Here is a 144,179-nt window from a genome sequence, read left to right on the forward strand (position 1 = left end):
ATTTGAAGAGCTTATTGTTGAAAACTTCCCTAATATTGGAAGGGAAATAGTTAAGCAAGTCCAGGAAGCACATAGAGTCCCATAAAGGATAAATCCTAGGAGAAATATGCCAAGACACATATTAATCAAACTCTCAAAAATTAAATACAAAGGAAACATATTAAAAGCAGCAAGGGAAAAACAACAAATATCACACATGGGAATCCCCATAAGGTTAACCACTGATCTTTCAGCAGAAACTCTGCAAGCCAGAAGGGACTGGCAGGACATATTTAAAGTGATGAAGGAGAAAAATCTGCAACGAAGATTACTCTACCCTGCAAGGATCACATTCAGATTTGATGGAGAAATTAAAACCTTTACAGACAAGCAAAAGCTGAGAGAGTTCAGCACCACCAAACCAGCTTTACAATAAGTGCTAAAGGAACTTCTCTAGGCAAAAAACACAAGAGAAGTAAAAGACCTACAATAACGAACCCCAAACAATTAAGAAAATGGGAATAAGAACATACATATTGATAATTATGTAAAATGAAAATGGACTAAATGCTCCCACCAAAAGACACAGACTGGCTGAATTGATAAAAAAACAAGACCCTTATATATGCTGTCTACAAGAGACTCACTTCAGACCTAGAGACACATACAGACTGAAAGTAAGGGGATGGAAAAAGATATTCCATGCAAATGGAAACCAAAAGAAAGCTGGAGTAACAATTCTCATATCAAACAAAATAGACTTTAAAATAAAGACTATTACAAGAGACAAAGAAGGACACTACATAATGATCAAGGGATTGATCCAAGAAGAGGATATGACAATTGTAAATATTGATGCACCCAACATAGGAGCACCTCAATACATAAGGCAAATACTAACAGCCATAAAAGGGGAGGTCAACAGTAACACATTGATAGTAGGGGACTTTAACACCCCACTTTCACCAATGGACAGATCATCCAAAATGAAAATAAATAAGGAGACACAAGCTTTAAATGATACATTAAACATGAAGGACTTAATTGATATTTATAGGACATTCCATCCAAAAACAACAGAATACACATTCTTCTCAAATGCTCATGGAACATTCTCCAGGATAGATCATATCTTGGGTCACAAATCAAGCCTTGGTAAATTTAAGAAAATTGAAATTTTATCAAGTACCTTTTCTGACCAAAATGCTATGAGACTAGATATCAATTACAGGAAAAGATATGTAAAAAATACAAACACATGGAGGCTAAACAATACACTACTCAATAACGAAGTGATCACTGAATAAATCAAAGAGGAAATAAAAAAAATACCTAGAAACAAATGACAATGGAGACATGATGACCCAAAACCTATGGGATGCAGCAAAAGCAGTTCTAAGAGGGAAGTTTATAGCAATAAAATCCTACCTCAAGGAACAGGAAACATCTCGAATAAACAACCTAAACTTGCACTTAAAGCAATTAGAGAAGGAGAACAAAAAATCCCCAAAGTTAGTACAAGGAAAGAAATCATAAAAATCAGATCAGAAATAAATGAAAAAGAAATGAAGGAAATAATAGCAAAGATCAATAAAACTAAAAGCTGGTTCTTTGAGGAGATAAACAAAATTGATAAACCTTTAGCCAGAGTCATCAAGAAAAAAAGAGAGAAGACTCAAATCAATAGAATTAGAAATAAAAAAGAAGTAACAACTGACACTGCAGAAATACAAAAGATCATGAGAGATTACTACAAGCAACTCTTTGACAATAAAATGGACAACCTTGAAGAAACGGACAAATTCTTAGAAATGCACAACTTGCCAAGACTGAATCAGAAGGAAATGGAAAATATGAACACACCAACCACAAGCACTGAAATTGAAACTGTGATTAAAAATCTTCCAACAAACAAAAGCCCAGGACCAGATGGCTTCACAGGCAAATTCTATCAAACATTTAGAAAAGAGCTAACACCTATCCTTCTCAAACTCCTCCAAAATATAGCAGAGGGAGGAACGCTCCCAAACTCATTCTACGAGGCCACCATCACCTTGACACGGAAACCAGACAAGGATGTCACAAAGAAAGAATACTACAGGCCAATATCACTGATGAACATAGATGCAAAAATCCTCAACAAAATACTAGCAAACAGAATCCATCAGCACATTGAAAGGATCATACACCATGATCAAGTGGGGTTTATTCCAGGCATGCAAGGATTCTTCATTATACGCAAATCAATCAACGTGATACACCATATTAACAAGTTGAAGGAGAAATACCATATGATCACCCCAATAGATGCAGAGAAAGCTTTTGACAAAATTCAACACCATTTATGATAAAAACCCTGAAGAAAGTAGGCATACAGGGAACTTTCCTCAACATTATAAAGGCCATATATGACAAACCCACAGCCAAAATCGTCCTCAATGCTGAAAAACTGAAAGCATTTCCACTAAGATCAGGAATAAGACAAGGTTGCCCACTCTCACCACTCTTATTCAACATAGTTTTGGAAGTTTTAGCCACAGCAATCAGAGAAGAAAAGGAAATAAAAGGAATCCAAATCGGAAAAGTAGAAGTAAAGTTGTCCATGTTCTCACATGACATGATACTATACATAGAGAATCCTAAAGATGCTACCAGAAAACGACTAGAGCTAATCAATGAATTTGGTAAAGTAGCAGGATACAAAATTAATGCACAGAAATCTCTGGCATTCCTATACACTAATGATGAAAAATCTGAAAGTGAAATCAAGAAAACACTCCCATTTACCAGTGCAACAAAAGGAATAAAATATCTAAGAATAAACCTACCTAAGGAGAAAAAAGACCTGTATGCAGAAAATTATAAGATACTGATGAAAGCAATTAAAGGTGATACAAATAGATGCAGAGATATAGCATGGTCTTGGATTGGAAGGATCAACATTGTGAAAATGACTTTACTACCCAAAGCAATCTACAGATTCAATGCAATCCCTATCAAACTACCATTGGCAATTTTCACAGTACTAAAACAAAAAATTTCGCAATTTGTATGGAAACACCAAAGACCCCGAATAGCCAAAACCATCTTGAGAACGAAAAACGGAGCTGGAGGAATCAGGCTCTCGGATTTCAGACTATACTACAAGGCTACAGTAATCAAGACAGTATGGTATTGGTACAAACACAGAAATATAGATCAATGGAACAGGATAGAAAGCCCAGAGATAAACCCACACACATATGGTCATGTTATCTTTGATAAAGGAGGCAGGAATGTACAGTGGAGAAAGGACAGCCTCTTCAATAAGTGGTGCTGGGAAAACTGGACAGGTACATTTAAAAGTATGAGATTAGGTCACTCCCTAACACCATAGACAAAAATATGCTCAAAATGGATTAAAGACCTAAATGTAAGGCCAAAAACTATCAAACTCTTAGAGGAAAACATAGGCAGAACACTCTATGACATAAATCACAGCAAGATCCTTTTTAACCCACCTCCTAGGGAAATGGAAATAAAAACAAAAAGAAACAAATGGGACCTAATGAAACTTCAAAGCTTTTGCACAGCAAAGGAAACCATAAACAAGACCAAAAGACAACCCTCAGAATGGGAGAAAATATTTGCAAATGAAGCAACTGACAAAGGATTAATCTACAAAATTTATAAGCAGCTCATGCAGCTCAATAACAAAAAAACAAACAACCCAATCCAAAAATGGGCAGAAGACCTAAACAGACATTTCTCCAAAGAAGATACACAGACTACCAACAAACACATGAAAGAATGCTCAACATCATCAATCATTAGAGAAATGCAAACCAAAAGTACAATGAGATATCATCTCACACTGGTCAGAATGGCCATCATCAAGATATCTACAAACAATAAATGATGGAGAGGGTGTGGAGAAAAGGGGACCCGCTTGCACTGTTGGTGGGAATGTGAACTGGTACAGCCACTATGGAGAACAGTATGGAGGGTCCTTAAAAAACTACAAATAGAACTACCATATGACCCAGCAATCCCACTACTGGTCATATACCCTGAGCAAACCATAATTCAAAAAGAGTCATGTACCAAAATGTTCATTGCAGCCCTATTTACAATAGCCTGGAGATGGAAACAACCTAAGTGTCCATCATCTGATGAATGGATAAAGAAGATGTGGCACATATATAAATGGAATATTACTCAGCCATAAAAAGAAACGAAATTGAGCTATTTGTAATGAGGTGGATGGACCTAGAGTCTGTCATACAGAGTGAAGTAAGTCAGAAAGATAAAGACAAATACCATATGCTAACACATATATATGGAATTTAAGAAAAAAAATGTCATGAAGAACCTAGGGGTAAGACAGGAATAAAGACACAGACCTACTAGAGAATGGCTTGAGGATATGGGGAGGGGGAAGGGTTAGCTGTGACAAAGCGAGAAAGTGGCATGGACATATATACAGTACCAACCGTAAAATAGATAGCTAGTGGGAAGCAGCTGCATAGCACAGGTAGATCAGCTCCGTGCTTTGTGACCACCTAGAGGGGTGAGATAGGGAGGGTGGGAGGGATGGAGTCGGAATATAGAAGAGATATGGGAACATATGTATATGTATAACTGATTCACTTTGTTACAAAGCAGAAAGTAACACACCATTGTAAAGAAATTATACTCCAATAAACATGAAAAAAATTGATTGCTATTAATATATAATTGTAATATATTAAAAACTGCAAAACCCAAATGATACTAAAATAATTCTATTCAATCATGGAAACGGCATGTAACTTTTGTGATGTTCTATTAGTTCCAGCTCCACCAGTCATTCAAACCAACTCTGCTTAACTGTATTCTTTTTTTTTTAAGTCTTTATTGAATTTATTACAATATTGCTTCTGTTTTATGCTTTGGTTTTTTTGCCACGAGGCATGTGGAATCTTATCCCCGACCAGGGATTGAACAAGCATCCCCTGCGTTGGAAGGTGAAGTCATAAACACTGTACTGCCTGGGAAGACCCTGCTTAATTTTATTCTTATGTGACCTGTTACAAGTTGTAAACAACTATTTCTCCAAGTTACACTAATTCTGCACTAAGTTTTCCAGTACAATAGTCACCAAGTAGAATAAGATGTATCCAAAAGAATGCAAACCTTGATACTTTTAAAGGTATATCACATATTAAAATGTTTAATAAATATTTGTAAATGATTCTCTAAGTGTTTCCCCTCATGGTTATACTGTAGCTATAGGGTTGGGAGATTTTCATGGGAAATTCATTATAATAAAGCAGAGCAAACAGCTACAGTTGTCCTTTATCTCTTTCCAGACATAAAATAATAAATTACGTCTATGCTGACATTATGACAAATATTATATAGATGTTTATTTTAACCAGTGATGTCAGAAGAGTATATTTCAATTTTCCATGTAGTCATTTTATGTAGGCCAATCATATAAACTAGCATTTTGTTATTTTAAGCATATTCATCAAAGAAAATACATTTGAAGAATACAGACCTATGTTACAAACTCTTTTTTTTAGCATCTTTATTGGAGAATAATTGCTTTACAATGGTGTGTTAGTTTCTGCTGTATAACAAAGTGAATAAGCTATACATAAACATATATCCCCATATATTCTCTCTCGTGTCTCCCTCCCACCCTCCGTATCCCACACCTCTAGGTGGAAACAAAGCACCGAGCTGAGCTCCCTGTGCTATGTGGCTGATTCCCACTAGCTATCTGTTTTACATTTGGTAGTGTATATATGTCCATGCCACTTTCTCACTTCGTCCCAGCTTACACTTCTCCCTCTCCATGTCCTCAAGTGCATTCTCTATGTCTGCGCCTTTATTCCTGTCCTGCCCCTAGGTTCTTCAGAACCTTTTTTTTTTTTTTTAGATTCCATATGTATGTGTTAGCATATGGTATTTGTTTTTCTCTTTCCGACTTACTTCACTCTGTATGACAGTCTCTAGGTCCATCCACCTCACTAAAAATAACTCAATTTTGTTTCTTTATATGGCTAAGTAATATTCCATTGTATATGTGTGCCACATTTTCTATATCCATTCATCTATTGATGGACACTTAGGTCATTTCCATGTATGGCTATTGTAAAGAGGACTGCAATGAACATTGTGGTACATGACCCTTTTGAATTATGGTTTTCTCAGGGTATATGCCCAGTAGTGGTATTTCTGGGTTGTATGGTAGTGCTATTTTTAGTTTTTAAGGAACCTCCATACTGTTCTCCATAGTGGCTGTATCAATTTACATTCCCACCAACAGTGCAAGAGGGTTCCCATTTCTCCACACCCTCTCCAGAATTTACTGTTTGTAGAGTTTTTGATGATGGCCATTCTGACTGGTGTGAGGTAATACTTCATTGTAGTTTTGATTTGCATTTCTCTGAAGATTAGTGATGTTGAGCATTCTTTCATATGTTTTTTGGCAATCTGTATATCTTCATTGGAGAAATATCTATTTAGGTCTACTGCCCATTTTTGGATTGGGTTGTTTTTTAGATATTGAGCTGCATGAGCTACCTGTATATTTTGGAGAGTAATCCGTTGTCAGTCGCTTCATTTCCAAATATTTTCTCCCATTCTGAGGGATGTCTTTTCGTCTTGTTTATGGTTTGCTTTGCTGTGCAAAAGCTTTGAAGTTTCATTAGGTCCCATTTGTTTCTTTTTGTTTTTATTTCAATTTCTCTAGGAGGTGGGTCAAAAAGGATCTTGCTGTGAGGTCTGTCATAGAGTGTTCTGCCTATGTTTTCCTCTAAGAGTTTTATAGTGTCTGGCCTTACATTTACGTCTTTAATCCATTTTGAGTTTATTTTCTTGTATGGTGTTAGGGAGTGTTCTAACTTCATTCTTTTACATTTAGCTGTCCAATTTTCCCATCACCACTTATTGAAGGGGTTGTGTTTTCTCCATTGTATATTCTTGCCTCCTTTATGAAAATTAGGTGGCCATATGTGTGTGGGTTTATCTCTGGGCTTTCTATCCTGTTCCATTGATCTGTATTTATGTTTTTGTGCCAGTACCATACTGTCTTGTTTACTGTAGCTTTGTACTATAGTCTGAAGTCAGGGAGCCTGATTCTTCCAGCTCCATTTTTCTTTCTTAAGATTGCTTTGGTTATTCAGGGTCTTTTGTGTTTCCATAAAAATTGTGAAATTTTGTATACTAATTTTGTGAAAAATGTTGTTGGTAGTTTGATAGGGATGGCTGGATTTGTAGATTGGTTTGGTTAGTATAGTCATTTTCACAATGTTGATTCTTCCAATCCAAGAACATGGTATATCTATCCATCTGTTTGTATCAACTTTAATTTCTTTCATCAGTGTCTTATAGTTTTCTGCATACAGGTCTTTTGTCTCCTTAGGTAGGTTTATTCTTTTTGTTGCAATGGTAAATGGGAGTGTTTCCTTAATTTCTCTTTCAGAATTTTTGTTGTTGGTGTATAGGAATGCAAGAGATTTCTGTGAATTAATTTTACATCCTGCTACTTTACCAAATTCATCGATTAGCTCTAGTAGTTTCCTAGTAGCATCTTTGGGATTCTCTATGTATAGTATCATGTCATCTGCAAACAGTGACCGTGTTACTTTTTCTCCAATTTGGATTCCTTTTATGTCTTTTTCTTCTCTAATTGCTGTGGCTAAAACTTCCAAAACTATTTTGAATAACAGTGGTGAGAGTGGGCAACCTTTTCTTGTTCCTGATATTAGTGGAAATGGTTTCAGTTTTTACCATTGAGAATGATTTTGGCTGTGGGTTTGTCATAGATGGCCTTTATTATGTAAAGGTAAGTTCCCTCTATGCCTACTTTCTGGAGAGTTTTTATCATAAATTGGTGTTGAATTTTGTCGAAAGCTTTCTCTTCATCTATTGAGATGATCATATGGTTTTTCTCCTTTAATTTGTTAATATGGTGTATCACATCGATTGAGTATATTGAAGAATCCTTGCATTCCTGGGATAAACCCCACTTGATCATGGTGTATGATCCTTTTAATGTGCTGTTGGATTCTGTTTGCTAGTATTTTGCTGAGGATTTTTGAATCCATATTCATCAGTGATATTGGCCTGTAGTTTTCTTTCTTTGAGACATCTTTGTCTGGTTTTGGTATCAGGGTGATGGTGGCCTCGTAGAATGAGTTTGGGAATGCTCCTCCCTCTGCTACATTTTGGAAGAGTTTGAGAAGGATAGGTGTTAGCTCTTCTCTAAATGTTTGATAGAATTTGCCTGTGATGCCATCTTGTCCTGGGCTTTTGTTTGTTGGAAGATTTTTAATCACAGTTTCAATTTCAGTGCTTGTGATTGGTCTGTTTATATTTTCTATTTCTTCCTGGTTCAGTCTCAGAAGGGTGTGCTTTTCTAAGAATTTGTCCATTTCTTCCAGGTTGTCCATTTTATTGGCATAGAGTTGCTTGTAGTAATCTCTCATGATCTTTTGTATTTCTGCAGTGTCAGTTGTTACTTCTCCTTTTTCATTTCTAATTCTATTGATTTGAGTCTTCTCCCCGTTTTTCTTGATGAGTCTGGCTAAAGGTTTATCAATTTTTTTTATCTACTCAGAGAACCATCTTTTAGTTTCATTGCTCTTAGGTATTTTTTTCTTCATTTCTTTTTCATTTATTTCTGATCTGATCTTTATGATTTCTTTCCTTCTGCTAACTTTGGGGTTTTTTTGTTTTTCTTTTTCTAATCGATTTAGGTGTAAGGTTAGGTTGTTTATTTGAGATGTTTCTTGTTTCCTGAGGTACGATTGTATTGCTATAAACTTCCGTCTTAGAACTGCTTTTGCTTCATCCCATAGGTTTTGGGTTGTCGTATTTTCATTGTCATTTATTTCTAGGTATTTTTTGATTTCCTCTTTGATTTCTTCACTGATCTCTTTGTTATTTAGTAGTGTATTGTTTAACCTTCATGTGACAAACTCTTTTTAAAGTAAGATGATAACCGTAACATTTACAATCGCTGTTACCTCTGTAGAGGAGGCAAAGAGATATACTAACAAGAAGCAGTCAGAAAACTTCAAAGTGATGCTGCTATCCTGCTTCTCAATTAGTGTGACTAAGTCAAGGCTTCGTTATTATGCAGTATTATAGCAGTATTCACATGTGATTTTGATTATATAATTACATTGAGAAGTGTGACTGGGAGAGTCTTGGAACCTAATAATTCTTTATGCATATTCAAAGGAAAACAACAGGAAAATTACCATGTCTTGAGCAAAAACTTCTTTTGAATCATTGTTTTAAGAAGCCTAATTCCAACTATTCTGTGAAAAAATTTCCAAAAATATAATTATGATCTGTCCTTCATATTTAATGTATATACAATGTTTAGAAAATATATTTGTATTTACTTTCCTAGATATTTCATAATCAATTTTGATGCTTTATGATTGGAATTGAATTTGTACTGATGAAACTACAAAGTACCATTGCACAGTAAGGAAATACTTTGATTTACGACACTGGGGGATATTTTTATCTTTATTCTTATTCTTACAGATATTATTATTATTATTGTTGTTGTTGTTATTCCTATGTGGCATAGTGTATTATTGTCTATTGCTGTGTTACAAATTGCTCAAGAATTAATGACCTAAAACAGCATACATTTATCAGTTCATAGTTTCTGTGATTCAGGAAGTTGGCCATGGCTTAGCTAGGTCCTCAGCTTCCCCCTCTCTCCCAAGGATGGTATCTAAGTGTCAGCCCAGGATCTGCAGACTCATCCAAAGGCTCTAATGGGGAAAGATCCCCTTCTAAGTGCACCTAGTGGTTGTTGGCAGCATTCACCTTCTTGTGATTGTTGGCCAGAGGTCACCCTGGGTTTCTCGTATCATGGTCTCTCTGATGTGACAATTTGCTTCATCAGAGCTGTAAGCTGAGAAGTTAATAGAGTCTGCTTGCAAGACAGATGTCACAAACTTTGTAACCTAATCATGAAGTGACATATAACTTCTACGTTTTTCTATCAGTTCCACCCTCAATTTAAGGGGATACAATGACATAGTTTGTCAGTTCTAGGAGGTGGCAGTCACTGTTGGCCATCATAGAAGTGTACCTAGCACACATAGTGTACAGAGAAGATCAAATAAGTAACTTGGGTGCTTGAGATAAAGTGGTAGTAAATATATCTAGTTGGAAAGGTGTGGTGTGCTTGAATGTCAGGATAATACATGCCAACTAACTACAAACCAACCGAGATTGAAGGCATAAATCTCATTTATAGTAACATTTGTACAATATTTAATTCAACTCATTAATTTCTTAGGCAGAGATTCAGACATAGGAGGCACATGGTCTAAATTATAGTCATTTAAATATTATAGGTAGTTTTGATTTGTATTCCTCTAATAATTAGTGATGTTGAGCATCTTTTCACATGTCTGTTGGCCATCTGTATGTCTTTTTTGATGAAATGTATTTTAGGTCTTCTGCCTATTTTTAAATTGGGTTGTTTGTTTTTTTGATATTGAGCTACACGAGCTATTTGTATATTTTGGAGATCAATCCTTTGTCCGTTGCTTCATTTCCAAATATTTTCTCCCATTCTGAGAGTTGTCTTTTTGTCTCGTTTATAGTTTCCTTTGCTATGCAAAAGCTTTTAAGTTTAATTAGGTCCCATTTGTTTATTTTTGGTTTTATTTTCATTATTTAGGAGGTGGGTCAGAATGGCCATCATCAAAAAATCTACAAAGAATAAACGCTGGAGAGGGTGTGGAGAAAAGGGAACACTTTTGCACTGTTGGTGGGAATGTAACTTTATACAGCCACTACGGAGAACAGTATGTATGGAGGTTCCTTAGAAAACTGAAAATAGAAATACAATATGACCAAGCATTACTACTACTGGGCATATACTCTGAGAAAACCATAATTCTAAAGGACATATGTACCTCAATGTTCATTGCAGCACTATTTACAATAGCCAGGACATAGAAACAACTTAAATGTCCAACGATGGATGAATGGATAAAGAAGATGTGGTACACATATACAATGGAATATTACTCAGCCATAAAAAGGAACAAAATTGGGTCATTTTTAGAGATGTAGATGGACCTAGAGTCTGTCATACAGAGTGAAGTAAGCCAGAAACAGAAAAACAAATATCGTATATTAACACATATATGTGGAATCTAGAAAAATGGTACAGATGAACCTATTTGCAGGGCAGGAATAGACACATAGACGTAGAGAATAGACATGTGGACACAGGGGGGAAGGGGAGGGTGGGACGAATTAGGAGATTAGGCTTGACATAAATACACTACCATGTGTAAAATAGCTAGTGGGAACATGCGGTATAGCTAAGCGAGCTCAGCTTGGTGCTCTGTGATGACCTAGATGGGGAGGGGAAGGGGGAGAGGGAGGTCCAATAGGGAGCGGATATAGGTATACATATAGCTGATTCACTTCATTGTACAGCAGAAACTAACACAACATTGTAAAGCAATTTTACTCCAATAAAAACCATTGGCAAAGACAAAAAATTAAAAATAAATAAATATTATAGGTAATTACACCTAGTAGGGTGCTAAACATTCACATGCTTTGATCAAATTCTATGATTTTTAATATGAATGTAGTAAATAATCAAACCACTCATAAATGTGTTCAAATATCTTAGCCTTAAATATTAGCAATAGAAATTACTATTTATATTTACTTTATGAAAACATTGAAATAGGGTAAATTTATGATTTATATCATTACCAATATATGCAATATAAATCTATCCTAAAAGTAAGAGGTTTGGATTTAAAATCAAAATAACAACTCAGGAGAAAAATGTATAGTAAGGAAATGACAGGTATATGAATTCTGTAGCAATTACCAATACATTTTAAATTATCCTCATGATTAAAATTTTGCCAAACTATTTAAATGTATGGACCAGATATCAAGGAAACTTTGAACACAGTTGACTATTTAAACCTCATGACTACTTGATGAGATAGATACTAATATTAATCCTGTGATAAGGATGATCACGTATAGGCACACACAAATTCATTAACTTGCTCGAAGTTCACAAATGTTGACAAACTGCAGAGTCAGGCATTCAACCCAAGTCGTCTAATTTCAGAATGAGTGCTTTTAACCCAAAGCTGGCTTTTAATTTAGAAAACACAGTTTTACAATACATAATTCCCTTGTCAAAACTATTTACCAAACCAATTAGCATTAACAAGGACAACTAAATATTTGAGGAATTCTATAATTAAAATCTAATTTGCATACAAAATGTATACAATTACAAAATTTCTATCTCCAGCAGTTCCTAATTATCATTCCTGGTCCATTGATTATTTGAAACTGTTTTAGTATAACACCACCCCGAATCATTAGTAAGTGATGTTAAATGTATGCAGACTAAGCCTTTTGTCTCTAATATGGTAACTACATTTTAACTCACTCAGCTAAACATCCCTGGTGATTTCAAACGAAATACTCAAACAGTTATCCAAAGACAAGGCCATTGTCTAAATTCCCTGTCTCTTTACTATTTTTGCTTATAGGGTCAGTAGTTTCTGTATTATCCTAGAATATAAAGCCTTTTCTCTGCTTAATCCATCTCTGTGTCCCTTTGCCTTCCATCTTCCCCTAATTTTTTCTCTTCAACACTCTGACTAAACATCTCATAAATTTGTGCCACTTGTTTTTTTTAAATTACTCTAATCAATCAATTCTGTAAAGCAGTCATTATTTTCACATATTTTATTAATCATAATATAACATTTTAATTTATAGGTCTTATCAAAGTGAATTAAAGAGATATGAAATACATGACCCTCTAGGGAAGTATTCTTACCTCTTTTTATCCCTACATAAAAATATTAACCATGCATTGTCATTGGAATTTAGGACTTACAAGGTATTTAGTAACAAATATACAAAATAAATCATCATAATCCATAACTGGGGATCAGTGATAATTTTAAGAATTAGAATTTTGGAAAGTATTATATTTTTCATGAAATTGCTTTAACATTGTTTGAGCCCTCCCTGTTCAACTGAACTTTGGGTAGAGTTAGCATATTGATTGAGATTGCATTGAAATTACAGGTTCATTTAGAAAGAATTGTTACCTTTACCAATACTGAGAATATAACAGTGCCATTCGGTAAATGAATCTGGGTATTCATTCATTCCAGTGCCTTCAGTATAAATTGTACTTTTCTTCCTTTAATTGTGCTTACTTACATGCATTAAAGATTTCTGTTACACTGACAAGTATATATTTTCTGTTTATGTCAGGAGCTCAGTTGATTTGGGAGAAATAAAGCTCAGTTGTCAGGTGTTGGAGTAATTGATTAAAGCAACATGTCAAAAATGAATGAGTTAATTTCAAACTATAATGGTATAAGCAAGAGTCTAAAATGAGACCAGCTCAGCCTGGAACAGCTCACTGGTCTAGGGTCAGGTGGATCAGTGCAGACGTGGGGGGCATCTCAGTGTTGAGGAAACCAAACAAAAGGCTCTGGAAATTTTATGAAACCTGAAGTGGTGTGAGGGCTACAGGGGGAAAGGACTGGGGTGGGAAAGGACTGAGTCAGGTGGGGAAAATCTTCTCCAAGGGTTCCTCCTACGCTCCAGTAAGGAGGTTGAAACTGTATACAAGTCCCTGTGTCCCTGTTCTTTGCAGTACAAGGCTTTTGCTTTAGTCTCCCTGGCCTCCATTGGGTCTCTAAAAGCTGGTTCAAGAGTTAATAATTAGGAAATATGAAGATGTAGAAACAAAGAATAGCTGTTGGGCTGGGAAACATAATAATTTAGACTCTAAATCTTCCACACAGCAGAATCACTGAACTCACAGTTCCCTGAAAGATATAGACAAGGGCCTGACACACATTGCTAAGTTGTTTTTACAGGAAGTAGACCTGCCACCAGATGAAAACTGCTGAGTGCTATAACATAGACCCTAGACTGGTTGAAACCAGAGGGTTGATGAAGGTTGAAACTTCACCTTGATGCCAACCAATACGGGAATTGTGCACGAGCTGATCACGTACCCTGCAGCCCTCCCCCTCATACTGCCTTTAAAACCCCTTCTCTGAAAACCATCAGAGAGTTCTGGTCTCATGAGAAAAAGCTCCCTGTTCTCCTTGCCTGGTACCTACAATAAACGCTGTCCTTTCCTTCACCACGACCCAATATCAGTAGATTGGCTTTACTGCGTGTGGGCAAGTAGACCCAAGTACGGTGCAGTAATAAGTTCTCAGCAGAGGCATCTGAGGAGGACCTTTTGCAAAGACCACAGATAAAGAGATCTAGAAACAAAGGCACCAGGGCTAGGAAAAACAAGTATGTGGAGAGTGTGACCAGCCAGGTGGGCCTGGATCCTTTACTGTAACTCTGTTCAGAGACTGCATTGCATCAGCTGTGCACCAAGTCTGTTATGGAAAGGCTTGAAACCTGCCGGGTAAAGCCTTTGTAACTGCCTGTGATCAGGCTTGAAATATTGCACATAAGATTTTAACCAGGACCTAAACGCCTCAGTTTAGAGCTGGCACAGAGATAAAGTATAGATTTTTGTATGGCAATACAAAATCTGTCCACCTTAGAGAACTATTCTCTTAAATTCTAATTAATTGGTGTTGCATCTCCTAGAATTTTTTATAGCTAATTTGTCTCATGCAAAACAATGATACAGTAACTTGGATTAGTAGCATGGTCCAAGGATTTCATATCTGACTGACATTTATATGAATAAAGGGAAAGAACTGGAAGAGCCCCAAGTGGATGCTTTAATGCATTAGCTTGGAGGACAGGAACAATGCAGGCTGGTTTAAAGCACTGGATATGGGGCTAGATTCCCAAGGTATAAACCTTGGCTCAGCAACCTAAATGCTTTATGATTTAAGGAATGCTTATTTTTGTTTCTGTTTCATCTTTACAATGGTGATAACACAAACATCTATAAGAGTTCAAACACACTAATGTATTTACTGTGCCTAGACCTTGAATACTCAGGCCCCCTCTTAATTCTACAAGCTTTCTTTGGATTCCTCAAGCCCCATTCTGAATAAAATAAAGTTCAGTCCCTCTAAGATCCTATGTGTTGTCACCATCTCTCTTTGGATTTCATAGGTTGCACATGCTAAAACTTCCTGCTCTGCTTTCTATTGGAAAATTCTGCTCATTCCAAATCTTTATTTTTATCACTTCAAAAAACCATCTCTGATCCTTTCAGACCAGTACTGGCACATATCTCCTGAATAAACATAATGCAATAGGCTTACTTATTTTATAGACATTTCCACATTGTTGGTAGTTATTTATTTTTATGATATCTCCTCCCTAGCCTGTGAGTTCTTTGATGGTAAAGACATGTCTTTTAACCCAGTAACCCTGGTGACAGCTGTAGTGCCTCATATATGATAGATGGTCAGTAAATACTGGACAAAAGAAAAAGGAGACAATGATTTTTCTCTATGCCTGATACTATGTTTCCTCATTACAAAGTTATGAGGCAGGATTTTTGTCTCCACCTTGCAAATGAGAAAAGTAAAGTTTGAAAGAGTTAAGTCCCTTTCAAAAGATCACACAACCAGTAATTATAAAGCAGGGAAGGGCTCCTAGACCTATCTACTTCTAAAGTTCATGTTCTTTTCACCACACCCTGCCAGTGTGAGCTATGTGACTAAGGCCTCATGTAAAGGATGCCTGGTGTCAGTGCGCATTATTCAGAGACTAGTGAGGGATGTGGTTTGTTTTACAGGAAGAAAAGGCTCTCTAAGGATGGGGAGGCTGTTAGGGAAAGAATGGCAAGGAGGAAAATTAGTGACAAGACCAACTGGGCTAGAGCCTGGAAATTATGATACTGAAGAAAGCAGGGGAACAAGTAAAGAGCAAGTTTCTCCAGATCACAAGGTCACTTTAGGAGTTATTACATTGTTTACTTAAGGCTTTGAGGCTTTGTAGTTATTCTCTTTGTCTGACAGAGGCCGGTGAGAATGCACACATTGACTGACACCAGCAAAGTAAAGGAAGAAAGAATCACAGACAAATGCATTTATTGAACTTTCAGGGTAAGATGAACTAAAAGGACAAATCCATATTGTTCTACTATTCAATTATAAACGTTATAATAGTGAGGCAGGAAAGACAGGGCGGGGCCCAAGGACAGCTTCCTCATATATAGGCATTAGGCAGAAGGCCAAGCCACCTCCTTGTTTTGCACTAAAGGAGGCCATGACACATGGAGGAATGGCATCTAAAACATAAACTTTGTGGCATCTGAGCAAGAAACTCTGACCAAGAAAACAGTGGAACGTGCGCAATAAAAATGCATAGGTTGCTGATGACCCTGTACTATTAGGGAACCATTGACCAAAACCGCCCACCTTGACCAGGCATGATGATGACCACTTGTCTGAGTTGTCTCACAATAGGAGGTCCAGATAAGGAGCATGGTGTTTCTGCTGAAAACTAACTGGGAGAATTCAGGAGGGGCCCAAAGAAGGAGGAGATGCCAGTCCCTAATATGTCTTATAAAACTAACTGGGGTAATTTGGAAGGGGCCAAAAGGAGGGAGGAGACGCCAGCCCATAATATTGTCCTACAAGCTCCCGGAATCCCTCGCGCTGGAATCCATCTTGTCTGAGAGATGTGCACCACCAGGAGGGACCCTGAGTCAGATCAAATATGGGCCAAGCAAGATGATTGGCCAGGGCTTCCCTGGTGGTGCAGTGGTTGAGAATATGCCTGCTAATGCAGGGGACACAGGTTCGAGCCCCGGTCTGGGAGGATCCCACATGCTGCGGGGCAACTAGGCTTGTGAGCCACAACTACTGAGCCTGCACGTCTGGAGCCTGTACTCCGCAACAAGAGAGGCCGCGATAGTGAGAGGTGCGCGCACTGCGATGAAGAGTGGCCCCCGCTTGTCACAACTAGAGAAAGCCCTCGCACAGAAACGAAGACCCAACACAGCAAAAATAAATAAATTAATTAATTAACTCCTATCCCCAACATCTAAAAAAAAAAAAGATGATTGGCTAGAGACAACCTGGAAACTCACCCCATTTACCATAAAACCTGAGACTGCAAGCCATGTGGCACAGCATCTCTCCTGTGTTCCCTTATTCTACTGCTCTCTGCCTGGGTTCCCCTTTCCAACAAAGTCTTCTGCTTTGTCAGTACGTGTGTCTCCTGGGACAATTCATTTCCAAGTATTAGACAAGAGCCAGCTCTTGGTCCTGGAAGGGTTCCCCTTTCCTGCAACAGTACAACCTTCCATGAGTGGTGGTCGACTAGTAAGGAGAAATTTAAGGGAAAACAACTCTTAGAGTGCGTGTACAGTGACTTCAGGAGAAAAATGTGTAGGACTGGGAGCTGATGCAACCTGGTGCAATCTAGACCACACCTCAACCCCTCCCCTCAGTGAATATTCCACCCCTAATCAAAAAGACCCCCACCCATTCAAAGGGCTAAAAGTAAAAGGGGATCAAAGAACGCTGCGACGCACCCCTCACTCGCAAGGATGCCCACACACTTCTCTCCTCTGACTGTGTAACTTTCCCTTCTGACCAAAATACACTGCTTCTTTGTTCTCTTTGCTCCTCAGCTTCAGTGTGTTTATTTTTCCTTTGTGTTTTGTGTTCCAAATTCTTTTGAAAGAGTTGAACAAAAGAGCCTGGGCTTTTGATAAAGCTTTTCTGGTATCAATAGTATACTTTGTGTGATAGTTAATTTTACATGTCAATTGGCCATGGGTGCCCAGACATTTGGTCAAACATTACCCTGGGTGTGTCCATGAGAGTGATTCTGGATGAGATGGACATTTGAATCAGGAGATCTAGTAAAGCAGACTGACCTCCTCTGGCAAATACCAATCAGGAGATCTAGTAAAGCAGACTGACCTCCTCTGGCAAATACCAATCTGTTCTCTCTATCTATGAGTTTTGTTTTGATCTGTTTCTTTGTTTTGTTTTTAGATTCTACATAAAAGTGAAATCATACAGTATTTGTTTTCCTCTATCTGACTTATTTCACTTAGCATAATACCCTCAAGTCCCATCAATGTTACTGAAAATGGCAATATTTCATCCTTCTTTTTTATGACTGAGTAGTGTATACATTTACACTATGTATATGTGTATATCTATATCTATATCTCACAATTTATCAATTCCTCCATCAATGGACACTTAATGCTGTTTCCATATCTTGGCTATTGTAAATAATGCTGCAATGAACATAGGGGTTCATCAATCCTTTTGAATTAGTGTTTTCATTTTCTCCAGATAAATATCCAGAAGTGGAATTGCTGGGTCATATGATAGTTCTATTCTTAATTTTTGTGAGAAAACTCCATACTGCTTGCCATAGTGGCTGCAGCAATTTACATTCCCACCAACAGTGTAGGAGGGTTCCCTTTTCTACACAGCTTGGCCAACACATCATTTTTTATCTTTTTGATAATAGCCATTTTGGGAGGTGTCAGGTGATACTCATTGAGGTTTTGACTTGCATTGCTCTGCTGATTAGTGATGTCAAGCATCTTTTCATGTGCCTGTTGGCAATCTGTGTACCTTCTTTGGAAAAATGCCTTTTCAGGTCCTCTGCTCATTTTTCAATCAGGTTGTTTGTTTTTTGATATTGAGTTGTATGAGTTCTTTATATATTTTTTATGTTAACCACTTATTGGATGTATGATTTGTAAGTACCTTATCCCTTTCAGGAGGTTGCCTTTTTATTTTCTTGAAGGTTTTTTGGTTTTGCAGAAGTTTTTAGTTTGATGTGATCTTATTTATTTTTGCTTTTGTTGCTATTGCTTTGGAATGCAATCCAAAAATATATCGCTAAGAGTGATGTCAAGGAGCTTATCCACTATGTTTTCTCCTAGAAGTTTTATGGGTTTTGATCTCACATTCAAGTCTTTAAAGCATTTTGAGTTGGTTTTTGTGAATGGTGTAAGATAGTGGTGCTGTTCCATTCTTTTGCATGTGGGTGTCCAGTTTTCCAAGCATCATTTCCAAGCATCATATACTTTCCCCAGTGTATATTTTTGCTTCCTTCGTCATAAATTATGTACCGTATACGCTATGCATGGGTTTATTTCTGGGCTGCCATTCTGTTCCATTGAACTCTGCATCTGTTTTTATGCCAATAGAATACTATTATTTTGTTATTGTTGCTGTTTTGTTTTTGTTTTTTACCATAGCATTAAAATATAGTTTAAAATCGGGGAATGTCATGCCTCCAGCTCTGTTCTTCATTCTCAAGATTGCTTTGGCTATTTGGGATCTTTTGTGGCTCCAACATATTTTAGGAGTGTTTATTCTATTTCTACGAAAAATGCTGCAGGAGGGGTTAATACTGCTATACTTTTTGCAAGCTATGTAAACTACCAGTTAACAGATAAATCATGAAATCCATATGTATCCAAAGTTTAAGCATATTTGAATTAAAAAAATACAAAATAAACTTTAAAAATATTCTTAAGTACCTTGTTACCTAAGTACATTTGTATCTTGTATAGTGTTATCTTGTTAAGTACGTGTGTGACAAATAGAATCTATTATTGATTTACAATATAAATAATGATAACTTACATCAATGGATTAGCAGCAAAATCACAACTTCGGGTACACATATATTCTGAATACCTCAAGGGTAAATGTGTAACATTATATTTATTTCCATTTCTTATTACTTGTATTATATTCTGAAAATCTTACTTCTGAATACAATTTTAGACTACTTTATAATCATCAATTTTGATTCATTTAATCAGGCTTTAATATTTAGCAATAAAAATGTTGTATTTTAAATCAAATAACCTTTTAAATGTAAATAATATCATTCAGTCAATTAGATATCAGCAGATACCAGCATTTCAATCTACATTTTTTTGTAAAAACTAGAATGCAGATTATCCTATTCAAGAAAGTCTCTGGCCATAATGAAATGTCTAAAATTAATTAAAGTCGTGGAGAATATCTTGTGATACATTTAAAAATCTATGTGCCTTGCCATGAATGTAATTATTATTGCACTTACATTTAATGAATTTATAAAATAGATAAACTTACTGAATTTAAGAGCATAAAATCAGAATTTAATAGCAATAACAAGAATTAAGCTTGTTACTAAATGAAAATAAATATCTGTATAAAGAAAGTGTGCCATTTACAGTATATTGATAACACATATCAATGAATTATGAATAAAACTAAAACTTCAGATATCAAAATATCTTAGTCTGCCTGTCCTGCTATAACAAAATACCACAAACTGGGTAAAGAACAGCAGAAATGTATTGCTCCATGTTCTGGATGCTGAATGTCTGGGATCAGACTGTGAGCAAGACCAGGTGGGGGCCCTCTTCTGGATTGTAGACTTCTCGTATCCTCACCTGACGGAAGGTCTAGGGCGCTCTGTGGAATCTCATTTATAACACTCATGAGGGCTCCATCCTCATGACCTAAGCACCTCCTAAAAGCCCCTCTTTCTAACACCATCACATTGTACATAAGGATCCTAACATATGAATTTTTCAGGGACACAGACATTCAGATCATAATACAAAATATGGGGTGTTCCAATCAAGATGGTGAAATAGTAGGTCTTGGAGCTCACTTCCTCCCGTAAATACATCAAAAATACATCTACATTTGGAACAGTTTTCACAGAATACCTACTGAATGCTGGGAGAAGATCTCAGCCAGCCAGAATTGCAAGAAAGATCTCCATGTAACTGTGTAGGACAAAAGAAAAAAAAATGGGGTGAGACCTGTACCCCTGGGAGGGAGCTGTGAAAGAGGAAAGGTTCCCTCACCCTGGGAAGCCCCTTTTCCAGTGAGATCATTCAGGACAGAAAGCGAGAGGCTTCAGAGGCTTGGAGGAGAACACAGCTGATGGTCTGCAGTAGGCAGAACAGAGAGAGACCTGAACAGATGGTTGGTGTCACCTCTCTGCACTCCCCAGCCAGAGGGTCATATCCACTGGTGCATGTGGAGGCTGGGGGCTGAAACTTGGGCTTCAGAGGACAGACCTGGGGAGAGGACTGGGGTTGGCTGCATTGGAGACAGCCTGAAGGGGCTGGAGTGTGGTATGAGCCGCAACCGGGGGTGTAGGCTAAAGAAGCCTGAACCCACCATAAAAGTAAAGCAACATGTGAAGGGAGGGGTGGACCCTGCCATAGCAACCTCTTTCTCAAAGTGCTCCCAGTGGGTGTGGTACAGCTTCTAGGAGTTCTGGGAGTGCGCAAGTGCCAGTGATTTGCCCACATGTGGGGGTGGGGTTGAAACCCAAGCTGATCCCCAGGAACTGTGTGACTTAGGAGTCAGGGCTGAAACATGAGCCCTCTTCCTATGTCTGTGTGATTGGCAGATTCACGCCACCACTGCCAGCATTGTAAACTCAATGCCTTCAGGACATCAGAGTGGACAGCAGGTGCTCCTGTGGCTGGGGCAGCTGTTAGCAGCTGTGGGCTTACCAAGTGCAGGCACATGGAAGCGGGGCCAGGGTCTGGGCTGCTTCCATAGCTTCCATGGTGGGGCCAGGTGTGCTACTACTGCAGTCCTGGTTAACTAATTTCAGTGGATCTAAGCCTATGCATCTGTGCTGGTGGCTTTGTGAATGCAGCCCCTGAAGTTCACAAGGCCCTATTGCCTTCATTCCCAGTTGAGGCAGGGCAAAGGACAGTGCCAACAACAGTGTACTTTGTGAGCCTGCACAATGGGTTTCAGGTAACACCACAGAGTGCACTCCCCAGTGGACAGCTCCTGCAGAGGAATACTTAATGGCTCCTCTTCCAGGGGGAGTGCTCCAGTTCCGCCTACTTCACACTGCACTTCAGAAATGGATCTGGGGTCTTCTACTCCAACAACTGGGGAGCAAACGCTGCCTGGAACAGGGTGGTGATAACCACAAAGCAAAGAGGAGACCCTGCTTGATAGCCGGTGCAGGTTCTGGTCACCACATCACCAGTCACAGCCCCTATCAAGGGAATAACAGCCAGCACACATTGAGGAAAGATGCAACAGGTACACATACTAAAAAGAGCCCTTGCACCAAAAATATTAAACTCACGCAGGCAACACAGGGATGCTTCCACGTAAAAATAGCCCTCCAAGGCCACAGTAGATAACGGCTTCTTCTAAACACACAGAGCAAGAGAAATATAAGTAAAATGAAAAAGCAGAAGAACCACTCCCAGTTAAAAGATCAAGAGAAGTCCCCTGAAAAAACAATGAAACAGACCTCTTCAGTCTAATAGACACCAAGTTCAAAAAGAATGTAATGAAAATACTGAAGGAATTAAGAAAGACTATCAATAGAAATGCAGATTACTGTAAAAAGGAACTAGAAACTATAAAGAGGAATCAAGGAAAATTAGAAAACTCATTTGCTGAGATGAAAACTGAGCTAAAGGCGATAAATAGCAAATTGAATAATGTGTATTATTGGGATCTGGAAGATAGAATAATGGAAATCAGCCAATCAGAACAGCAGTCAGAAAGCCAAATAAATAAAACATTAAAAAATAAAGCAATATAAGAGACCTATGGGATAATATCAAGCATGCCAATCTATGTGTAATAGGGATCCCAGAAGAAGAAAGAGAAAAGAGGATAGAAAAAGTATTTGAAGAATATATAGCTGAAAACTTCCTAAACTTAAAGAAGGAAACAGATGTCCAGGTACAGGAAGCACAGCAAGTCCCAAACAAGATGAACTGAAACAGACCTACACCAAGACATTATAATTAAAATGGCAAAAGTTAAAGACAGAGGATTCTAAAGGCAGCAAGGGAAAAACAGAGTTCATGACAAGGGAACCCCCATAAGGCTATCAGCTGATTTCTCTACAGAAACGTTGCAGGCCAGAAGGGAGTGGCAAGATTTACTGAAAGTCCTAAGAGGGAAAAACTTGCAACCTAGGATACTCTACCCAGCAAGATTATCCATTTAGAATAGAAGGAGAGATAAAGGATTTGTCAGACAAGCAAAAACTAAAAGAATATAGCAATACTAAAACTACCTTAAAATAAACATTGAAAGTTTTTCTCTAAATAGAAAAGAAGCAAGAGTCTGTAAGAAAGAGAAAATTGCAATTGGAAAGTAAACCACTTAAATAAGCCAGTACATAGATTTAAAAAATCAAAAATTTCTGAAAGCATTGATAACAACAATGAACAGCAAAATGATAAACATGAAGATGTAAAAGAGGACATCAAAATCATAAAATGTGGGTGAGGAGAGTAAGAAAATACAGATTGTTTAAAAAAATGTGTTTGAGCCTATAGACTATCAGTCTAAAGCAAGTAGATATAGGAAGGGCTTAACATACGTGAAAAACAGGGTAACCACAAATCAAAACATACAATAGATTCACAAAAACCAAAAAGAGAACACAAGCATAATACAAAAGAACACCATTGAACCACAAAAGGAAAAGAAAAAAGAAAAAGAACGGAACAAAGAAGAAATATAAAATCAACCAGAAAACAAGGTTTAAAATGGCAATAAATAGATATCTATCAATAATTACCTTAAATGTCAAGAAACTAAATGATTCAATCAAAAGACACAGAGTGGTAGATTGGATTAAAAAAAAAAGAGAGCCTACAATATGCTGCCTTAGAAGAGACCCACTTTAGGGCAAAGGACACACATAGATTGAAAGTGAAGGGATGGAAAAAGATATTTCACACAAACAGAAATGACAAGAAAGTGGGGGTAGCTATACTCTTATCAGGCAAAACAGACTTTAAAACAAAAGACAAAAATGACACTATATAATGATAAGAGGATCAACAGGAGAAGAGAATATTAAATTCATTCATGTATATGAACTCAATATAGGAGCACCCAAATACATAAAACACATAAGATATAAAGGAAGAAATAGATGGGAATACAATACTATTAGGAGACTTTAACACCCCACTGATATCAATGGACAGATCTTCCTGAAAGAAAATCATTAATGCAATGGAGATTCTAAATGACACAATAAAACAGTTAGACTTAATTGATATTTTCAGCACATTACATCCAAAACAAAGAGAATAAACGTTCTTTTCAAGTGCACATGGAACATTCCCTAAGGTTAAACACATAATAGGACACAAAACAAACCTAAACAAATTTAAGAGGATAGAAATTATTTCAAGCATCTTTTCTGATTATAAAGGCATTAAACTAGATATCAATCATATAAAAAGAAATGAGAAAAAAACCTATTACATGGGGCTTCCCTGGTGGCACAGTGGTTGAAAGTCCGTCTGCCGATGCAGGGGACACAGGTTCGTGCCCTGGTCCGGGAAGATCCCACATGCCGTGGAGTGGCTGGGCCCGTGAGCCATAGCTGCTGAGCCTGCGCGTCCGGAGCCTGTGCTCCGCAACGGGAGAGGCCATAACAGTGAGAGGCCCATGTACCGCAAAAACAAAAACAAAAACAAAACAACAAAAAAAACTATTACATGGAAAAAAAACAACACATTACTAAAATACCAATAAATAAAAAGTATCCAAATTGGAAGGAAAGAGGTAAAATTTTCATTATGTGCAGATGACATGATACTATATATAGAGAACTCAGGGAATCCACACAAAAACTACAAGGACTGATAAATGAATTCAGCAAGGTAGTAGGATACAAGATTAACACACAGAAATCAGTTGTATTTCTTTACACGAACAATGAAATATCAGAAAGGGAATGTAAAAAAAATGAATACCTTTGAAAATAGCACCAAAAAAAATACTTAGGAATAAACCTGACCAAGGAATGAAAGACCTGTATGCTAAGAAATATAAAACATTAATAAAGGAAATTGAAGATGATTGAAAGAAATGGAAAGCTATCTCATGCTCTTGGATTGGAAGAATTAATATTGTTAAAATGGCCATACTACCCAAAGCAATCTACAGATTTAATGTGATATCTATCAAATTACCCATGACATTTTCCACAGAACTAGAACAAACAATCCTAACATTTATATGGAACCGTAAAAGATCCAGAATTGCCAAAGCAATCCTGAGGAAAAAGAATAAAACTGGAGGCATAAACCTCACAGACTTCAGACAATACTACAAAGCTATAGTAATCAAAACAGTGTGGTATTGGCACAAAAACAGACATATGGATCACTAGAACAGAATAGAGAGCCCAGAAATAAACCCACACACCTATGTCAATTAATCTTTGACAAATGAGGCAAGGATATACAATGGGGAAATGACAGTCTTTTCAGCAAGTGGTGTTGGAGAAGCTGGACAGCTACATATAAATCAATGAAGTTAGAACACACCCTCACCATACACAAAAATAAACTCAAAATGTCTTACAAACTTAAATATAAGACATGACACCAGAAAACTCATAGAAGAGAACATAGACAAACCATTCTGTGACATAAATAATACCAAAGTTTTCTTAGGGCAGTCTCCCAAGACAATAGAAGTAAAAGCAAAATAAACAAATGTGACCTTATCAAACCTATAAGCTCTTGCATAGCAAAGGAAACCATAAATAAAATAAGAAGACAAACTATGAAATGGGAGAAAATATCTTCCAATGAGGTGACAAACAAGTGCTTAATTTCCAAAATATACAAACAGCTCATACAACTCAATAACAAAAAAACAAACAACCCAATCAAAAAATGGGCAAAGACCTAAATAGAAATTTCTCCAAAGAAGACATAGAGATGGCCAATAGGCACATGAAAAGATGCTCAGCATCATTAATTATTTGAGAAATGCAAATTAAAACTACAATATAGTATCACCTCAAACCAGTCAGGATGGTCATCATTAGAAAGTCTACAAATAATGAATGCTGGAGAGGGTGTGGAGAAACAGGAACCCTCCTACTCTGTTGGTGGAAATGTAAATTGGTGCAGCCACTATAGGAAACAGTACAGAGGTTCCTCAAAAAACTAAAAATAGAGTTGATCCAGCAATCTCACTCTTGGGTATATATCCAGACAAAACTATGAATCGTAAAGATACATGCACCCCAATGTTCATAGCTGCAGTATTTACAATAGTCAAGACATGGAAACAACCTAAATGCCCATCAACAGATGAATGAATAAAGAATATGTGGTATGTATATACAATGGAATAATACTCAGCCATAAAAAAGAATGAAATAATGCCATTTGCAGCAACATGGATGGACCTAGATATCATTGTACTAAGTGAAGTAAGTCAGACAGAGAAGGACAAATGCTGTACGATATCACTTACATGTGGAATCTAAAATATGACACAAATGAACTTGTCTACAAAACAGAAACAGACTCACAGATATAGAGAACACACTGGTGGATGCCAAAGGGGAGGGGGATGAGGGAGGGACTGGGAGTTTAGGATTAGGAAACGTAAACTATTACATATGTAAACTGAATCACTTTGCTACATGCCAGAAACTAACACCAAATTGTAAATCAACTTTACTTCAATAAAATAAATTAAAAAAAATATACCAGGTATTAGAAAACATGTGCAAAATATGGAATAGAACAGTGGCAATTGACAAGTGTTCTCCAAAATTGTTTCATGTGAAAACTGAAAGGTGCTAAAGGAAAGGAGCACAATTATGGGGTGACAGGGTGCTCTTTTATCATAATAAGTGTGAGGAATGCTGGATACTCTGTATTCTTCTTGGAGTTCACAATGCTTATAAACATATAAAAGATGTGGAAAAGTTTTCCATTAAATAATAATAATCCTATTATTTTAAATCTGATGTTTCATAAATATATAGCCTTACATAACATTTGATTATTATATTTCTGCAAATCTATTAATGTTTTCTGAAAATGTTGCACTCAACACAATTTGAGCCATGTAATAATATTTGCATTTACAGTCTGCTGTGCTGCTGCTATATGCTGAAAACAGTAAACTTTTAAAAACTCTTTTTCCACCAAACACAATTATGCCTAACAGTATTTTTTAAGTATAATAAAAAAGTGTGTGTTGAATATATAATTGTGAACAACAATGACGAGATTATTACTATTTGAGAAAGAGCCAAACCAAAGAATCAGCATTTAAATTTCCATTTTGTTTCCACAAACAATAAAAGCAAACTAGAAATATCTATTTATTACATTGTCCTATGATGAGGGTTAGCAAATGTTAAGAAATAAACATTCCACTATACATTGTATCCAATATCTGCTCAATTCCACGTAGAACATTTTAAGTAACAGCTCCATAATTGTACACCAGAACTGTCCAGAGAGCTTGTTAAAAATCTTATGCTTACCACCTATCTTGTAATAAAGTAAGACCAGGAGCTCACATTTATGACACATGACCTAGATGATTCAGACACAGGTGGTCATTACACCACAGTGTTTGAAACACTGGTTTAAAATAAGAGAATTAGACTGCTTGCTTCTAGTATGAATTTGGTGCATTATAAAAGTCATTTTTTGAGTTTGAATATACTCAATATTTTTTCATTTCAATTTGCCAAATTGACAAATGGTGAGAAAAAATATAAAGTCTCCAAAGTAGAAGAAACATTGTACAAGGAGAAAGATAAAAAGTAATGAATTAACATGTATTGAATGCCCAATATATCCCAAGATACTTTACTGAGCTTTCAAAAAACAAGTTAGTGCAGATATTGATATAATACAGAAACTAGGGGAAAGGGATCTCAGTACAAACAATTTAACTCTGAAATCTAGGGTCAGTGTTGGAATTTGGTTGCATATTGTATTTGATGAGCTATAGAATACAAAGAAAAAAAATAAAACCTTCTTTAAACAAACAGACCAACTTTATAATAGTTGCTAAGAGACATGATCAGGAAGACTTGATATGTAGTCAGGTATCCTGATGGATTGGAATTCAAAATACAAGAAGGTCTTAAAACAAAATATTATGTAACAACCTAAATGGGAGAAGAATTTGAAAAAGAATAGATACATGAATAACTGAATCACTTTGCTGTACACCTGAAACTAGCACAACATTGTTAATCAACTATACTCCCAAGTAATATACAAAGTTAAAAAAAAAAAAGACAAAATAGAGCTTCTAGATTTCTAATGAAAACAATTATCCACTTCACTAACTCCTTCCCCCATTTCAGGTCTTTGACCAAATATCATTTCAAGAACACCCACCATGACCATCATAATAAAAACTGAAAACTGACCTCACATTTTTTGTGACCCATCTTCCCTGATACATTTTTGTAGTTGATTTTTCTTATAATTTACCACTGTATAACAACCTCAATCACTCACAGTTCCATTGCTCAAGTCTCTTTACTGTTTGGACCTAGTCTCAGAAGACACATAGTGTCACATCTTTCTGATTACGATGGAGTTACAATTTTTCTCAGATTCATGTTCCTCAAAAAATTAAAAATAGAACTACCTATGACCCAGCAATTTTACTCCTGGGTATTTATCCAATAAAACCCTGAAAACAGTAACTTGAAAAGATACATACACCCCAATGTTCATAGCAGCTTTGTTTACAATAGCCAAGATACAGCAGCAACAAAAGTGTCCACAAGTGTCTATCAAGAGACGAATGGATAAAGAAGATGTGGAATATATATATACACACACATGCACACTCTATATTATCACTTATATGTGGAATCTAAAAGATAACATGAATGAATGCATACAGCAAAACAGAAACAGACACAGATATAGAGAACAAATTACTGGTTAACAGTGGGGAGAGGGAAGGGAGGAAGGGCAAGATGAGGGTATGAGATTAAGAGATAAAAACTACTACATAAAAAATAACTAATTAACAGGGATATATCATACAGCACAAGGAAATGCAGCCATTATTTTATAATAACTTTAAATGGAGTATAATCTACAAAAATATTGAATCACTTTGCTGTACACCTGAAACTAATATAATACTGTAAATCAACTATAATTTTTTTAAAAAGGAGAGAAACTCCAAGGCCAAAAGATGAGGAAAAAAACAAGCCCACTAATGCAATTTGAAGTTTCTGGTGCCTGTAATTCCAAAAAGCATGAAACACAGCCCAACTTCTTGAAAGATGAATATAAAACTTCACTCTAAAGGTCTCTTTTTTCAGTAAATATTACTCTATAGAACATGTTAGGTTTTTGACAAAACTTATAAGCCATGTCAGAAGGCAAAAAGAAACATGTCTGAAGAGACAATTCAATTACCAGAACTAGATTTAGATATGACACAGATCTTGAGCTATCAAATAGAGAATTTAGAATAACTATTATTAATGCATTAATATTTCTGATGGGAAAGGTTGGCAACATGCAAGTCTAAATAGGTCATGTCAACAGAGATATAAAACAATAAGTAAAAGGGGAGGGGAGGAAATCCTAGATATCAAAAACAAATGTAAAAGAAATGAAAATACCTTTTACTGATTCATCAGTAGACTCAACAAGATAGGGAGGAAAATCAATGAACTTGAAGAAAATTCCTGAAATGAAATAAAAATGGAATAGATTAGTGGTTGCCAGATAGAAGGGGAAGGGTTGAAAGGGTAAAATACAGGGTACGCTAATGGGAAATACAAACTATTAAGTATTTGTCAAAATTCATAGAACTTTATAGAAAAACAGAAATACCCTAGTAATGTATGCAAACTATTAAAAAATGATTCAAGAGGCTTGGGAATAGGAAGCTGGGGTGCAGAATCTGACAAAAGAATCTAACTGTGTTACAAATGTATGAAACAACATCAATGAAGGGAATTCACCTTTCAGGGGAAAGGTGCTGACCTGAGAAACTTTGGAAGTGAGTGGAGTCTGTAAGACAGGAATTAAAAAAAAACTAAAAAACAAAAAACTGTCCATAAGCACTGTACTTTAGTTGGTACGGTTGTTTTCCACACGGCTATCAGTGAACAATTTTGAAAATATGGTACTTGTCTGATGAAACTGAATAAGTGAATGGATACTGAATGGTCAGGTCCAGGTTTCTCACTGTTGGAGTGAAGGTCACAGACAATCAAGGGGAGGAGATTAGAATGGTCCATGTTGAAATGGATTAGAATTGGAGACAGTCAGTGTGAATTCACGTTTCACTTAATATGGAAACAGATGATTACATACAGAAATATTTGTATATGTGTATAGACACCAGTTCATATACACACTTGTATTTCCTTGTTCTGTCAGCTGAGGGGGCCTAAAAGTAAGGGCACCCCAGTAGCAAAGAGCACAGCTATCATCCAGGTCTATTCCATTTTCCAATAAAAGGAACTCGCTTGTTTAAAAAAAATGGTTGATTCTAGACTATGGAATGGAATAGGCAAGATGAGCCTGGAGCATCTTGTAGTACCAGAGAGTAAAGAACATTAAAAACAAGCAAACAAATAAAAATCCTCAAAAGTAGGAATATACTACTCAGGAATATGCTATAAAGGGACTCAGAGTCCAACTGAGAGTTCTCAATGGCCAAAGCTGGAACAATCTGAATAACAAAGTTAATTACTGTTGGATTATAATTAAACATGTAAAATGGATAGCCATCAGAACTGAACAAATACAAATACATAATTGAATAAATAGATGGTAAAGAATAGACAAATTTCCCATGCAAATGAATTTCAGAGTAGATTCTTCCCTCTGAAGAAGGATATCACCCTTCTCTGTAAGTGTGGCTTGTGTATACTGACTTCCTCTCAGAGTGCAGTTTGGAAAGTTATTAAAGAATAACTTCACAGTGGAGAAACCTGACAAATACTAGTTCAGTCAAATGATCAAGGTTCACATCATCAACAATACGTTTAAATGACAGCATGTACTCTTGATAAGCTGTGTTGAAAACGGTACTTCACCCCTGTGGTCTTCCTTTCCAATCTCAAAAATCCAGTCTAACCATGAGAACAACATCAGACAAATCCCAATGGAAGAACATTCTACAAAATACCTAACCAGTAATTCTCAAAACTGTCAGGATCATGAAAAACAAGAAAAATTTGAGCAACTGTTATAGCTTAGAGGAACCAAAAGAGACATGATAAATAAATGTAATGGGATATTCTAGCTGAAATCCTGAAACAGCAAGAGAACATTCAGGAAAAACTAATGAAACCTGAATAAAGTATGGAGTTTAGTTAATAATAATGTATCTTTTCAAATTAGTGTTTTTGGTTTTATTCAGATATATACCCAGGAATGGAATTGCTGGATCATATGGTAGTTCTATTCTTAGATTTTTAAGAAACCTCCATACATTTTCCACAGTGGCTGCACCAATTTACAGTCTCACCAACAGTGAACAATGGTTCCCTTTTCTCCACATCCTTGCCAACATTTGTTATTTGCATTCTTTTTGATGACAGCCATTCTGACAGTTGTGAGGTGGTATCTCATCGTGGTCTTGATTTGCATTTCCCTGATGATTTGTGATATTGAGCATCCTTCCATGTGCCTGTTAGCCATCTGCACTTCTTCTTTGGAAAAAATACTTACAATTGTAAAGTTATGGAAGTATCCTAAGTGTCCACCAAGAGGTAAATAGATTAAGATGAAGTGGTATATATATAAAATGGAATACTACTCAGCCATGATAAAGAAAGAAATTTTGCCATTCACAGCAACATGGATGGATTTGGAGGGAATTATTCTAAGTGAAATAAGTTAGAGAAAGACAAATATGGTACGATATCACTTATATATGGAATCTAAAAAATACAACAAACAAGTGGATTAAAAAATGAAGTAGACTCACAGGATATAGAGAAAAAACTAGTGGTTACTATTGGGGAGAGGGAAGGAGGGAGGGACAATATAGGGGTAGGGGAAGAAAAAAGTGTTACTATGGGATTATATGAAATCATGTGTGTGAAACTTTTGAAAAATGTAAAGCACCATGGAATTTAAACAATCTCTCATTCAATAAAAAATGCATATGCATATACATATATTCTGTACAATGACAATGTATAAAATAAAAATTTTTATATAAAGTATTAAAATTTTTGAAAAAATGTATCAAGTTGATTCAATAGTTGTGACAAATATATCATAGTAATGTAGGAGGTTAACAATAGGAGAAACTAGAGAGGGTGTACAGGAATTGTCTGTATCATTTTTGTTACATTTCTATAAATCTAAAACCACCTAAAAACAAAAATTTTTTAAAACACATAAGTAGTTTTAAAAACAGATTATGCTAACATAATGTGTCCTACAAGTGTATATGCATATATATATGCATATTTATGTATGTATAAATGTAAATATACACATACATATATAAATATATGGAAAGAGTAGAATGAATGACCATGAATGATTTCCAGAACTTTGAGGAATCAAGATGATGTTCAAATTTAATCTAAGAGGCCTACAGTGACTATACAAGATTCTCTACTTGTTCTCAACCAAGGCTACATATTCTAATCATCTGTGGAAATTTTTAAAAATAGGGCTATATTGATATACAGCTCCCTCCCTAAGAGATTCTGATTTAATTGTTTTGTGATGGAACCTCATTATTTCTTTTTTTGTTATTGTTGGAGTAGTAAAACTATTTTATTTCAGGACTTACTATAAGGCTAGAGCATTCAAGACAATGTAGTGTGAGCAAAAATTAGATCAATGAAACAACTTGGAAAGTTTAGAAATCCACCTGGGACTTCCCTGGCAGTCCAGTGGTAAAGAATCCGCCTTCCAATGAAAGGGATGTGTGTTTGATCCCTGGTCGGGGAACTAAGATCCCATATGCCATGGGGCAACTAAGCCTGTGTGCCACAACTACTGACCTTGCACATCTCAATGAGAGAGACTTCATGCTGCAAACTACAGAGCCCACATGCCCTGGAGTCCACGCATCACAACTAGAGAGAGAAAACCCACATGCCACAACTACTGAGCTCACATCCCTCAATGAGAGAGTATGCATGCTGCAAACTACAGAGCCCACATACCCTGGAGCCCACACACCACAACTAGAGAGAGAAAACCTGCACGCCACAACTACTGAGCTTGCATGTCTCAACGAGAGAGCCCACGTGCTGCAAACTACAGAGCCCACGTGCTTTGGAGCCCATGCACCACAACTACAGAGACCATGTGCTCTGGAGCCCACGCCCCAAAACTAGAGAGAGAAAACCCACATGCCACAACTAGAGAGAAGCCTGCACACCGCAACGAAAGATTCCGCATGCCTCAACAAAGATCCTGCATACTGCAACTAAGAACTGACACAGCCAAAAAAATATATAAAGAAAATAAATAAAAATAAATAATTAAAAAATTAAAAAAAGAAATCCATCACTTACACTTTTTTTTTTATTGAAGTATAGTTGACTTACAATGTTATATTTGTTCTGGTGTACCACATAGTGGGCCCACATTACTTCTTAAGAGTAATCATGTGCTTTTGTTATTGTTATAATTGAAAAATCACTTTCTAGTTCATTTATTCTAAACTTTTATACTTATTTGATAATATATAAAAATTATTTCATTAATGGAAAAAATTTCATTAAAGTCTAAAATATAAATCACTGTTTGATATAACCGAGTTACACCGTAACTTGCATTTTAAAAGCAATTAATAATTCGATCAACTAAGTTTTGTATGAGACGAAAACACATGACACTATTTACATTCAATACTCTCCTAATAGGCAGAACCCTGGGTTTGTCCATTCATTGTCCACAAGTGCTGTCCGGCTCTATCTAAATTGAGTAAATGTTCTATAATCTGCACTGTCCAATATGGTAGCTAGGAAGTATATGTGGTTATTGAGCATTTAAAATATGAGTATTGTGAATAAATAACCAAATTTTTAATTTTAAAATTTTAAATAATTTAAATAGCCATATGAAGCTAAAATGGCTACCATGTTGGACATCATGACTCTAGACATTTGTTCTACAGAATCTGAAATAAGTGAGAGGTTCTAAGACCGAATGTTATTGGTTTTTATACAAATGTGTAGATTCCTACTGGTGAAGATGATGAAATTGATATAAAATATGAAAATAGTGAAGTAAGAAAAGGCAAAATATCCAAAGTGATGAAGGAGTAAAGAACGAGGAAAGAAAATTTTTGGATAGAGCTTGAGTGGGTATGCAATGGTTTGATAAAATTCCTTACTGCATTTTGAATAAGTATACAAGCAGATAATGTAACCAATATAAATATCAATATCTCTTTTCAATGAAATTTCTTTAATGAAATACATATTGTAATGTCTGCTAAACCAGAGGTGTCTATGTTATTACTCACATGATTATTATTTAAAAGAAGTTGCCATTATATGGGCAATTATTCTCCCACAAAGGAGGCAAGAATATACAATGGAGAAAAGACAGCCTCTTCAATAAATGGTATTAGCAAAACTGGAGAGCTACATACAAAAGAATCGAACTGGACTACACTCTCACAACATGCACAAAAGTAAATTTTAAATGGATTAAAGACTTAAATGTAAGACCTGAAGCCATAAAACTTCTAAAGGAAAACATAGGTAGTACACTTTTTGACATGGATCTCAATAATAATTTTTTGGATATGTCTCCTCAGGTAAGGGAAACAAAAGCAAAAATAAACAAATGGGACTAAATCAAACTAAAAAGCTTTTTCACAGTGTAGGAAACTATCAACAAAATGAAAAGGCCACCTACTAAATGGAAGAAAACATTTGCAATTGATATAACTGATAAAGAGTTGATATTCAAAATATACAAATACCTCATAAAACTCAACATCAAAAAGCAACTCAATTAAAAAATGGGCTGAGGATCTGAATAGGCAATTTTCAAAAGAAGACATACAGATAAGGAACAGCACGTGAAAAGATGCTCAACATCACTAAACATCAGGGAAATGCAAATCAAAACCACCCTGAAATATCACCTCACACTTGTCAGAATGGCCATCATCAAAAAGACAACAAATAAAAAATGTTGGCAAGGATGTGGAGAAAAAGGAACCCTTGTGCCATTGTTTGTAGAAATGTAAATTGGTGCAGCCTCTATGGAAAACAGTATGAAGATTCCTCAAAAAATTGAAAATATAACTACAATATGATCCAGGAGTTTGACTTCCAGACACTTTTCTGAAGAAAACAAAAACACTAATTAGAAAAGATATATGCACCCCTATATTCAGTGCAGCATTATTTACAATAGCCAAGATATAGAAGCAACTCAAGTGCCCATCAATAGATGAATGGTTAAACAAGATATATATACACACATGGAATGTTACTCAGTCATGGAAAACAATGAAATCTTGCTATTTGTGACAACATGGATGATGTAGAGGGTGTAATGTGAAGTGAAATAGGACAGAGAAAAACAAATACTGTCTGAAACAAATGAACAAACATAACAAAATAAACAGAGTCATAGATACAGAGAATAAACAGGTGGTTGCCAGGGTGCAGGGAGCAGGTGAAGGAGAAATAGGGGAGGGAGATTAAGAGGTGCAAACTTCCAGTTACAAAATAAATGAGTCACAGTGATGACATGTACAGTGTGAAGAACATAGTCAATAAATATGGTGTATCTTTGTGTGGTGACATATAGTAACTAGACTTATCCTGGTGATCATTCTGAAAAGTATAGAAATACCAAATCACTATGCAGTGTAAAAGGAACTAACATAGTGTCACAGGTCAATTATACTTCAAAAACAAACAAACTCACCAAAAATATTGATCAGATTTGTGGTTATCAGAGGCAGGTGGTTAGGGGCAGGGCGAATTGGATGAAGGCAGTCAAAAGTTACAACTTTCTGGTTATAAGATAAATAAGTACGGGATGTAATGTACAACATGATAAATATAATTAACACTGCTATATGTTACAGATCAAAGTTGTTAAGAAAGTAAATTCTAAGAATTCTCATCACAAGAAAAATTTTCCTCCATTTCTTTAATTTGATATCTATAGAAGATAATGGATGTCCACTAAACCTACTATGATAATCATTTCATGATGTATTTAAGTCAAATCATTATGATGCACACTTTAAACTTATACAGTATTATATGTCAATCATATCTCAATAAAACAGGATGAAAATTTAAAAAATTAAATAAATAAGATGCCAAATATGTATCATTTCAAATGGAGATAAGAGAGATATGTACCTCCCATTTCCCTATCATCTGGACTATACATTTTTCCTACATGCTATGACAAAATTCTGCACTTTCTCAAGTATTAAACTACTCATCTTTTTGGAAATTGCATTTTGGCGTGTTCTCAAAACACCAGATTATACAAATAGAAGAGTACACACCTAAATGTTGTATATTTAATTAATATAATGTATATTATATATTAAAAACTCATAAAGCCTCTTTCACCAAAAAAATTAAAAAATAGAGATCTATATCTACATCTGTATCCATACATCATGTTATTATCTATTTCAAAACCTACATATAGGACGAGGGGAAGATGGTGGAAGAGTAAGACACGGAGATCACCTTCCTCCCCACAGATACACCAGAAATACATCTACATGTGGAACAACTCCTACAGAACACCTACTGAACGCTGGCAGAAGACCTGACCTCCAAAAAGGCAAGAAAATCCCCACATACATGGGTAGGGCAAAAGAAAAAAGAATAAACAGAGACAAAAGGATAGGGATGGGACCTGCACCAGTGGGAGGGAGCCGTGAAGGAGGAAAGCTTTCCACATACTAGGAAGCCCCTTCGAGGGCGGAGACTGCGGGTGGCGGAGGGGGAAGCTTCGGAGCCGCGGGGGAGAGCACAGCAACAGGGGTGCAGAGGGCAAAGCGGAGAGATCAGCACAGAGGATCAGTGCCGACTGGCACTCACCAGCCCGAGAGGCTTGTCTGTTAACCCGCCGGGGCGGGCGGGGCTGGGAGCTGAGGCTCGGGCTTCAAAGGTCCATCCCAGGGCGAGGACTGGCTTTGGCGGCATGAACACAGCCTGCAGGGGGTTAGTGCCCCACGGCTAGGCAGGAGGGAGTCCGGGGAAAAGTCTGGACCTGCCGAAGAGGCAAGAGAATTTTTCTTCCCTCTTTATTTCCTGGTGCGTGAGGAGAGGTGATTAAGAGCACTGCTTGAAGGAGCTCCAGAGATGGGCGCGAGCCGCGGCTACCAGCGGAGACGGCAGAGATGGGCATCAGACGCTAAGGCTGCTGCTGCCGCCACCAAGAAGCCTGTGTGCGAGCACAGGTCACTATCCACACCCCCTTCCGGGAAGCCTGTGCAGCCCGCCACTGCCAGGGTCCCAGGACCCAGGGACAACTTCCCCAGGAGAATGCTCGGCACGCCTCAGACTGGTGCAACGTCACGCCAGCCTCTGCTGCCGCAGGCTCACCCCACACTCCGTGCACCTCCCTCCCCCAGCCTTAGTGAGTCAGAGCCCCCGAAGCAGCAGCTCCTTTAACCCCGTCCCGTCTGAGGGAAAAACAGACGCCCTCCGGTGACCCACACGCAGAGGCGGGGCCAAATCCAAAGCTGAGCCCCTGGGAGCTGTGAGAACAAAGAATAGAAAGGGAAAACTCTCCCAGCAGCCTCAGAAGCAGCGGATTAAAGCTCCACAATCAACTTGATGTACCTGCATCTGTGGAATACATGAATAGACAACGAATCATCCCAAATTGAGGAGGTGGACTTTGAGAGCAAGATTTATGATTTTTTTCCCCTTTTCCTCTTTTTGTGAGTATGTGTATGCTTCTGTGTGAGATTTTGTCTGTATAGCTTTGCTTCCACCATTAGAGCTAGGGTTCTATCTGTCCGTTTTTTTGTTTTTTTCTTAAAAATTTTTTTTCTTAATAATTATTTTTTATTTTAATAACTATTTTATTTTACCTTACTTTATTTTATCTTCTTTCTTTCCTTCCTCCCTCCCTCCCTCTATCCCTCCTTTTCCCTTTCTTTCTATCTTTCTTTCTTTCTTTCTACTTTTTCTCCCTTTTATTCTGAGCCGTGTGGATGAAAGGCTCTTGATGCTGCAGCTAGGAGTCAGTGCTATGCCTCTGAGGTGGGAGAGCCAACTTCAGGACACTGGTCCACAAGAGATCTCCCAGCTGCACATAATATCAAATGGCGAAAATCTCCCAGAGATCTCCATCTAAACACCAGCACCTAGCTTCACTCAACGACCAGCAAGCTACAGTGCTGGACACCCTATGCCAAACAACTAGCAAGACAGGAACACAACCCCACTCATTAGCAGAGAGGCTACCTAAAATCATAATAAGTCCATAGACACCCCAAAACACACCACCAGACGTGGACCTGCGCACCAGAAAGACAAGATCCAGCCCCATCCACCAGAACACAGGCACTAGTCTCCTCCACCAGGAAGCCTACACGACCCACTGAACCAACTTTAGCCACCAGGGAAAGACGCCAAAAATAACGGGAACTATAACCTGCAGCCTGCAAAAAGGCGACCCAAACACAGTAAGATAATCAAAATAAGAAGACAGAGAAACACAAAGCAGATGAAGGAGCAAGATAAAAACCCACCACACCTAACAAACAAAGAGGAAATAGACAGTCTACCTGAAAAAGAATTCAGAATAATGATAGTAAAGATGATCCAAAATCTTGGAAACAGAACAGACAAAATGCAAGAAACATTTAAAAAGGACCTAGAAGAACTAAAGATGAATCAAGCAACGATGAACAACACAATAAATGAAATTAAAAATACTCTAGATGGGATCAATAGCAGAATAACTGAGGCAGATGAACGGAGAAGTGACCTGGAAGATAAGATAGTGGAAATAACTACTGCAGAGCAGAATAAAGAAAAAAGAATGTAAAGAACTGTGGACAGTCTCAGAGACCTCTGGGACAATATTAAATGCACCAACATTCGAATTATAGGGGTTCCAGAAGAAGAAGAGAAAAAGAAAGGGACTGAGAAAATATTTGACGAGATTATAGTTGAAGACTTCCCTAATATGGGAAAGGAAATAGTTAAGCAAGTCCGGGAAGCACAGAGCGTCCCATAGAGGATAAATCCAAGGAGAAATATGCCAAGACACATATTAATCAAACTCTCAAAAATTAAATACAAAGGAAACATATTAAAAGCAGCAAGGGAAAAACAACAAATATCACACAAGGGAATCCCCATAAAGTTAACAGCTGATATTTCAGCAGAAACTCTGGAGGCCAGAAGGGATTGATGGGACATATTCAAAGTGATGAAGGAGAAAAACCTGCAACCAAGATTACTCTACCCAGCAAGGATCACATTCAGATTTGATGGAGAAATTAAAACTTTTACAGACAAGCAAAAGCTGAGAGAGTTCAGCACCACCAAACCAGCTTTACAACAAATGCTAAAGGAACTTCTCTAGGCAAGAAACACAAAAGAAGTAAAAGACCTACAACAACAAAACAAAAACAATTAAGAAAATGGGAATAGGAACATACATATCGATAACAACCTTAAATGTAAATGGACTAAATGCTCCCACCAAAAGACACAGATAGGCTGAATGGATACAAAAACAAGACCCATATATATGCTATCTACAAGAGAAACACTTCAGACCTAGAGACACATACAGACTGAAAGTGAGATGGAAAAAGATATTCCATGCAAATGGAAACCAAAAGAAAGCTGGAGTAGCAATTCTCACATCAAACAAAATGGATTTTAAAATAAAGACTATTAGAAGAGACAAAGAAGGACACTACATAATGACCAAGGGATCAATCCAAGAAGATATAAAATTGTAAATATTTATCCACCCAAAATAGGAGCACCTCAATACATAAGGCAAATACTAACAGCCATAAAAGGGGTAATTGACAGTAACACATTCATAGTAGGGGACTTTAACACCCCACTTTCACCAATGGACAGATCATCCAAAATGAAAATAAATAAGGAAACACAAGCTTTAAATGATACATTAAACAAGATGGACTTAATTGATATTTATAGGACATTCCATCCAGAAACAACATAATACACACTTTTCTCAAGTGCTCATAGAACATTCTCCAGGATAGATCATATCTTGGGTCACAAGAAAACCCATGGTAAATTGAAGAAAATTGAAATTGTATCTAGTATCTTTTCTGACAACAACACTATGAGACTAGATATCAATTACAGGAAGAGATCTGTAAAAAATACAAACACATGGAGGCTAAACAATACACTACTTAAAAACGAAGAGATCACTGAAGAAATCAAAGGGGAAATAAAAAAATACCTAGAAACAAATGAAAATGGAGACATGATGACCCAAAACCTATGGGATGCAGCAGAAGCAGTTCTAAGAGGGAAGTCTATAGCAATACAATCCTACCTGAAGAAACAGGAAACATGTCGAATAAACAACCTAACCTTGCACCTAAAGCAATTAGAGAAAGAAGAACAAAGAACCCCAAAGTTAGCAGAAGGAAAGAAATCATAAAAATCAGATCAGAAATAAATGAAAAGGAAATGAAGGAAACGATAGCAAAGATCAATAAAACTGAAAGCTGGTTCTTTGAGAAGATAAACAAAATTGATAAACCATTAGCCAGACTCATCAATAAAAACAGGGAGAAGACTCAAATCAATAGAAGTAAAAATAGAAAGAAGTAACAACTGACACTGCAGAAATACAAAAGATCATGAGATATTACTACAAGCAATTTTATGCCAATAAAATGGACAACCTGGAAGAAATGGACAAATTCTTAGAAATGCACAACTGCCAAGACTGAATCAGGAAGAAATAGAAAATATGAATAGACCAATCACAAGCACTGAAATTGAAACTGTGATTAAAAATCTTCCAACAAACAAAAGCCCAGGACCAGATGGCTTCACAGGCGAATTCTATCAAACATTTAGAGAACAGTTAACACCTATCCTTCTCAAACTCTTCCAAAATATAACAGAGTGAGGAACACTCCCAAACTGATTCTACGAGGGCACCACTATCCTGATACCAAAACCAGACAAGGATGTCACAAAGAAAGAAAACTACAGGCCAATATCACTGATGAACATAGATGCAAAAATCCTCAACAAAATACTAGCCAACAGAATCCAACAGCACATTAAAAGGATCATACACCACGATAAAGTGGGGTGTATTCAAGGAATGCAAGGATTCTTCAATATATGCAAATCAATCAACGTGATACACCATAATAACAAATTGAAGAAGAACCATATGATCATCTCAATAGATGCAGAGAAAGCTTTTGACAAAATTCAACACCCATTTATGATAAAAACACTGCAGAAAGTAGGCATAGAGGGAACTTTCCTCAACATAAAAAAGGCCATATATGGCAAACCCACAGCCAACATCGTCCTCAATGCTGAAAAACTGAAACCATTTCAACTAAGATAAGGAAGAAGACAAGGTTGCCCACTCTCACCACTGTTATTCAACATAGTTTTGGAAGTTTTAGCCACAGCAATCAGAGAAGAAAAGGAAATAAAAGGAATCCAAATCGGAAAAGAAGAAGTAAAGCTGTCAGTGTTTGCAGATTACATGATACTATACCTAGAGAATCCTAAAGATGCTACCAGAAAATGACTAGAGCTAATCAACGAATTTTGTAAAGTAGCAGGATACAAAATTAATGTACAGAAATCTCTGGCATTCCTATACACTAATGATGAAAAATCTGAAAGTGAAATCAAGAAAACACTCGCATTTACCAGTGCAACAAAAAGAATAAAATATCTAGGAATAAACCTACCTAAGGAGACAAAAGAACTGTATGCAGAAAATTATAAGACACTGATGAAAGAAATTAAAGATGATACAACTAGATGCAGTGATATTCCATGTTCTTGGATTGGAAGAATCAACATTGTGAAAATGACTCTACTACCCAAAGCAATCTAAAGATTCAGTGCAATCCCTATCAAACTACCAGTGGCATTTTTCACATAACTAGAACAAAAATTTCACAATTTGTATGGAAACACAAAAGACCATGAATAGCCAAAGCCATCCTGAGAATGAAAAACGGAGCTGGAAGAATCAGGCTCCCTGACTTCAGACTATACTACAAAGCTACAGTAATCAAGACAGTATGGTACTGGCACAAAAACAGAATGATAGATCAATGGAACAGGATAGAAAGCCCAGAGATAAACCCATGTACATATGGTCACTTTATCTTTGATAAAGGAGGAAGGAATGCACCGTTGAGAAAGGACAGCCTCTTCAATAAGTGGTGCTGGGAAAACTGGACAGGTACAAGTAAAAGGATGAGATTAGATCACTCCCTAACACCATACACAAAAATATACTCAAAATTGATTAAAGACCTAAATGTAAGGCCAGAAACTATCAACCTCTTAAGAGGAAAACATAGGCAGAACACTCTATGACATAAATCACAGCAAGATCCTTTTTGACCCACCTTCTAGAGAAATGGAAATAAAAACAAAAAGAAACAAATGGGACCTAATGAAATTTCAAAGCTTTTGCACAGCAAAGGAAACCATAAACAAGATGAAAAGACAACCCTCAGAATGGGAGAAAATATTTGCAAATGAAGCAACTGACAAAGGATTAATCTACAAAATTTATAAGCAGCTCATGCAGCTCAATAACAAAAAAACAAACAACCCAATCCAAAAATGGACAGAAGACCTAAGTAGACATTTCTCCAAGGAAGATATACAGACTGCCAACAAACACATGAAAGAATGCTCAACATCATTAATCATTAGAGAAATGCGAATCAAAAGTACAATGAGATATCATCTCACACCAGTTAGAATGGCCATCATGAAAAAATCTAGATACAATAAGTGATGGAGAGGGTGTGCAGAAAAGGGAACACTCTTGCACTGCTGGTGGGAATGTGAACTGGTACAGACACTATGGAGAACAGTATGGAGGTTCCTTAAAAAACTACAAATAGAACTACCATATGAACCTGAAATCCTACTACTGGGCATATACCCTGAGCAAACCATAATTCAAAAAGAGTCATGTACCAAAATGTTCATTGCAGCTCTATTTACAATAGCCTGGAGATGGAAACAACCTAAGTGTTCATCATTGGATGAATGGATAAAGAAGATGTGGCACATATATCCAATGGAATATTACTCAGCCATATAAAGAAACAAATCTGAGATATTTGTAATGAGATGGATGCACCTAGATTCTGTCATACAGAGTGAAGTAAGTCAGAAAGAGAAAGACAAATACCGTATGCTAACACATATATATGGAATTTAAGAAAAAAAAATGTCATGAAGAACCTAGGGGTAAGACACGAATAAAGACACAGATCTACTAGAGAATGGACTTGATGATATGGAGAGGGGGAAGGGTAAGCTGTGACAAAGCAAGAGAGTGGCATAGAGATATATACACTACCAAACGTAAAATAGATAGCTAGTGGGAAGCAGCCGCATAGCACAGGGAGATCAGCTCGGTGCTTTGTGACCACCTAGAGGGGTGAGATAGGGAGTGTGGGAGGGAGGGAGAAGCAAGAGGGAAGAGATATGGGAACATATGTATATGTATAACTGATTCACTTTTTTATAAAGCAGAAACTAACACACCACTGTAAAGCAATTATACTCCAATAAATATGTATAAAAAAACCCTACATATAGATTACATCTATTCTTTGTATATATCAAAAATTTTGCAATTAAGAAAAGTCCTTATTGAAAAATAGAAGGAAACTAATTCTAACCCAGTCAAAGGTACAGATAAAAGAAATTCAGTGTTTGTATACTAAACCAGAAAAGATGTAGTCTAACATGAAACATACTACCAAAGATTATAAAAATACTGAGATATATATATATATATATATATATACATATGTCTTTTAAAGAAGATTACTACAACAGTTAGATGTTCTATAGTTAATCCAATTTCATGTGAGCCTGCAATACTAGCTGTATGTCAGAATCTACAGTACAAGTTCAGAGCCTTTAAAATATTGAAGATTGTACACATGTTTAACAAGGAGAAGACTCAGGACCACATAAAATATCTGTGAAAATCTTCCTTAACAGATAGATTTAGATTCACTCTACAAATTTTAGAGGCATAAAAGTACAGTTTTAAATACAGATATTACATAAAGGTAAGTATTGTTTGAATATAAAGGAACATATTTCAGGATGACAGTCTTATGAATAAGTGCATTCATTGGAAATGTTTCAGTAAGAAAATGACCATTTATTCAGAATGGAAGAGAAAGTCTGTTTAATTTCTTTTATGGTTATATTATATGAATTCAAAATTTTGTAATTACTATACTATGAAAATATTTGAAATCGCACCACCACTTGAAACATGTTTCCTCCACTGCTTTTCAATCATCACAGATTTACTGTTCGTGTTCCCAAGAACTTTCTTCCTCTTAAATATGTATTTCATGTTATTAGAACAAACGAGACTTTGATTTTACTTCTATCCCTTTCCACCGTGGTGTTCCAACCTTAAACATTAGAGAATAAGGAATAAAAAGTGTGTTTAATCTGATAGAACGCAAAACAATGACAAGAGATTTTTCTAAGCATCATAGGAGCCTTCCTACTCAAACTTGCCTAAATAGGAAATGCAGGATGGGTACACACCATGGATTCATCCCATCTTCCCACGCTTTCAAAGCTCAGCTGAATTGTTGAGAGACAGCAGAGAGACAAAGAGTGTTCAGCCATCAGGCGCCAGGTAGTCCATGAATGCAACAAGTCAAAACTGAAAGAATTAAGCTTTGATCTCTTATGGTGATGGTAAATCAAGTTCTAAGCTGGAGAAAGCGCCAACTCCCCCTGTTCCACTTTCCTCCGTGGAAGGAACACTGTTCAGAGTCAGGTGGATCAGCACAGACAGACCTGGGGGTCTCTCAGTATTGAGGAAGCCCCAACAAAGGCTCCAGCACTGAGGCCAGAGGAGGGAGTAGAGTGAAGACTAGGAGAGGAGAAGTGCTGGGTACTGAGTCAGAGTGGGGAAAGATGTCCTCAAGGCTTCCCCTTCCCACAGCCTCCCCAGGCTGCATAAAGAGGCTTGGGGGAGGAGCCAGAATAAGACTTCTAAGTTGGCCACAGACAAAGAACCTAAGACCACAAATATGCCAAGGGCATGACCACTAGGGGGGCCTAAGTCCTCAACTGCAACTCCCTTTAGAGACTGCCATGCACTGGCTGCACACCAATTTGCTGTGGGAAGGGCAAATTTCCCCCATGCAGCTGGCAGGTAAAGACTTTTTAATGACCTATGATCTAGCCTGAAAAATCACACAGAGGTTTTTAACCAGGAGCAGAACTGCTCCCAGTCAGTTTATATAGTCAGGCTGGTGGTTAGGTTGGGACCAGAAGTAGGACCACACTCAAAAAAATTTAATCTTATTTTATAAAGAGCATGGATTAAATCCATCCCTGATTTAAATCTTACTTGATAATGACATTCAGCTGTCAGACTGCCATATGCTGAGAAATATCTATATGTAGTTAAAATATAAATGAAACTTGTCTGTGGATGCTAAAAAAAATAGAGCAGAATGTTATATTGGCACAAATAAATTGAAGATTTCCTAATTAGAATTGTTCAAGGAGATATGCATAATTATATAATTTTAGATTTGGAAATAATCTGATGTATCAAAGCCAATCTATTGATTTTACATAGGCCTATGAAAAAGTAGGCATATATTAAAAAGTTTACCTAAGCTCACAGGATGAATAATGGTATAGCTGAGGCTAATAACTAGAGCATTGATTCATAATTCCATGAACTTTCTTCTACATCACATTATTTTGAAGTCAAGAGCCATATCATATACCATCACAGAAATAGCATGAAATAATACTCAACAACCCTAGCACAGTTTGGAGTCCTTTACCTAGAAATTTCATATTCAAACTGCAGAAAATCAAAAGTGAACAAAAAAATAATGAAAGAACCCAGAGGGGGGAAGGATACTCTACCAACAGAGGAATAAGTATAAAAATTGCATCAGACTTCTCTTCAAAAATCACGCAAGCAAAAATAGTGGAGTGAAGTATTGAAAGTACTGAAAGAAAAAATAACTAGAATTGCGTATTGCGTATCTGGCAAAACTATCCTTCAAAATAAAGAAGAAATAAAGACTTCATTGGACAAATAAATAATGCATGAATTTGTCACCACTAGACCTGTCTTGCAAGAAATGATAAAATCAGAGAGAAAGAAGTGATAAAATCTAGAGCCTTGGATTTACATAAACAAAATGAGAGTGTTAGAAAACAAATACAATATTTTCTTTTCCTATTCTTATTTGATAAACAGAGAATAGTTTGTTCAAATTAAGAATAACAACAATATATTGTATTTTCATAGTTTATGGATCAGTGAAATGAATGACAATTTTATAAGGGATGGGAGCGAGGAAGTGGAAAAACTCTGTTTTATGGTATCTGCACTACCCATAAAGCAGTATAGTGTTAATTAAAAGTGGACTTAAATTAGTTGTAAATCTATACTACAGACACTGGAGCAACTGCTAACTTTAAAAAAAAGTATAATTGATATACTAAGAAGAGAAAGAGAAAGTAGAAACATGAAAACACACAAAACCAAAAGAGGTAGAAAAAAGTAGAATTAAAAAAATTCTTTTTTGTTGTCCTTGTATTCTCAATATACAAAAATTTTTTTAAACTCAGCAATGAGAAAAGAATCAATCCAATTAAAAAATGGACCAAAGAACCTCATCAAAGAAGATGTAAAGATAGCAAATAAGCATTTGAAAAGATGCTCCCCATAATATATCATTAGGAAATTACAAATCAAAACAATGAGTATCACTATACACCTATTAAAATGACTAAAATTCAAAACTGGCAATACCAAATTCTGATGACAATTAAACCACAGGACTGTCATTCATTACTGGAAGGAATGCAAATGGTGCAGCTGCTTTGGAAGACAGTTTGGTAGTTTCTGACAAGGCTAAACATAGTCTTATCATATGGTTCAGCAAATCTGAATGAATTGAAATTTATATTCACATAGAAACCTGCATTAAAATGTTAGTAATAGCTTGATTCATAATTGCTGAAAACTGAAAGATAAGAAAACTGTGATAAATCTATACATGAGAATATTATTCAGTTATAAAAAAAAACAGAATAAGGTGTCAAACCACAAAAAGACATGGAGTAAAACTGACCAGGACCTTCTGGGCCTCTTGGACACAAGTCCCTCTGTGTCCCCTACCTCTTGTTTGTAGAAAAATACCTGAGTCTCTTAGGTCTTCCTTCCCTGTGTTCTAAAGCACAAACTGAAGCATTTAATGATTAGAGAAGAGAAAAAAACAGAAACAAAGAAAAAGCAGTCAAGCAAGAAAAGGAATAATAACTAAAACAATATCAACCATAAAACAGATTCACAGGACCCTTTGTTTCTCCTTGATGGATATAGATAACAATCCCTCTCACATTCTTGAGTTGTTTTTACAGGAACCAGGGCCCCACCAATTGGAAACTTCTGACCACAAGCACATAGACTCTAAACTGGTTGGTGCCAGAAGATTGATGACTTAGATCTCTGCAATATCACTCTATTACCTCACCACCAACCAATCAGAAAATTGTCCACAGGCTGATAATGCATCCTACCACACTTACCCCAGCACTGTCTTTAAAAACCCTTGCCTGAAAGCCATTGGGGAGTTTGGCTCTTCTGAGCATGAGCTGCCCATAACCTTGCTTTGTGCCCTGCAATAAATGCTATACTTTCCTTCACTAAAACCTGGCATCTGTAAATTGGCTTTGCTGTGGATCAAATGACTGGACCTGAATTTGATTCAGTCACAGGAGGAATCTTAAATGATTATTGCTAAGCAAAAGAAGCCAGTCTGAAAATGCTACATTCTATATGATTCCAACTATATGATACTTTTGGAAAAGAAAAATTATAGAGATAATGTAAAATCAGGGCAGGGAAGGAGGAATAGGTAAAGCACAGGGCATTTTTATGGCAGTGAGTGAATCTATTCTGTGTGATATCATAATGGTGAATTCACAGCATTATCCATTTGTCAAAATCCATTGAAATTTAAAACACTAAGAGTGAACCATGATGTAAACTATGGACTTCGTTAATGATAATGCATCAGTATTGGTTCATCGAACCTAACAAATGTATCATTAATGAAAAGTGCTAAAAAAGGGAAAACTGTGACAAGGGAAACACTGTATGACAACTCTTTGGAAATATAAAACTCTAAAAAGTATCATCTATTAATTTTAAAAAGTTACACATTTAATTTGCCAAGCGTAGCATAGCTGTTGAAAGCCTACAAGCTTATATTGTCAGTTTAGAAACTAGTTTTTCTTTCAATATGTCATATATTAAAATTATTATAATCAGAGTGTTGATTAGACTGGATGATATAAAAAATGGAACAGTTATATGCACCTACCTCCATTATAGGAGAGCACCTGACTGTGAAACTGGGCTAGTTGATTCTTAGATTGTGTTACACTGGCCTCTAAGTAGCCCCAGGATGAGTACTGACAAAGTTTGCACAGTGAAAATCCTTTTTTGTTTTCCCTGTGTTGTCAAGTTTCATAATCCTTGATTGGATTCTTGCACTTCATTTTTATCTGTGTTAATGAGTTTAATCCAAAGGCAGTCATGTAGGGTGACTTTGCAACTTCTATATTCTTATTACTAATGTGTTGATTTTATAATTTTAACTGTAAGAAAGCAGTATAATTTCTACCATTTTACCATTATTTAGGTCATTTTCATGTCGTTCCCAGTAATGACAAAACATACGTCCTTGGAGGCCAAATCACCTCATTTAATTATGAGCTCCTATTAGGTAAAATTATTGTCATTTAGCTTTACACTACCAAGTGTACATAGTATCTGCAAAGTAAATCATGGTCCATAAATGTTTTCAAACAGAAGTTAAAATAAGAAAAAATAACATTAAAGTGAGTGAAAAATATAACTCTTCAGAATTAATTCTTCACTAAAGTGTACAGAGGAACTCTTTATGTCCCACAAAGGAAAAGTTAATTTTTTCTTTTGAATTAGTTGTGTAAGACTTGGTACTTAACAATATATATTTAATACAATTTGACACATTTCTGTATTGGATTTTTCTTATCTGTTCTAGAGGGTCTTTGGCTAGACTCCTTAATGGGAAAGGATACTAGACAGTCATTTTAGGTAGCAACCTACTACACAGTTCACCAAAGAACTACTTTGGGGAAATTTTAGACAAAAAAAGACAGTATATAACTGCGCCCAAACTATTCCCATTGAGAGGAAATCAAAGTAACTGGATAAGCATTGTACAGAAGCTCCTGCCACCGGAATTAAAATTTCCAACTGATTATTTTGCTTTGCTCTGATATAATCTGACACAGAGAGTTCTTCTTGTAATCATTTGAAAATGAACTTTGTTACTATCCCAGCAGTTCATGCATGATTCGCTAAAAGGAAAAGAACAAAATCATTCATTTGAATCTTCACACCAGCACTTTTCAACAGGGAAAGCTGGATGGAAGACACATGGGAAATCTGTACTATTTTGCAACTTCTTGCAAATGTAACATTATTTCAAAATAAAAGTTTTTAAAAAAAGATGCAGAGGGAGAACTAAGGTGCTGAAATGTTCTCAAGTGATCAAATTTTAACTTCATTAATATGAAAGGAAGATATCTGTTTAATAAATAAATTAATCAACTAATTGTTTAAAGTGATAGCTACTTCTGAGGAGAAATATTTTTCTTCTATAAGGTTGTCAATATATGTTTTCAATACAATAACTTTAATCCACATCAACCTTCTTTCTTGTGTGTTGTCACAATGTAGGGGTGTGTGTGTGTGTGTGTGTGTGTGTGTGTTATTATGATGCCTAGGTTTGGATTACAGTCACTCAAGTATAATCTTGTATTTTAGTTTTCACAAACTAAAAGTCAAGTTCTCATTTTCTCTTTAATTTCCTTTAAAAAAAATTAGTTCTAGGTGAATAATAATTCCCCATCACATGTACATTTTAACACAGAAAGTTATGTGTTAGCAAATTGAGATTCATCCACAAATCTCACCAAAGATATTGGGAACGCATTTGTGACTGAAATAAATATGCTTAAAGAAAAAGTTGAGTTGAGTTATATTTGGGGCCTTACTGAGCACTATACCTGGAAGACCATCAGGTAGCTCTCAGGATATGCTCCGCAGAGGTAAAGGAGGAGCTAAGACGTACATGACATTTTTTTTTTTTTTTTTTTGCTGGAAAAACCATGTAGTCAAACCTCAAAAGTTTACTTCTAATCTCAAAGAACAGACATCTCAAGTTAAACATTTCAGTGTTTTTCTGTCTATGGGAAGATGCAAGAATCTGGGGTCGTTTGAATATTTTTCACTAGATATGCATATTCAACTATCCAGGGGCCAGTATATACAATGTACAGAATGCTTCCTTTTTTTTTCTCCATTATGAATTCCCCTCAGGGTGTACTCTCCCTGGGCAACTGCAGTGGTTAATGGATTGATACTTGTAGAACTGGAATGGAAGGCAACATTTTTTTTCTCTACACATTTCTAGAGCAATATTATGAATGAAAAATAATAAGAAACATCAAGTTCTCCCAATTAATGTTTTATAAACATCCCAAAATATTGTTCATGTACAGACCAAATACTGGGAAGCATACCTCCCTTAATCAAATATTCTATTTCAAAAACACTGCTAATTTGAGTCAAGTCATGGTTTATTACTGATTTGATGGATCATAGCATTTTAGTGTGGTCCCCACTTCTTATTTTATTTCTCATAGTCACAAGTGAAATACCATGCCACTGACTAGTGAATATCAGTAACATTCAGTGACTGAGACATTTCATGTGTGAAAGGGGCATATGCAATTCCCTCAATAATTCTATCAACAGTGATACAATGATTGCCTTTATGATGAAAGTGAAGATTTTAGTAAGCACTGATATCTTTCAAGCATTACATTTAGTTTCTCTAAGACTGTCAACAGGTCATTTATCTTGAGAAGGCTATTTTGTTGTGTTGTTTTATTCTGACCTTCAGTCATCTGGGCTTACTTGAATCTGATAAAACATAAGAAAGACTCTCCAGTCTTAAATGGCTTCTTTTGTGATGCAATATAGATAATGCTATTTGGAAGTTCCTAAATTCCTAATATATTTTTCTTTACAATTGCACATCACCTTAAATTTACTTAACCCTAACTTGGATTCTAATAATGTATTTTAGGAGGCTCAACATTTTAAATTTGAGATGTCTTAATTTACATCATTAGGTCACAACACTGTCACTCAAAAGTATCTAATAATACAATCTAAAAAAATCCAAGCCAGTAATTGACCTGCTTTATGCTGCAGGGACATAAACTTCTAGGATTTTATCCCCTTAAAGGAAAAATAAACTGCTGGTAGACATCAAAATGTAAAGAAGCTAGTTTTAGAGAAGTAATTTTTCAAGAATTTATTTCTCATGGGGAAGCTGATTACATATGTGCTTCTAATCATTCAATTTTTAAAATTATATGGATTTCATACACCATGATCAAGTGGGATTTATCCCAGGGATGCAAGAATTCTTCAATATATGCAAATGAATCAATGTGATACACCATATCAACAAATTGAAGAATAAAAACCATATGATCATCTCAATAGATGCAGAAAAAGCTTTTGACAAAATCCAAAACCCATTTATGATAAAAATTCTCCAGAAAGTGGGCATAGAGGAACCTACCTCAACATAATAAAGGCCATATATGACAAACCCACAGCAAACATCATTCTCAATGGTGAAAAACTGAAAGCATTTCTTCTAAGACCAGGAACAAGACAAGGATGCCCACTCTCACCACTATTATTCAACATAGTTTTGGAAATCCTAGCCACAGCAATCAGAGAAGAAAAAGAAATAAAAGGAATACAAATTGGAAAAGAGGAAGTAAAACTGTCACTGTTTGCAGATGACATAATACTATACATAGAGAATCCTAAAGATGCCACCAGCAAACTACTAGAGCTAATCAATGAATTTGGTAAAGTTGCAGGATACAAAATTAATGCATAGAAATCTCTTGCATTCCTATACACTAATGATGAAAAATCTGAAAGAGAAATTAAGGAAACACTCTAATTTACCATTGCAACAAAAAGAATAAAATACCTAGGAATAAACCTACTTAGGGAGACAAAAGACCTGTATGCAGAAAACTATCAGACACTGATGAAAGAAACTAAAGATGATACCAACAGATGGAGAGATATACCAGGTTCTTGGATTGGAAGAATCAATATTGTGAAAATGACACTATACTACCCAAAGCAATCTACAGATTCAATGCAATCTCTATCAAATTACCAATGGCATTTTATACGGAACTAGAACCAAAAATCTTAAAATTTGTATGAAGACACAAAAGATCCCGAATAGCCAAAGCAGTCTTGAGGGAAAAACACGAAGCTGGAGGAATCAGACTCCCTGACTTCAGACTATACTACAAAGCTACAATAATCAAGACAATATGGTACTGGCACAGAAACAGAAACATAGATAAATGGAACAAGATAGAAAGCCCAGAGATAAACTCACACACCTATGGTCAACTAATCTATGACAAAGGAGGCAAGGATATACAATGAAGAAAAGATAGCCTCTTCAATAAAGGTGTGGGGAAAACTGGACAGCTACAAGTAAAAGAATGAAATTAGAACACTCCCTAACACCATACACAAAAATAAACTCAAAATGGATTAGAGACCTAAATGTAAGACCGGACACTATAAAACTCTTAGAGGAAAACATAGGCAGAACACTCTTTGACATAAATCACAGCAAGATCTTTTTTGATCCACCTCCTAGAGTAATGGAAGTAAAATAAAACCAAAAAAACAAATGTGACCTAATGAAATTTAAAAGCTTTTGCACAGCAAAGGAAACCATAAAAAAAACGAAAAGACAACCTTTAGAATGGGAGAAAATATTTGCAAATGAATCAGTGGACAAACGATTAATCTCCAAAATATGTAAACAGCTCAATATTAAAAAAACAAACAACCCAATCCAAAAATGGGCAGAAGACCTAAACTGTCATTTCCCCAAAGAAGACATACAGATGGCCAAGAAGCACATGAAAAGCTGCTCAAAATCACTAATTATTAGAGAAATGCAAATCAAAACTACAATGAGGTATCACCTCTTAACAGTTAAAATGGGCATCATCAGAAAATCTACAAACAACAAATGCTGGAGAGGGTGTGGAGAAAAGGGAATCCTCTTGCACTGTTGGTGGGAATGTAAATTGATACAGCCACTATGGAGAACAGTATGGAGGTTCCTAAAAAACTAAAAATAGAATTAATATATGATCCAGCAATCCCACTACTGGGTATATACCCAGAGAAAACCATAATTCAAAAAGACACTTGCACCCCAATGTTCATTGCACCACTATTTACAATAGCCAGGTCGTGGAAGCAACCTAAATGCCCATAGACAGAAGAATGGATAAAGAAGTTGTGGTACATATATAGAATGGAATATTACTCAGCCATAAAAAGGAAAGAAATTGGGTCATTTGTTGATACGTGGATGGATCTCGAGACTGTCATACAGAGTGAAGTCAGAAAGAGAAAAACAAATATCGTATACTAACGCATGTATGTGGAACCTAGAAAAACTGTACAGATGAACTGGTTTGCAGGACAGAAGTTGAGACAGATGTAGAGAACTAACGTATGGACACTAATGGGGGAAAGTCGCAGGGGGGTGGGGGTGGTGGTGTGATGAATTGGGCAATTGGGATTGACACGTATACACTCATGTGTATAAAACTGATGACAAATATGAACCTGCTGTATAAAAAAATAAATTAAATTAAATTCAAAAATTAAAAATAAATAAATAAAATTAGATGGATTAAAATGGACATTTTTTGAGAATCTGGGTGAATTTTATATAAAATAGTTGGGTTTGAGTGTTAGCTGCATGAGGCATTTTGTGTTTTAACCTGTTTCATAAAGATAAGACATATATTTCATTATTCCATAGAGGAATGATATTTTTAATATTCATTAAAAATTATTTAAAATAAGATACTTTGGTATTTTCATCAGAAAAACATATTGAGTCCAAAATTGCTCAAAAGGTACAAGGGAAATCAAGTTTATATTAAATGCTCATTTCTAGGAAATGTGTTGATTGATGGGTATTTTTAATGGCTTACTGAACTCTTAAAAGGAAAAGTGGTAAATATATCATAAATAATAACAGCACAAACTACTGACATCATGAGTAGTTCATTTGACTCCAGAAGATTTGCTTTTTATATTTGATGGCTCAAATTCAGTGAACCTTTTTCTTGGGCTGTGAATAAACCACCACTCAGAACAGAGATAAAGGATAATTTCAAAAGAGAGAGAGAGATTTCCAGTTATGTAAAAACAAAATTCTCAATTTATTCTTATTCATTTGGTAGTGGTTAAAATAAAACAAGAAGTTATGTCATAAATTAATTGGAAGAAAGCTGGTGCTGCTCTCCAAACACTAGCCAAAAATGCCGAGACAGCTGAATATCTTCCTTAGTTCATTTTTATTTATCTATATTTTAAACATCTTTATTGGAGTGTAATTGCTTTACAATGTTGTCATAGATTCTGCTGTAGCGCAAAGAGAATCAGCTTTATGTATACATATATCCCTATATCCCTTCTCTCCTGTGTCTCCTTCCCCACCCTCCCTATCCCACCACTCTAGGTGGTCACAAGAACCGAGGTGATCTCCCTGTGTGATGCAGCTATTTCCCACTAGCTATCTTACTTTTGGTAATGTATATATGTCAATGCTACTCCCTCACTTCGTCCCAGCTTACCCTTCCCCCTCCCTGTGTAATCAAGTCCATTTTCAACATCTGCATCTTTATTCCTATCCTGCCCCAAGGTTCGTCAGAATGTTTTTTCTTTTTTTTAGATTCCATATATATATGTTAGCATATGGTATTTGTTTTTCTCTTTCTAACTTACTTCACTCTGTATAACAGACCTTATGTCCATCCACCTCACTACAAATAACTCCATTTCGTTTCTTTTTATGGCCAAGTAATATTCCATTGTATATATGTGCCACATCATCTTCTTTATCCATTCATCTGTCGATGGACACATAGGTTGCTTCCATGTCCAGGCTACTGTAAATTGAGCTGCAATGAACATTGTTGTTCATGACACTTTTTGAATTATGGTTTGTTCAGGGTATATGCCCAGTAGTGGGATTGCTGGGTCATGTGGTAGTTCTACATTCAGTCTTTAAGGAACCTCCATAGTGGCTGTATCACTTTACATTCCCACCAACAGTGCAAGAGGGTTCCCTTTTCTCCACACCCTTTCCAGCATTTATTGTTTGGAGATTTTTTGATGATGGCCATTCTGACCATTATGAGATGATATCTCACTGTAGTTTTGATTTGCATTTCTCTAATGATTGATGATGTTGAGCATTCTTTCAGGTATTTCTTGGCAATCTGTATATCTTCATTGGACAAATGTCTCTTTAGGTATTCTGCCCATTTTTGGATTGGGTTTTTTGTTTTTTGATATTGAGCTGCATGAGCTGCCTGTCAATTCTGGAGATTAATCCTTTGTCAGTTGCTTCATTTGCAAATATTTTCTCCCTTTCGGAGGGTTGTCTTTTCGTCTTGTTTCTGTTTTCCTTTCCTGTGAAAAAGGTTTTAAGTTTCATTAGGTCCCATTTTTTGGTTTGTTTTTATTTCCATTTCTCCAGTAGTTGGGTCATAAAGGATGTTGCTGTGATTTATGTCATAGAATGTTCTGCATAAGTTTTCCTCTAGGAGTTTGACAGTGTCTGGCCTTACATTAAGGTCTTTCATCCATTTTAAGTTTATTTTTGTGTATGGTGTTAGGGAGAGTTCTAATTTTATTCTTTTACATGTAGCTGTCCAGTATTCCCAGCACCACTTATTGAAGACAGTGTATATTATTGCCTCCTTTATGAAAGATAAGGTGACCATATGTGCGTGCATTTATCTCTGGGCTTTCTATCCTGTTCCATTGATCTATCTTTCTGTTTTTGCACCAGTACCATACTGTCTTGTTTACTGTAGCTTTGTAGTATAGTCTGAAACAGGGTGCCTGATTCCTCCAGCTCAGTTTTACTTTCTCAAGATTGCTTTGGCTATTCGGGGTCTTTTGTGTTTCCATACAAATTGTGAAATGTTTTGTTCCAGTTCTGTGAAAAATGCCAGTGGTAGTTTGATAGGGATTGCATTCTATCTGTAGATTGCTTTGGGTAGTAGAGTCATTTTCACAATGCTGATTCTTGCAATTCAAGAACATGGTATATCTCTCCATCTATTTGTATCATCTTCAATTTCTTTCATCAGTGTCTTATAATTTCCTGCATACAGGTCTTTTGTTTCCTTAGGTAGGTTTATTCCTAGGTATTTTATTATTTGTGTTGCAATGGTAAATGGGAGTGTTTTCTTAATTTCACTTTGAGATTTTTCACCATTAGTTTATATGAATGCAAGAGATTTCTGCGCATTAATTTTGTATCCTGCTACTTTATCGAATTAATTGATTAGCTCTAATAGTTTGCTAGTAGCATCTTTAGGATTCTTTATGTATAGTATCATGTCATCTGCAAACACTGACAGCTTTACTTCTTCTTTTCCTATTTGGATTCCTTTTATTTTTTTTTTTCTTCTCTGACTACTGTAGCTAAAACTTCCAAAACTATGTTGAATAACAGTGGTGAGAGTGGGCAACCTTGTCTTCTTCCTGATCTTAGTGGAAGTGCTTTCAATTTTTCACCATTGAGGACAATGTTGGCTATGGGTTTGTCATATATGACCTTTATTACCTTGGGATAAGTTCCCTCTATGCCTACTTTCTGCAGGGTTTTTATCACAAATGGGTGTTGAATTTTGTCAAAAGCTTTTTCTGCATCTATTGAGGGGATCATATGGTTTTTCTCCTTCAACTTGTTAATATGGTGTATCACGTTGATTGATTTGCTATATTGAAGAATCCTTGCATGCCTGGTATAAACCCCACTTGATCACGGTGTATGATCCTTTTAATGTGCTGTTGGATTCTGTTGGCTAGTATTTTGTTGAGGATTTTTGCAACTATGTTCATCAGTGATACTGGCCTGTAGTTTTCTTTCTTTGTGAAATCTTTGTCTGGTTTTGGTAGCAGAGTGATGATGGTCTTGTAGAATGAGTTTGGGAGTGTCCTCCCTGTGCTATATTTTGGAAGAGTTTGAGAAGGATAGGTGTTAGCTCTTCTCTAATTGTTTGATATAATTCACCTCTGGAGCCATCTGGTCCTGGCCTTTTGTTTGGTGGAAGATTTTTTATCACAGTTTCAATTTCATTACTTGTGATTGGTCTGTTTATATTTTCTATTTCTTCCTGGTTCAGTCTCAGAAGGTTGTGCATTTCTAAGCATTTGTCCATTTCTTCAAGGTTTTCCATTGTATTGGCATATAGTTGCTTGTAGTAATCTCTCATGATACTTTGTATTACTGTGATGTCAGTTGTTCCTTCTCCTTTTTCATTTCTAATTATATCGATATGAGTCTTCTACCTTTTTTCCTTGATGAATCTATCTAATGTTTTATCAATTTTGTTTATCTTCTCAGAGTACCAGCTTTTAGATTTATTGATCTTTGCTATCATTTCCTTCATTTCTTTTTCATTTATTTCTGATCTGATCATTATGATTACTTTCCTTCTGCTAATTTTGTTTTTTTGTTGTTGTTGTTCTTCTTCCTCTAATTGCCTTAGGTGTAAGGTTAGGTTGCTTATTTGAGATGTTTCTTGTTTCTTGAGGTAGGATTGTATAGCTATAAACTTCCCTCTTAGAACTGCTTTTGCTGCATCCCATAGGTTTTGGGTCATCGTGTCTCCATTGTCATTTGTTTCTAGGTATTTTTTGATTTCCTCTTTGATTTCTTCGGTGATCTCTTGGTAATTAAGTAGTATATTGTTTAGCCTCCATGTGTTTGTATTTTTTACAGATTTTTTCCTGTAATTGATATCTGGTCTCGTAGCATTGTGGTCAGAAAAGATACTTGATATGATTTCAATTTTCTTAAATTTAGCAAGGCTTGATTTGTGACCCATGATATGATCTATCCTGGAGAATGTTCCATGAGCACTTGTGAAGAATGCGTATTCTGTTGTTTTTGGATGGAATGTCCTAGAAGCATCAATTAAGTGTATCTTGTTTAATGTATCATTTAAAGCTTGTGTTTCCTTATTTATTTTCATTTTGGATGATCTGTCCATTGGTGAAAGTGGGATGTTAAAGTCCCCTACTATGATTGTATTACTGTCGATTTCCCCTTTTATATCTGTTAGTATTTGCCTTATGTCTTGAAGTGCTCCTTTTCTGGTTGTATAAATATTTACAATTGTTATATCTTATTCTTGGATTGATCCCTTGATCATTATGTAGTGTCCTTCTTTGTCTCGTGTAATAGTCTTTTCTTTAAAGTCTATTTTGTCTGATATGAGAATTGCTACTTCAGCTTTCTTTTCATTTCCATTTTTATGGAGTATGTTTTTCCATTCCCTCACTTTTAATCTGTATGTGTTCCTATGTCTGAAGTGGGTCTCTTGTAGACAGCATATATACAGGTCTAGTTTTTGTATCCATTCAGCCAGTGTATGTCTTTCAGTTGGAGCATTTAATTCATTTACATTTAAGGTAATTATCAATATGTATGTTCCTATCACCATTTTCTGAATTGTTTTGGGTTTGTTCTTGTCGGTGTTTTCCTTCTCTTGTGTTTCCTGCCTAGAGACGATTTTTAGCATTTGTTGTAAAGCCGGTTTGGTGGTGCTCAATTGTCTTAACTTCTGCTTGTCTGTAAAGGGTTTAATTTCTCTGTCAAATCTGAATGAAATCCTTGCTGGGCAGCGTAATCTTTGTTGTAGGTTTTTCCCTTTCATCACTTTAAATATGTCCTGCCGCTCTCTTCTGGCTTGCAGAGTTTCTGCTGAAAGATCAGCTGTTAACCTTATGAGGATTCCCTTGTATGTTATTTGTTGTTTGTCCCTTGCTGCTTTTGATATTTTTTTCTTTGTATTTAATTTTTGATAGTTTGATTACTATGTGTCTTGGCATGTTTCTCCTTGGATTTATCCTATTTGGGGCTCTCTGTGCTTCCTAGACTTGATTAACTATTTTCTTTCCCATATTAGGAAAATTTTCAACTATAATCTCTTCAAATATTTTCTCAGTCCCTTTCTTTTTCTCTTCTTCTGGGATCCCTACAATTCAAATGTTGGTGCATGTAATGTTTTCCCCAAGGTCTCTGAGACTGTCCTCAGTTGTTTTCATTCTTTTTTCTTTATTCTGCTCTGCAGTAATTATTTCCTCTATTTTATCTTCCAGGCCAATTATCTGTTCTTCTGCCTCAATTATTCTGCTACTGATCCTTTCTAGAGAATTTTAAATTTCATATTGTGTTGTTCATCATTGTTTGCTCTTTAGTTCTTCTAGGCCCTTATTAAAGGTTTCTTGTATTTTCTCCATTCTATTTCCAAGATTTTGGAACATCTTTACTATCATTATTCTGAATTATTTTTCAGGTAGACTGCCACTTTCCTCTGCAGTTATGTCTGGTGGATTTTTACCTTGCTCCTTCATCTGCTGTGTGTTTCTTTGTCTTCTCATTGTGCTTAACTTACTGTGTTTGGGGTCTCCTTTTCGCAGGCTGCACGTTCGCAGTTTCCATTGTTTTTGGTGTCTGTCTCCAGTGGCTAAGGTTGGTTCAACAGGTTGTGTAGGGTTCCTGGTGGAGGCGACTAGTGCATGTCTTTGGTGGATGCGTCTGGATTTTGTCTTTCTCGTGGGCATGTCCGCATTTGGTGGTGTGTTTTGGGGTGTCTGTGACCTTATTATGATTTTAGCCTCTCTCCTAATGGGTGGGGTGTGTTCCTGTCTTGCTAGTTGTTTGGCATAGGGTGTCCAGCACTGTTGTGTGCTGCTCATTGTGTGGAGATGGGTCTTGGCATTGAAATGGAGATCTATGTGATATTTTCACCGTGTGATATTACATAGAGCTGGGAGGTCTCTGGTGGACCAATGTTCTGAACTTGGCTCTCCCACCTCAGAGGCACAGCCCTGATGCCTGGGTGGAGCACCAAGAGGCTTTTATCCACACGGCTCAGAAGAAAAGGGAGAAATAAAAGGGGAAGAATGAAAAAGATAAAATAAAATGAAATAAAAGTTATTAAAATAAAAAATAATTATTAAAAACTATTTTTTTAAGTAATAAAAAAAGAAAAAAGAGAAATCAAATGAAAAAACAAATCCATCAATGATAACCAGCACTAAAAACTATACTAAAAAGAAAGAGAAAAAAACCCGAAAAATTGATAGACAGAGCCTTAGGACAAATGGTAAAAGCAAAGCTATATAGAGAAAATCACCCAAAGAAGCATATACATAAACACTCAGAAAAAGTGAAAAAGGGGCAAAAAAATATATATCATTGCTCCCAAAGTCCACCTACTCAATTTGGAATGATTCGTTGTCTATTCATGTATTCCACAGCTTCAGGGTACATCAAGCTGATTGTGGAGATTTAATCCTCTGCTCCTGAGGCTGCTGGGAGAGATTACCCTTGCTCTGTTTGCACAGCTCCTGGGGTTCAGCTTTGGATTTGGCCCTGCCTCTGCGTGTAGGTCTCCTGAGGGCGTCTGTTCTTCGCTCAGAAGAACAGACGTTAAATGGGTTAAATGAGAAGCTGATTCTGGGTCTCTGGCTCACTCAGGCCAGGGGGAGGGAGGGGTACGGAGTTTGGGGCGAGCCTGTGGCAGCAGAGGCCAGTATGATGTTGCACCAGCATGTGGCATGCCATGTGTTTTCCCGGGGAAGTTGCCCCTGGATCATGGGACCCTGTAAGTGATGGGCTGCACAGGCTCCCGGGAGGGGTGGTATGGACAGTGACCTGTGCTTGCATGCAGGCTTCTTGATGGCTGCAGCAGCAGCCTTAGCGAATCATGCCTATCTCTGGGGTCCGTGCTGATAGCTGCGGCTTGTGCCCGTCTCTGGAGCTCCTTTATCGGAGCTCTTAATCCCCTCTCCTCGTGCACCAGGAAGCAAAGAGGCAAGAAAAAATCTCTTGCCTTTTTGGCAGCTCCAGACTTTTTCCCGGACTCCATCCCGGCTAGCCGTGGCGCACTAGCCCCCTTGAGGCTGTGTTCACGCAGCCAACCCCAGTCCTCTCCCTGGGATCCGACGTCCGAAGCCCGAGTCTCAGCTCCCAGCTCCCACCCATCCGGCGGGTGAGCAGAGAAGCCGCTCAGGCTGGTGAATGCTGGTTGGCACTGATCCTCTGTGCGGGAATCTCTCCACTTTGCCCTCTGCACCCCTGTTGCTGTGCTCTCCTCTGTGGCTCCGAAGCTTCCCCCTCCGCCACCCACAGTGTCCGCCCGTGAAGGGTCTTCCTAGTGTGTGGAAACTTTTCTTCCTTCACAGCTCCCTCGCACTGAGGCAGGTCCTGTCCCTATTCTTTTGTCTCTGTTTTTTCTTTTTTCTTTTGCCCTACCCAGGTACGTGGGGAGTTTCTTGCCTTTGGGGAGGTCTGAGGTCTTCTGCCAGCATTCAGTAGGTGTTTTGTAGGAGTGGTTCCACATGTAGATTTATTTCTGATGTATTAGTGGGGAGGAAGGTGATCTCCGCATCTTACTCTTCCGCCATCTTGAACCTCCTCCCCCATTTATAAGTTTATATAATAGGCTTCCTTTAGCGGATTGCCTCCAGTAAAGTCACATGTTCATATGTTGACCCTTTTTAACCTTTCATCTAATTCTTTCATGACTTTAAAATGGTTCATCTTTGTTTCTCAGGAAAGGAGAGCTCCAAATAGAATGCTCTCATTTGGGTGTGTGTGAGGGGTTCTGTACAAATGGCAACTGGCAGAAATCAATACATGTCACAAATCTGTGTGTCCTCATACTGGAAAAAGAATAAGATTCCGATAATACAAACTGATGCTGAGAATGTGGAGAAAAGGAAACATCTGCATGCTGGTGGGAGTGCAAATCTATCAAAACAATCTTAATTTCATTTTGACAATAACTCACAAAATTAAGTTGCTCAAAACTAAAGACAGTCTATTCCACAGCAATTGTACGCTTGTTGTTTACCCTGCAGAGACTCTTATGCTGTGCCCAAAGAGGCACAAGACAACAATGTTTAGTGCAGCCGTACTTTCTAATATCAAAACTTAAAATGACCTAGCCTCCAGAAAAATTAATGAAGTAGAGCCAAGCACATCAGCAAAGATGAACCTCACTAATATGGTCTGAGAATTCAACATGTTACGAATAGAAACCATATGAAACTACTCAAAGGACATTTTAAAATGTGTAACATATTGACATAGTTTTTAAAAAGTACCTATGATATAAAGATAAAATTTATATGTAAACCGTTAAGTATATAATTTAATTTCAATGAAATTAAAATATTTTAATAATTATACTTGACTTTCCTCCCTCTCTCCCACCGTCTCTTCTCTCTTCCTTTTCCAATTATGAAAAACATATGCTAAGAAGCATAGTCTTTAGAGAAATACAAATTTGCATTCAGTGAGAACTCAGAACTTCATAAATATGTAGTTTGGGGCCAATAGCCTGACCTTTGTGAACTAGAACTCCTTCATCTGTTTCTTCAAATGTATTTTGAAGTTGAACGGAGAAAATGAACATAGAGCTGCTAATATAGTGTCAACCTAAGAGCCAACACTTCTATTTCAGATATCACTATTTTTATTCCATAAAAACAATGTCGGAATCATTGTGTAAAAATATAATTATGCAAACTCTAGAGAATTTACATCCTAATATTTAAACACATTAATATAAAAATTGGCAATATGAATTTGCCTGCTTTATAATAGTTACTCATTAGAAGAACTTGGATATATAATTGTTTCTCATTCAATTCTTCTGGGTTTCTTTTTTTTAAGATTTATTATTTATTTATTTATTTTTAATTTTTGGCTGAGTCTGGTTTTAGTTGTGGCACACGCGATCTTCGTTGAGGCATGAGGGATTTTTCATTGTGGCGTGCGGGCTTCTCTTTAGTTGTGGCAAGTTTTCTCTCTCTATTTGTGGCACACGGGTTTTAGAGCATGTGGGCTCTGTAGTTTGCAGCATGTGGGCTCTCTCATTGAGGTACACGGGCTCAGTACTGGTGCATGAGCTTAGCTGCTCTGTCACATGTGGGATCTTAGTTCCCTGACCACGGATCTAAACTGTGTTCCCTGCATTGTAAGGAGGGTTATTTACCAATGAGCCACCAGGGAAGTCCCCAGTTCTTCTCTTAATGTAATGTTTATTTCACTTCATTATTTCTCTGATACTCTTGCAAGCAGAGTTTTGTTTTGTGTATTTCAATTACAATTAAAGAAAATTGCTTCTCTATGCTTTCTTTATTCAGTGAATATTGGTTAAAAATAAAAGGGCAGGGGGCTTCCCTGGAGGCGCAGTGGTTGAGAGTCCGCCTGCTGATGCAGGGGACACGGGTTCGTGCCCTGGTCTGGGAAGATCCCACATGCCGCAGAGCAGCTAGGCCCGTGAGCCATGGCCGCTGAGCCTGAACGTCCGGAGCCTGTGCTCCACAACGGGAGAGGCCACAACAGTGAGAGGCCCGTGTACTGCAAAAAATAATAATAATAAATAAATAAAAGGGGAAATAAATTAAAAATCTTACCTTATACTCATAGTTTTGGAAAGATTTATAGAAAGTTATTATCTCACATATTCTTTTGTTGAGGCATTCAGATAATATGAGGTAGTCTAACTCTGCTACTTTGATAAATGCTACAGAAGATACAAAGCTGAGTAAATCAACTATTCTCAAAGAGTTTATGCTCTATTTTGTTCATCAATTGACATATGTAGGAATTAAATCACCAAATCATGTTCTCAGATTAAAATAAGGCATGACTAGTGGTCTATTTTGTACCTAAAGCAGTGATTATTATTACCAGGCTCAGAGTCCTTTTAGAACACTGTAAATGACATTTTTCCATTTATTCTAAATGTAAGTTCCATTCAGGGGTTTTTGTCTTTTCTGTTACTGCTTTATCTGTTTGTTGTGCTTATGTAAGTTCCTGTTGTAGAGTGAATAAATGAATGAATTTGTCTTTTTCTGCGCTAGAATTATGTCATTTGGTGCTTGATAGTGTATTTTGCTAACAGAAGTAAAATTTTTTTTTCTTTTCAAAAGGTTGATTTTTCCTTGACATTTAATTTTTCAAAAAAAAGTATAACCTTTGCCAATTGACCCAAAGTTCACATTGTAATTTCAAATAAAATTGTACTACATTTAAAAAATTAATTTGAAGCTACTATATGCTGTTTTAAGTGCATTTTTAGCTCATTAAGTACTCAAAACAACCCTGTGAAATATGTACTGTTATTTTCTTCCTGTTATAGGTGAGAACATCAAGGCACATGAAACAAATAATTTCTCTCTTAGGGGAGGTTGAAACTGAACCATGCAGTTTGTCTTCAGAGCTGTGTTTCTAACATTTATACTTTCTTTTTCCCATACAAGATTATGTCTCTCTATAAAGTTGTTATATATATGTATATATATACACATGTACATTTTTGTAATTGTGAAAGAAATCTTCTTGCATCACAGTTGACCTTAAGATAGATTATCCAGGTGGACCAAATCTAATTGCAGAAATCTTTTTAACAGCAGAGATCTCTCTGGCTGGCAACAGGAGAAAAAGCCAAAGAAATTAGGAGCTTGATAAGCATTCACATACTGATGCAGCTTTGATAATAGAGGAGGTCAGGTGAGAGGAATGTGGACATCCCTTAGGGGCAGAGAGTGGCCTGGCTGACAGTTAATAAGGAAATGGGGACCTTCTACCTAGAGCTGCAAAATACTGGATTTGGACAACAACCAGTAAAGTTGGAAGAACCCCAAACGCCACATGAGAACTGCAGCTTCAGCCTACATCTCATTTTCAGTCTTATGATATGCTGAACAGAGAACCTCACCATGCAATCCCAGACTTCTGACCTACAGAACTGTAAAATAGTAAATGAATGTTGTTTCACACACTACATTTATGGTAATGTGTTATGGCAGCAGTAGAACACTGATAATACATACTCACTTTACCTTAGTGATTATTTCTAGAATAAGTAAGAAAACACAGAAGTTACTAGCTTTTTAAATTGATTCCAGGAATTGTTTTTTAAGTAGATTCTCTTGTGTTTCCACTTGTGGATACTGATTATGCCTTTTCAACATCTATACTGCATTTTCAATGTCTTATTTACTGCTTACTAACTGCAGAACAATACTAAAAATTAGCAATGATGATTGATTTCAGTATATTTTTCCTGACAATAATAGCAATTCTATCACTTCATCACATTGTTAAGAATTGATATTGAGAGATGTACTTTATCAAATCATGCTAGTTTTTTTCTACTTATCAAGAATTTAATCACAAAGACTTATTATAGATTATCAAATACATTTAGTATCTACTGAAATATTCAAATTATGTTCTTTTAGTTATTAAAGTGAATTATGTTCATGATTTTTCAAAGGTTGAAACACCTTTGTGTTTCTTTAATGAAAAAACCATTATATTATTTTTAACTCTGCTATTGTATTTGGCACACTTAATATTTTATTATTTGTGCAACTCTATTTGCATGAATGAAATATATCTGCTGTTTTTCTTGTGAGAACAATAATGTTTGATATAGGTGTAAATTTCACACTGTATTTATAAAAGGAATTATACAGAATTTTCTATTTTTCTGTTTTGGAACACCTGAAAGTAGAATTTTTTCTCTTCTTGTTTTAATATATTTTAAGCTTCTTTTCATTTAAAGCCTATTAAAGTTAAATAGAATTTGACTGTGAAGCCATCTGGTCCTAGAATTTTGCTTGTTGGAAAAATTTAATCACAGTTTCAATTTCATTACTTGTGATTGGTATGTATGTTCATATTTTCTATTTCTTCATGGTTCAGTTTTGGGAGATTGTACCTTTCCAAGAATTTGTCCATTTCTTCGACATTGTCCAATTTATTGATATACCATTGCTTGTAGTGGTCTCTTATGAACCTTTGTATTTCTGTAATGTCTGTTGTAACTTCTTTTTCATTTATAATTTTACTGATTTGAGTTCTTCCATTTTTTTCTTGATGAGTCAGGTTAAAGGTTTATCAATTTTGTTTACCTTCTCAAAGAGCTAGCTTTTAATTTCATTGATCTTTGCCACTGTTTTCTCCATCTCTATTTCCTTTATTTCTGCGCTGATCTTTGTGATTTCTTTTCTTCTACTAACTTTGGGTTGTTTGTTCTTCTTTCTTTAGTTGCTTTAGCTGTAAGGTTAAACTGTTTATTTGAGATTCTTCTTGTTTCGTAAGGTAAGACTGTATTGCTATAAACTTCTCCCTTAGAATTGCTTCTGCTGAAATCCATAGGTTTTGGATCCTTGTTTTCATTGTCATTTGTCTCTAGGTATTTTTTAATTTCCTCCTTGATTTCTTCAGTGATCCATTCGTTATTTAGTAACATATTGTTTAATGTCCATGTGTTTGTGTTCCATACAGTTGTTTTTCCTGTAATTGATTTCGAATTTAATGGCATTGTGTTTGGAAAAGATGCTTGATATGATTTCAATTTTCTTAAAACTTACTCAGGCTAGATTTTTGACCCAAGATGTGATCTATCTTAGAGAATGTTCCATTTGCATTTGAGAAGAAAGTGTATTCTGCTGCTTTCAGAGTAAATCTAATTAAACTTAAAAGCTTTTGTGCATCAAGGGAAACCATAAACACAATGAACAGACAACCCTCAGAATGGGAGAAAATATTTGTAAATGAAGCAACCAACAAGGGATTAATCTCCAAAATATGCAAACAACTCATGCAGCTCAATATTCAAAAAACATACAACCCAATCCAAAAATGGGCAGAAGACCTAAATAGACATTTCTCCAAAGAAGACATATAGATGGCAAAAAAGCACATGAAAAGATGCTCAACATCACTAATTATTAGAGAAATGCAAATCAAAACCACAATGAGGTATCACCTCACACCAGTGAGAATGGCCATCATCACAAAATCTATGAACAATGAATGCTGGAGAGGGTGTGGAGAAAAGGGAACCCTCTTGCACTGTTGGTGGGAATGTCAATTGGTACAGTCACTATGGAGAACAGTAAGGAGGCTCCTTAGAAAACTAAAAATAGAGCTATTATTGAACTAGTAATCCAAGTCCTAGGCATATACCCAGGGAAAACCATAATTTGAAAAGATACATGCACCCCAATTTTAATTGCAGCACTATTTACAATATCTAGGACATGCAAACAACCTAAATGTCCATCAACAGAGGAATGGATATGTATGTTCAAATGGTAATAATGTATTATCATTTTTTTTTATAGTTTTGGGTTTGTTTTTGTAAGTCATTTTCTTCTCTTGTGTTTCTCACCCAGAGAACTTCCTTTAGCACTTGTTGTAAAGCTGGTTTGGTGGTGCTGATTTCTATTAGCTTTTGCTTGTCTGAAAAGCTTTTGATTTCTCCATTGAATCAGAATGAGATCCTTGCTGGGTAGAGTAATCTTGGTTGTAGGTTTTTTTATTTCATTACTTTAAATATATCCTGCTACCCACTTCTGGCCTGCAGAGTTTCTGCTGAAAAATCAACTGTTGACCTTATGGGGATTCCCTTGTATGTTATTTTTCGTTTTTCCCTTGCTGCTTTTAATATTTTTTCTTTGAATTTAATTTTTGATTAACTTGTGTCTTGGAATGTTTCTCCTTGGGTTTATCCTATATGGGATTCTCTGCACTTCCTGGACTTGGGTGACTATTTCTTTTCCCATATTAGGGAAGTATTAGACTATAATCTCTTTAAATATTTTCTCAGACCTTTTCTCTTTCTTTTCTTCTTCTGTGACCCCTATAAGTCGAATGTTGGTGCATTTAATGTTGCCCCAGAGGTCTCTGAGACTTTCCTCATTTCTTTTCATTCTTTTTTCTTTACTCTGCTCCTTGGCACTTATTTCCACCATTCTATCTTCCAGCTCACTTTTTCATTCTTCTGTCTCAGTTATTCTGCTATTGATTCCTTCTAGTGTATTTTTCATTTCAGTTATTGTGTTGTTCATCACTGTTTGTTTGTGCTTTAGTTCTTCTAGGTCCTTGTTAAACACTTCTTGTATTTTCTCGATCCATGTTTTCATTCTATATCCGAGATTTTGGATCATCTTTACTATCATTATTCTGAATTCTCTTTCAGGTAGGTATAGCCTCTTATTTGGTCTTGTAAGTTTTTACCTTGTTTCTTTGTCTGCAATATATTTTCTTGTCATCTTATTTTTTGATGGGTGGGGCTGTGTTCCTGTCTTGCTGGTTGTTTGGTGTGAGACATCCAGCACTGGAATTTGCAGGCAGCTGGGTGGAGCCGGGTTTTGGTGCCCAGATGAGGACCTCTGGGAGACCTCACACTGATTAATACTCCCTGGGACATGAAGTTCTCTGTTAGTCCAGTTGTCAGTTGCTTGGACTTTTTTCTCCCACAACAGGAGCTCAGGCCTGACCCCTGGCTTGGGAAACAAGACCCTGCAAGGAACACACATGGCAAAAAAAAAAAAAAAAAAAAAGCAACAAACAGAAAAGAGCAGAACAATAACAAACAATAACAAAGAATAAAAAAGAAAATGAAATTAGAAAAATGAAAAATATATTAGAAAACATCAATAAAAATAAAACAACAGCAACAAAACAAGAAAGAACCATGATAGTGGGAAAGAATTAAGAAAATTAAAAATTAAAACATGTAAAAAATTTTGTAAATTCCCTGTTGCCTCCTATCAGTGTCCTTATCCCATGGTGAGCTATAGCTTACTCCTGCCTCTCCAGTAGGCCTCCAAGATCTCTAGGTAGGTCTCTGGACCCACTGTGTCAGTCCCACCTCTGCGTGTGTTCCTCTTCCCAGCGTCTGTTCCTGAAGCTGGCATGGAGGACACATTCCCGTGCAGGCCAGATGGGGTGCAGACCTCCACAGGTGTGCCTACAGAGGCCAGTGCAGCCGGAGGTGGCCTTGGAGGGGAGTGGGGCTCAGGCTGCCAGGACCTGGGACACCAGAGGTGGCTTAGACAGAGTTGGGGCTTGGCCCTGGCACACACATATCTGGAAGAGGCCTGGGGAGGAGGGGCTCAGGCCCACGACCCACGTGAGTGGAAGAAGCTTTGGTGGTGTGTGGCAGGGGCTCAGGCCCAGGACCCACATGGCCAGAAGAGGCCTTGTGGGTGTGTAAATAGATTAAATGCTCCAACCAGAAGTCATGAGCTGGATGAATGGATACAAAACCAAGACCTGTATATATGCTGTCTACAAGAGACCCACTTCAGACCAAGAGACACATACAGACTGAAAGTGAGGGGATAGTAAAAGATATTCCATGCAAATTGAAATCTAAAGAAGCTTGAGTAGCAATACTCATATCAGATAAACTAGACTTTAAAATAGAGATGGTTACAAGAGACAAGGAAGGACATCACAGAATTTTCAAGGGATCAATCCCAGAAGAAGACATACCAATAATAAATATTTATGAACTCAACATAGGAGTACATCTATACATAAGGCAAATGCTAACAGCCATAAAGGGAAAGTGAAAGTAACACAATAATAGTGGGGGATTTTAACACCCCACTTAACACCAATGGACACATCAACCAGACAGAAAATAAGTAAGGAAAGATAGGGTTTAAATGATACAATAGACCAGATAGACTTAATGGATATTTAGAGGACATTCCATCTGAAAGCAGCAGAATACACTTTCTTTCAAGTGCACACAGAACATTCTCCAAGATAGATCATATCTTGGGTCACAAATCAAGTCTCTGGAAATTTAAGAAACTTGAAATCCTATAGAGCATCTTTTCCAATCATAATACTATGAGATCAGAAATAAATTACAGGAAAAAACTGTACAAAACACAAACACGTGGAGGCTAAACAATATGCTACTAAAACCAAGAGATCACTGAAGAAATCAAAGAGGAAATTTAAAAAATACCTAGAAAAAAATGACAACAAAAACACAACCCAAAACCTATGGGATGCAGCAAAAGCAGTTCTAAGAGAGAAGTTTATAGCAATTCAATCCTACCTCAAGAAACAAGAAAAAGCTCAAATAAACAACTTAATCTTATACCTAAAGCAACTAGAGACAAAAGAACAAACAAAACCCAAAGTTAGTAGAAGGAAAGAAATCATAAAAGTCAGAGATGAAATAGAAACAAAGAAAACAATAGCAACAATCAATGAAACTAAAACCTGGTTCTTTGAGAAGATAAACAAAATTGATAAACCTTTAGCCAGACTCATCAAGAAAAAAAAGGGAGAGGATTCAAACCAATAAACTTAGAAATGAAAAAGGAGAAATTACAACTGACACCACAGAAAAAGAGAGGATCATAAGAGATTAATACAAGCAACTATATGCCAATAAAATGGACAATCTGGAAGAAATGGACAAATTCTTAGAAAGGTACAACCTTCCAAGACTGAATCAGGAAAAATAGAAACTATAAACTGACCAATCACTAGCACTGAAATTGAGATTGTGATTAAAAATCTTCCAACAAACTAAAAGTTCAGAACCAGATGGCTTCAAAATAGAATTCTATCAAACATTTAGAGAAGAGTTAACACCCATCCTTCTCAAATTGTTCTAAAAAATTTCAGAGGAAGGAATACTCCCAAGCTCATTCTATGAGGCCACCATCACCCAGACACCAAAACCAGACAAAGGTACTACAAATAAAGAAAACTACAGACCAATATCACTGATAAACATAGACGCAAAAATCCTCAACAAAACACTAGCAAACAGAACCCAACAACACATTAAAAGGATCATACAACATGAATAAGTGGGATTTATCCCAGGGATGCAAGGAGTCTTCAATATGTGCAAATCAATCAATGTGATACACCATATTAACAAAGTGAAAAATAAAAACCATATGATAATCTCAATAGATGCAGAAAAAGGTTTTGACAAAATTCAACACGTATTTGTGTTAAAAACTCTCCTGAAGCTGGGCATAGAGGGAACCTACCTCAACATAATAAACGCCATATATGTCAAAGCCACAGCAAACATCATTCTCAGTGGTGAAAACCTGAAAGCATTTCCTCTCAGATCAGGAACAAGACAAGGATGTCCACTCTCGCCACTATTATTCAACATAATTTTGGAAGTTCTAGCCATGGCAATCAGAGAAGAAAAATAAAAGGAATACAAATTGGAAAAGAAGTAGTAAACTGTCACTGTTTGCAGATGACAGATACTATATATAGAAAATCCTAATGATGCCACCAGAAAACTACTAGAATTAATCAATGAATTTGGTAAAGTTGCAGAATACAAAATTAATGCACCAAAATCACTTGCATTCCTTTACACTAACAATGAAAGATCAGAAAGAGAAATTAAGGAAATAATACCATTCACCATTGAAACAAAAAGAATAAAATACCCAGGAATAAACCTACCTAAGGAGGCAAAAGATCTGTATGCAGAAAATTATAAGACACTGATGAAAGAAATCAAAGATGAAACAAACAGATGGAGAGTATACCATGTTCTTGGACTGGAAGAATCAATATTGTCAAAATGAGTATACTACCCAAGGCAATCTATAGATTCAGTGTAATCCCTATCAAATTACTAATGGCATTTTCCACAGAATTAGAATAAGAATGTTTATAATATGTATGGAAACACAAAAGAGCTCGAATAGCCAAAGCAATATTGAGAAAGAAAAATGGAGCTGGAGGAATCAGGCTCCCCGACTTCAGATTATACTACAAAGCTACAGTAATCAAGACAGTATGGTACTGGCACAAAAACAGAAATATAGATCAGTGGAACAGGATAGAAAACCCAGAGATAAACCCGTGCACCTATGGTCACCTAATCTATGACAAAGGAGATAAGAATATACAGTGGAGAAGAAAGTCTCTTCAATAAGTGGTGCTGGGAAAACAGGACAGCTACATGTAAAAGAAAGCAATTAGAACACTCCCTTACACCATACACAAAAATAAACTCAAAATATATTAAAGACCTACATGTAAGACCAGACATTATAAAACTCTTAGATGACAACATAGGCAGAACACTCTCTGACATAATTAGCATCAATATCTCTTTGATCTACCTCCTAGAGTAATAAAGATAAAAACAAAAATAAACCAGTGGGACCTAATGAAACTTAAAAGCTTTTGAACACCAAAGGAAACCATAAACACAACAAAAAGACAACTCTTAGATTGGGAGAAAATATTTGCAAATGAAGCAACTGACAAGGGATTAATCTCCAAAATATACAAACTGCTCATGCAGCTCAATATCAAAACAAACAACCCCCCAAAAAATGGGCAGAAGACCTATATAGACATTTCTCCAAAGAAGATATACAGATTGCCAACAAACACATGAAAGAATGCTCAACATCATTAATCATTAGAGAAATGCAAGTCAAAACTACAATGAGGGCTTCCCTGGTGGCGCAGTGATTGAGAGTCCGCCTGCCGCTGCAGGGGACACAGGTTCATTCCCTGGTCTGGTAGGATCCCACACGCTGTGGAGCGGCTGGGCCCGTGAGCCATGGCCACTGAGCCTGTGCGGCCGGAGCCTGTGCTCCACAACGGGAGAGGCCACAGCAGTGAGAGGCCCACGTACCGCAAAAAAAAAAAAAAAACTACAATGAGATATCATCTCACACCAGTCAGAATGGCCAACATCAAAAATTCTCAAACAATAAATGCTGAAGAGGTTGTGGGAAAAAAGGAACCCTCTTGCACTGTTGGTAGGAATGTAAATTGGTACAACCATTATGGAGAACAGTATGGAGGTCCTTAAAAAACTAAAAATAGAACTATCATATGACCCAGCAATCCCACTACTGGGAATATGCCCTGAGAAAACCATAATTGAAAAAGACACATGCACCCCAATGTTCACTGCAGCACTATTTACAATAGCCAGGACATGGAAGCAACCTAAATATCCATCGACAGATGAATGGATAAAGAAGATGTGGTACATATATAGACCATGGAATATTCTCAGCCATTAAAAGGAATGAAATCAGGTCATTTGTAGATACATGGATGGACCTAGAGTCTGTCATACAGAGTGAAGTGAGCCAGAAAGAGAAAAACAAATATCGTATATTAACCCATACATGTGGAATCTAGAAAGATAATACAGATGAACCTCTTTGCAGGGCAGGAATAGAAACACAGACCTAGAGAATGAACGTGCGGACACGGGGTGGGGAGGGGGGGCTGGGATGATTGGGGAGATTGGGATTGATGTATGTGCACTACCATGTGTAAAATAGATAGCTGGTGGGAACCTGCTGTGTAACTCAGAGAGCTCAGCTCAGTGCTCTGTGGTGACCTAGATGGGTGGGATGTGGGGGTGGGGGGGAGGTCCAAGAGGGAGAGCATATATGTATACATATAGCTGATTCACTTTGCTGTACACCTGAAAGTAACACAACGTTGTAAATCAACTATACTCCAATAAAAATTAAAAGAAAAATAAAGCCTATTCAAGTTAAATAATCCCCATGACTTAACATTAGCATTTTTTTCTTTGAAATTTACTTGATCATTCAATTTTTTTTTCAAATTTACTGATAAACATTAATGTGATGTATAAAATGTAGTTATGTTTAATCACCTCAATCTGTTAGCATACATCCTAATCATATTTGCATTTTATTAGACTTAAACACAGTCTTTCTTTTATCATCTACAGATTTGTATTTGTTTTTCATCTGATTACTGGACTTAACCTTAAATTTCCCTATTCACTTTCTTTGAATGGTTATACTTTAGTTGGAAGTTGAATTCATTAATTTTTAGACCTGTTTTCTTATTATTCAGTATATTTAAAGCTTTGGATTCTCCAACATTGCTTTGATCCCATTCACTGGGTTCTGACGGGACACCTTTGGTTGTACAAGTTATGCTCTGCAGGGTAATGCACCATCTGGGTGCATGCTATTCACATCTCAGATGGTAACTTATATGAGAGTGTGTGAGGAAACACAGCTTTGGTTTCCCAGCAGAGTCCTGGAGAAGAGGAAAGCTTCCTCCTAAATAAACCCACAAGAACACAAATAGCTGGTGATGGGCACACAGACCTACCTACAGCCACATCTTGTCCTTACTGCTTTCTGGGTATCTCATGGGGTTTCTTTTCCAGTCAACTTATTTCTCAGAGCCCTTGATTCTCACTCTTGGCTCCCCTGGGAAGAGACTGATCAAACAAAGGAGTGTGCTATACAGAAGCAACTTCCCCAGGTTCACAACCAGGGCTCAGGACACTGATTCTCAAAGTTTATATTGTTTATTGTTTTTATTCTTAAAGAATAGCTCTTTGGGTAAATTTAAGCAGGAAGCTACTCATTGAATCGTAGAATCAGGGCCTCTCCGACACCTTCCATAGTCCTTTTTCTCTCATTTCCTTTTCAGGCTGACACTGTTCATGGTCACCTAACACTGCAGAAATGGGGAGACCCCCTTCAGTTTTGCTCTTCCCAAGTTCAGTAATATATTAACATTGTGTGACATATAATAATGTCAAAAACATTGCTTTCAGGAACGAGTACCTTTTCTTATTTTGCATAAAGGCGCTTTTGGGCCAGTAGCATCCCTAGATTTTTAAATAAAAATTAGTTCAAACAGCCTATAATTTCAGCTTTGAAATTTTATAGATGAAAACCATTACATAAAACGATTATGTGTTCTTGTTGCCATTCTAATATGTATTTTTAATTTTAGAGGGTTTTTTTTTTTGTATTATTACACATTTCCTTTTTTTGTGAATGTCTTGGGCTTTTAAAAATACATGTACTCTCTAGGGAGTAACAGGTGAATGGCTATGTATATATGTACACTGATTATAGTTCCTTGGCTACTGTAAAGAAGGAATCAGAGATGGGTGTATCTATATTTCCTTTTGAATATATGGGAGGCTTGCTTCCTGGGTTTGAGTTCATTTGCTGAAGAGATCAAACATCACCTAGGGGAACTGCTTCATTTCTCCAACAAGACCCCGCACTCTGGCAGTTTCCTCTGGCAAAATCTTCAGTCATCTCTCCTCGGGCTTCAGTCTTAGAACAAATACTGGGGTCAACGACCCTGAGGACTATAGAAACTACAGTAGTTGTGACAGAATAATTTAATAACTGTACTGAAGACTTACATTCCATTCCTTTTTCCCAATTTGTTAGCACTTGATGGTATAGATATTCAAAAATTCTTCTGTGGAATCTGGATTTTCTATTGTCCTGATTTTCACCTGTATATCTTTAAAAGATGCCCAATATTTTTATACTTTTATATTGATCTGATTTCACCTGCTTTGTGTCTTAATTTCTCATTGTTTTCTTCCATTAATGACACATTTCCTGATTTGCATCATACTCTGTAAATAGTTCTATTTTATATCCTTTCAGTTGTTTCAGTTGGATTTGGTGAAGGAAGACAAGAAAACATACTCATTTACACATCATGAACTAGATTTCTGTTCTTCATTTGTAAGACATTTTAATGGAAGAGAAATAATTATACATAAAATTATGTATGTTGAACTATGATTATGCAAGTTATTCTGACAGTCATCAAAGGAATTTATGACAGACTTAAAGGTACTAACAATAGAAACATAGCTGTTAAAATTAATTTCAAATCTTTGATCATCAGCAATAGAACACACAGGGTGAAAGACCTATCTACAGGGTCAGTAGGGTGAGTAACTGTGTGGCAGAGTAATGCACTCAGAGTCTGGTGTGAAAATTACTCCATGCTTGGTTTTTCCATTTCCACTGAAGCAAACTCATCAGTTACATACATAACGCTACATTCTCACTCACTGACAGTCCTTAACTTTTTGTTCTGTTTTTATATTTTTATTCATTGGTTGATTAGTTGGTTCTTTGCTCATTGACCCATAGGAATGTTTAAAAGGATTTTGTTAGTGTGTGTAATTCACTGCTCAAATGAGACATTTTGTGGTCATTGTGGAGCCATCCTGAAGGCAATGGTCACAAACACCTCTGCTTTCAAACGTATATAATCATCAGGGGATGAGTATACTGGTAGAAGTAACATCTTGTATAGGGAAGGATATTAATATGGACACTACGGGTGAAGGGATTTCTCAGATGCGACAATGGACCTGGTAGTGTAAGGACTTCGGTTACCAGGCTACATGGAGGATGACAGTCATTTCTCAGCTGCGCACTGAGTTGTTGAAGAGCGTCAACCACAACCCGAGCCATCTTTTCCAGACATCCACGAAGCCCACAGGAATGATGTGCAATACCTGATCACTCCCAAATATATACCTCAAACCCTAGCCTTTTCTCTGAAATCCAAAGCGTATATCCAAATTCCTACTCGATATCTCTTCTTGTATGTTTAACAGGCATCACAAACTCATCTGATCTGATCTTTCCCCAGAACTTACTCTATTCATATTGCTGCTCATTAGTTGAAGACTCCATTTTTTAATTTATTCTAACCTAACACCTTGAAGTCATCCTTGATTCTCTGTTTATCTGTCATTCTCATCCAGTTTATATGCAAACCTTTTTGCTTGTAGCACCTAAAATCATGTCACTCTTTCAGTGGTATTGTTTCTTGCTTTACAGTTTACTTTTTCATGTTAATAAAGCCGCACATTTATTTAGTGTTTTTGTCTAAGTCATGTGTGTTTCTGTGTGTGCGTTTGTATATGTATAGTTTCTACTTTTTGGTATATTTTACTTTCTACTTTTTGGTATTCTATTTGGAGAATGGCTCTTGTGCATTCTAATTCAAGCTTCATTTGCTTTTTTTGTTTTTATTTTTTGATCATCATTTAAAAAATTATTTGATTGACATTTATTTACGTTTAATATAATTTCTTCTATCTGCCCAGTTGCCTTAGTGGTTAGAATGGATACCCTACTTGTAGTCAACCTTAAATATGTACTTTTACTACTTCTAAGAAAATGCAAGATTTTACACAACTTAACCTCTATTTACCACATACCATATTTTTCTATTGTCTTGATATATTATAATTATGCATATATTTTAATCTCATCAAGTTATGGTTTTAAAATTGTATATTCCTTAATATTTACTGACATAATATTTTCTGTTACTTATCCTTCCTTCTTGTGTTGGTATAATTCATTTAACATAATTTACTTTGCTTCACTTTAGCATTTCTTTTCATCCAGGACTCTGCAAGAAAAATGTCAGTTTTCATTTGCTAAATTAAAAAAAACCCAATTTCACTGTCTACAGAATTATAGGATGACAATTAGTTTATTTCAGCACTAAAAGGTGTCTATTTTTGTTTTCATGCTTACATGGTTTCTTTTGAGAAATCAGAAGTTAGTTTCAACTGTTTCTTTACTAAGAAAGTGTATTTTTTTCATATGGCAGTTATTAATATTTTTTGTCTTTGATTTTCAGCAGTTTGCTAGGTTATATTTAGTGTGGTTTTTGTTGTACTTATCAAGCTTGGGCTTCATAGAGCCTTTTGAATGTGTAGATTGATCTCTTTCAACAGTTTTAGAAAATTCTCTGCTCAGGTATATTCTTTTATAACAAATTACATACACACTATACTTTTCCATCATGCTCCATTATGGTTTGACACATCTTTCTGTATTTATAAAGATGTTTCCCTATTTATGCTTTAATCCAGGTATTTTGTACTGATATAAATTCCACTTTACCAATTCTCCATTGTATGTACTCTGCTCTTTAATCCCATCTCTATAATACTTAAGCTTAGTTATTTTATTTTTCACTTCTAGGACGTCCTTTTCTAATATATTCACGTTCTGTGGGGAAATTATTTTTGGGCTCCTTTCCTTAATATATTAATAATAGTTATTATCATAATGATGTTTGATACCTTTCATTGTCAGTATCAATTATGATTCAGTTTATACTGTTTTTCAATTTGGTTTTGTTATTTGATGCCGCTTCCTAGTCAAAATTCCAAGCCTGTCATTGTGTGTGACTGCTGTCACAGGCTCTGGATATTCCTACAGAGGGGATGTAATAATTCCATCACATCACAGAGCCATGTGCTCTAAGATTCAGCTTTCTATCAATCTCCCATGCCCCTGCCACAAATAAGACAACAGGGTCTTAGAACATGGCTCATTTCATTGCACTTGCTTTTACTCTGAGATCTTGACAGACTATGTCATGGCTGATTAGGTGATTTCCAATGTTTTAAATTGTTCTTTTTGTGTTTTATGCATTCTGCATAGTTGTCTTAGGTGTGAAATTAAGTTTAAAAAATAAGATTATAAAGCTGCTACCCAGCCATGTTTTCATACACAAAAGTTGAAGTCACACTGTATTTGAATGTTTTCCTGATCTCATTTTGTTTTAATCACCTTTGTATTCTGAAGAACAACTACTTGTCAAAGAGTTCTCATACACTTATTAATCTTGAAACCATTGCATATTCTCAAAGATGAGGACACTTTTTAGAAACATATCTCTTTCTCATTTTATGTATCATGTTTGTCAGTATAATACCTAGAAACTTATTTTAATGATTAAGACCTTGGGATCTCGAGTCAATTCAAAACAGTGCATGCAACTGGTCATACAATGTGGGTTATAAAATCACTCTACAAATAATTATACCTACATTCTTGGTTCATTGGAGGAGTATGAGATAATGTGCATAAATCCCTTGGTATTTTCCCTTAGATATAATATGTCTCAATAAATAGTAGCTAACATCATTTTCATATTGATAATGATTGTGTTAATAATCATTATTATTGTAAATAAACTTTGACTAAGTGAAAACTTTATCCTTTGAGAATACTTACCCTGCATGAGGCTCAATTTTACTTGTTTGTAAAATAGGAAGAGTGATACAACTATACTGGGAATTTAGTGTGTCACTGACCATTTAATTTTTTACTCCTTCTTCTGGTTATATTACTCATTTCCTTAAGCAATTAATGCACTTTGTGTCCAAACATACATCACTTCACAAAGAAACAGGAGCATTATAACTATTTACTTAGAATTTTACAAATAGTAAATCTATCAAAAGTGTGTATTTAAATTTCTGCATTTTATTAAAAATTTACCATATCAAGTATGCTCATTCAAAATCAAGTTATTTACTACCTCTTTAAAATTTAAAAGCATATCTAATATGTAATAGATACCTAAATAGAGAGAAGCATGATACAGTGTGTTTTGTGCTAAGGATTGGTAAAAGATCAGGTGTTTAATTCAAAGCTGATAATCACAGGTAAGCCTGGATGCTTATCTGAGATATATCAGAACTCTTCAGGTTGTATGATCACGTTGACAGCCACCTCCCTCCCCTGACATTTTGCTATTTCAGGAGAAGTCGCAGAATGTAATTTCTTAGAGCCAGGTAAACCTGAAGGGGCAAAGTTCCAAAAAATAAAATTTATGAAATAAATCTATTTGAATAAAATATTCATCAAGGGATCACTCTGAAGTAAAATATTTTGAAGAAGCAGATATAAATTGCTTTGACCTATCATGTATCATACAGAACAAGCATTTGCATTTACAACAATAAAATGCCTCATCCATATTTGACAGAATAGCTTGAAAATGAAAAGAAACTTCAATTAAACATCTAAATCCCGAATGCTGACTCTAGGTTAATGTTAATAGACATTTTGCATTACATGTATTTTACTAATCTAAAAGAGTAGACAGATTTCTAACACACTGTCAATAACAGGAGGCAAAAATGACACCACCTGCTATTCAACTACGGAAGTTATAAAAATGAGGCTTTGTTTTTGTTTTGTTTTGTTTTCAAGGAAAGAGGATGTACAGTAGAAAACCTGAGGTGGTAGAGAAGGAGGAAGGGAGGGCACCAGAAACAACTTTTTATAGTTTTGTAGCTTTTCCCAGGCTGGTCTTTGTCCCACATTTTTACCTCACTTTTCTAATAATTCATAGGTGTACTGTTGTTGTTGATGTGAACGCTGAATTTCCGGAGGAAAATGATGACGCGAGAGAAGTTAGTGGGAGTGGACTAGTGGCTAAACATAAATGTGGCATTTCATTTTCCTACCAGTGTTTTATACTAATTTTTGCCCACATTTCAGTTTGGATGAAATCATTTGCTGTCCTTACATCCAGTAGGTAGATTTCTTTTTTGAGAAAAGAGAGCTTTATATTTTATGTAATTATTTATAGAGATATAAAAGCTTTTACATTGTGTAAGTTTAAGGTGTACAATATGTTGATTTGATATATTTATATATTACAATATGATTATCACCATAGCATTAGCTAACACTTCTATACTATCACGTAATTACCATTTCTTTTTTGTAGTAAGAACATTTATGATCTAGTCTCTTAGCAATGTTGAAGTATATAATACAGTATTGTTGACTATCATTACTAACGAAGTTATCATTAGATCCCCAGAACTTATTCATCTTCTAGCTTCAAGTTTGTACCATTTTAATAACACCGTTCCAATTCCCCATACCCCAGCCCCTGGTAACCAGTATTCCATTCTCTTTTACAATGAATTTGGCTTTTTAAATTTTCATATATAAAAGATACATCACTGTATGTGTCTGACCTATTTCACTTAGCATAATGCCGTCAAGATCCATGCATTTTGTTGCAAATGGCAGGATTTACTTCTCTTTATGGCTGAATAATATTCCATGTCTTCTTTCTCCATTTATCAGCTGACACTTAGGTTGTTTCCATATCTTGGTTATTGTGAATACTTATGCATAAATATGGGAGTGCAAATATCTTACTGATAACCTGTTTTCACTTCCTTTGGATGTATACCCAGAAGTGGAATTACTGGGTCATAGTGTATTTCTATTTTTACTTTTTTGAGAAATCTCCATACTGTTTTCCATAGTGGCTAAAGCAATTTACAGTCCCACCAACAAAACATAAGGGTTCCCTCTTCTCCACAAAAGTCTTCTTGATGATTGCCATTCTAATAAGTCAGAGGTGATACCTTACTGTTGCTTTGATTTTCATTTCCCTGATGACTACATGCTTTTCATGTACTTCTTGTCCACTTGAATGGCTTCTTTGGAATTAATGTATATTCAGTTTTTTGACCCAATTTTAAATTGGGTTGATTTCTTTGCTATTGAGTTGTATGAGTTCTTTGTATATTTTGGATGTTGACTCCTTATCATATGCATCATTTGCAAATATTTTCTCTTATATCTTAGGTTGCTTGTTCATTTTGTTGACGGCTTCTTTTGCTGTGCAGAAGCTTTTAAATTTGATGCAGTCTCACTTGATATGTTTTCTTTTGTTGCTTATGCCTTTGGTGTCATATGCAAAAAGTCATTGTCAAGACCACCATTAAAGAGATTTTTTCCTGTTTTCTTCTGAGTTTTACAGTTTCAAGTCTTTAATTCATTTCAATTTGATTTTTGTGAGTGTGAGAAGGTGGTCTAGTTTCATTTTTCTGCATTTTCTGTGGTTATCCACCTTTCCCAATGCTCCTTAATAAAGAGACTACCCCTTCCCCATTATATATTCTTGCATCCTTTGTTGTAAATTAATTGACCATATATGCATGAGTTTATTTCTGGGCTGTATTCTGTTCCATTGAGCTATGTCTCTGCTTTTATGCCAATACAATGCTGCTTTGATTATAGTAGCTTTGTAATATACTTTAAACTCAGGGATTGTGATGCCTCCAGCTTTGTCCTTCTTTCTCAAGATGGCTTTGGCTTTTCAAGGTCTTTTGTGGTTCCACATAAATTCTAGGATTGTTTTCTCTATTTCTGTAAAAAAAAAAAGTCTATGGAGTTTTCATAAGAACTGCATTGGATGGACATTTAAACAATATTAATTCTTCCAATCCATGAGCATGGAAAAATCTTTCCATTTATTTGTGTCAGCTTCAATTTCTTTCATCAATATCTTATAGTTTTCAATGCACAGTTCCTTTACCTCCTGAGTTAAGTTTATTCCCAGGTATTTATTCTGTTTGATGCAATTATAAACAAATTGTTTTCTTAATTTCTCTTTCTGACAGTTTGTTATTATTGTATGGAAATGTAATTTTGTGTATTGAATTGTATCCTGCATCTCTACTGAATTTATTAGTTCTAGTGGTTTTTCGATGGAGTCTATAGGGTTTTCTCCATAAATATCATGTCATCTGCAATTAGAGACATGTGCTCTCTCTTTCCCCTGTGGAAGAGGTGGCAGCCAGCTAGTTCAGCCCCATATTCTATCAGCTTGGGGGTGATGCAGTGCTTGCAAAGTTCCTCTTACCCTCTCCAATGTATAAAATCTCTGTTTGTTTTGGGGGGATTTTTTTTTTCTTTCTCCAGTGAAGTTCTGGAATGTCTCCTCAGGAAACCTGGAATTCTACAAAGGCTTTCTTGTCTGTGGGTGTCTTCCCAAGTCAGTGATCTCCAGGTATCCCCATTGTGGTAGAGAGGGGCTGAGTCCAGTTCACAGGCTCTTGCTGGTTCCACGGCCCATACTAAAGTCTGTCTGCATATTACCTGATGCACAGGTGGGTGAGATTCCTCTGGGGTCCCTTAGCATATGGTGCTAGATTCCACAACTTCCACAGAGACTCTTTTATCCATGATGGATGCCAAATTTTAGTTGCTAAAAGCAGGGATAAGATGGAGGGAAGTCTTATGTTGCCATGATGTTGATGTCACTCGAAGAGGACATTTTGACATGATAATTTTATATATAATTAATAATGGTTAGTTAGTACTCAAAGAAAACACTTTTGCTATTTTAAGTAACATGCATCTATGAAAAATATATAATACCACAGTTATAACTTTACTGCTTGTCAGACCTCTGAGTTTAGTATCTGTGTGGATCACACTGAAAGAAAGAAATTAACACAAAAAAATTGGATGAAAAAGAAAAATGAACATCCCTTCTCTCCCAGCTTTTAAAACTTAATTTAAAAACAAAATATGAAGTCAGAAAATATCCTAACTAATTGGATATGTGGGTTTGAAATAGCTTAAAAAGTTAGGCATAATGGCTTTGGGCCTAGTTTGATTATTTTGAAAAAAAAAGAGCAACTCAAAGAATTTAAGGTCTTAATATTGTATCAATTTTATACTCAAGCAAATGAATTTTCGAACAAAGTTTTATGTTATCAGGTTGGTTTTTGTTTGGTTTTAATATATAAAATTATTTTTCCCAATGTACTGAATTTCCCTTGAAGATATATTTTTTCCTGCATATCACTGCCTTATTAATAAATAGCAAATAGAAATGGAACATCAGCTTAAATAGACCTTATAATGGTTTGCTATTATTATAGAAATTCATAATAACTGGCAGCAGACTTAGCCACTTTGCTAAAAACATGTTTAATGTTAAAAGTAAGTTGTAGAATCTGAGAGGAAGAAACAAACAAACAAAAAACCTCCACTGATACATGCCAATGGAAAACCTGGTAAAGATGGTATCAATAATAAATCTGATAGTAAATGTAAACTTAATACAATTAAAATTTACTTATTTATGCTTAAAGCCTCATCCTATATATCTAGATAGCTCTACATTTAGGGAGATTGTGGATTATAGGTATAGTGAATAACATTTGCAAATTAGGTAGAACGATACTCCTTTTTATTGATTCTAGTATGACCCAGTGTTTGAGTGTGTGTATATGTGTGTGTGTGTTTATATGCTGTTCATGCATATATTAAATGGGTGTGTGAAGTTGAGTGCAATGCCTTAGCTTTATCACATGAGAACAACCTGAATAATATTAAGAGTCAACTCAGGATTAAGCATTGACTTTTTTGGAAATTTGAAATCATTGTAAATGACCCAGGTAGAAATACCAATATAGGGATTTAAAAAATATATATATTGCCTCACAGAACCATTGAAACTTACATAGCCTCCCTGAAGTTATCCATTGTTAAGTACATAAAATTTAGCTATTTTTATTCTAGTCTTTCAATGTAGTGTTCTTAATAAGAGTAACATTTCCCTAGTGGCATTCTTGGTGAATGAATAAATGAATGAATAAATGGGAAACTCTCCCACTGCCCTTTGCTTTGCCTATTTGGTGATGTCACAGTAAGGATTACATACTCACTACTTGCTTATTTATCTGATATTTACTTTTATCCTAAGTATCTTCTATTTAAAAGAGTAATTACTTTAAACATTGAGCAGAAGGATCCAACAAGATATCCTAGGATAAGAGACAGGGATTTTTTCAACCTTTCTCATGTAATGCATTCAGCTTCCTAGACTCAGTACCCTTAACTAGAAAATAAAATTTGTTGTATTATGTCTAGAGTACTATTATGTGCTATTTCTGTCATCTCTAAAAAATTTATGCAAACCTGCATCTTAAATTTATATCATAGAAAAGATTGTTAGAGCTGCCAAGAATGTAGTCTATAGTGTTCAGAGAGGAGTTACAATGCCCTAGAAATTCATGGTTCCGAGAAAAGGCACTGACCTAAACTATGCAGGATATCACCAGAAGGCTATTTATCCTTCTCCAATTACCATGATGGGGAAGAATCTATCAGAGTTAAAGAATGGTTCATTTCTGAGATTCATTTTAGAAGTTGAGTAGCAAAAATGATGGTTTTTCACAGTGATTTGGCTCTGCCCAAGGCTTGTTCTCACACTTCATAATTTTGCTCGATTGTTACATCATGGGCAGCTTTGCAATTATAAATTAATTTTTGTCAATGTAAATCTATTAGATAACAAAAATTTAACAAAAGATATGTAACACAACAATAATAATACAAATCTGTTTTATGATTTTTCCAAATATACTAAAGAAACTGTCATCATTTAAGCTTTGTAATTAAAGGAAAGTCAATATGAATACTGCATATATTGTTTTCCTTTTAAATCTAAAAAATTAATTTCTTGTTTGGTTCACAGAAGGAACTCCAAAGAAGAATACAAAATTATTATATTTTGTTTATATTGCTGTTTTCGTTTGGTCTCATTTTTGTGTTTGGTTTTTGGTTTTTCAGTAATATAGATTTTAATCTTCTTCCAATAACAGAATTAACTGCTCATGAAAATAAATAAATCTGTATATCTTTAACTGCAATTTTGCCAACTTAAAAGTTAAACACTTAAATGAACATGGCTTATTTAAAGTAACATTTTTCATTTTGATAGGATACACCAAAAAAAGGCAAGTCAGAAGATTCAGGGGCAATGCTAAGCACCTTAAATATTCTCTGAAACTAAATAATAAACATCTTAACGAATATTAGGAAAAATTCTGCCAATTATTATTTATATAGCATTCATTTTCAAATATTTGGAAACGAAATACTATTTTTTTTTTTTTTTTTTTTTTGCGGTACGCGGGCCTCTCACTGTTGTGGCCTCTCCCGTTGCAGAGAACAGGCTCCGGACGCGCAGGCTCAGCGGCCATGGCTCACAGGGCCTAGCCGCTCCGCAGCATGTGGGATCTTCCCAGACTGGGGCACGAACCCGTGTCCCCTGCATCGGCAGGCGGACTCTCAACCACTGCGCCACCAGGGAAGCCCCGAAATACTATTTTTATCATGGTACTTCTTCCTGAATTTTTTTCTCAGGCACCCAAAGAGAACTTAATATTTTCATCTTTCCTGTTGTAGAGAAGATTCCATTTCCAAGAGGAAATAGAACGTCAAGCCATCCTTTTCCCATGTCTTAGGCCCAATGCATAATGGTTCATTTCCAGGAATTTAAAAATATCACACATCCGGGCTTCCCTGGTGGCGCAGTGGTTGAGAGTCCGCCTGCCGACGCAGGGGACACGGGTTTGTGCCCCGGTCCGGGAAGATCCCACATGCTGCGGAGTGGCTGGGCCCGTGAGCCATGGCCGCTGAGCCTGCATGTCCAGAGCCTGTGCTCCGCAACAGGAGAGGCCAAAACAGTGAGAGGCCCGCATACCGCAAAAAAAAAAAAAAAAGTAAAAATATCACATATCCATACACATATAATCACTGAGTCATGTAAGAATCAGGAGACAGAGTTATTCCACCTAATATTTTTAAAATATTTTACAATTTGTACAATCTCCCCCAAATATTGAACTGCTCAGATGTAAAAGATGAGTCTATAAAGGTTAAGAAAATTTTAATTTTATTAGTTGATATTTGGTATCATTTTTTTGGTATGTCTTTAAATCCCTATCATAAAGAGTATAAAAGAGGAACTACTAAACTTTTAAAATAAGAATGCATTTTACCACCTCCACTCTAAGGCAAAATTATGGCTAATTTTCTCCCTGACCTTAAAAAGAAAATTGTCTATTTATTACACTTTCTTTAACTCTTATTATTTTTTCCCTCCATTTAACCCTTGGGAAGTAAACAGGAGTAAAACACCTATAACTTAACATGTTCACAATACAAATTTACATATATTGCTATATTTGTCTTTTTTCCTCTAAGAGGTATTAGCATTTTACTCTGAAAACATCTGGACTGTTGATACATGTTTACTCTTATCAGTTAATAATTTAAAACTAAAACATTTATATGGTTGATGATTTACAATTTGCAAAACCCCTCCACAGATATTATTTTTAGGCTTTAATTTTGTTACTGGAAAAATACACATGAGTTTATCTCTTTAGAATATGGTAGCCAAATAGAACCTAAGGAACAAGTGGAACAGATAAAGGATATCATATGAAGAAGGTGATTTATAAGCTTACAATTTCATGTAGAGAGCTAAGAGTTCTCAGTACTGATATTTCTTTAGAAGCTTTTCCCTATAACAGAGATCTGCATGTTTTTTTCTGTATTAAGGCTATAATATATTCTGAGAAACATGCTGCGGCAAGTAGTTTACTATAGGGTGGAAAATATTTGATTTGCAAAATACAGTGACAAAAAATGCAATTTATGTCTCTTTCTATTGTCATTTACCAAAATGTAGATTATCTTTATATTTTTAAAAATTGTATTTTCAAATCACTCATAATTAAAGCACCAATCAAGTTCTGTCCCCATCAAACTGAGTCCTATTGCAAACTCAGAATTTTAAAAGATTTAATGTAAAAAAAAGTCAGCAGCCTAGAGGCCAGACTGTTCACTATAAATCTTTTACAAAATGTGTTCCTCAACCTGTAAGCTTCTCATCTGTTTCCCTGATGAGTTTATGTCTGAATTTCTGGAACTCTCAGTGGTACATAAACAGGTATTTAGGATTTAAGTTATTCTTAAGATATTAAACTTAACTATAGTAAAATTTCTATAAATGCATTAACAAAATGATTAAAATATTTGTGAGTAAAATATCTAAGACATATAAATAATATTTCCTTAGATTATGTTTCTGTTTGAAAAAAACTTTAAAATATATGTTCACTTCAGATAATTGAATAAAAATGTATTCAATTAGATATAGACCATAATGTAGACTATTTGATCTGTTTTATGTAGAAAAATATTGAGAAATTATTATTTTTTGCCTGAATGGGCTGAAGGACTAGATCTTCGGTGTTAAGACACAAAGACTATTACTACAGTATTAAGCACTGTACCCTAATCACTTTCTTGCTTGTTGTCCTTGAAAATTACCCACAAGATGATACCAAGTGGCCTTCTCAGTAAAAAAGAGAAAATATATCACTCAGTTTTCTCAGAGTTTTCTATAGTTGTGAGGTTTATATTTAAGTTTAATCATGAGGATTAACTCATTGCTACATGGGAAGTTTCACTAAAAAGTAATCCTGAGACTCCAGAAAAGAAAGTCCTATGTCTGGAGTGTGATGAGATGACAGAACCGAGCTTCTCCCTCATAACCAACCTGCTAAGTCAATGTTCCACATGCATTTTGTTCTGCTTTGTTTTTACATCCTGAGTAAAGACCATAATTCAACAGCAATACAAATATAATTAAATATTTTCAAAAATGTATATAACTAATGAAGTCTGATTTTTATACAGAGCAAATATATAATTTCAGAGGAAGATTAACAGGCCAAATCTTCGGATAAAGTACTAATTACCAGCTCCATTAGTTTTGTTGCACCAGCTTTTGTGACCACCTGCCAGCTGTGATTCATGCTGAACCATAATAAGCTGAAGAATTCAAACCACACACACAAACACACACACACACACACAAAATCAAATGACTATAGAGAAAAACGAATTCAAAAATATTTAAAGGTTAGGTTTGGGTGAAGAGTGGAAATATTATAACATTTTATTTAGGGGAAATATATTTAGATCTTTGAAGAAGGAATGGGAAACTTTGGGGTTTAAGGAATGTCTTCGAAACATTCAATCAAGAAGGTACACTGAGCAGACAAGATAATCTCTGCCACCCCTCTCAAAAACCAGAACTTCTAAGTTATAATGTTTAAAAGTAGTCAAGGAGGCATCTCCAGCTACTAAATTTAGAAAGGAACATGAATCTGTACTTTGCCACTCTTTGCTTTTACCCTCTCTCCTAAAACAGTGACATGTATAGAGCAGTCAAGTAATAAATATTTGTGGATAAGTAAATTAATGAAGATACCCTGTTTGTCCATTGGTAAAATGGGGGTAGAGTTGAGAAACAGAACTAAATGGAACCTCAAGGTTTTTTCTGCTCTGTATTCTTAAAAATTCAGTATTGTGTATTATACAATTTCCATAGCTATAAATAAAGTATGTTTATCAATTTGTTAGTATCTATGTGCCTACCTTAACATTTAATATAAAGTTTGAAGAAAGTGGGTATTTAATTAAATCCTACTGAAGTTATTATTCTCTTGGCTTATGTCCCTTACAAAATCTTAAGCAAAGCCCATCAACCTTCAAGAAAGGAAGATTTTTATCGCCATTTCACCCTTTGAATCTTAATGCTTGGTCATATTCCAGCATTAATTGCTTTATCTCCAGACTAATGAGCTAATTTGCATTTCTTACACAGAGTACTTGCTGTCTAAACATCCATATGAATCTGAAATTTAGTCATTCATCCATATATGTATCCTCATGCTTCCTCATGCTGGCTATTTAGAAACTGTAGGATGTTTGAAATAGCATTTATGTGGAGTACTGTTCATAAACTTCTGAGGTCAAAGGACTGCTTGGCAGTAGATGATAGCTATCAGCCTACTCACTGGGGAAACTGCTTGTTCACACACTCACAAGATTTTGCATGTAGTTTCGGAGACTTAGATCATTTGAAGCCTGTCCATAATCTCAAGGCTAATTATCCCATATCTTGACGGTTACTGTTTTATAGTCAGTATTTTATGATGAATTATATTGACATTAGAAACATTTTATCTCCATATTGTCTTTAAGCCAATCTTTGCAAGTATTTACAAAGTGTTACATATTTAAGAATATCTTTGTGAAATTGTTTGCTTAATATCACCTCCTACATTAGTGTACTCCCTGAGGTCAGCTATTCTTAAATTGTTCATCAATTTACCATCAGCACCTAAGACGTTTTCTATTCTCACAGAGAATTGTTGTTGAATTAACCAAGTATTTATAAGTGAGTCAAATTTTTTATGGTTGAAAATATTAGAAAACATTTCTACTACCGGAAGAAATATTCTTTTCCTCTGTCTCTGTCTGTCTGTCTCTCCTTATTTGTTTTAAATCCATATTTCCAAACTAGGCCATTATCTATCCCAGGAGAAAGGCGAAATCATTCAAATCTCTTTGAGACTGCAAAGAAGAAACAAATGTACAGGTTTTAGAGGGTATAAATTTTCCCTAAGAAGTTGAGATTTAGGAATTCACATGCATCAGCTGCATCTTCTCCATGTATTAGATTAACTTCACGTACACAGACATCATCTACTTAGCTTACCAAGGTGACAGAAAAGCATCCTAATCCAAATCCAGGTAATTTAAGTATTTCTTAGCTTTGAAACAATGTATCACTTCTTCCTTCTTGACGTATTTCCTTCAGTAGATTTCTCTGGATCTCACATCTTATCTCACTGGTAGCTCCTTTGCTGCTCCCTCCTCTTATCCCCTGCATCAGAACTCAGTTCTTTTTCTTTATCTGCTCTTTATACTTATTCTTTGGGTAACCTCTTCCTGCCCAAGAGCTTTAAATAATTACTATATATGCAAACAAATCCAAAATGTGTATGTCTCTAACCCTCTTTCTCCCAAACCCATACATACATCTACATATAACAGAATACTTAAGATATTGGATGTAATATATTAAATATGAAACTCCTGATATTCTCTTCATCTTTCTTAATCTCATTCTTTCTTCCCAGCTGATGATAATACCACCAAGCCAAAACGGTAAGATTCCTACAGGATTCTTTGTCTCATTCTTACCCCACATCTTAAACCCCATATTCAATCCATGGTGGAAATCCATGCTAACACCATGGTCCATACTCTACTCGAACAGCTGAAAAGAGCAGTTTCTGCTTTAGTACCTAAAATTTTCTCTTAATACTGAGGATGGAGTCATTCTTAAAAAAATATTTATAAATAACATGATGCCATTCCATTTCTCTAATCCTGCAGAACTGACTGCAAATGTCAAAAATCCTCACATGATCTGGCCTCCCACGCAGGGTCTGAAGTATTTTTTCTTACTTTTTCCTTAGTTTATTCTACTTCAGTCACAATGGTCTCCTTGTTGTTGCGCAAAGATTCTGGACATTCTTCTGAGTTAAGGTCTTTATTTCATCTACTTGTAATCTACTTTTATCTCTTCTCTATCTCTCAAAGTTTTCGCACAAATCTTGCCTTCTCAACAGCTGCCCTACTTAAAAATCCCCAATATTTGTCAAAACACTCCTTATCCTCTTTACTTTATCCTTTTTTCCTTTCTCCCCATAGCACCTTCACTTTCTAGCATACTAGATAATTTACTTACTTATAATATTTTAATTCAGTACCTAATATTCTTGCCTGAGTAGACCTTGAGAATATGTTCCTGACCTCTGATATACTACTTCAGAAAAATTTTGTCATCTGGGATGGTATCCAAGAAAGGAATTAAATCAACATGTACATAGTGTGTAGACATATCAAGCAGAATTAAAGGATAACTTGTTTTCATTGGAAAATAAAAAAATTACTCAGTTATAAGGATAATCACAAAAATGCTTCTAGATTGAGTTGTAAAAAATAAAAAGAATATAGTGATTTACAAAAAAAAGTATGCTAGACAGAAAATAAGACTAGGAGGATATGAAGTTTTTAATTACCATGTTAATTTTACCAAGCTAAACTGTGTATTGGAAAGAGGCTTGCAATTGTCTGTTTACGTATAGTTATTCCCAAGATACACATATGCTTAAAGAAACAATTTTCCCACTAAATGATTGACTGCATTTGTTATACTGAAATGGAAACTGCAGGAGTAATACATAACAAAAACTGAAGAATTTTTAAAAAGACTATTAATCTAAGGGTAAAAGTACCTTCTTTTTCTTTGAAATATGCCAAGGTAAAGTTGCCTAGTGGAAGAAATTGTTGGATAGTCAGCTACTTCGTGACCATAATTATCCTATTTATTCTTAAATTATCCTTTACTGTAAAAACCTCCCAATAATTCCAAACAAAGGCCCTGTTTTCCACTAATAAATGGATAGTAAAAGAAGAATAATAAAACACACATGTACACACACAAACGCACACATAACATTTTACTACCAATGATATTGGCTATTTATATTTAAAAAAATAAAAAAGATAAATTACTGCTATACAGATGTTTTTTAAAAAACTTAATTTAAAAAATCATGGTCTAGTTCATGGAGGAAACTTAAAAGTCTTACAAAGAAAACAAAAAATTTGTTTTTAAAAGTAAAATTGCATATTTGTTTAAATTCTCACAAATATTTATTTATTATAATAAAGAATGGAAAACAGCATATTCCAAAGTAACATACTATTTTCATTAGGGTTTTATGCCAGGTTTCTCAGATCTTAAGGGATTTGTCTTTGTGAACCTGAAGGGATGATAAAAGGAGAATCTTTTTAGCTATTTTAAGATGCTCCACAAGTGGTCTGTGAGTGGAAGGGATAGTATACAGTCTTTTGACATTTCACTGATTGCCAATCTCTCTCCCTATTGCCAGTGTTCAGTGCACTCAGTGGAAAAGATGGCTTCTATTGTGGGTTAAATTGTGTCCTCTAAGGAGATATGTGGGAATCCTAACCCCTGGTTCTGTGAATGTACCTAATTGTTTTTTGTTTTTCATTTTGTCCTTGTTGGTTATCTATTTTATATATAGTAGTGTGTATATGTTAATTTCAAACTCCTAACTTATCTCTCCTACCACCTTTCCCCTTTGATAAGCATAAATTTGTTTTCTATGTCTCTGAGTCCATTTCTGTCTTGTAGGTATGTTAATTTATATGTATTTTTTTAAAAAGTCCACATATAAGTGATATCATATGATATTTGTCTTTCCCTGTCTAGCTTATCTCACTTGGTATGACTATCTCTAGGTCCATCCATGTTGCTACAAATGGCATTATTTCATTCTTTCTTATGGCTGAGTAATATTACACTGTATCTATGTACCACATCTTCCTTATTCAGTCATCTGTTGATGGACATTTAGGTTATTCCATGTCTTGGCTATTGTAAACAGCGCTGCAATGAACATTGGGTTGCATGTATCTTTTTGAATTATAGTTTCCTCTGGATATATGCCCAGGAGTGGGGATGGAGGATCATATGGTAGCTTTTAGTTTTTTAAGGAACCTCCATAGTGCCTGTATCAATTTACATTCCCACCAAAAGTGCAATAGGGTTCCCTTTTCTCCACACACTCTCCAGCATTTAATGTTGGTAGATTTCTTGATGATGGCCATTCTGACCGGTGTGAGGTGATAACTCATGGTAGTTTTGATTTTCATTTCTCTAATAAATAGCAATGCTGAGCATCTTTTCATGGGCCTTTTGGCCATCTGTATGTCTTCTTTGGAGAAATGTCTTCTTAGATCTTCTGTCCATTTTTTGATTGGGTTGTTTTTTTGATATTGAGTTGCATGAGCTGTTTGTAAATTTTGGAGACTAATCCCTTGACAGTCGCATCATTTGTAAATTTTTTTTCCCATCTGTGTGCTGTCTTTTTATTTTGTTTATGTGTTTTTGTTGTTGCTGTTGTTGTGCAAAAGCTTTTAAGTTAAATTAGGTCCCATTTGATTATTTTTGTTTTTATTTCCATTACTCTAAGAGACAGATTGAAAGAGATTTTGCTGCAATTTATGTCAAAGAGTGTTCTGCCTGTGTTTTCTTCTAGGAGTATTATAGTATCAGGTTTTACATTTAGGTCTTTAATCCATTTTGAGTTTATTTTTGTGTATGGTATTAGAGAATTTTCTAATTTCATTCTTTTACATGTAGCTGTCCAGTTTTCCTGGCACCACTTATTGAAGAGGCTGCCTTTTCTCCATTGTTGTGTCTTGCCTCCTTTGTCACAGATTAATTGACCATATGTGTGTGTGTTTATTTCTTGGCTTTCTATCCTGTTCCATTGATCTATATTTCCGATTTTGTGCCAGTACCATACTGTTTTGATTAAAATAGCTTTGTAGTATAGTCTGAAGACAGGGAGACTTATTCCTCCGGCTCTGTTTTTCTTTCTCAAGATTGCTTTGGCTATTTGGGGTCTTTTGTGTTTCCATGGAAACTTAAAAATTTTTTTTTGTTCTAGTTGTGTGAAAAATGCCATTGGTAATTTGATAGGAATTTCATTGAATCTGTGGATTGCCTTGGGTAGTATAGTCATTTTGACAATATTGATTCTTTCAATCCAAGAACACAGTATCTTTCCATTTGTTTGTGTCATGAATGTAACCTATTTGAAAATGATCTCTGCAGAAATAAGTGAGATGTAAGTTAAGATGAGTTTATACAGACTAGGGTGAATCCTTAATACAATATGACTGGTTTCTTTGTAAGAAGGGAAGAAATCAAGAAATAGATGGAAAACACAGGGAAGGAGTCCATCTAATAACAGAGGCAGAGCTTGGAGTGATGTCTGTACAAGTCAAGGAATAGCAAGGATTTCTGGCAACACCAAAATCCAAGAGAAAGAAAGACATGGAACTGATTGTCCCCTAGGTTATTACTGCTAAAGTTTAAGCTGTGTGTCAGTGGTAAAATATGTGTATATTTTGCTTGAACTGATAACATTGGCTCCATGAAGACACACTGGGTCAGAACTATAGTTGTGCAGTTATGTACTGCATGAGGCACCACATTTAACAGCCACCATTCACATCAGAGACATTACTGATTGTTTTATTTAGAATGATAATTTTCCAAATGAGTAAGTAAATGTCTTCAGGAATTGGTTCTTTTTGCTTGTTTTTTTCCTTTAAAAAATTTGTTTTAATTTTCATAAGATTTTCTATGAGCTAGCAATATCCTTCAGCTACTTGATGTGCTTAGACCCCTACATAAAAATCACTATATAAATATTTCTGATGTGCAAGTAGCTGATCCTTTCATATTTTCTCTAACTTCCATGATGTAAAAGTACTGTATCTGGATCTTTTGAATCCTTTCAACATTTAATTAGGGAAATTATGTAAGCTGTAAACTATGACTATTTAATTCTTTATGCCACAGGTGTGTTATGGTAAGGAAAACACAAAATAACTACATTTTCATGATGCTATGCAAGGGTAACATAATGTAAGAATAAAAAGACTTATGAGAATTTTGTAGAATAACATACAATTAGTAGAAAATGAATTTTTGGTATTTTTCCAGGCATAATTATTTTCTTTGAACTGAATTATTGTCAAGAGAGCAAAATTTTAAAATGTAACAGTGAAAAGACTGAACACATTTTATTTTCTTAAGTTTTCTTAAAAATTGATGTAGTATCATCTCTGGCTTATGTCTTAATGAAGACCACATTTGTTAAATTTAAAAATTAAATAATTGTAATAATTTAGAAATATTGCTCCTTGTTATGCCTTTCCTAATTCAAAAGTTAAATTTTCTTTAATGATAGTAACAGAGGTAAATGCTAGAGTTACTAAAGTTATTAAACAGTAAGTCTTAAATATCAAGGTTAAAGAACAGGAAAGTTTATTGGATATTGCAAACAACAGTCTATATAGTGAGAAAATAAATCAATCCTACCAATATATAACCATAATCCCGATACATTTTGCACTTTGGGGAGGGGGTAAGTTAAAATAAAACTAAAAGTCTTTCTTTATGGGACATTTGTTTTCTAAGCCAATTCAAATGTTCTTTATACTGGTTTATTTGACATTTTTTTGTTCTTTTGGATGCAATTAATTTGTAGGCATGCAGAGTACCTAGTGTTAAACATTTGGTGTTTATATGAGAAATTTTCTGCTCCATAATATGTTGAAAAATGAGTCGTTTGCCTACTAGCACACTGGAGTATAGTTATAATTTTTTTACTCAAAGTCCATGATTTAATTTGTATTCTGCTCACTCTTTACACAGACTCCTGAATAAATTTTGAGAACATGAGAAAATGAAAACAATCTCCCCTTCACAGAGTTAAAGATGGTTAAATTTCTTAAGTGAAATAAAAAAGCTCATGAGTCTTTTTAAAAAAGATCTGCTGAAAGGAGGAGTGTCAAACTGGTGGAAAGTTAAAACAAATGAATGGACAGCAAGTATAGCTATCTTGGGCAAAGGGAAAACATAAATATAGTGCATTTTGCACTGATGATCAGTGACTGAATGTTACATACATACTACATATTTTTTTTCAAAATCTATCATGCACACACAAAGACAATATTTTTCTTTCATAGTAAAAATAGTCAATGTTTGTTGAGAACTTAACTATACTTTTACATTTATGAAGTCAGTACTCTTCTTCCCCATAAGGCATAAGTGATTAAGTTGCCCAAGAGAAATTATGCTTAAGAGTGTATTTGTATGACAAACATTTTATAGTGTCACTTGCTATGATATGCTGCCTTTCAATACTGCAGAATGGTGCCATGTTCCTCAAAATCAAAGTAACGGACATTGAAAGAAAATAGAATACATATAATAGGATCTCTACATGTTATCTTAGCAATGGCATTAAAGCCTTTGATGTTATTAAACACACTGTTAGCATTAATAATAACTGAATGCTGATTAATTATTTGCTAATATTAATTAAACTTTACTCCGTATGGTCAGATTAAATAGTAGGATCTAGCAAATATACATATACCACTCAGGTTTCTGAATTAACAATTAGTCATACCAATTTCTAAAAAAAATCCTAATCAAGAAAAAAATAAAAGCACATTTCAAATTATTTTGGCTTTAAATAAATTCACTTAAAATTTTGAGAAATTTTTATAATGGCAAAATATATGCATATCTTTAAAGTTTTTAATGACTTTTATTTGCAAAACTATCTTAGACTCAGCTGTGAATGTAGACCTAGCCTTAAGCCTGTAAGAAATTTTCTTACATGCATTTTCTTTATTTCTTTGCATACAAAATCAGTGATATTTATTGAACAACAGGTTTGAAATGGACATTAAAGTAGGGGCTAGAGATCCAGCAGGAAATGAAAGATACCACTCTCATGGCAGAGAGTGAAGTCCAGAATGCACAAAACTCATAAGTAAAATATTCAACATCATTCATGGCAGTAAATACTATGGAAAAGGATAAAGCAGATAAGAAAGAGTGTGTGTATGTGTGTGTGTGTGTGTGTGTGTGTGTGTATGTATCTGTGTATGTGCAGGTATATGTGCGTGTGGTGTTGGAGTGGGTAGTTGGAATTTTAAATAGAATGGTGGGAAAAAACTTACCAAGAATACTATACTGTTTTTTTTTTTTTCCGGTGGTGCGCAGGCCTCTCACTGTTGTGTCCTCTCCCGTTGAGGAGCACAGGCTCTGGACACGCAGGCTCAGCGGCCATGGCTCACGGGCCTAGCTGCTCCGCGGCATGTGGGATCTTCCCAGACCAGGGCACGAACCTGTGTCCCCTGCATCGGCAGGCAGACTCTCAACCACTGCGCCACCAGAGAAGCCCCGAAGAATACTATATTTTAATTTTTGCAAATATAGAATTTTGTATATTCAACACATGAAAAGTAGTTTTCCATGCTGCTTTATGTCTCTAAACCAAAAATATATTATTTGAGTTGTGGTCTAATATAATTTATTTATACTGTTTAATATTTTGAAAATTTAGGGAGATCTCTCTGTTCTTACTATCAGAAATCACATTAGAATTGCATTGCCTAACCTTTAAAAAATAATGAGTCTACTTTTTTTCTGTTTTCCTTTTTAAATTTTATTTTTTTATATAGCAGGTTCTTATTAGTTATCTATTTTATACATATTAGTGTATATATGTAAACCCCAATTTCCCAGTTCAACCCACCACCACCCCCCCACTCCCGCTTTACCTCCTTAGTGTCCATATGTTGGTTCTCTACATCTGAGTCTCTATTTCTGCCTTGCAACTCAGTTCATCAGTACCATTTTTCTAGATTCCACATATATACATTAATATATAATGTTTTTCTCTTTCTGACTTACTTCACTCTGTATGATAGTCTTTACGTCCATCCATGTCTCTAGAAATGACCCAATTTTGTTCCTTTTTATGGCTAATATTCCACTGTATATATGTATCACATCTTTATCCATTCATCTGTGAATGGACATTTAGGTTGCTTCCATGACCTGGCTATTGTAAACAGTGCTGCACTGAATACTGAGGTGCATGTGTCATTTTGAATTTTGTTTTTCTCTGGGTATATGCCCAGGAGTGGTATTGCTGGGTCAATGGTTTCTATATTTTTAGTTTTTAAAGGAAACTCCAAACTGTTCTCCATAGCGGCTGTATCAATTTACATTCCCACCAACAGTGCAAAAGGGTTCCCTTTTCTCCACACCCTCTCCAGCATTTATTGTGGATTTTTTGATGATAGCCATTCTGACCAGTGTGAGGTGATATCTCATTGTGGTTTTGATTTGCATTTCTCTAATGATTAGTGATGTTGAGCAGCTTTTCATGTGCCTTTTGGTCATCTGTATGTCTTCTTTGGAGAAATGTCTATTTAGGTCATCTACCCATTTTTGGATTGGGTTGTTTGTTTTTTAATATTGAGCTGCATGAGCTGTTTATATGTTTTGGAGTTTAATCCTTTGTCCATTGATTTGTTTGCAAATATTTTCTCTCATCCTGAGGCTTGTCGTTTTGTCTTGTTTAGAGTTTCTTTGCTGTGCAAAAGTTTTAAGTTTCATTAGATCCCATTTGTTTATTTTTGATTTTATTTCCATTACTCTAGGAGGTGGGTCAAAAAAGATCTCCCTGTGATATATGTCAAAGAGTGTTCTTCTTATGTTTTACTTTAAGAGTTTTACAGTGTCCAGTCGTACATTTGGGTCTTTAATCCATTTGGAGTTTATTTTTGTGTATGGTGTTAGGAAGTGTTCTAATTTCATTCTTTTACATGTAGCTGTCCAGTTTTCCCAGCACCACTTATTGAAGAGACTGTCTTTTCTCCATTGTATATCCTTGCCTCCTCTGTCACAGATTAGTTGACCATAGGCGTGTGGGTTTATTTCTGGGCTTTCTATCCTGTTCCATTGATCTCTATTTCTGTGTTTGTGCCAGTACCATATTGTCTTGATTACTGTAGCTTTGTAGTATCGTCTGAAGTCAGGGAGTCTGATTCCTCCAGCTCCGTTTTTTTCCCCTCAAGATTGCTTTGGCTATTTGGGGTCTTCTGTGTCTCCATACAAATTTTAAGATTTTTGTTCTAGTTCTGTAAGAAATGCCATTGGTAATTTGATAGAGATTGCATTGACTCTGTAGTTTGCTTTGGGTAGTATAGTTATTTGCACAATATTGATTTTTCCAATCCAAGAACATTGTATATCTCTCCATCTGTCTGTATCATCTTTAATTTCTTTCATCGGTGTCTTATAGTTTTCTGCATACAGGTCTTTTGTCTCCCTAGGTAGGTTTATTCCTAGGTATTTTATTCTTTTTGTTGCAGTGGTAAACGGGAGTGTTTACTTAATTTCTCTATCAGATTTTTCATCATTAGCTTATAGGAATGCAGATTTCTGTGCATTAGTTTTGTATCCTCAACTCTACCGAATTCATTGATTAGCTCTAGTGGTTTGCTGGTGGCATCTTTAGGATTCTCTATGTGTAGTATCATGTCATCTGCAAACAGTGACAGTGTTACTTCTTCTTTTCCAATTTGTATTCCTTTTATTTCTTTTCTTTCTATGATTGCCATGGCTAGGGCTTCCAAAACCATGTTGAATAACTGTGGTGAGAGTGAACATCCTTGTCTTGTTCCTGATCTGGGAGGAAATGCTTTCAGATTTTCACCATTGAGAATGTTTGCTGGGGTTCTTCACAGATGGTCTGTATTATGTTGAGGTAGGTTCCCTCTATGCGCACTTTATGGAGTGTTTTTATGAGAAATGGGTGTCAAATTTTGTCAAAAGCTTTTTCTGCATCTATTGAGATGATCGTATGGTTTTTCTCCTTCAGTTTGTTAATATGGTGTATCACATTGATTGATTTGCATATATTGAAGAATCCTTGCATCCCTGGGATAAATCCCACTTTATCATGGTGTATGATCATTTTAATGAGTTGTTGGATTCTGTTTGCTAGTATTATGTTGAGGATTTTTACATCTATATTTATCAGTGATATTGGTTTGTAATTTTCTTTTTTTGTGATATCTCTGGTTTTGGTATCAGGGTGATTGTGGCTTCATAGAATGAATTTGGGAGTGTTCCTTCCTCCTCAATTTTTTGGAAGAGTCTGAGAAGGATGGGTGTTATCTCTTCTCTAAATTTTTGATAGAATTCACCTGTGAAGACATTTGGTCCTGGACTTTAGTTCACTGGAAGATTTTTAATCACAGTTTCAATTTCATTACTTGTGATATCTCTGTTCATATTTCCTAAGAATTTGTTCATTTCTTCCAGGTTGTCCATTTTACTGACATAGAGTTGCTTGTAGTAGTCTCTTACGATGCTTTGTATTTCTGTGGTGTCTGTTGTAACTTCTCCTTTTTCATTTCTAATTTTATTGATTTGAGTCCTCTCCCTCTTTTTCTTGATGAGTCTGGTTAAAGTTAATCAATTTTGTCTATCTTCTCAAAGAATCTGCTTTTAGTTTTATTGATCTTTGCTATTATTTTCTTTGTTTCTATTTCATTTATTTCTCCTCTGAACTTTATGATTTCTTTCCTTCTACTAAGTTTGGGTTTTGTTCTTCTTTCTCTAGTTTCTTTAGGTGTAAGGTTAGGTTGTTTGAGATTTTCCTTTTTTCTTGAGGTAGGTTTTTATTGCTATAAACTTCCCTCTTAGAACTGCCTTTGCTGCAGTTTTGGATTATCGTGTTTTCATTGTCATTTGTCTCTAGATATTTTTTGATTTACTCTTTGATTTATTCAATGATCTCTTGGTTATTTAGTAAAGTATTGTTTAGCCTCCACGTGTTTTGTTTTTTACGTTGTTTTCCCAGTAATTTATTTCTAATCTCATAGCATGGTGGTTGGAAAAGATGTTTGATATGATTTAAATTTACCAAGGCTGAATTCGTGACCCAAGATTTGATCTATCCTGGAGAATGTTCCCTGTGCACTTGAGAAGAAAGTGTAATCTGCTATTTTCAGATGGAATCTCCTATAAATATCAATTAAGTCTGGTCTATCCTGTCATTTAAAGCTAGGGTGGCTCTTTCCTTTCCCATGTTAGGGAAGTTTTCAACTATAATCTCTTCAAATATTTTCTTGGGTCCTTTCTCTCTTCTCCTTCTGGGACCCTTATAATGTGAATGTTGGTGCCTTTAATGTTGTCCCAGAGGTCTCTTAGGCTGTCTTCATTTCTTTTCATTCTTTTCTCTTTATTCTGTTCCACAGCAGTGAATACCATCATTCTGTCTTCCAGGTCACATATCCATTCTTCTGCCTCACTTATTCTGCTATTGCTTCCTTCTAGTGTAGTTTTCATTTCAGTTATTGTATTGTTCATCTCTGTTTGTTCTTTAATTCTTCTAGGTCTTTGTTAAACACTTCTTGCATCTTCTCGATCTTTGCCTCCATTCTTTTTCCAAGGTGCTGGGTCATCTTCACTATCATTATTTTGAATTATTTTTCTGGAAGGTTGCCTATCTTCACTTCATTAATTGTTTTTCTGGGATTTTTATCTTGTTCCTTCAGCTGGTATATAGTTCTCTTCCTTTTTATTTTGTCTATATTTCTGTGAATGTGGTTTTTGTTCCACATGCTGCAGGACTGTAGTTCTTGCTTCTGCTGTCTGCCCTCTGGTACATGAGGATATCTAAGAGGCTTGTGCAAGCTTCCTGATGGAGGGACTGGTGGTGGGTAGAGCTGGGTGTTGCTCTGGTGGGCAGAGCTCAATAAAACTTTAATCTACTTGTCTGCTAATGGGTGGGGCTAGGTTTCCTCCCTGTTGGTTGTTTGGTCTGAGGCGACCCATCACTGGAAGCTACAATTTCTTTGGTGGGGCTAATGGTGGACTCTGGGAGGGCTCACGCCACAGAGTACTTCCCAGAATTTATGCTGCCAGTGTCCTTGTCCCTGCTGTGAGCCACAGCCACCCCCTGCCTCTGCAGGAGACCCTCCAACACTAGGAGGTAGGTCTGGTTCAGTCTCCTATGGGGTCACTGCTCCTTCACCCTGGGTCCTGATGTGCAAACTACTTTGTGTGTGCCCTCCAAGAGTGGAGTCTCTGTTTCCCCCAGTCCTGTCAAAGTCCTGCAATCAAATCCAGCTAGCCTTCAATGTCTGATTCTCTGGGAATTCCTCCTCCCATTGCTGGACTCCCAGGTTGAGAAGCCGGACATGGGGCTCAGAACCTTCACTCCAGTGGATGGACTTGTGTGATATAATTGTTCTCCAGTTTGTCAGCCACACACCCAGTGGTTATGGTATTTGATTTTATTGTGATTGTGCCCCTCCTACCATCTCATTGTGGCTTTTCCTTTGTCTTTGGATGTGGGGTACCTTTTTTGGCCAGTTCCAATGTTTTCCTGTCGAAGATTGTTCAGCAGTTAGTTGTGATTCTAGTGCTCCCACAAGAGGGAGTGAGCACACATCCTTGTACTCCACCACCTTGAAACAATCCTATCAATAATGAGAGTTTCTTAGAAAAAAATTACTAGGTCAAAGATTCAAAAATTCAAGAAAACTTCAGTTACTGAAATGATTCATCATGTTGATCTTCAAAAGAGCTGTCCAATATACAGTAACTAATTTACTGACAAGGTATAAATTTTATTTCAAAATATCCTCAACTATATTCAGTACAGTGATTTTACTACTACTAGAAAATATTGAAACAGTACCTATTTTAGTATGTAGTTTTTAATAGAAAGCTTGAACTGTTTTCTTTTTTGTTATGTGTATTTTCTTACATATAATTCTAATTTTGAATTATGATAAACTTTTTATTTTTAGATAAATATTGTTTTCAATTTTTAAATATTGTAATTAAAATCATGCTATTTTAAAGACACTAACCCTTTTATATATCTGAAAAAAATATTTCTCTTAAGAAAAGGAGAGGGGGGCTTCCCTGTTGGTGCAGTGGTTGACAGTCTGCCTGCCAATGCAGGGGACACGGGTTCATGACCCGGTCTGGGAAGATCCCACATGCTGCGGAGTGGCTGGGCCCATGAGCCATGGCTGCTGAGCCTGCGCGTCCAGAGCCTGTGCTCCGCAATGGGAGAGACCACAACAGTGAGAGGCCCGTGTACCGCAAAAAAAAAAAAAAAAAGAAGAGAGGGTAATTTTAAATTATACAGCATTTTAATTTTAGAATTTCTTGTCATTAGTCATCTCCTTTACAGTTTTTTCCACCATTTAGAAAAATAAAAACAACTTTCATCTTCAGAGCTCTCTTAGGTAACTGGGTTTCCCTGACTGGGTTTTCTTTGTGTTATCACAATTGGTTGTTTTTTACATTTAATTTCTCTGGAAGTCTGAAATAATGTAGAAAATTAGGGATTTTCTTTCTTACAGTTGCTAAGCAGCATTTTGTGGTGATACATGAGTTTTTAGCAAATAACACTAATTTCATTTTTGACTTTGATATTTATCACTAAAATACGATGCCATAATGATCAGAAAATGGGTTCAGGACATAATCACTAAAGTTATTTGAGCAAATGGCCTGCAGTTTTGAGTATTCTTAGTAATTTGTCCTCCTCTTCAACTTTATTATTTCATATCTGATCACTGAGTTCTTTTTGACAATAATTCTTGATTTCATTCTCCTGCCTAGATTTGTCTTATGCATCAATTATGTGCCATTAATTTCCTTATGAAGTCTTAATTTTAAATGTGTTTGCTATCTAACTGAAATGATAGCTTTTCAGTATGCCATCACAGATATATATATATATATATATATATATATATATACACACACAAATTTAATATTGCCTCGAGGATTTTAATTTAATAACTTTGTTGATTTATTTCCCTAAAATACTGCCTTTTAGAATATCGTATTGTTATGCATTATTCCTTTATCTGTATATAAAAAGTCATGAGCATGAAACACACTTAAGTCAATTAATTACATCTTTATGTTTAATAGCTTATGCTCAAATAAGTTCTCAAACATGTTGATGATAAAAATATCATCTCTCATTTAAAGGGGTTTATATGGAGATTGAGAATGAAAATAATCTCTAAAGACTTTGAAAAGCCTATGTTAAATTATAATCACAATATAAGGTGAGTTACTTTGTGAATGTCACAATTACTTGATCAGCATTTTTCTCAAACAAGAGTAACTTTTAAACTACAACTGACCTGTTATACACTCACATACCCTTTTAATCACATACCCACTCACATTCCCTTTTAATCTACTTGGTATTACATGTCTCCTTATCAGTCTAAGCCTAGAAACTATCACACACAAACTCTGGCCTCTATCTAGTATTATATAAGAGAATCTAAGTAGTAACCAGATTTTGATTCATCCTCCACTATGTTCTTTATCTAACCTGGGTATGTGAATATACCTGTGGCAAGAATTAGAAGACTGAAACTTTACATTTTCTTCTTAAAACTCTCTCAAAATAAAGATGTATTTCCAAAAAAAGAAGAAAAGAACAAAACAAAAAAACCTTTGCATTAATTTCTTGTTTATTGTCACCTTGATGCAAGTTAACACAGTGAGATCATCTGTCAGCGGAGACCAGGATTAGAGGAAATGGTAGCTGTAATTGGTAAATCAGAAGAAGGAAAGTATAAATGAGGACATATTTCAGCAAAGATCAAAGAACTCCTTTTAAAAGAGCAAGGCTCTGTTGATGGACACTTAGGTTGCTTCCATGCCCTGGCTATTGAACATTTTGGTACATGACTCTTTTTGAATTATGGTTTTCTCAGGGTATATGCCCACTAGTGGGATTGCTGGGTCGTATGGTAGTTCTATTTGTAGTTTTTTAAGGAAAGTCCACACTGTTCTCCATAGTGGCTATATCAATTTACATTCCCACCAACAGTGCAAGAGGGTTCCCTTTTCTCCACACCCTCTTCAGCATTTATTGTTTGTAGATTTTTTGATGATGGCCATTCTGACCGGTGTGATATCTCATTGTAGTTTTGATTTGCATTTCTCTAATGATTAATGATGTTGAGCATTTCCGTTTTTTGGCAATCTGTATAACTTCTTTGGAGAAATGTCTATTTAGGTCAGGTGAATGGATAAAGAAGATATGGCACATATATACAATGGAATATTACTCAGCCCTAAAAAGAAATGAAATTGAGTTATTTATAGTGAGGTGGATGGACCTAGGGTCTGTCATACAGAGTGAAGTAAGTCAGAAAGAGAAAAACAAATACTGTATGCTAACACATATACATAGAATCGAAAAAAAAAATGGTCATGAAGAACCTAGGGGCATGGCGGGAAGAAAGACACAGACCTATTAGAGAATGGACTTGAGGATATGGGGAGGTGGAAGGGTAAGCTGGGCTAAAGTGAGAGAGTGGCATGGACATATATACACTACCAAACATAAAATAGATAGCTAGTGGGAAGCAGTCGCATAGCACAGGGAGATCAGCTCGGTGCTTTGTGACCACCTAGAGGGGTGGGATAGGGAGAGTGTGAGGGAGGGAGACACAAGAGGGAAGAGATATGGGGACATATGTGTATGTATAACTGATTCACTTTGTTATAAAGCAGAAACTAACACACCATTGTAAAGCAATTATACTCCAATAAAGATGTTTAAAAAAAAAAAAAGAGCAAGCCTCAGTGAAGGTTAATGAAGATTGAGAGGACAAAGGTAGCTCCCTCAGAATAAGTGAGATGATTGCAGGGTCGTAAAATGTAGATATCTTTGACTGAAGTTTAATGGAAACTACTGTTTAATTTAATAACAGAACTTTACCGGGATGAAGAGTGGCCCCCGCTCACCACAACTAGAGAAAGCCCTCACACAGAAACGAAGACCCAACAAAGCCAAAACTAAATAAAATTAAAAATAAAAAAACAGAACTTTATTGTTAGCTGAGATGTTCTTTAAAATTTGATACCTATAAACTTCCGATTATGTTAATTCAAGCTTGTGTCTCTCTTTCTTGAGCTTTCTCACCCTGGGTGACAAAGAAGGAGGCTATTTGAGTTTGAGGATCATACAACCTCATTTTCCAGAACAGTTTAAATTTAAAATTATCTTTCTTCTATTTTCATCAACATAATTAAGGAAGTTTTAAAACATTCTTAAATGTGTCAGTGATTCATGGTAGATGGAAATTCAGTCACGAATGGATTCTTTTCCTTCCAGTTTCATGACGAGTTCTTTTGTGTAGCTGCTGTCTGTTTACAAGTTGTAGAGGGGACTATGTAACTTATTTCTATGCCTAAAGTGTTTTAACCCGTATGTATCTTTAGAAAGTTGTATAAGCGTTGGTGAAGATAAGCAGTGAAACAGAAGATCGGTTCAGGTAAACATGAAAAGGATTTGTATGTTGCAATAAAGTTTTCACTGCCCTAAGTTGATATGTATATATCAGTGAAGATCTACATATTCTAAAAGGCACCATTACTTTATCAGTGAAAATATAGGGCCTTAGATTCCTGACAGATCTGGTAGCAAACTTCAGTATCTTCACTTGACAATTTGTGTTCCTAGTCGATTGCAGTAAATTTTTGAGACTACCCTACTAATTTGTAAAATAGGGTTATTGATGTCTCCTGAACAGGGTATTAATGTCGTGTCATATTAATACGATATTGATAGTGTACTGTAGATGCTCAATTGATGAGAGGAATTAATGTTATTATTTTGAGAAAAATGGAGTCGATGGCATTTAAAAACCTGTTTTTGTTTGTTTTCATTCATATGTAAAATTTATTATTAAGATAGTATTCTAACTCATTAGGATAGAGTAATATAATTAGAGAGATTGAAATATAGAAATAAGCAAATGACTAAGAGATCATGAGGAAGAGATTAGATGAATTCAGACCTAGAATCTGAGCATTTAAGCCAGATCTTTAAAGATGAGCAAATCATATTTGGTTTGGAATGGTAACAACTAGACTTTTTAATATGACCAGGGACAATATGATAGTTCTAGACGTATTCAACATAATGTCCTTTATGGACTTATAAAATCCTACATTTCACAATATACATACATCAATGTGATTTATATTACAAATGCACAGAAAAACAAACAAAATACTCTTGCTTCAAAAATATTTATATTTGGGGCTTCCCTGGTGGCTCAGTGGTTGAGAGTATGCCTGCCGATGCAGGGGACGCGGGTTCGTGCCCCAGTCCGGGAAGATCCCATGTGCCGCGGAGCGCTGGGCCTGTGAGCCATGGCCGCTGGGCCTGCGCGTCCGGAGCCTGTGCTCCGCAACGGGAGAGGCCACAACAGTGAGAGGCCCGCGTACCACAAAAAAAAAAAAAAAAAAATTTATATCTGTTAAATTTTTCCCATGACATTTAGTGACTTTAACCATGTAAATAAATTCCTGTATCCTATTAATGCTGGTAAACACAAATGAAAAGAGAGAGATTAGTGCATTTAGTTGATGTGTGTTTCTGTGCTTATGTACCATTGTTAGGTACCATTAATGACCTGTGAAACTCATGAGCATTCTTTTCTACTTCAAGTTATATATATATATATATATATATATATATATATATATATATATATATATGTCATTTTGTCTGGAGGCTTTTTTAAAAATAATTTTCCCAATAAGCAAGAGTCTTTGCAAACTAAGAGCCTTCAAAATGACCAGAGGGTCAAAGAACATAACCCCTAACAGGTCATGTGGTGAAACTATGATTTTCTCTTACAGGTGGCATTTAAACTATTATGTTCCAATGACAAGAACCTCATCAGAAACAGAGGAAAATGGCATAACGTAATCTATTTCTGTGACCGGGATTTTGGCTCTAGAATGTGAAATAGTACATTTCTTCAATCTTAACTTACAATAAAATATGGTTTTGTTTGTGATAATAAAACAAACTACCCAGCAATAGTTGTTAAGGTTTTGGGAACACAGTTTATAGACTTATGCCTAGCAGGTAATAATCTTTTTTATACAACCTGTTGTAATAAACTGGTAGATTCAATGGGGGTTAAGTATAAACAAGCCAATATTTAATGAAATTTGATTCATAACATACATGTACTATTTCAAATGGCTATTTCATTACTAGGTAGTTAAAATTAATTACAATTATACATTAATGTTTAGAATTATCTTAAAGTTTGCTAGGCAGTACATTTACATATATGCCTGGAATTGGCATTTAAACAGGCGTAACAATTTAATTCATTAACAGATTTTTAAGAATAAACCTTTTTGTCAAATATTACTCATATAAAATCTGAACAGACATAATGGGGACATATTTTGTAATTGAGAGAAAGAAAAGGAAACACAGCTGAGATTAGCAATTCTCACAGCCTTTCAAAAAAAATGAGGAGGAGAAAATTTTGTCTTTCTGATAATAAGTAACTAATTGACAAAAAAACCATCCAGAGGTGTAGTATTTTATGGCAACTGAATGTCATTTTTGTTTGTGTCTGCTGATCGCTGTGTAAATTAAGTCCTATGTTGATCACCAAATACAGAATATATGAAGACACATTGTTAAAAGCCCCAAACTCTCTTTAAATCATTTAAATATTGTTACTCCTTTGAAGGTTGTTATATGCATTACTTTTTTAAAAAGGAAATGTGTGTGTGTGTGTGTGTGTGTGTGTGTGTGTGAAAGAGAGAGATTAATTACAGTAAATAGCATTGGTAGTATTGTCCTAATTCACCTCTTTCTGTTTCCATGTCCTATAGCACGAGATGTCCTATACCTTCCACTAGAGACTGGATTTACTTCCCACCTCTTGACTTTGAACTCACTCCTCTGACTTGCTTTATCCACCAGGATATTAGCACACGTAACACAAGCATGTTTGTTCAGTAGACTTTCTCTTTTAGGTTTCTGTTCTTTCTATGAGAATATAAAGGTCACTTCAAGAAGAACAAGAATCATAAGAACCAAACTTGAATCCAAAACTAACCTACATCTCCCAAACACAAGCCAAACGAGATATGTGAGCAAGACAGACAAAAGTGGATTTTTTTGTTTGTTTTTGGCTACAGAGACTTACTATGAAGCATTATTGTGGCTATGGCTTACAACTCTGTTGTTTAGGTTCTGCGGCGGGTGGGGGTGGGGTGGGGTGGCGCGGAGAGAAACTTTGGTTCCAGGTGTCCTTCAATGTAAAATTGCCTCCTTTGCTCATGCTTCAGCTGCAGGACTTGAGGTTTTGTTCTGTTGTCTCCGGAAAACGACTCATTATCTTGTTAGAAAGAGGAGTGGGCCAGTTTGGAGCTGGTTCTGAGGTTAGGTTACAGGTCCATCCATGTTATTGCATGTATCATGTTTCATTACTGCCCAATAATATTCCATTGTTTGCTGGTCCTTTCAATAGTTGATGGACATTTGAGTTCTTTGAACATTTTTTCTATTAAAAATAATGCTGCTATAAATATTAGTCTATACAAGATTTTGTGTGGGCATATGTTTTTATTTCTCTTAGGTATATACCTGGGAATGGAACTGCTGGATCATGTGGCAACTCTATGTTTAACCTTTGGAGAAACCGTCAGACTGTCAAACCTGTTGCCTCATTTTACAGTCCATCAGCATTGTATGAAGGTTCACGTTTCTCCACTTGGTTGACCATCCTACTGACTGTAAAGTGGTATTTTGGTATGGTTTTAATCTGCATTTCCCTATGGGATAGTGATGTTTAATTGAATATCTTTTCATGTTTCTATTGGTCATTTCCACATCTTATAGAAATCTTTACTAAGATATTTTGCTGATGTTTTATTTGGGTTGTCTTTTATTATTGAGTTGTAAGAATTTTTATGCAATCTGGACACCGGTTCCTCTTTAGATACATGACTTGAAAATTGTTTCACCCATGCTCTGAGCTGCTTTACAATGTCTTGTTGATGTCATTTGAAGAACAAAGTTGTTTTGTTTTTTTTGGTGAAGTCCATTATATCTCTTTTTGTCTTTTACAGCTTGTGTTTTTTTTTTTTTAAGTATAATCACTTTACAAAGTTGTGTTAGTTTCTGCTGTACAATGAAGTGAATCATCTATATGTATACATATATTCCCTCCCTCTTGGACCTCCTTCCCATGCCCTCCACACCCCCCCCCCCCCATCTAGGTCATCACAGAGCACCGAGCTGAGCTTCCTGTACTTTATAGCAGGTTCCCACTAGCTATCTATTTTACACATGGTAGTGTATATGTCTATCCTAATCTCCAAACTCAACCTACCCTCCCCTTTCTGCCCCCCTGCACTGTGTCCACATGTCTGTTCTCTACATCTGTGTCTCTATTCCTGCCCTGGAAATAGGTTCATCTGTACCATTTTTCTAGATTCCACATATATGATATTCGTTCTTCTCTTTCTGACTTAGTTCACTCTGTATGACAGACTCTAGGTTCATCCACATCACTACAAATGACCCGATTTCTTTCCTTTTTATGGCTAATATTCCATTATATATATATACCACATCTTCTTTATCCATTCATCTGTTGTTGGTGTCACACATAAAAGGCCTTTTTCTAGCCAAGTCCAGGAAGAGATACTCTGATATACAGGCATACTTCATTTTATTGCCTTTTGCAGACACAGTGTTTTCTACAAACTGCAGGTTTGTGGCTACCCTGTGTCAAGCAAGTCTACAGGCACCATTTTTCCAACAGCTTATTTTTTAATAAAGGTAAGTATATTGTTTTTTCAGACATAACCCTATTGTACACTTAAAAGACTATAGTGTAAACATAACTATTATATGCACTGGGAAACCAAAAATTGTGTGTGATACACTTTATTGCAGTATTTGCTTTGTTGTGGTGGTCTGAAACCGAACCTGCAATGTCTCTGAGTTCTGCCTGTATTCTCTGAAGTCATACAGTTTTAGCTCTTATATGTTGTTATTTTTCTCTTCTTGTTCTTTTGGCAATGTGACAATGTACTTATGAAGGAAAGTTTATAAAATAAGTCCTACTATATGGAGATATAATCTCCCCTGCTTTGTTTATTTTCCTGATTTTTTTCCGCTGTTGTTGGTTGATTATTTATTTTCTATGAAACATTTTAAATCAGTTTGATGAAGAACTCTTATAGGATTTTTATTTGAGATTGCAAGAAAATTAGAGATAAATTTGTGAGAAATTAGCATATTTAAATTACTTAGTTTTTTTAATCAATGATAATAGGCTATGGACTTTTCACCACCATTGACTTCTCTAAACAATGACTATACAACCTCTGTTAGATTCTTGCACATCTTTTCAAATATTTAGTCATAAATAATGTATATTTTTGATGCTATTGTAAATGTCATTTGTCCTTTTAAGACATTTTCTAATTGTTCAATACTAAAATACAGTTTTTTAATATTGAACACGTAGCCATAAACTTACCAAATTCACTTATTTATGTTAATAATTTTCCTGCAGGTTTCGTTGTATTTTCTATATACACAATCATCTCAAACTAAAATATGGGCACTTATTTTTTTCTTTCTAATCATTATTCATTTTCTTTCTTTTTCTAGACTAATTTTGTGAGCTAGATCCTCAAGTACAATGAATGGAAACAGTGAGAGTGACCTTTCTTGTTTCTAATATCAATATTTTGCAATTCTGTAGAGATTGGCAGAAAATCTTAAGTAATTAAGTTCCATTCTCTTCTAAATGAGCGTTGAGTTTTTCAAATACTTATTACAGTGATAAGATCACATGATATTTCTACCTCATTCTTCTAATGGGGTGAATTGTACTTTATGGTTATAAAAGGCTAAAACAAATTAAAAGAAAACATCATTTGTTCATGAGGTATTGTCCTTAATGCTTGATTTAATTTGTTAACTGTTTTAAGATATTTGCATGTAAGTTTATGAGATCAGCCCATAATTATTCTTTCTTATAGTGTACTTGCCTGACCCACTTGAAGCATATAATTGTCATTTCTTATAACAGTGAAGAGTGTGAAAATGAATATGTTTAAAACATATATTTTAGGGTAGGAGTAGATGAGAAGTCTGTTTGGGGGCTTGTTAAGTCAAGTGCTCTTATTACTCATCCAAGGGGAGGTGGCAAGTAGGAAATTGGATATATAAGTCTCAAGTTCAGACTTGGTGTGAGCATCAGTATTTGAAATTGGGACTATTTGGGATTTGTAGGCATTTATGGTATTTAAAGGTAGGACACTCCATTCACACACCACTATTAAAGGAAAGAAGAAATTTAAGGACACATCCTTAATAAGATGACATGTAAAGTTCAATGAAAGGAAGAGGAACTATAAAAAGAATTGCCAGTATGATAGGGAAAACCCAAAGGAGCATGGAGACCTCAAAGTCAAGGAAAGAAATTGCCAGATGCTGCTGAAAGGCTCATGTAGATGAGGTCTGAATTGACCTAGGAACTGGGAGCATCCTGGTCAGCAGTAACTTTGAAGAAAATTGTTGAAGTCTAGTTACGGGAAATAGAACAGAAAATATAATTAGATTTCAGTTGAGATGTTTGAAATGGAGAAACTGAAGTAATTAGTAAAGAAATCCTTTGAGGAGCTTTGCTGTAAAGATAAGGAGATAAACGATGATATATCTGAAGGAAGATCTGAAAATAATAAAAGCTTTGTTGTCATTTGCTTTACTTTACATATCTGTATTTGTATATCAATGAGTCAGTATGGAGGGAAAATTGTAAGATTAGTGACAGAAGGGGGGCAACTGTTGGTTTGATGTCCCTGAGTGCTGAAGAGTAGATGGAAATGGGGTTATTAAAATGTCAAGTTAACATAGTATTCAACTCATCCCTAAATTCTGTATTAACTGAGCTATGTTTGATATTCTACGCTAAATTCAAGCAAAAGGGACCACAAACATATCTCTATAATTTCTATTTCTGGGACTTCCTCGTGGTCCAGTGGTGAAGAACCCGCCTTCCAATGCAGGGGACAGGGGTTCGATCCTGGGTCAGGAACAAATATCCCACGTGCCACATGGCAACTAAGCCCGCACACCACAACTACTGAGCTCGCCGGCCTCAATAGGAGAGCCTGCATGCCGCAAACTACAGAGCCCATGTACCCTGGAGCCTGTGCATCACAACTAGAGAGAGAAAACCCGCATGCCACAACTAGAGAGAAGCCCGTGTGCCACAACGAAGATCCCGCATGTGGCAACTAAGACCTGACACAGCCAAAATAAATAAATAAATAATAAAATAAAATAAACATAAAAACAAATTTCTGTTTCTGCCGAGGTCATTGATTATGCTGTGTTTCAAACTTTTCTATATGCAACTGCAAGTAAGATACTTATCTCAGGATTTATTGTAGAAGAAATGTTTCCTTTGAAAAATTTGTTCCCCTTTTCCTTGTAAATTCTTATTCTCAAAAAGAGAAATTTTTATAGGTAACTATATATTCTTCTCCTAATACCATGTTCTCCTTTTACTTTTAAAAATCTCCTGTGTGTATATATATTTTTTATTTTTAATAAGTTAAATTAGGCAGGAATATACTTTTTAAATAAATGGAAGCAGCATGATTCAATAACATGATGAGCTAGAATTCTAATGAATAGCTTTATCATGTCAAGCAGTAAAGTAAGAGTAGCTTTCAAAATGTTTCACTATTGAAGAACCATTTTATTATTTTCTAAAATAAACCTCCTATTTATAGATACTATGCTTAGTAACTATACATTTGAGTGAACTTAACTGTCAAAGCCTCGCCAGTCACTACTGCCATATAGCTCACATCCAATTAGTTCTACCGTGGAATGTTTTGGGGGCTGTCATGGGGGCACATACAGAACTCTAAGGGATCCCAGGGCAGATTTATGTATATACTACACTAAATAAGATGAAAGAAGACATCTAAGAAAAGTGATGATTAGCCTAAATTTTGAAGAATGAGTGTAGGAGAAGGTAAATAACTAAGGGAAAATGAATGTAAGTCACAAGGGAATGCCTTTATATTCCCTCAAAGTGAGTATTTTACAATTAAATTCATTTTAACTAAATCATTCATAGAGACATAAAAGAACCCCAAATTGATTTTGTGACATCTTAAATATACAAAACTTTAGTCATTGGAAAGTGTGTAGATATTCCAAAAAAAAGCTGAAGGATTAAATATCTCCTAAAAGAATGTAGGTGCTGCATAGGAAAAGGACAGTGGTATTTGGCAAATACGTATAAATACAGAAAAAAAATTAAAACACAGCACCAGTAATTTAAAATAAAAACTCCATAGTTGTTTGTGTAGCTGTTTACAAAGCATATTAAATCATCGTATTTAACCACATAATCATATGTAATTGATAACAATTATTTTTCCTTGTATGTAATAGCCATACAGTTTTACGCAGAGATTTCTAAAACCTATTTTAAAATAAAATCTATTGCATTTATCTTGTTTAAATAAAAGTAAATGTTTAAACATTTAGTCTCATGCAAAACTATTACAATTTTTTATCATTTTTTGTTCAGTACCTAATAATGCATGTCCGATTAGAATGCTAGATGTGTGAAGAATGTGGAAATGAATGAGACAATTGCTATAAAGGAGATTTAATAAACCATAAGGTGTGTGTGTGTGTGTGTGTGTGTGTGTGTGTGTGAGCACACACACGGTGAGCGCTCAAAGGTATATATTTGTTAATTCTTCTAAGCAAGACTATAAACAAGTTCTTATGGTGATAATCACTTTGGGTCTTCATGGAGGAACATATTACAGCAGGTGGTAGAGAAATTTAGAAGAAGCTTCATAAAAGAAAAATAATTTGAGATTGATCCTGTTGATTTGATTTTGATAAACAATAAACGAGTGGATGAGAGAGGAGAGGAAATCAGACTGGTATGTGGAGTCATGTGATTGATGTCACAGGGCAGAGGTCAAGCAAGTGTCCTCAGGGAGCAGAGAGCCCAATTCTGCCAGTAATTGAATCATGTGAACTGTCAAGTTTTAATTCCTCTCGCAAATCTGTTTCATTTCCATAATTCTATTCACTCACTAATTCCACAAGCATTTATTGATTTATTATATTCCAGAAAGGGCAGTACAGTCTGAGATGAAAAAGGTAAAGAAGATATAATTTATCACAAAGAAACAGAAATTAGTAGGGAAAAATGACTTATTAACAATTTATTGATCTGTGATAATTCCCATGCAATAACAATATTGCAAGTTAAAATGGTATCTGGATTAAAAGAATAGGGAGGGTGGCATTGGAAAACACATCCTGATTTTTCGTTCTGAAGTTGAACCACAGGAGTATACTGGAAAGGACACTGAACTGGAATTTATAAATCTACAGTTCAGATACTAGCTTGTTTATTCATTAGTTAATCAATTCAGCCTACTGAATTGACTGAGACGTGAACAGATCCAAGAATTTCTGTTTTATTAAATCAGCAATTCGAGTATTAGGGCCCTGTGGTTAACAAAGCCACATTTTGTTAATATGGCAACCTAGGCATATTTAACGCATTTGCAGAAATCCTGAGGGCATAGCAAATATCATCCAGATATGTGTGCTATCTTTAATTATATCACATGTGACATTTATGGTTTCAAATATTTTACAGAGTCTTAATTTTAACCTGTATAGTTTTAAATTGTGTGAGAAAATCAACAGAGTTATTTTTATGACAGTTCAAATTTTGCAGACATTGAATTTTAGGGCTATTTCAGGAATATTTTAATACTGATTAATAGTTTTAAAAAAGCACTTTTATTTTCATGTCCAATGCCATTATATTTTTATTTTTTTATCTAAGAGTTCAAATATTAACACAAATATTTAAAAACTATTGAATAATATTCTATAAAATAATTGAAGTCTAATATTCCTCAGTTAATTTTGTATTTCAGAAGTATGTCCTAGAAATACTATTGTATGGAGTCATTTTGTGTTAAAATTCTTTCCACCTTTAGATCTATTATGAGCCTATGAAATATATATTTTATTTAAGAACAAGTGGTTGTATTAAAAATTATATATTTTATGTTTAAAAACCTAGAGTAAAAATGAGTTTTTTGCCATCACTTTTATTATATTATATTAAATTATATTATATTTTATATTATATTTTAGATTTTAATCCTCATCATTCCAATTTGTGCTAGTTATTTTCCCACTATACTTTAGAACAAGTCATTAACACTGACTATAAAATAAATAAGCAGAAGAACAAAGTGACCTATATAGTCTCAGAATATGTAGACATGCAAAAAGTCATAATTAGAACTATATCATAAATCACCAACTTATGCAAAATGTAATCTATTTATTGTCAATCTTTAATGTTTATTTAGTAACAATTGTTAATTATAAAACTGATATCAAAATGGATTTCTTTTCTAGTTATCTTCTTTATTGTTAAAACATAAATTTTCGGGCTTCCCTTGTGGTGCAGTGGTTAAGAATCCTCCTGCCAATGCAGGGGGCATGGGTTCGAGCCCTGGTCCGGGAGGATCCCACATGCTGCAGAGCAGCTGGGCCCGTGCACTACAGCTGCTGAGCCTGCACTCTGGAGCCCGCGAGCCACAGCTGCTGAGCCCACGTGCCACAACTGCTGAAGCCTGCCGCACCTGGAGCCTGTGCTTTGCAACGGGAAAGGCCACCGCGATGGGAGGCCCGTGCACCACGGCAGGGAGTGACCCCCGCTTGCCGCAACTGGAGAGGCCCGCCTGCAGCAGTGAAGACCCAACGCAGCCAAAAATAAATAAGTAAATTAATTAATTTTAAAAAAACCTAGAGTTTAAAATAATAAATAAATTTTCCTGCTCAGTTCTCTATAAATTGATGGATTATTTTACTGTTTTCAGAACCTTTCTCTAAAGGAGGTAACATTCTGACTGCCACTGACTTTCAAAGTTTTTTATCTGCCACAAAAAAATGTTACATCTGTTTCTGTATATATGTCCTTAGAGGTTCTCTGCAGCATCTGATCAACTTGGTCCCTAACCAAAAGGTGACATGAAGTACATTTGTGTTGTTACTTCAGTTTTTCACCCATGGGGCTTAGAAAGAGCAATACAAATCCCACTTGTAACCTTATTCAGTTGTGAGAATCAAATGAAATAATATTTGAAAGTGCTTTGAAAACTAGAAAGCAGTGTGAAAATATAAGGCATTGTTATTGGTATTAGGAGAACGACATTTTTCGGTCTGCATTATTTTTCCCTTCATCCTTGAAAAGTTATTACTTCAAATTGTATTCTCACAACCTCTGATTTCAATTCATCTTTGAAAATGTACACTGGATTGAGAGCAAGTTCTAGAAAAACAGACACAATCAATGGGCTCCTTTATTTCCAGTTTCAGAGGTATTTACAGAAGTTTTGCATATTGCAGTAGAGAAAAGGGAATAGAAATTTTACTCATTTTGATTGATTTGATTTAGCAGTCTCCACAGAAATTGTGCATTGGTAATCACCTGGGTGTTCGCTATAATATAGAATCCTGGGCCCCCAGAAGATCTACTGAATCAAATTCTCAGGAGATAGGGCCAAGAAATAAATGTTTCTTAAGGTCCCAAGATGATTTTTTTAATACTAAGTTTGACACCTTTTGTACTAGGGAAAGTTAGTATTGGATAGTATGAGAATAGTAAGCATTTGGTACAAGCCCAGATTTTAATAAACTGTAGCTATATTCTAATCAAACACGTTTTTAGTGGGAAAACATATTGAAGTAAGTTTTGTGATTTCAAGATTAAGCAATTCAAAAATATTTTCACTGAAAACAGATTTCAACATACTAAACTAACTAAAAAAGTTACAATTCCCCAGATTTTATTATGCTTATTTCTTGTTTGAAATATAGCTACTGGTATACCAAATCATATTTGAAGGTAAAATTTTAAGGATTGTCTAAATAACAGGGGATACAGAATCATTAAGCAGTAAAATCCTGGCATGCAGGAGCCAGAGGGACATTTAATATATATATTTTTAATATCTTTATGGAAGTATAATTGCTTTACAATGTTGTGTTAGTTTCTGCTGTATAACAAAGTGAATCAGCTATATGTATACATATACCCCCATATCTCTTCCCTCTTGCATCTCCCTCCCACCTACCCTCCCTATCCCACCCGTCTAGGTGGTCACACTGAGCTGATCTCCCCGTGCGATGCAGCTGCTTCCCACTAGCTATATATTTTACATTTGGTAGTGTATATGTCAATGCTACTCTCTCACTTTGTCCCAGCTTACCCTTCCCCCTCCCCATGTTCTGAAGTCCATTATCTACGTCTGCGTCTTTATTCCTGTCCTGCCCCTAGGTTCATCAGAGACATGTTTTCCTTTTTTTTTTTGATTCCATATATAGGTGTTAGCATACAGTATTTGTTTTTCTCTTTCTGACCTACTTCACCCTTTATGACAGACTCTAGGTCCATCCACCTCACTATAAATAACTCAATTTCATTTCTTTTTATGGCTGAGTAATATTCCATTGTATATATGTGGCACATCTTCTTTATCCATTCATCTGTCAATGGAAACTTAGGTTGTTTCCATGTCCTGCCTATTGTAAATAGTGCTGCAATATCATTTTAATAGTAGTATCATAATATTCATGATTACAGCATGAAATAGACTCATCCTGGAAACTTCTTCTTTTTCATAAAAGGTAGAGCAGAATTAATCTGTATACATCCTCCCCTTTTCTACCCACTGCAAAGACACATGACTATGAAATTCAGAGATGAGATGCCATAGAAAACTGGTGACAGAGAAGTTGAATTTGGGGGTATTGGTTGGTGTTTGATCAGAGAATTAGAACCACTTAGAGCGATAGGGAATAAAGAATGTATTTCACATAATATGCCTTATATAATTACAGGAGTTGATTAAGTAATCTATGCAAGGATGTTGCTTCTGTATTTGGTGTTGGGCTTGAACCAAACAGAGCCAGCAGGTGAAAAGGGAAGATGGAAATAAAAACCAGAAGAGTAGAGACACACCAGAACTCACAATGACAATCTGGAAACAAAAAGAACAGGCTGAAATATGCATCTGTCACTCATCATCTTCAACTGAAGTGGTACAGGTGACCCATAAACTAAATTGGTAACCTTCACCACTGCGTTGCCCATGTGGTTGGCTAGGATTTTGGAGAAGCCAAAGAAAGAGATCTGGTGGGATCTATGGGTTTGTGAGTATGGCAGGTACCCCATAACAAAAGTTTAGCCAGCAGATGAATGACAATGCATGGGAACCAATGTAGGATCTGGCCTTCACCAATTTTTAGAATGCAAACATGCTGCTACTTCAGGTCCACATCTAAATCTCATGCAAGCTTCTTTTTGGCCGATTCTAATATTGAGCCTTGTGAGGGGAAAATTCTGGAAAATGTGTTTCCAGCTTGGCTAACTTGACAAAGTACAAAGCCAGCAAAGTCCATACCTGTCAACCTGGCACCAATACCCACCAGTTTTAAATATAACTTAATGTTCAAGTAAAGAAAATAGGAGAATTATGCTTCTGCTTAATATTACACAGTTTGGCTACACATAACGAAAACGTAGTAACCCACTCCTCACAAACAATACGAATCCCCACTCTTTTCTGTAGGTGATGCTCAGATGTTCATCTCTCCACTGAGTTACATTTCCCTTTCAATAGCCTATAACTTCAATGCTTGATATAAAATTACCTAACATTTACAGTTTTAAATTAACTGGTCAATGGAAAGAAAAGAAAAAAGGGGGGTGGTTAGAATATATATAAATATATTCAAATCACAATAAAGAGGAAATATTCATAACAATTACTGTCCTCATTTCTGCAACTGGACATATGATCATATCTGATATTTATGACATTCTTCTTTTACTAGTCTATATATTCCTTCTGTTCACAGCAAGGAACTCAGTGGTCATGAATACTTGCTTGGTGGGCTGACCCAAAGCTTCATTCCTAAAGAGTCTGGGCCATTATCTGTACTCCTGGTATTGGTTTGTTGTAGTTTTCCATTTTCTCTAATCACAGGGCATGGTATTTTTTTAGCGACATTCTATGGATCTTTTAAATTCCAGACATACTTCTTCTCATCTCTGATGTGTAATAGCAACCATTTCCCTTTAGTTGGGATAAGTCACTCTGCCCAGTACAGTACTCAACATTTTGCCTGCTGATTCCCTGTCAAGAGAAGGCCAAATTGGCCAGATGGTATCTTGTCTTCAAGTTTAATGGAACTCTTGCTGGATCCCCTGATGGAATCATTTTCCTTTTGGGAACTAAGATCTTTAGACCAACAGACTTCAGATGACATCATCAATAAAGATAGTGGTGAAAAGATGCACTCCAATTTCTACTCTTTGACTCATGGACATTGAATCCTGGCTCTAAGGAAGACATCACATACAGTGGTACACCCGAGAGGACATTACCTCATGCCAGCCAGATTTTGCCACCCAGCTGACGTATAATACTAGAAAAGCTGTCCTACTATTTTATCAGGACAACTACTGCATGGTCATGGGAACATAATAAGACCAGTGAACTCCATAATTATCAATCTTATTGTCATGTTTCACTTGCTCGGAGGTTGGTATTTTGGTCAGAAGTTATACTGTGTGTTATACTTTGATGGTGTTTTGTAAGTCCATTGATTTTGGTTTCAGCAGAAGGATTAGGTCAGGGAAGGCAAATCTATAACCAGAGTGTCTATTCCAGGAAGAACAAAGTCATGCCCCTTCCATGAAAAAACTCATCGACAATTATTAAGCTGCCATTAGGAAGTGGGCTGATTCTACTAGGGAATAGTGGGATGTGGAAACTTATCGTTGTGTTCTAATATTGGTAGGTTGCACACAGAGCAGTGGTTGTAGCTGGGCAGGCCTTGGGTGATTAGAAGTCATTTTGCTTAGTCCACATATAATATACATCCCTGCCACCAGGGCCATTTTGTATATGAGCCCTACAGGCAAGAAAGGGATAGCTGGAAAAAAATCTGACTTTTATCTACAGGATGATTTACCTTGTTTAATTATTAAACCTTCTTCAGCATTTATATGGAATGCAAATATCTTTATATTCTCTGCTCCTTCCAAATGGCCTACGCACATACTTCTCGCCAGACCTCCTTGTTACCAAGTTTCCTCCAAGTCCCAGCCAGACTACTAGATCTAGACCTCTGGCTATCTCGCCTTTCAGGCAAGTGAACAACCAGATGCATTCCCCAAGTCTGTTGGCAGGGACAAGCTGGTGCCCTTCATTACGGAGCTTCACACATGCCTGGCCCAGGACTCAGAGGAGCTGACGTAGAAGGTCTGGCCACTCTGGAGAAGCTGCAGACCAGCTGCTGCCCTGCTGCCAACAAGGAGAGCCAGCAGATCAGTATTAATGCGTAAGTCAAAAGCATTTGGCATAACACTGACCTTCAAAGCATTAGAAAAGGATGTTTTCCATTTCTGCTTTCCAAATATCACAGAAATTTCTCTTGTAGGCAAAACTTACTTGTAAACATTCAGTGAACGTAATTTTGTGAAATAAAGTTTAGCTTACTTAGCAAATTGAGCAGAAAGCAGTCACATAGGGCAATATTATGGATGGGAAGATGGAAGACACTTGAAAAATGTGAATAAATTGAGAGTGGTGGTAAGGAAAGCAGTTGCCAGTGTGCTTTTTGTTCAAGTGACTGGGTGAATGGTTGTATCACCAACTGATAGAGATAATAAAGATGATAGGAATGACTATCTTATCTCTAACAATTAAGTTTCCATTACAACTTAAAAATCCAATTCTTCCCACTGAAATCAGAGAGTAATTCCATTGCAGCATCCTCACCATCTTCTCTACTATAAAAGTATAGCCCCTTCATAGCTTGTGAAGGGTCACAGTGTTCCTACGACTAATTAACTCTCAATGTCTTGGTCAAAGGAATGTCCTAGGGGCCCAGCCATTGCAGTAAGAGGGTGGCTGAGCCATCTATTATTTGTTTATAATAGATTTATTTCAAAACTTCTATCTCCCTGAACATTCAGACTTATTTTTTACACAGAATGTCAAGGTATTAGTATTCTATTCTGTGTAACAACATTGCTACAAACTTAGCGGCTTAATACAATAAAATTCATTATTTCACAGTTTCTGTAGGGCAGGAATCCTGCCATGGATTAATTTGTTCCTCTGCTGAGGGTTTCACAAGCTTCCAGTCAGGGCTGCAACATAAACTGAGGCTCCACTGAAAAAGAAACCACTTCTAAGATCACTGAGGTTGGCAGAGTTCAGCCCCTTGCAGTTGTAGGACAGAGAGATTCAATTCCTTACTTCCTGCTGGTCAGAGGCTACCCTCAGCTCCTAGAGGTTGCCCACATTTCTTTGTCACACGGGGTTCCCCCAAATAGACATTTACTTATTCAAAACCAGCAAGAGAGAGAAAGACAGAGAGAGAGAGAGAGAGAGACTCTCCAGCAATATCGACATTAAATTCCCATGTAATATAATGAAACCATATGCGTATAATCCTGCACATCCTGTCACTTTTGCCACATTGTACTGATTAATACATCACAGGTTTCACCTATATTCAAGGAGTGGGAGATCACAGAAGGGCATGAACCAGAGAAGTCATGATCACAAGGCCAATTTCAGAGTCCATCTTCCACACCAAGGTATTCCCGAAATTTCAACTTCAGTAACTATAGGCCCCCATGAGCTGTTTTTTATTAGACAACCTAGAAAATTAACAACACTCTTAGGTGCTCAAACCAAAATATGAAATCCCTAATCCTATGTTAACATCATAGTGGGTATCCAGCTACATTTTTATTCAGATGCAGACATGTATATAGGGGTTTGCTTGTTGGTGACATTTTTTATAAAAAATGGGAGCCTGAAATAAATAAATAAATTTTATACACACACACACACACACACATATAAATTACACAATTTTTAAAAAACCCCTAATCTTGAAAAACCATTTCCAAATTGGTATATTCAGCCCAATAAAGCCTTATATTTGATATGCTATGAGTCTATGTCCTTAGGCTATACTACGGTTGTATGTATATACTCCAGAGTTTTCCTATTACTGTTAGCTGATGTCCTGTAATGTTATCTGCATAACAGTACAAACACATAAGCCTACATATGAACATATCTGATACACAGACTATCTTCCCCTAGAGCAGGCCATAGACTTCCCTGAAGGAGAGCGAAGTTGGAGTCTAAAGAAATTTACCATCAGCTTATGAAGTGAAGGTATCTGTCCTAAGTTTAACCATTGAGAGGCTTTTATTTATTAGTTTCAAATAATTAACTAACTAGTTTGTTTTTAATTAATGTCAGAGACAGCTAAAACTAAAACGATGTACAGAGGATGGTTTCCTTTTCCAGTAGGGAGGTCAGTGAAATTTGATTAAAATTTCTTAATCATACTGTTGATTGACACTTCTCAATCACATCCCTCCCATTATAGAGTTCCAGTCCTATCCACCGCTGTGGTCACGTTACCTGGCAAGGCTGAGATGTAATTCTGCAATTCTCAAAATCAGATTTTAGGCTTTGTCATCAGTTACTTACTTGATTTTTAATAAGAGAAATGGGAATGCTCTTTCAAAATGCCATAGAGGCTTTCTGATTTCTCTTTCAGGCTTTGATTTGTTCATTTTAGAATTTAAAGTTTTCCTTTTATCTCTAAGACCATTAGAAGAAGCCGGCTTACATCAGCTGTTGTAATCCCTGTTTTAGTGTGGTAACTAGGCACCAGGTTCCATTTTGTCCACCAAGGCCCTGCCTTCCACCTGCATTTTATCCTGTAAAACCACAGATAACAAGTTTGAGAAATATTACTAAATCACACAGATTACTAGTGTTTTATTCAGAGCCAGCAAGGAGATTTCTATGTGATTCCCAAATGTGTAAATTCCATTTTAAGGTTATGTTTCTTAAGGACAATCCTGGTGTTAATTATTGTATTACCTTGGACCCTTCAGAAAAGAAATACACACTCAAATGGAAAATTTGCAGAGAGTTTAAGAAGGAAACAACTTGCAGAGCTGTGAGGGAGGTTTAAGGATAACAACAACAAAATTAAACGCCAGTGTTAATATCAAAGAACCATTACCATCTCGTGATAGCCACTTGTACGTGTCAATTTTGCAGAGCTAAGGGGTATCCAGATAACTGGTAAAACATTATTTCTGGGTGTATCTGTGAGAGTATTACTGAAGGAGATAGGATTTGTGTAAAGTTCATCGTCACCAATGCAGGTGGGCATCATCCAAACTGTTGAGGGACTGAATAGAACAAAATTGTGGAAGAAGGGCCAATTTTCCCTCTGCTTGAGCTGAGATGTACATCTTCTGCCCTCAGACATCAGTGCTTCTGGTTGAGAGACTTTGGACTCAAACTGTTACTTACACCATCAGCTACCCTGGTTTTTAGACCTTCAGACTTACCACTGGCTTCTCTGGTTCTCCAGTTTGCATATTGTAGCTCATGGGATTCCTTGACCTCTAAATCGTGTAAACCAATTCTTCCAATAAATCTTTACATAGCTAGAAAACTAATATGTCCATATATATATACATATAGCTACCTAGATCTATCTATCTATCTATCTGTCTGTCTATCTATCTATCTATCTCCTATTGGTCCTGTTTCTCTCAGGAACCCTGACTAATGCACAGTCTGAGCCTAAAATAATAGCTCTCAAAAGGGTAAGATTTTTGTCACCAGGAGAGCCGTGGCATCTGGAGACACTTTTGCTCACCCAACTTTGGGGTTGTTGTTGGAATTTAATGTGTAGAGCCCAGGTATGTGTGTTCACAGAACAACCTCCTTCCAGAGCAAGGGATTATCTGTTCCAAAGTGTCAATAATGCCAAGTTTGAGATCTGGCCTAAAGAGTTAAAAGGTAGGGAAATTAAGAAAGTCAGAGAAAGTTACCTCTGAAGAGGGATGACTGAAAAGGTGCTGTCATTCCAAAGTAATCTGGCAGAGCCAGAGCCAGGGAATAAAAACCTGGTATAACTTCTGCTTTTCTGACCTACTTACGCTTCCAAAAGGGTGAACCCAACTGTATATCGGATGACAAAAAAAGCTGCACTGACACTGACTACAGAAATTCAGCCTCTTAGGGCACAGAGAAGAAAGAAGTGAGGTTAAGGATGAATGAGGAGTGGCAAATGGAACATATCTACCAGATTTATATGACTTGAGAGTATACATGACTATCTAGGAAAGGACTCTGAATAAAAATCTAGAAAAGAGCATTGAAGAACAACATGCATGTGATGTGGAGAGGAAAAGAACTTTAGAAAATATCAAATAATAAAGCAAAGAGATAGGAAATACAAATGACTTTCTTTAATGCTGACACCACAAATCTAGATGCATAGTCCAAATGGGGGCCAATGTATGTCATTTTTCTTTTCTTCTTGTTTTGTAGAGTTTGGATGTTATATCACCCAATAAGCATCAGACATCTTGCCCTGCTCAGATATTTGGCTTCCTATAAATTAGTAGCTTTTGAACTGTTTTCCCTAGATAACAAAACAGTGTGTATGGAGCATTCAAACTGCACTCTCTCCAAAACCAAATCAAAAAAAATTATCAATAAGCTCTACCTTATTTAATTTGTAAGACTTACATGGGAAGAAATTTCTTAAGGCTAAATTTAAAACACTACAATATGTACATTATTTTCTTTGTTTTTTAGTCTTTGACCAAGAGTTTTAAAACTGTAAAGAGATATCATATGAGTAACATCTGAGTAAAGCACATGTGGCTTTTGATTTTAATCTCCTTGGAAGCACTGAATATGCCATAGACATATGAAGAAAGAAAAGAGCTGTGTGCAAAGCAAATTTTCTTTCTATATGTACACCTTGAGAGTAATAAAGCAACTATCATTAAAGGCATATCATTAAAGGCAACTACTTACCTGGGCAAACCACTGACTTCTCAAGAACAATTTACTTAAACAAGAGTCACGGGACTTCCCTGGTGGCACAGTGGTTAAGAATCCGCCTGCCAATGTAGGGGACATGGGTTCGAGCCCTGGTCCGGGAAGATCCCACATGCCGTGGAGCAACTAAGCCTGTGCGCCACACTACTGAAGCCCGCATGCCTAGAGCCTGTGTTCCACAACAAAGAGAAGCCACCACAATGAGAAGTCTGCGCACCGCAATGAAGGGCAGCCGTCACTCACCGCAACCAGAGAAAGCCCATGAGCAGCAAGAAGACCCAATGCAGCCAAACAAAGCAAAACAAACAAAAAAAGTCACTTTTAAGCCCTCTACATCACTGTGTCCATCAGCCCTAAATTCTTAGGAGAGGCTGCCTCCTAGCTACAGTCCTCAGTAAGGTCCCTGAATAAAGCTTAACTCACAACTTCTGTGTTGTGTGTTTTTATTTCATTCAGCAATAGCAAAGTCTTTAATCACAATCACAGTCCCATATTAAAATAACAAGACTAAAAGCACCGGTACACAGAACCTAAAACCCTGTACTGCAAACTGCTGATATTCCCCTTCAGACTCACCGTACCACTCTGTCAAGTTGATGGTCTTCCACACAGCAGGAGGTAAACTCGGTTTTTCTGATCAACATGTTATTCTCCTCATCTGTCAGGGAATTAACAGTTGAGAAAGTGGAGGTGGTTTTTGCAGAGTAGTGTAGTATTTATACATATTTGTCTCTATGCTCTTGAAACACACTATAAGATTATCAGTTATGCATCACTGATTCATCTGTTTCTAATGGGAAAATCTGGGAATGAATTCCCCTTACTCATGATAGACTTCAAAATTGTGACAATCACTCATGCAACTGCCTTATGTTCAGGAAAAATATTACCTAAGTTTAAGCACAATTAGGACTATGAAACTGTTACCAAAAAGTCAAATGAAAGTCTTTTGTGGATTATGACCCATTTTAGGTTATATGGGAAACTATGACCTTCCTCTGTAGTATGGGGAAACTGCAACTCATGCCTAGATTTTGGGAAACACATGGAGGTCCAGAAATCATGAAGCAAAAAGTAATAAAAAAGTGTGAATACATAGAAAATGAAGGTACCTTCAAGAAAAATACACTTTAGGGAAGCAACTTGGTATGTGTAAATGACTGTATGTAATGTTTGAATGTATCAATTTGAACTTAAAACATGTGTTAACGAAGTCAGACTATAGAATCCTCTACTACCTCTGAGCAGGACCACAGCAACCTTAAAGCTCCTCTTAACTAAACTTTAGATAGGTTTCTTCCTATCAGCCTGACTTCCTTTCCTTAGAGCACTTACTTCAAATAACTTGCAGTTGTAAATTTTTTCTTTGTCCCTTTAAGAAATAAATCTCCTTCCAGCCCCACATCAGTTTTTTTTTTTTTTTTTTTTTTTTTGCAGTACACGGGCCTCTCACTGCTGTGGCCTCTCCCATCGCGGAGCACAGGCTCCGTACGCACAGGCCCAGCGGCCATGGCTCACAGGCCCAGCCGCTCCACGGCATGTGGGATCTTCCCGGACCGGGGCACGAACCCGCGTCCCCTGCATCGGCAGGCGGACTCTCAACCACTGCGCCACCTGGGAAGCCCCCCACATCAGTTTTAAATCCCTTGTCTTCCTCAGTAGTCTGGGAGTCATCCCTTTTAAATGTAATCATCAAGGAAGGAAGCTCCCCAATCTTCTAGTTTCTATGGCTTTCCATAAGCCACAATTTGCAGATATGGATGGCTTTTTCACAGAGGAAAATATTTGCAAACTCAGGAATAATAGCAAGATTAACAGCAAGTCAGTGTTTTTATTTTGTTGAGTCGATAAAATTCTACAAGAGAAATTTTCTAAAGTAAATACAACCTGTAGAAAACCAAGGCTCTGCAAGGCATGGTAAACATTCAAAATAAGCCCAAACTAACATCCATAATATTCTAAAAAAATTAAGATTACTCAGTCAATGCATCCCAAGGAGACAGCAGATGGAGTTGGACTGTACATTTCTTATAAGTTCACTGTAAACACATTGCCATCTTTCAGAATTTTCCCTGGAAATTCTTTTTCTTAAAAACTGTCCCAATTCTCCCCTTCCTGGCTCTCTTTCCAACCTCTGTACCCTCACCCTCAGTTCATTAGGAATAATAATTTACAGAGCACAAATGTCTTCTTATGTAAATTTAAGAATGTGCCACTTTGCCTTTCCTTTACTTTACTGATGAGGCCAACATGGTGCAAGAGTAAAACACATTAAATGTCTATCTTGGAAGACTCTGGACTCACAACACTCTGAATAATTGTTCTTAATAGTTATTACTGTATCAGGTGAATAATTTCTCCTTATTGAGTGTTCACTGAAAAGTTTCTTATAAATAGCATTATTCACATTTATGGTACTAAAGTTGATTAATGGATTACAGTATTAACATCTCTTTCTTTGATAGTATAGTCAAAATAAGGAGATACCAGAATTAGGGAGAAATTCTGGCTGTAAGTAAGATTATAATTAAAAAGACTATGAGGAAATAAATATGGATAAGGCTGTGTGTTGTATATCTTAATCAGTTCAGATCTTCATTTACCATAACTGTGAGTAACCTAGTGATCTCAGGCACACAAATCTTTCTTCATTGCAAGACATCTTCTGGACTCCTGACAGTGATGTTTACTAAGCAACGCAGATAACAAGATTTTTATTTAAAAAAAAAGTTATGATGCATCAAGATGATAGAATGCTATATTTTAAAATTCACATTTAACAGAATATTTATTAGCAGGAAATATGGTGCTAATATAAATCACATAACTAAAAAAAGCAAGATAACAATAGTATATTTAGTATGATGACATTTTGCATTGTAAGAAATGTCTATAAATATACACAAAAATAAATAGCAGTTACCTTTGTTTAGCAATATTTTGAGTGATATTTATGTTACTCTTTATTCTTAAATGTGCTTTTATTTTTTTTATAGTGATCATATATTTTATGACCAGAAACTTCCTTTTCACAGGCAATCAAAATCTCAGTACACACTATTAAAATGAAGCAACACAAAAACAAACTAACAACAAACCAAACCAAACCAAACAAAAATTTTGGTGACAATGAGAAAACAAATATTAAAACATCAATGCTTTTAAAAGCTTGTTAGAAATTATTGTATTCATAAAGAATGTTTACATCTAAATTACAGGTTTTAAAACCCCTACATGGCATAGGATATAAATGGGGCCATATCAAAAATAGTTGTGTGTGTATATGTTGTGGAAATAAACACAGCCAAAATGAGAAAAACAAACAAGCTATGTGTATAGAATTTGCTTTAGTAGGGTAGTTAGCCATAGCCACTGTCACTTGCGCTTGGCAAAGAGTCAAAGACAGGCAGGAAGTGGAACAGCTTTACAAAGAATAGATTAAAGAAGAAATGGCTTCAGATATGTTCTGATTGGAGATTGTTGGCCTGGGGAAGCCAGAGGTGGCTAACTATGTGATTAGTTTGAAGAGCCTATTTGGATTTTTCTGGTTGGTCCTGAGTTGGAAGCAGGGGCAAAATTAAGGAAGTTGTCAATCATTGACCAAATCCTCACCATTTCAGTCATTTGCTACAGAGGTAGTGGGTTAGAGTTCTATTGTCATATATCATCTGCCATTGGCTGTTTGTTTATTCAATCTCTCAGTCTCCCCCCCCCCCCCCCTTTAGGTCATTCACTGTCTTATGTTTCTTGAGATCCAGATCTTTGATACTTGGGAATTGTTCAGCTGTCATCATAGTCAACTGTATTACCAATCTTATTGTTATTATGCCACCATGACAATCATCTAATGAAAGAGTGGATGAAAGAGGCACAGAAGCATTTAAAGCTCTGGACTGAAAGAAACAGATGAGTATCATGATCACTATGATAAAAAGAAGAAAAACTAAGTCTCTATAAGATGCCTCAAAACCAGCAACCCTATTTTCCCAACCTAGGTGTACAGAATAAATCCCATAGTCCATGAAGATCAACCTTAGAGAGCCAATTATCTTTGTCCTTAAGGTCATATATAGCCTGTTCCACCTGCCTGTTGCATTGATCCAAGTACGGAAAGAAGTATTAACAACGACACAGACACCACGACTAGCCAACAAGAAATACACAGCAATGTGATCCTCCTTTACTGCTCATGCCAATGAATTAAGACTGATTTGTGTTCCACCTATGGCAGAAATGGTATTGTTAATAAATTCATCTAAAATTAGTGGTAAGTTTCTTACAGTCTTTTCTATTTATATTATTCCCACTAATGGGAACATACCTCTTACTGTTACCAGTAATTCCTCTGGTAGAGTGCATGAATAAGGGTAGCTTCATCTGGGACTTGTGTCTGAATTGGACGTTCTAGCTTTGGTGATTTATAAACTTAGGGCTACTGTGTAAAGAAAAGTCTTTAAATACTATCCATAAACTGCATGATTTATCCATCTGAGGCAAACAGGACCATGCATCCTGGCCACAAAGAAAACAGTGTTGGTAGAGGTAAATGGAAATTCAGGGGAAAAAGGAATTGTTCATGACACAAGGTGGAAATCAAGGCCTTGAATTAGCTAGGTTACGTATTTGGATCTATATTTGTAGTTTTTACATTGCAAATGTGACCCATCATCCTGTGAAGGTTGTTGAATTCAAATTTAGAATTATTTAGGATTTGATTAATAGATTGTAATGATTGGTTCTTTCTCTGATAGAGAACACAGGCTTATTTGTTTGAGGTCATTTGCCCATGCAGGTGCAAATGGAAACTCCACTGTTATAATTCCCTATAGTCTCATTTGATGAAATTAGACTTACCCAGAGGTTTTAATCATAGGATCTAGTGATGGATGGCATATCCAGCCATTGGTAAAAATAGAGCAGCAGCTACTGTTTGGGATAATCTAAGAATGTGTTAGAATGAGAATGTTCTGAAATAACAATTATGAGAAGGAGTAAAAAGGGCCATTTATAGATGGACAAAAACAAGGGGGTGATAGGAAATGAGAATTATTATTATAACAAGCAGTTAAAAAACAAAATGAGTATTAGGCAGGAGTCTTGGTTCTACATTTTGGGCAGAAGCCATCTCCTCAAGGCCATCCACCTGTTCCAAAGATCCTAAGGCAGTTGCCTGCTTCTATGAATCAGCTGCTTCTAGAGGAATTCTGAGAATTCTCAATTTGAGGTTCTCCATTGGAGTAACCTTTTAATTGTGTAGGATTCTAAGTTACTTCTTTAGTTCCAAAACAAGGACCCAAGGGGTGGTTCCCTGAAATTTCACTGCTAAATTAGTTGTTATCAGTACCTGATAAAGTCCCTTACAGTGAATTTCAAGAGCAGATTTTTTTGTTTTTTAGTGCCACTTTAATAGACAAAATCTTGCTATTTAGGAATATGTTTTGAGGAGAAAGCTTTATTCTGTTTGTGGTTAGACTGAGTAGAGTATATGAATCCCTTGCAATATTTTGCCACATCTGCATGAATGCAGGGTCTAGTATTGGAGATGAAACCTATAAGCACGTGGACCTTCTACTTAACAAAAGTTCACAGAGGGGCAACCAATGTTTCCCTGAGGGAGCAGACCATGTGGCCATAAGTCCTAGTGGAAGAACCTTTGGCCCAGGGAGTTCATGGGTTTCTGAACATTTTGATAATTTTAATTTTATGATGATGTTGATTCTTTCATTCTTTTTAGAAGATTGGGGTGGCAAGAACAGTGTAGTTTTTAAGTGGTGAAGCCTTACAGAATTCTTTATAATGGTTCCTGGCCATTTCCCACCTTTACAGTTTTTCCAGGATTGTGTTGTTGACAAGGGATACATGACCCTAAAATAACTTCAGATGTCTTTTTTTTTTTCTTTTTTTTGCGGTACGCGGGCCTCTCACTGTTGTGGCCTCTCCTGTTGCGGAGCACAGGCTCCGGACACGCAGGCTCAGTGGCCATGGCTCACAGGCCCAGCCGCTCTGCGGCATGTGGGATCTTCCCGGACCGGGGCACGAACCCGTGTCCCCTGCATCGGCAGGCAGACTCTCAACCACTGCGCCACCAGGGAAGCCCCAGATGTCTTTTTAAAAGTTCCCTCACCAATGCTGATTTAAGACAGTAATCAATTTGTACATACTACGATAAGTAGTGTCATGAAGAAATTTAGATAACATACATTTGAAATCTACTGGTGCCATCAAAAAGCCGTCTTGGGAGTGCCAGAAGTTACCTGAATGAAGGGTTCAATTAGACCTTTTGCATTCTTCCTTCTCAAAATCTGGGGATAAGCATTGATATTTTTTAATGATACCTTTGAATTCTTTCAAAGATTGTCCTTTTAGGGCTTAAATAGGATCATAATTTTGGTTTAAGTTACTTGTTTGGCATAATTATCTTCTAGAACTTTTTTTTTTTTTTTTTTTGTATGGCTCTCAATCTTCATAATAGCTACCTTTTGGTGTTATGTTTAGTATTGCATCTGAAAGTTTCTTAGCTTGTTCAATATTTGATGGGGGTTCCTGCAGAGGTGAGAAACTTCCTGTGTTTCCAAAGCATTCCAAAGTTCTGTAACACTCCAAAAGTGTACCTGACATCTGTATATATTGGTCTTCTAGAGCTGCCGTAACAAAATACCATGGACTGGGTGATTTAAACAACAGAAATTTGTTTTCTCATAGGTTTAGAGGCTGGGAGTCCCTTCAAGGTGTCAGCATGGTTGGTTTCTCCTGAGACTTCTGTCTTTGGCTTGTAGATGGCTGTCTTCTCACTGTGTCCTCATATGATCTTTCTTTCCTGTGCTGTATTCTCTGCTGGAAGAACTGGTGTCTCTTCCCCATCATATAAGAACACCAGTTCTATTAGGTTAGGGCTCCACTCTTATAACCTTAGCTAACCTTAATTAACTCTGAAGTAGCCCTGTCGCCCAACACAGTTACACTGAAGGTTAGAGTTAGCATAGCAATGGAGAGGGGCACATTTCAGTCTATAACACTGTATTTATGATTATTCGGTAGTCTTTAGCTGGTTGACAATCTCTGGTAAATGCAATAAATTCTTCCATCTGGGCTGACCTTCCCTCAGGTAGAGGACTATATTCTAAGAGAGAGCTGGAATGAGCCTGTTCTGCTTGGTAACCTCCAACTTCAGTTTTAAGGAAGGATGCATCAATAAATAACACTAGATCAAGTTTCTCATGAGAGTCTCTAGTAAAACTGAGTTCAGTGCAGAAAAATCCCTGAGGCCAGAGAATCATAAAGTTCCCCCTCTACTGGTGGGGGAGGGTAGTGGCAAGATTTAGGGTGTTATGATTTTGAATGGTAATAAGAGAGAGGAAGTAGCAATCTCATAAGAGGTTAATTAGCTGGCTGAAAATTGTTAAAGATTCTCAGTCAGTAGTAATGTCTGTACTAAATGAGGAACCATGAGGTCAAGCAGGGAACCTAGAACTAGTTCACCAGAAGTATCAATAATTTCTACAGCAGCACTTCTTGCCCAAAAAAAAGGGGGCTAAGCCTTTGAACCCAGGTGAGGTTGAAGCTATAGTAAGTGAAGGGTATTTGATGGTTTAGTTGAAATTGAGTTAAAACTCCAAGGCTTGCCAAGATTTCTCATGCATGAATATACACAAGGACTTTTTGTCATGTGGACAGGCTACTAAAGGAGGCTATATAACATTTTTCTTTGGGTTATAGAAGCTCTGGTCCTGTTTGGGCTCCCAGAGAAGAGAGAGTCTCCCTGAGTACTAGTCAATTCATAAAGTAGTGATGCTGTCTCAGAAAAACTTGACATCTATTGTCTGTAATATTCAGTTAAACCCAGAAATCATACTAATTGGTGTTTTGTGAGGGATCTGGGATAAATTTGGATGGGCTTTAGTCTTTCAGGAGAGAGGGTTTTTCTTTCGTTGGATAAGTCACACACTAAATAATGGACTGTCTTGGCTAAATTGTAATTTTTCTTTTGAGATTTATGTCCTTAATCTGCTAGGGCTGAGAAGCAAGTAAACAGATTCCTTTTTATAGGCTTCCTTGTTCTTTGAACAAAGTAGGAGATGGTGTGCATGTTATATCAGAACTGACTTCCCCCACAATTTAGATTTTTAATTTTTGATATGGGACCTAGGAAAAATAAGAGGATATTTCAGTGAATCCTTGGGTCCTGACTGTCCAGGTGTATTGCTGTCCTTCCCAGGTGAAGACAACAAAGTATTGGCTGTCCTGTTCTAGAGGCACACTGAAAAATGCTGAGCAAAAATTCATGAGTGAAGCAAATAGCTTCAGGTAGGATGGATGTTAGGATGGTGCTTGGGTTAAGTAGTACAAGTGAGCAAGAGATTATGGGTTTTTTGATGGCCCTGAGGTCTTGAAAAATGATTAATATCCTTTTCTGTTTGGTTTCTTTCCTAGAAGGACAGGAGTATAACAAATCCTAACACTAGATATGAGGATATCTTTGAATATAATGCCTTCAACTGTAGGTTTGATCCCTTCCTTTGCTTCTGACTTCAAGAGATATTAGGAAGGTTTGGATAATTGCTTGGTAGGATCCATCTGACCTTTAATAAATTCTGCTTTAATTATTTTTCCCATGTCAATGACTTTTTAAAAATAATTTATTTTCTTAGAGCTCCTTCAGGTTTACAACAAAATTGAGAGGAAGGGACAGATTTTCCGATATGCCCCTGCTTCCACACACGTATAGCCTGCCCCCTTATCAACATTATTCACCAGAATGGTACAATTTTACCAACAATGAACTATATTGACATCTTAAACACCTAAAGTGCATAGTCTACCTTAGGGTTCCACCTTTGTGTTGTATATTCTATATGGGTTTGGACAAAAGTATAATGACATATACCCACCATTATAACATAGAGTGTTTTCACTACCCTAAAAATTCTCTGTGTTCTGCTTATCCATTTCCCACACACCCCAAACCTTGGCGACCACTGATCTTTTTACTGTCTCCATAGTTTTACCTTTTCATAAAGGTAATGTTATATAGTTGGAATCATACAATATGTAACCTTTTCAGATTGGCTTCTTTCACTTAGCAATATGCATTTCAGTTTTCTCCATGCCTTTTCATGGCTTGATAAATAATTTATTTTTATGATTGAGTAATATTCCATTGTCTGGGTATACCACAGTTTATTTATCAATTCACCATTTTGACATTTTGAAAGACATCTTTGTTGCTTCTGAGTTTTGACAATTAAAAATAAAGCTGCTATAAACATCTGTGTGCAGCGTCTTGTGTGGAAATAAGTTTCTAATTCCTTTGGGTAAATACCAAGGAGCAAGATGGATGAATCATATGACAAGAGTATGTTTCATTGTGTAAGAGCCCATCAAATTGTTTTCCAACCAAACTGTCTTCCATTTTGCATTTCAGCTAGCACTGTATGAGACTTCCTGTTGGTCTACAACCTCACCAGCATTTGGTGTCGTCAGTGTTCCAGGCTCTGGACATTCCAATAGGTATGTAGAGGTATGTTATTGTTGTTTCAATTTGCATTTCCCTGATAACATGTATGGAGCATCTTTTCATATGCTTATTTGACAACTGTATGTCTTCTTTGGTGAGGTATCTGTTAAGATCTTTAGCACATTTTTTAAACAATTTTGCTTATTTTCTTATAGTTGAGTTTTAAGAGTTCTTTGTGTATTTTGGATAACAGTCCTTTATCAGATGAGTATTTCTCTCAGTCTGTGGCTTATCTTCCAATCTTTTTGACATTGTCTTTTGCATAGCAGAATTTTTTAATTTTAATGAAGTCCAGTTTATCAATTATTTCTTTCATAGATCATGTCTTTTGCATTGTATCTAAAAAGGCATCACCACATGCAAGGTCATCTGGGTTTTCTCCATGTTATCTTCTAGGAGTTTTACAGTTTTGTGCATTTCATTTTCATGATCCATTTTGAGTTAATTTTTATAAAAGGTGTAAGGTCAGGATCTAGTTTCTTTCCTTCTTTCCTTCCTTCCTTTCCTTTCCTTTTTTTTTTTTTTCCTGCATGTGGATGTCTCAAGCACCATTGCTCAAGTTGCTCAAGCACCATTTGTTGAAGACACATATTTATTGCATTGCATTGCCTTTGTACTTTATCAAAGATCAGCTGACTATATTTAGAAGGGTCTATATATGGGCTTTCTCTTCTGTTCCATTGATCTATCTGTCTATTATTTCACCAAAACCACACTGTTTTGACTATTGTGCCTTTACAGTAAATCTTAAAGTCGGGCAGCACCAGTCCTCAAACTTTGTTCTTCTCTTTCAATATTGTGTTGGCTATTCTGAGTTTTTGTCAGTTTTTTTTTTAGTCCATAGAATGTCAGGTACATTGTCAACTTTATCTGGACTGTGCATCAATTATAATGGAAAAGGCAGTGACATATCCAAGGGAGACACGACTGGGTTAGGAAGAGAGGAATTACTTGGAATCTCAAAAAATTGTTCCACTGCTGTGCATTTAATGTTACAATTCCACTTGCAAAGTAAGTCTCCCTCTATTAAATTTTCAGCAGTGATAACACAAGTAGGAAGAAATGTATTTTTGTCAAGACCTCAAGCATTTCAATTAAGGGCTGTGAGAGAGGGAAACTCTGAGCTATTTGAAATACCTAAGACCTGTAGGGTATGTTTACTCTGAGTATGAGGTTAAGCAAAGGTGGCACTGTAAAGTATAGCCAGTAGCACCCATATCTACTGATAATTGATGAGGTTGCCTTTCTATATTTATAGTTAATTTACCTTGCGTGCTTAAAAGTTAGGCAGGGTATTGGGCTTTTATTTTCCCTTCCTTGCATCACCCTCATTGATTTTAATTGAGGCATTTTTCTTTGTTTCTTTTTTTTTAAGATGGGCAATATTTTTTTGAAGTGCCCCTTCTCCTTACAATGTCTCTAAGTGTCTTTGTCAATAGGTGGTTGTTAAGAAGTACAACACCTGGCTGTTGGATCAGGAGGACCACAGTCTATTTGGAGCCATGTTTGATTTTGTTCTAAAGCCCTTTTAAAATGTCATGCCAATTGATGTGGCTCAGGTAAAGAGCTATTTCTCATTCTAATTCTGTTTGTGAATTAGGTCTCCAGTTTCAAGGGAAACTATTGACAAAATAAGATGAAAGTACTACTGTTACAGTAGTACTTCCTTTAACTTTCAAATATCATTGGAAAATATCTTCCAGTCTAGCTTGAAAATCTTTAATTTTGACTTTTCTGTTTGCATAATTGAATTAATTGGTTCAATCTACTGTCAGTGAAAATCAATTAACTTGAGATGTCTATGGAATTATAGACTGGGACTCTAATAAGAGCTATACTTATATCCTTAAATATTATGTACTACATGTGGGTTTTCAGGAGTTAGTTTTCGAGTTGTAACTCCAGAATCAATTTATGTTTCTGTTGAGAAGTCACACAAAGATGTACATGTCTATTATATCTCCCATGAAACTTCTCCCTTAAATAAAGACCTTCTTGATTTGACACCAAAACATAAAATTCTCTCCTCTGTTAGACTGAAAACTAAGTTTTGATTTATAAAGACAGAAATAAGAAATTCCTTGGAGATGTCTCTTGAATAAGTTAATTTTAGTGAATTTCTCCTATCAAGGATACAGGGAAATAAAAGCTACACAATTCTGATCATCACTTTTTATGCTTAATCGATCTAATATGAAATGAAATAATGGTCTGGTAAATTTTACAAATTGGAAAAAAAAGTCGGCGGGAGTGCTAGAATCTTGCAATAGACTGTTTCACTAAGGAATGGAAGAATCAACAACAACTTTTTTGTAGGAATTACTAATCAGATATGGACACCCTCCAAAAAGGGTTTATAGCTACTCCTTTTTCTTTCAGTATGCTGTTTGGGGTCAGGAGGATGTATGTCATTTTCCCTTTCCATCTTTCTGCTCTCGAGTTTAGAAAATACTCTTCTCCATGTTTGAAGCAAAAAACTCAAACTCTTCTTTACACGTTCCATAAGACTGATATGTAGGCATAATATATGACAACACCAAAAATAGCAAGGAGGAAAGGGAAAGAGGAGAGATTAAAGTGAGTCCTTTTCATGATCCCCCCACCCCACACCCAGCACATGCTTCAGTCTCTAGACAACATTTTTTGCTCAGTGACTTACATTTGTTACTACACAGGTATTTACAAAGAATTCATTGATACACTCTAGATACTCTCTAAAATGTAGATGAATTGTGCCTTTTTAAGTACACCCAAATGCACTATGATTACCATTTAGACATTTCCCTTTAGAGTCGAAAATAAATAAAAGAGAAGCAAAGAGGAACATGAGAGTGAACAGATTTGCTGTCTGTGCATCATATCCACAGCCCTGATCCCTTTCATAAGTTTCAGTGGCCCGTGTGCAACTACTCTATCTGACATCTTCATCCTGTTGGCTAAAAGGTTTCTCAAAATCTACATGCCTCAAATCTAAATCTTTATTTTCCTAAAGGAATACTTAGCTCAATTTTTCCCTTCCCACGAAATACCTGGACACAGTACACAAGCTAAAAGTTGAAAATCATAATTGGTTTCTCCTTTTGCTTCCTCCTCTCTATGCAGAGATATTTAGTACAAATGGCAAGGACACCTTAGAGAAAGGATGCTGGCCTTTCTGATGTTTAAGACACTAATGCTTCCTTGATGAAATATAAAGACATCTGGAGTGTTCTGGAGGAGAGAGTATGATTGAGCAGAGGCACTTAGGAAGCTAAAGACAGTGATTATATACGAGCTGGTATAGATGCATTTTACTGTTTAAAAAAAGCAACATAATTCTGGTGATAAGTAATGGGTGAATGCATGTTATTGCTAAGTGCCATCTATCCAAAGCCCTTCTGCCCTTACCTGTACAGTACATTGTGAATCTCTACTGCTCTCCATCATTATGGACACCACCCTGGCCAGCCCCATTCTTCTCTGTCACTGCTGCAATCCCTGTCTACCACATGGATAGTTACTACAGAGTACCAAGAAGAGTCTCCTCAATGAACAAATCGGATCATGCCATTCTCCTGATCAAAACCTTACTATGACTTTCCTTTGAAATCAAAATGAAATGCAAACTTTCACCTTTGCCAATAAATTCCTACATTATTTCAACATTGTTATGTTCTACACTTCACATTCTACCACCCCCGCCGCCTTGTTCATTATTACTAAATCACACTAATCTTATTTCTCTTTCTAGACCAAACCAAACCCACTCTTACTTCATGACCTTCTCCACTTCCTCAGGCCTTTTAATGAGCCAGCTGTTTCTCTACTTTGTAGTCTTACCTAAAATGTCGCTGCCTTAGAGGACATATTTCTGACCAACTCATGAGGTATTTTCTATCACATTAAGCTGTTTATTTCATTCTTGGCATTTATCAAAATTTGATTTTTTTTTTTTTTAGTTTTTTGTATTTTCATTTTTATTGTCTGTGTTTTTCAAGAACACAGAGACAAATTTATGTAAGGGAACTTGCATTATTTTCATAGCTGGTGACTGGTCATACTGGTGACTACTCCCAGTATCAACACACAGTAGAACCTCAATAAACTCTTGCTTAATAACAGAATAATCATTGTTGTCAACAGTATGAAAAACAAATCTTCTCACAACCAAATTATATAACAATGACATATTACCAGAGAGTAAAAATTGCTATCTTCATTATTTTTATTTTTGTTAGAAATTCTAGCAAGTTTCTCTTTGTAATAAAGTTAACTTTTGAGAAACAATTGAATAGATATTCGCAGGAAGAAGTGAGATGAAAATTAGGACCCCTGAAATCTATACACAACATTGATTTTTAAATGGTGCCTAAACTACAGCAATTTTCCTTCACAGGATAATTATTCAGACTGAGTGATTGTTCATTGAATCAAAGTCTTTTCACCTGTTCCAAACTCACTGACTTTAGAATGGATTTTGAATGTAGTTACTGAGAGTTATGGGGAGAAAGAAAGCAAGATTTCTGTCATAATGTTCAAAGCACTTGTAGCTCTACCTTTGCCCTGCCCCTGCCTGTGTTGGATTTAAAAGGAAAAGAAAAAGGATTCACCAGGTTAGAAATAAACATTTTCATTACTCTACAGCAACCAACTGAAACATTTAAAAATCAATTGTGGTTGATTTTTTTCTGCATAAAAGAAGTTGATAAATTTTATAGATTGATTTTTGTATTGCTTTTGAATAATTTGCAAAGGCAACATGTGGTAGAGCTACCACATATTTAGGACTTACTTTGGACCCTAAATTTTCTCATTTAATCCTAACAATTATTTAATGACATTGATTAGAATAATCAGTTTTACAAATGAGACCCTTAAGTATAAAAAATTTAGGCAACTCATTCAAGTTTATATAGCTCTGAGTAATAGTGATGGAACTTATTCCTAGGTTTGTCTGACTATAAAGCCTGTGACTTATCCATAAACAGCTGTCTCATATTTTTCTATCTACAGATACAGGGTAACAAAAAGACCCTTTAGGACTTATTTATCGATTCCTTTTCTCTTTTTAATATTAAGCATTACTATCATATTCTATTATTTTGAGAGGTTATTATAGTTGTTTCTCAAGCATTTATTTTAGAATAAAAAATGTTAGAGCTGAAAATGGACCTTCATGGGGCTTCCCTGGTGGTGCAGTGGTTGAGAGTCCACCTGCTGATGCAGGGGACACGGTCCGTGCCCCGGTCTGGGAGGATCCCACATGCCACGGAGTGGCTGGGCCCGTGGGCCGTGGCCACTGGGCCTGCGCGTCGGGAGCCTGTGCTCCGTGGCAGGAGAGGCCATGGCAGTGAGAGGCCCATGTACCACAAAAAAAAAAAAAAAAAAAAATGGACCTTCAAAATAGTCTCATTACAGTCTATTGATGGGAGTATACATTGGTAGGATCTATCTGGAGAACAATATATTTTATTTTATTTTATTTATTTTATTTTTTTTGCAGTACGCGGGCCTCTCACTGCTGTGGCCTCTCCCGTTGCAGAGCACAGGCTCCGGACGTGCAGCCTCAGCGGCCATGGCTCACGGGCCTAGCTGCTCCGCGGCATGTGGGATCTTCCTGGACCGGGGCACGAACCCGTGTCCCCTGCATCAGCAGGCGGACTCTCAACCACTGCACCACCAGGGAAGGCCCTGGAGAACAATATATTTTAAAAGACATCACAATATATCTACTTCTAGAAATGTAATCCTAAAGAAAAAATCTTAGGGAAAATTAAATATAATTTTATTATCTCTCTCCTTATGAAAAATTATGAAAACCTAAGTATAATCAACTAATTAATAGAAGATAAGTTAAGTAAATGATGGAACATTATGTAGCCATGAAAACTGTGTTTTGAAGAGTAACATTTACGTGGAAAAAAAGTTAACCTAATATTTGATTAAATAGGAATACAAAAATTGAACATAGGTTAAAGTCCCAATTTCAGCACTATATATGGAAATATGCATTAGAATGGAGAGAAATAAACAACACGTCTGTTAAAGATGATTTTTTTTATCCAACAGAAGAGGCTAAAATGGTGGGTATTTTTTGTGTTTGTTTCCTAGATGAATGAACTTTTATACAGAATAACAGATTGATGAAATTTGAAAAAAAACACGAAGAAACAAATATAGGTAGGCTCTAATGTTGCCTTGAGTAGACTGAGATAAAGTGAGAAAGACTTGGGGCAGGCTCTCAGCCAAAGAGAAGAATTGAGTTACTAATTCTATACTAAGTAGATTCTAGTGCTTTCCAACGGCTGAGATGGAGGATTGGGCATTGTTGCTATTTGAGTAACATGGGCATTTTTAGAATGATAAATTCTCTCTCTCTGGTTAAATCAAGGACAGATACTCCAGTGGAAGTATCAGTAGCAAAGCCTGCTCCAGATAAAAGGGAAAGGTATTGTGTCCTCATCTCATTCTCACTCTTTCCCAAACACAGAAAAAACAAACTAAATGGGCAAACAGTGTACTCTTATCCTTCCACAATATCAGGGAATTTGGCAGTAGACATCTTAATCTTATAGAGGGTGACCATTTCCACACACACACACATACACACACGGCAGGGGCTGTGTCATTATTTCAGTGTTTTTTAGGTTCTGATGATGACAGGACATAACACAATGATCCCAAGATAGATGAAAGGCAGAATTTTTTATTATCTAATATTTACAGGTTTGGAGGGGGAGAAGGCTGCCACACAGGGCCAGGCAGTGGGTAATCCCAAGGAAAGAATTAACAGCAAGCTGTAACTGTAGGAGTTAGTTTATCTACGGCAAGCTGGCTTCCATGTATGGCAAGCTGCACTGGTTATTTTGAATATTTCCATAGGTTTAAGAAAGAAGTACATACCCCTAGATTTTTGGCATCTGGCATTTCTGGCAGCTAGGGGTACATGCTATAATCTAGGAATTAGTGTCCAGTAAGGGAAGTGGTTGGAATCCAGGTTTAGCAAACCTACTAAGTAGAATGAGAGTTTTAGCTATGATCTCAAAAATGTGTCAAGACAGCACCTGTGAAATGTGACATTACAACCTCTCCAGGAGAATATATATTTTAAAACACAGTCTATAATATATTAAACATAGCTTAGATTCCTAAGTTCAAATTGAAACTGTAGCATTGCAAGAAAGTTGCATCTGTAGATCTGCAGATGTGTGTGTCTGTGTGTGAGATCCTTCAGTGTTTAACTGCTTTAGAGGCAGTTACCAAAAGGAAGCAATTTGTTTTTCAAAGAAGCTATTGGGAAGAAACAGGCAAGGCCCCCCAAAATGGATTATCTCAAAGCCTCTTTATGAACACATTCACTGATATTGTAAAAATGTTACTATTGGCTATCTTGAATGGTTTTTGTTTCCTTTTTTATACATACTTATTTTTATGAAGTTTCCTGCAATGTACATGTTTATTTTTTATAATATGTCAAAATAATCATTATAGCTAATATCAGCCAATTTAAAAGATTATGATATTCAGATATACTCTAGACAAAGAATGTACTAAATATCAGCTTCCTATCACATTAAAATGTTAATGTTTTCTGAAAGACTGTGCTCATTTTTATAGATTATTTGACATTTCAATCACCCTCATTATCATACTCTATTAAATATCTTCCACTGTCATAAACCCTGTTCATGTGGACAGAAAGTAAAAAAAACTTTTTGGAGCTCACTTTCAAAGAGCTTTGACCTTTCTTTTTTTATGAAAGTTTTTATTTATCATTTGGACTTTTCATGTGTTACCTTTCAGTTGATCTGAATGTGTGATGACCTTTAAGATTTTGTTGATTATAAATCCTAGCTCCTAACTGTTTTTTATGTTTCATTTCCTTGGAGAAGCACAGATATAAGTAAGGCAATAGGATATAGGGAGAATACTGAGGTTTTACCACTCCTTCAGTAAATAGGGAAGAATGTATAAAATTAGTAGGTTGTTTTGTTGTCAAAATTAGGCAAATTTAGGTTCAGCAAAAAAAAACTGCTGACAATTTGAAAATTTGAAACAGAATGGATTGACTTGCAAAGTGTTAAGTTCTTCCATACACACACACAAAAAAGTGGAAGTCGGATGATTATCTTTCAGGTATATTTCATAAGAAATTCTTATATTGAGAGAGAAGAATCAGATGATTTTTAAGATTAATTCCAATTATGCAATTTTATAATTTTAAAAGTTTAGAAAGTTAAAATGTTTATCCTTTGAAAATAGTGACTTCCACCAAGACATAAGCAATGATTTAGCTAATTAGGCCTTTAGTTTTTAAATGTTTCTACCCTGATGATAATGGCAATGATTTGATCTATGCAAAGATCCAGTCCCTCTGTGGGCACGGTGGGGCAGCTCAGACTCTGACCTGGCCCAACTCCTGCGTGTACTTATCCCCAAAGTCCAAAGCTGCTAGAGCTAGACCACTTTCAGTTCTGGGAACACTCATCGTCCATTCAGATATTCCATAAATGCAGGGTTTACCAAGCCAATTGGCCTCTTCAATAAGTGGTGCTGGGAAAACTTGACAGCTACATGTAAAAGAATGAAATTAGAACATTCTCTAACACCAAACACAAAAATAAACTCAAAATGGATGAAAAACCTAAATGTAAGGCCAGACACTATAAAACTCTTAGAGGAGGGCTTCTCTGGTGGTGCAGTGGTTGAGAGTCCACCTGCCGATGCAGGGGACACGGGTATATCCCCGGTCCGGGAAGATCCCACATGCTTTGGAGTGGCTGGGCCTGTGAGCCATGGCCACTGAGCCTGTGCATCCAGAGCCTGTGCTCTGTAGCGGGAGAGGCCACAACAGTGAGAGGCCCGTGTACCCACCCCCCCCAAAAAAAAAAACCCTTAGAGGAAAACACAGGCAGAACACTCCTTAACATAAATCGCACGATCTTTTTTGACCCACCTCCTAGAATAATGATAATAAAGACAAAAATAAACAAATGGAACCTAATTACACTTAAAAGCTTTTTCACAGCAAAGGAAACCATAAACAAGACAAAAAGACAACCCTCAGAATGGGAGAAAATATTTGCAAATGAAGCAACGGACAAAGGATTAATCTCCAAAATATATAAACAGTCCATGAAGCTCAATAACAAAAA

The sequence above is a fragment of the Phocoena phocoena genome, chromosome 1, assembly GCF_963924675.1.
Source record: "Phocoena phocoena chromosome 1, mPhoPho1.1, whole genome shotgun sequence".
Lineage (NCBI taxonomy): Eukaryota > Metazoa > Chordata > Mammalia > Artiodactyla > Phocoenidae > Phocoena > Phocoena phocoena.